The 144,179-nt window shown below is 48.1% G+C and overlaps 1 protein-coding gene across 1 annotated transcript; it reads right to left on the reverse strand.

The window, feature by feature from the left end:
* Positions 1-37,483: 37,483 nt before the first annotated feature.
* LOC144754165 (E3 ubiquitin-protein ligase TRIM39-like) lies at positions 37,484-115,619 on the reverse strand. The gene is made up of 7 exons (XM_078641747.1): positions 115,248-115,619; positions 109,676-109,726; positions 106,778-106,873; positions 90,763-90,993; positions 86,212-86,234; positions 48,672-48,724; positions 37,484-38,250 (listed from the first exon to the last, which is right to left on the reverse strand). The coding sequence occupies exons 1-7, from the start codon at positions 115,617-115,619 to the stop codon at positions 37,739-37,741; spliced, it is 1,338 nt and encodes a 445-aa protein (XP_078497873.1). The 3' UTR covers positions 37,484-37,738.
* Positions 115,620-144,179: the final 28,560 nt, after the last annotated feature.

Genomic DNA, 144,179 nt, shown 5'->3' on the forward strand with positions numbered 1-144,179 from the left:
TCAAACCCATCCTACCCTCTGTTGATCTCCCCCGACATATAGGCTATTAGCCCGCCTGTCCTCACTCATTTCCCTGCCCCTCTTTCCAAGCTCTCAGAATCATTCAAAATTAGCAATGACCAACCCCCCCCCAATTCTTAATTGTTCCACCTTAGACCTCTAGGGATCCCCTCATGGACTCACCCTACCTTATCCCCCTACACATCCATTAACCCTTACCCTACCTTTACACCTAGTGGCGCGACTCAATAAGCTAGCTCATCAGTTGCACCTTCTTACTGCCGAACTTAAGGTCCTGAAAGTATGGACAGTCGTGCATCTCCCCTCGATCAACTCCCTCCTAAATTTGCCCGTCAGCCCCCCTAGCGTGGTATCCGGTCCCCTCCAATATCCTCTCCTCTGCACATTTAACACCTTATCCCTTCCTGACACAGACTCCCGGCCTAGAAGGACGAAGTCTGATCTTGCATATAAAGACATCAAGGGCCTCCTGTCCTTTTACTCCCTTAATCTGGCCACCGACAAGACTCCTCCCGGCCGAATTCAAGCCATTTACCCTAATCCTAACAGAGAACCCCTGCTCAAAAGAGTGAACATCACGCAGTCGCCTCTCCCCCACTCACAGGGATGACTCAAATACACACTTCTCAACTGCAGATCAGCCAGTAAACACGCCTCGGATATTTTGACCTCTTTCAATACCAGGAGATAGACATCATCATCCTTACCAAAACTTGGTTGAATTCCGCCTCCTCTCTTATCATAGACCTCCTTGTTCCTTCTTCCCATGACATAATTAGTCTCAACAGAGCGTTAAAGCAGGGCGGTGGCTTAGCTTGTATTCATCAGAGCACTCTCTTGGTCTCTCACTCTGAGACTTCTGCACCCTCCTCCAGTGAATACCTCTGTCTCAACATTTTAAGTAATCACATCCCGATATGCAAATTACACACTTTCTATCACCCCGGGGGCCAATTTCTCCTTCATCAAACAATTACTCGAAATCATCACTGGTAATGTTGATTTCGCAGTTCCCCAAATTTTCCTCGATGACTTCAACCTTCATTGGTCTAACCCCAATGACCAAGCTGCTACATGCCTTAAATCTTTCTTAGATGATCACGAGCTGACTCAATACTGCGAGACAGGCCAACACATAATAAAGGAGAAATCCCGGATCTCATCATCTCCAAAGGAAACACCATATCTCTGGTTAACATCTCCCCTTGCGACTGGTCTGACCATTACATCATCCTCTTTTACATTAACAGGAAGGTGTCCGCGAGGAAGCCTCAATTGAAGAAGCTAAAGGTATGGAAACCGGACCTTAGACATATCAATACAGCTGAGCTAGCAACCCAATGTAAACTTGCCCTTTACGCCCAAGATGTCAAGCCTGAGGTTCACTTACTCACAGACTTTTACAACTCTACTATTTCAAGTATCATGGACTCAGTTGCACCGATCGAACAAACAAATGCATCAACAAAAATCTCAAAACCATGGTTTAACGACAACTTAAACTCCGAACGACGTAACCTATGGGCAACTGAACGATCCTGGAAATCCAACCCTTCCTCGAACTACTAAAAGTCCTCAGAACAGTAAGGAGCTCCTATAACAATCAAATCAAGAGCGCCAAGGCTGACTACCTCAGATCTCAACTTAACCAAGCCTCTAATCGTCCCAGGATACTTTTTGAAATTATTAAACAACAATCGTGTGTCTCCCCTACTCGGTCTGACCCAGGTCACAGCCCACCCTCTTGTGACACTTTGGCCACTTTTTTCTCTGAGAAATCCAGACTCATCAATATCGAAATGGAATCTAAAAAGGCCTCTCTACCAACCTATTGCCTTGCGCCCCTCTCATCCCCCACTGAACATCCCAATCCAGTTAGTCGGAGCACCAAAAACAATGCCTCTTGGGACACTTTCACCCCTGTTAGCGAAAGTGACATCAACAAAATTCTTCAGAATATCAACCCATCCAATCACTTCAATGACCCGCTACCCCAATCCATCTTCAAAGAAATCAAGGAAGTCCTCCCCACCCTCTGGACAAAGATTGTTAATGCCTCATTGTCTCAAGGTATGATCCCTGACTGCCTAAAAGCAGCTCAGGTTTCCCCTATATTAAAAAACCTAAGGGTGATAGTTCAGACCTTAACAACTTCCGCCCTATCTCCAACATCACTACTCTGGCCAAACTCCTTGAAAAATGTGTCCAATCTCAACTTTGTGCTCACATTGAAAAATTCCTAGCGGACACAGCACTGAATCGGCTCTTATTCATGTTTTTGATGACATTCTAAAAATGCTCGACCACAACGAATCCTGCCTCCTGATCCTCCTTGACCTCTCCTCTGCATTCGACACTGTAAATCACAACAATCTACTATCAGTTCTGGAAATAGGATGGGCTTCTCTGGTCTGGTGCTGCAATGGTTCTCCTCCTTCCTCCACCACAGATCCCAAAGAATAAAGGCGAACCACTCCCTATCCTAGCCCTCGCCAGTATCCATGGGAGTAGCACAAGGGTCCTTCTTATCCCCCATACTTTTCAACCTATTCTTGGAACCACTTAAATGCACTAAACTCAATGAACATTCTCTTCCATATGTACGCAGAAGACACGCAACTTTACATGAAAATCTCCTCACCTGACAATCTCACATCACTCAACACTACCCTCATGAACACCCAAAACTGGCTAACGGGAGAACCACCTCTTACTCAACACTTCCAAACCTGAATTCTTGCTCATTTCTCCTCCGAATCATGCCCCCAATGTAGACCTCTGGTTGAACCATCTCACTGCTTTCAACTCCACCCCCAGTCATCATTGATTCTGCCAAATTGCTTGGAATCACCCTGGACAAACACTTAAATTTGAAGAACCACATTGGTAAGGCTTGCAAGGGAGCGAATCACAAGTTGAGACTACTTAGGACTCTCAAACCTTTGCTCCCATAAGCTGACTTCAAGCAGGTTGTTCAAGCGCTGGTTCTGCCGAGGCTAGATTATGGCAGTGCTACACTATGTGGCCTCCCGAAATATATCTTGGCCCCTCTTAAAGCGGTTTTGAATGCAGCAGCCAGACTGACCACGGGTACTAAAAGATCTGCGCACATCTCCCCAGTCCTAAAATATCTAAACTGGCTGCCTTTTGAAGCAAGAATACAGCTAAAGATCGCATGTCTGACTCACAAAGCTCTCCATCTCAAAACCCCCAAGTACCTATGCCAAAAGCTGGAATTCTCTGGAGGTGGTAGACCCTGAAGAAGCGCTAACACCTTCCTTCTGAAACTTCAGATATTTCGAAAAAAAGAGAACTTGTCAAAGGGCTTTTTCCGGCTCATCTCCACGGATCTGGAACTCTCTTCCCCTGAAATTCAGTCTCACCTTCAAAACTGAAGTAAAACGATTCCTTATGAGCAAGTTCTTACCTTAATGGGGCTCCGATCTTTCACTTGAAGTTACTGGACTTACTCCTTCATTTATTGTACTTACTGTGATGATGCGTTTGCACCCTTTGTAATTGTTCCCCGTGTTATGTATTTGACGGATGCCTAACCTTGACCAACCGTAATTGTGAAGCATTTTGATGATATCCCTCGGGATCATATTCGCGCTATATAAAACTTTATAAATAAAAAATAAAAATAAAGTGATTCTGCTACTTTTCTGACCTCTGCTGGTTGTTTTCTATCAAAAAAGTCAAATAAAGGCAGTTGAACAGAAAAAAAGTGCCTACGCGGAAGCAGACAAGTCCTAGGGCTGATCTCCAGAGCCCACAAAGTACATACACATATAAGTATATACTAAAGTAAATACTAAAGTATATATAAAAGGGTCTTGAATGCTCGACCTAAAAAAGGAAACAGAAAATATGTGCATGGAGTTGTCCACCCAGTCCCAGGGAAGATAAAATGAATGAGGGTTGCCCACACTACACATAGGTCACAGTGGTGCTTGCACCACCCTGTGGTGCTTGCACCACCCTGACAGCCTTCAGCAGGCAGGCCGGCCATCAAGTTAATGGATTTGGCCATCAGAGGTAGCTGAGGCTTTGCTGGTGTACATCCAACACTTCTCCTGAAGTCAAATAGAGCAGGAGAACTGCATTTTTGGAAGGCCATGAGCTCTGCCGCTCCTGCTCTGTCAAACTTTAAATGACGCCCACAGCGCAGGTCACATGCCCTGCAGATTAAATCTAAGGGAAGATAGCATAGACCAAGCACGGGCAAAGTCAATAGGTTTCGCCTATGTGAGATCTAGTGGCACTGTTAAAGTTTTTTTAGACATGTGGCTCAGCAGTGCCGGCTGCTATCCAGCAAGACTTTTTAGCCATGCTGCACAGCTTAGACCGCAACCTGCCGACCTTGGAACAGGGGACCTGGGTAGGTGTCCCGGTAGAATGGAGTGAATCAGAGTAGAGTTGAGTGGGGCAGAGTGTAGGGACACAGAGCCGATTGTTTTAGAGTGGAGTGGTGCACAGTAGAGTACAGTGGTGGAGAGTAGAGTAACTCAAAGTGCAGAGTAGATTAGAGTGGCATAGAGTGCACTTGCATAGAATAGAGTGGTACAGAGTAGAGTGCATTGGAGCAGTGGCATAGTGTACAGTGTTGCAGAGTAGAGTGGTTTAGAGTGAAGTGGTGCGCAGTGGAGGGGTGTAGAGTGCAGTGGCGAAGAGTGCAGTGGTGCATAGTGGAGTTGTGTTTGTAGCGTTCATTGGCGTGGTGTAGAGTGGAGTGATGCAGAGTATAGTGCAGTATTGAGTGGCATGGAGTGGTGAGTGGCAGAGCGTGGAGTGGTGCAGAGTGGAGTGATGCAGAGTATAGTGCAGTATTGAGTGGCATGGAGTGGTGCGTGGCAGAGCGTGGAGTGGTGCAGAGTGGAGTTGTGTTTGTAGAGTTCATTGGCGTGGTGTAGAGTGGAGTGGTGAGTAGCAGAGCGTGGAGTGGTGTAGAGTGGAGTGATGCAGAGTATAGTACAGTATTGAGTGGCATGGAGTGGTGAGTGGCAGAGCGTGGAGTGGTGTAGAGTGGAGTGATGCAGAGTATAGTACAGTATTGAGTGGCATGGAGTGGTGAGTGGCAGAGCGTGGCGTGGTGTAGAGTGGAGTGATGCAGAGTATAGTGCAGTATTGAGTGGCATGGAGTGGTGAGTGGCAGAGAGTGGAGTGGTGTAGAGTGGAGTGATGCAGAGTGTAGTACAGTATTGAGTGGCATGGAGTGGTGAGTGGCAGAGCGTTGAGTGGTGTAGAGTGGAGTGATGCAGAGTATAGTACAGTATTGAGTGGCATGGAGTGGTGAGTGGCAGAGCGTGGAGTGGTGTAGAGTGGAGTGATGCAGAGTATAGTGCAGTATTGAGTGGCATGGAGTGGTGAGTGGCAGAGCGTGGAGTGGTGTAGAGTGGAGTGATGCAGAGTATAGTACAGTATTGAGTGGCATGGAGTGGTGAGTGGCAGAGCGTGGAGTGGTTTAGAGTGGAGTGATGCAGAGTATAGTACTGTATTGAGTGGCATGGAGTGGTGAGTGGCAGAGCGTGGAGTGGTGTAGAGTGGAGTGATGCAGAGTATAGTACAGTATTGAGTGGCATGGAGTGGTGAGTGGCAGAGCGTGGAGTGGTGTAGAGTGGAGTGATGCAGAGTATAGTACAGTATTGAGTGGCATGGAGTGGTGAGTGGCAGAGCGTGGAGTGGTGTAGAGTGGAGTGATGCAGAGTATAGTGCAGTATTGAGTGGCATGGAGTGGCGAGTGGCAGAGCGTGGAGTGGTGTAGAGTGGAGTGATGCAGAGTATAGTACAGTATTGAGTGGCATGGAGTGGCGAGTGGCAGAGCGTGGAGTGGTGTAGAGTGGAGTGATGCAGAGTATAGTGCAGTATTGAGTGGCATGGAGTGGTGAGTGGCAGAGCGTGGAGTGGTGTAGAGTGGAGTGATGCAGAGTATAGTACAGTATTGAGTGGCATGGAGTGGTGAGTGGCAGAGCATGGAGTGGTGTAGAGTGGAGTGATGCAGAGTATAGTGCAGTATTGAGTGGCATGGAGTGGTGAGTGGCAGAGCGTGGAGTGGTGTAGAGTGGAGTGATGCAGAGTGTAGTGCAGTATTGAGTGGCATGGAGTGGTGAGTGGCAGAGCGTGGAGTGGTGTAGAGTGGAGTGATGCAGAGTATAGTACAGTATTGAGTGGCATGGAGTGGTGAGTGGCAGAGCGTGGAGTGGTGTAGAGTGGAGTGATGCAGAGTATAGTACAGTATTGAGTGGCATGGAGTGGTGAGTGGCAGAGCGTGGAGTGGTGTAGAGTGGAGTGATGCAGAGTATAGTACAGTATTGAGTGGCATGGAGTGGTGAGTGGCAGAGCGTTGAGTGGTGTAGAGTGGAGTGGTGCAGAGTATAGTGCAGTATTGAGTGGCATGGAGTGGTGAGTGGCAGAGCGTGGAGTGGTGTAGAGTGGAGTGATGCAGAGTATAGTACAGTATTGAGTGGCATGGAGTGGTGAGTGGCAGAGCGTGGAGTGGTGCAGAGTGGAGTGATGCAGAGTATAGTGCAGTATTGAGTGGCATGGAGTGGCGAGTGGCAGAGCGTGTAGTGGTGCAGAGTGGAGTGATGCAGAGTATAGTACAGTATTGAGTGGCATGGAGTGGCGAGTGGCAGAGCGTGGAGTGGTGCAGAGTGGAGTATAGTGGAGTGGGGTAGAGTGGAGTGGTGTAGAGTATAGTACAGTATTGAGTGGCATGGACTGGTGAGTGGCAGAGCATGGAGTGGCGAGTGGCAGAGCGTGTAGTGGTGCAGAGTGGAGTGATGCAGAGTATAGTACAGTATTGAGTGGCATGGACTGGTGAGTGGCAGAGCGTGGAGTGGTGCAGAGTGGAGTATAGTGGAGTGGGGTAGAGTGGAGTGGTGTAGAGTATAGTACAGTATTGAGTGGCATGGACTGGTGAGTGGCAGAGCGTGGAGTGGGGTAGAGTGGAGTGGTGTAGAGTATAGTACAGTATTGAGTGGCATGGACTGGTGAGTGGCAGAGCGTGGAGTGGTGTAGAGTGGAATGATGCAGAGTATAGTACAGTATTGAGTGGCATGGAGTGGCGAGTGGCAGAGCGTGGAGTGGTGTAGAGTGGAGTGATGCAGAGTATAGTACAGTATTGAGTGGCATGGAGTGGTGAGTGGCAGAGCGTGGAGTGGTGTAGAGTGGAGTGATGCAGAGTATAGTACAGTATTGAGTGGCATGGAGTGGTGAGTGGCAGAGCGTGGAGTGGTGTAGAGTGGAGTGATGCAGAGTATAGTACAGTATTGAGTGGCATGGAGTGGTGAGTGGCAGAGCGTGGTGTGGTGTAGAGTGGAGTGATGCAGAGTATAGTACAGTATTGAGTGGCATGGAGTGGTGAGTGGCAGAGCGTGGAGTGGAGTAGAGTGAAGTGATGCAGAGTATAGTACAGTATTGAGTGGCATGGAGTGGTGAGTGGCAGAGCGTGGAGTGGTTTAGAGTTGAATGATGCAGAGTATTGTACAGTATTGAGTGGCATGGAGTGGTGAGTGGCAGAGCGTGGAGTGGTGTAGAGCGGAGTGATGCAGAGTATAGTACAGTATTGAGTGGCATGGAGTGGGGAGTGGCAGAGCGTGGAGTGGTGTCGAGTGGAGTGATGCAGAGTATAGTACAGTATTGAGTGGCATGGAGTGGTGAGTGGCAGAGCGTTGAGTGGTGTAGAGCGGAGTGATGCAGAGTATAGTACAGTATTGAGTGGCATGGAGTGGTGAGTGGCAGAGCGTGGAGTGGTGTAGAGTGGAGTGATGCAGAGTATAGTACAGTTTTGAGTGGCATGGAGTGGTGAGTGGCAGAGCGTGGAGTGGTGTAGAGTGGAGTGATGCAGAGTATAGTGCAGTATTGAGTGGCATGGAGTGGTGAGTGGCAGAGCGTGGAGTGGTGTAGAGTGGAGTGATGCAGAGTATAGTACAGTTTTGAGTGGCATGGAGTGGTGAGTGGCAGAGCGTGGAGTGGTGTAGAGTGGAGTGATGCAGAGTATAGTACAGTATTGAGTGGCATGGAGTGGTGAGTGGCAGAGCGTGGAGTGGTGTAGAGTGGAGCGATGCAGAGTATAGTGCAGTATTGAGTGGCATGGAGTGGTGAGTGGCAGAGCGTGGAGTGGTGTAGAGTGGAGTGATGCAGAGTATAGTACAGTATTGAGTGGCATGGAGTGGCAGAGCGTGGAGTGGTGCAGAGTGGAGTGATGCAGAGTATAGTACAGTATTGTGTAGCATGGAGTGATGAGTGGCAGAGCGTGGAGTGGTGTAGAGTGGAGTGATGCAGAGTATAGTGCAGTATTGAGTGGCATGGACTGGTGAGTGGCAGAGCGTTGAGTGGTGTAGAGTGGAGTGATGCAGAGTATAGTACAGTATTGAGTGGCATGGAGTGGTGAGTGGCAGAGCGTGGAGTGGTGTAGAGTGGAGTGATGCAGAGTATAGTACAGTATTGAGTGGCATGGAGTGGCAAGTGGCAGAGCGTGGAGTGGTGCAGAGTGGAGTGATGCAGAGTATAGTACAGTATTGAGTGGCATGGAGTGGTGAGTGGCAGAGCGTGGAGTGGTGTAGAGTGGAGTGATGCAGAGTATAGTACAGTATTGAGTGGCATGGAGTGGGGAGTGGCAGAGCGTGGAGTGGTGTAGAGTGGAGTGATGCAGAGTATAGTACAGTATTGAGTGGCATGGAGTGGCGAGTGGCAGAGCGTGGAGTGGTGTAGCGTGGAGTGATGCAGAGTATAGTGCAGTATTGAGTGGCATGGAGTGGTGAGTGGCAGAGCGTGGAGTGGTGTAGAGTGGAGTGATGCAGAGTATAGTACAGTATTGAGTGGCATGGAGAGGTGAGTGGCAGAGCGTGGAGTGGTGTAGAGTGGAGTGATGCAGAGTATAGTGCAGTATTGAGTGGCATGGAGTGGTGAGTGGCAGAGCGTGGAGTGGTGTAGAGAGGAGTGATGCAGAGTATAGTACAGTATTGAGTGGCATGGAGTGGTGAGTGGCAGAGCGTGGAGTGGTGTAGAGAGGAGTGATGCAGAGTATAGTACAGTATTGAGTGGCATGGAGTGGTGAGTGGCAGAGAGTGGAGTGGTGTAGAGTGGAGTGATGCAGAGTATAGTACAGTATTGAGTGGCATCTAGTGGTGAGTGGCAGAGTGTGGAGTGTGGCAGAGTGGAGTATAGTGGAGAGGGGTAAAGTGAAGTATGCATAGTGTGGTGTGTGTAATGGTAGTACACTACCACATCTTAAATTTAAATGACAATTACATTTGCACAGACATAGTTTGGTCCTAATTATACAGCGAACAATAATGTATGGAAATGTGATCGCCTAGTGTATTGATTTGCTTTGACCGTAATAAAATATTTGTTCCCATCACACATCGGAATAACAAAAAATGAGCTTCATTATGCTTTTCTAATTCTAATATATGCTGATCTACACAGTTCATATAAAGGCATTTACATTTTGTTGTGTTCTAGAAATAAAATGCCATTGTACAGCCTTCCTCAAGCACTTGGCCAATATCCAGCAGGATTGTCACAAAAACTGTGACTGAGAAGTCAGAGTAAGAAAAATAACACCAAGCTCCCTTGGAAGACAGAGCCTGACATGTGACCTCTGTCTTTGAATGCACAGCAAATGTGACAAGATGAGGACAAGATTTAAAGGCCTGTTTACAGAAATCAAGCACTGGTGGACGAAAACAGTAAATAGGATTTGGAGGTGGAATGGAACGAACTCAAGCTGGACAGCCTAAAACGAATCAAACCAGCAAATAGAGAACAAGCAAATGTGAGTGACAGACCACAAATGAACTGGTAAGAAAAGGGCGAAATTCCTTCCCAGGAAAGCTTTCCACATGTCCCCAAGATGTCGTTAGCAAACGAAACAGCTGCGCGTCTGGTGGTCTTCGGACTAAAAAGGAGTACTAGTACAGGAGTTTGACAGTCACATGTCACTCACATAAGGCAACCCATGCACTTTGTCATGCTGAAATCACTGTCCAATCCACCTGTACTGTAGGTTTGACCTGGAGCTTTCCACAACTAATAACATCCCATCGACGCACTTGCCAACATGGTGCAGAAAAAGAGGTCTGATTTTTCCAGGTTTTTAAAACACTGCTTATTTTATTGATCCTGTCACTCAAAAAGTCCACAAGAAACTCTTGGCTGTGACCAGTATGATCTCAGGTACAGCCTGTGCCTCCCCTGTTTCAAGGATACCAACAACTACATTCTTAAGGCTGGCTCAGGGGTCACTGGACTAGCGGGGATCCAGGAGCTATGCCTAGGAAGGAGGCTCAATCCCCATCACCAGACCCATGGATTGATTATTTTTTTATTTACAGAGGGCCCGATTCACAGAACTAACTTAAGACAAAATCCTAAACTTACTACTTTTGATATTCACAGAAGTTAGGATTTTGTCTTAAGTTTGTCTTAAGACAGACTTAAGACAAAATCCTAACTTAAGTCTGTCTTAAGTTTGTCTTAAGACAAACTTAAGACAAAATCCTAGCTTCTGTGAATAGCAAAAGTAGTAAGTTTAGGATTTTATCTTAAGTTAGTTCTGTGAATCAGGCCCATTATTTCTTATGGGTAAAGTGGACTACGTATAACCATGTAACAGTATTTAATACAGATATTAAAATACTGTTCTAATATGTTTATTTACCAATCGATCGACACTACATCACATACAGAGTCCCACACTCCACACAAGTTAATGGGGAGATTGAAGGTAAGACTTTTCTAAACTTTAACACTTTTATCCTGGTTACTAGTAGTTACATATTTGTTGGAACTAGATACTTAGAGGGTATATTAATGTTTCAGATCTCCGATGGGGTTTTTAGAATTTAGTTCAAATCTACTGAATTTTAGCAAACACGCCAACGATGCTTATGCGGAACTATGTGAGCTATACCTTCTGGACGGCTAGCATTTGTTTAAGAAGATTACATCTGAACTTGAGACACCTTATGTGCCTGAAGCTGGGGGACTGCAATATAGTGAATGCACTATGATACCTAGTGATGATTTTCTCACATCTGTTGACTAACATTACACGACAAGGCTTTTTCTACCTGGCATCATTGTATCTTTATTACCACTTAGAAAGGACAATGCCTAATAAGAAATGGTCAAAGCAGCCATGTTCAAGTACACTCGGTGCCTTGAGGGTCACTGACCCTGGTGATGGGTTCTTAAACACTCCAGAGGCTCCTCCTAAAATAAGAATGTGATTATCTTCAGGTCTATAGCCCTGAGGGTCACTGACCCTGGTGATGGGTTCTTAAACGCTCACTGACCCTGGTGATGGGTTCTTAAACACTCACTGACCCTGGTGATGGGTTCTTAAACACTCTAGAGGCTCCTCCTGAAATAAGAATGTGATTATCTTCAGGTCTATAGCCCTGAGGGTCACTGGCCCTGGTGATGGGTTCGTAAACACTCACTGACCCTGGTGATGGGTTCTTAAACACTCACTGACCCTGGTGATGGGTTCTTAAACGCTCACTGACCCTGGTGATGGGTTCTTCAACGCTCACTGACCCTGGTGATGGGTTCTTAAACGCTCACTGACCCTGGTGATGGGTTCTTAAACGCTCACTGACCCTGGTGATGGGTTCTTAAACACTCACTGACCCTGGTGATGGGTTCTTAAACACTCCAGAGGCTCCTCCTGAAATAAGAATGTGATTATCTTCAGGTCTATAGCCCTGACTACGTCTGCTGTCAGAGTATCAGCAACAGGCGAAACACGTGTTGGCATCATTGAAAGCTAGGGTGAATTGGAGTAATAGACACCCAATAAAGAACTGTCGAAACCACAACCTCAACTCTGGACTTGTGTGTGTCCAGAGAACTCTAAACTGTTGTGCTAGTTTTGGCACTCAGTGGCCACAAAGAACATTTCTGAAAATGTGGACACTGGCACTGCTCATGGCGTCCAAGAAACTATTTTCTAAGAATGATTTTTACTTTTGTATCTCTCAGCAATCTGCATTTTGCTTTCTCAGAAATGCACAGTATTCAGCAACAAAGTTTAAAGTAAAAATCACAGGACTTGCCTGTGCAGTAGTGCGAACAATGGTCGTGTTTGCACAGTGTGGCCACCCGATGGTGGAGACCTCCCAGAGCCAGGGGGGTGATGGAATTAATCAGTACTAGGAATCCCATAGGCTTTCCTGAACCTCTCCAGTGAGGCCGTGTCCCCTGCTGGTTGAAGGGGTACCTTGAGGGAAGCAGTAGAAAGTTAGACCATTTATGGGTAGAGCAGAGCCAGTAGTCTGGCTAGGCCCTAAGACCCAAATACGAGTTGAGCCCCCCAAAAACAAGTACCACAGGAGTGGAGAGATGTGGTGCAGCGTCCAGAGCTGCGGACTAGAGAGCGGTCCCAGTTAGAGTCTTGGCGTCGCCACATGTTGGGATTCCGGGCAAATCACTTAATCTCTCCAGGAGACAAATTGGGCTATATAAACCTGTTTACAAGGGCACTAGTTATGTTACACAAGAGCACCTTCACTTTTTTTTTTTTTTTGGCATGCGGAGATTAAGTGATTTACACAGGTTCATGGAATGTTGAGACGACGTGTGTTCTTGAACCTCCTTCCCCAGCATCAAAGTTGGAATCTCTGGACATTAAGCCGCATCCTCTCCATTAGCTTCTGCAGAGCGACAACGAATGAATGAAAACGAAAGTATGTGAATGAAGTAGGAGGTCGAGGTTTGTGTGTACAGTCTGAAGGACAACCATATCACGCCTAAAAGGTGCAGCTGATAAATAATTTCAAGACTAGGGACACAGAGCATGCAGAATTACTGTCCCTGCTCAACAGTCAAAAGAGGCCAAGCACCAGAATTAAATGAAATTCTAAAAGTTTTAGGGGGTATCTCAGGAAAAACCAAAGGAAATGATGGACGGAGCGTTGACAATACAAACACTCACCCCTAGTCATCTGATTTGGGTTTAATCCATCACCGTTCTTTAGCCCACTCTGCCACCCCAGTTCAGACATGGCCATATGCAAATCAGTCTGACCCTGTGTCTCATGGGAACAGTCCAGCCCGAACTGCCAGGACATGTCTTCCCTGGACTGGAAACAAGCTACCGAGGACCGGTTTCTGGCATTTCAGCCATCTTCAGCCCGGCTTGCTTGAATCCAGTGGCAAAGTGAACAAGGGGCTCACGTCTGAGCATACCCTGCCAACTTATGGCGAACAAAGAAAAACCAAAGGAAATGATGGACGGAGCGTTGACAATACAAGCACTCACCCCGAATCATCTGATCTGGGTTTAATCCATCACCGTTCTTTAGCCCACTCTGCCACCCCAGTTCAGACATGGCCATATGCAAATCAGTTTGACCCTGTGCCTCATGGGAACAGTCCAGCCCGAACTGCCAGACCATGACTTCACTGGACCGGAAACAAGCTACCGAGGACCGGTTTCTGGCATTTCAGCCGTCTTCAGCCCGGCTTGCTTGAATCCAGTGGCAAAGTGAACAAGGGACTCACGTCTGAGCATACCCTGCCAACTTATGGCGAACAAAGAAAAACCAAAGGAAATGATGGACGGAGCATTGACAATACAAGCACTCACACCCAGTCAACTGATCTGGGTTTAAGCCATCACCGTTCTTTAGCCCACTCTGCCACCCCAGTTCAGACATGGCCATATGCAAATCAGTCTGACCCTGTGCCTCACGGGGACCGTCCAGCCCGAACTGCCAAACGGGCTGAAGACCGCTGAAATGCCAGAAACCGGTCCTCGGTAGCTTGTTTCCGCTCCAGGGAAGGCATGGCCTGGCAGTTCGGGCTGGACTGTTCCCATGAGGCACACGGTCAGACTGATTTGCATATGGCCATGTCTGAACTGTGTTGGTAGAGTGGGCTAAAGAACGGTGCTGGATTAAACCCAGATCAGTTGACTGGGGGTGAGTGCTTGTATTGTCAACGCTCCGTCCATCATTTCCTTTGGTTTTTCTTTGTTCGCCATAAGTTGGCAGGGTATGCTCAGACGTGAGTCCCTTGCTCACTTTGCCACTGGATTCAAGCAAGCTGGGCTGAAGACGGCTGAAATGCCAGAAACCGGTCCTCGGTAGCTTGTTTCCGGTCCAGGGAAGGCATGGCTTGGCTGTTCGGACTGGACTATTCCCATGAGGCACAGGGTCAGACTAATTTGCATATGGCCATGTCTGAACAGGGGTGGCAGAGTGGGCTAAAGAACGGTGATGGATTAAACCCAGATCAGTTGACTGGGGGTGAGTGCTTGTATTGTCAACGCTCCGTCCATCATTTCCTTTGGTTTTTCTTTGTTCGCCATAAGTTGGCAGGGTATGCTCAGACGTGAGTCCCTTGCTCACTTTGCCACTGGATTCAAGCAAGCCGGGCTGAAGATGGCTGAAATGCCAGAAACCGGTCCTCGGTAGCTTGTTTCCGGTCCAGGGAAGACATGTCCTGGCAGTTCGGGCTGGACTGTTCCCATGAGACACAGGGTCAGACTGATTTGCATATGGCCATGTCTGAACTGGGGTGGCAGAGTGGGCTAAAGAACGGTGATGGATTAAACCCAGATCAGTTGACTGGGGGCGAGTGCTTGTATTGTCAACGCTCCGTCCATCATTTCCTTTGGGTATCTCAGGAAGTCTTAGAAACTTTCTCACAGATTGCAACACGCGCCTTGTGACTTCCTATTGGGATACTTCGCGGTACTACAGACCCCCCCACAATCCCCATTATGAGACATAACCATACCCATTTACCCAGCTCCAGCAGATCAGCGGGTTGATACCTGGCTCCTCCAACAGAGTCCCGAGCTTGACAATGAAGGCAGGCACAGCAGCTGTCTGCGGGGTGCCGCCGACCTCAGGGTAGACCCCATGGGCTCGGTGTAAGGGCCGGACGCGGGGCTCCTCCCCAGCACTTGTACAGCGTCCTACGCTCACTCCAGTAGGACAGACCGGTGATGACAATATTAACACTTGTTGCCGAGACGCACCCAGATCTGCGCTCCACACTGCGGCTGCGCGAGCAGACACCGTAGATGGGATCGGAAGACTGCACGGGACACGACCAGCTTTGAATAGTCTTGCGTGTCCTTTGGTGCCCACGAGTAATAGCAAAATAAACGAGGAGGAAATCTAGACTTGGTTGGGGATCTCTGCTAGATAAGCAACTGTACGCTCTCGGGCCAATCAATCGATCGGTGAAAGGTGAATTACACGAATACCCAGATATATAATGTAAAGATTTTCCTGAACACTTTATTAATGCCCCATAACGTTTTTGCCAGTTATTAACCACTTCAGTTGTAATATTAATACCCCGCTGGCTGCCCACGCATCTCCCCAACCCTGTGTCCCTGGTCAACGGCACTTCAACCTCCCATTTCTGCAAGACCGACCTATTGCATTGCAAATGGCAATGCATGCGGGCTACGAGGCTCGAGGGGTGGCGGCGAGAAGGCATCGGACTGCGGGAGGGGGAGGGGGGAGTGGTGAGAAGGCATGGACTGGGGGAAGCAGTGCAAGAAAGTAGTCTGTGCTGTGAAGGGGCCAGTAGCCATGGAAGGGTACAAATAACTGACATGGCTGTCATGGGGCGTCACTAACAAGCTTAAAACCAATCGGAAGGCAGCATTTGTAGCCTAAGCCAATGAAGAAGATGGGCTGGAGAGTGGGCAGAGCTTTCACGAAGCTTTCACACTATTGTGTATACTGCATTTTTCGCAAAGCGATGGCACCGCATTCGCGCTGCAAATCTAGGCGAGACCTAAAAACAATATACATTTCTCAAAAGGGACGCATGCGCTCCATCTGAGCAATATAACACGGCATCTTCTTCATCAATATTTACACGTGATGACACGTTTATCCACAAGCTTGTACAAAAACAGCTCTCACTGCTCTATTCCGTTTGGTCTTGCTTTGTCCTTAGCGCTGTGTTCCACATCATCCCATCACACCCTTTTCAGAACAGACTCAGTCCGTACGATGCATTTGCAGCCCCAAAGCTCTTCAGCCTCACCAAGTCCTCTTTCATCTTCTTCAACAAAGGAAGGCCCATTAGTGGCACAGATCATTTTCTGCTAGATTTATTATTAGTACATCTAGACATCCTCTGCTAATTAATAGCTCAGCCATTAACAGCCACAGCTGCCCCCACCTCATCCTACTCTTACACCATGAATATACCCCAAGTCTACCACTTGACAGTCCCAACGAGAGGCCATATGGATGGCAATGAGTGAACTTTGCAGCCACCTGAACCAAGTAATGCCCCACAACCCACACATCACTATTCCTTCTCCCAATGGCCTTGCTTACAACGGAGTTGATCTTCAAGCAGCTGCTTTTCGTCCAGGCCGCGACATCTGTCATTCCTTTTTGGAAGCAGAGTCTGGTGTCGTCGGGGTTCTTGGTGAGAGAGAGGATGAGCGGGGTAAAGTCGCCGTAGGATACTATGTTGAGCCTGTGGTGTGTGACGACGGTGGCGAGGAGGGCCATGAAGATGTTGAAAAGCGGGGTGCTGAGTGATGATCCTTGGACTACGCAGTTGATCTCTGTAGGCCCGGAGAGGAACAGGGGGAGTCTGACCCTCTGGGTTCTGCTAGAGAGCAAGGAGCAGATCCAGGAGAGGACGGTTCCTCATATCCCAGCGTCGTGCAGTCTGGCAGCGAGGGTGTGATGAGAGACGGTGTCGAAGGCTGCAGGGAGGTCTAGTAGGATGAGTGCTGCGGTGTGTCCCTGGTCCTAACCTCGTATGTACCTCTCGCAACACCTGGATCGTCCTCTCTCAATCCTCTTTATGTCCTCAGTCTAAAGACCTTGCTGCCTCAGATGCAGCATCAGTCTGAAAACAGCACATGCCAAAGCCTTGTGTTCAATCCCAAGTAAACCAATGATTTTCTCAATATTCCCAAAAGATTTCATTACAAGACCGGAGGCTACATTATGCATTTATCCTTTAATAGCAACTCACACAGCCGCACTACATCATAAAGGATAAAGTTCTAGAGTTAAAAACACTGAACAAAGGATGTATCCAGGAGATGATCTGCCTCTTTTAAAAGCGGCTCGCCAGCAGATAAGTCACTACTACTACTTGCTCCTTCATTTTAAGCTTAGACTTGTATTTTGTTAAATTCTATATCACTATGTTGCTTTGATTTTAATGTTTTTTACTGCCTTTATAAGCCTGTACTTCTGTGCTTATTTGATACCTATATTCATCATTATCTGGTAACCTTGCAATTGTTTTCCCTTCCTAACTCTGTGCCTTAGCACCGGTTTTGCTTCGTGGTGGGTGGCGCAGGCTCCCCCCCCCATCCCACCCTCCCTCCCAATGGACTTCCAATTTATGGTTGTCCACCCCCCTTTTCTCCTACAAAACGCGCGACCGCGCTCCCCTGTCTACCGTCATTCCGACTTCCCTTTCTCGCCTTTCACCGTTTGAGACGCGCGTCTGATCTCCGTTTCACTCAGCGGAGGTGCGCCTACGATTTCGCACCATTTCCTGATTTTCGGCTTAGAGGAAAGCACGCTCGCAACACCCGCGTTGCGTGCTTCCCCTTCTAAGCGACTTTCCTTTCCTCCGGCGGCTGAGCTCGAGCACGACTGAATTAGTTTGTCAGTTGCTCTGCTGCAGCCGCCGGAGACACACGACCACTGCTCTCATTTCCCGAATTTATTTAGAAATATATTTTAAACACGCTTTTTCACAATAAGCGTCCCTTAGTTTTACCAATATTTTGTTAAGGACTTTTATGAGCCTATTAACCTTATTACCCATTACTTATCATATTAATTATACCCCCCTTTACCCTTTGAGGTTAGGATAATTACCTATATAATTACTTACCATAATTATACCCCTTTACCCTTTCAGGTTGGGATAACTACCTATATAAAAAATTTTTTTTTAAAAAGGAGTAGCTTTAGACTTAAACCAAAAAAAAAAAAAAAAAACAATACAAAAAAAAAAAAAAGAGGAGAAGTAGAGGATTTTATCATTATCTTACCTGTTAATATCCTTTCATCACTACACCATGTCTGACATGGATTCTGATGACGCCACTGCTAGCTCACCTGCCCCCATTGACGATTCACTTAAAAAATTTCTGCAACAAGAAATTAAGTCATGCATGATGTCCTCCCTCAGAGAAGTCATGCTCTCTAAAAGACCGTGTGACCCCCAGGATCTCCCCTTACACGGTAAGAGACCCAAAAAGACCAAACATTGCGAAAGCACTACAGGCCCTAGCGCCTTTCATAACACAGGAGGTCCTAGCACCTCACTTTGGACGGGAGGCCAACGCGCCCCACTTGAACCTGATGTCCCTCGGGACACTCCCTTGACCGGTGCCCATGGCGGCACAAATATGTATGGTGCCCCTCGCGACACACTTTGGAATAGTGCTAACCAAAAAAATAGAAATGTTGGTCTTGACTCCTCTTCCTCCTCCTTTGATGACAACTCCTCCAAAGACCCTTCAGACGAGTTCGTCTTTGACCTGGATGAGGTCCAACATGATCTTAACTCCCAATCCGATCCAGAACCTACCCCAAAAAACATTATTTTAAACCCTATTGGAGAAGAGATGTTTTCTCCCTTAAACATCTCTCACCCTAACAGCTCAAAATGGTTCCTGCAGGATCATGTTTCCAAATTTGTCACACGCTGGTTGAGAAACCTTCTGGATAGAAACACCAGAAACACAATGAGGTCTGAATCCCCCAGACCTACCATTGATGAAAGGGTCTGTCAAACTCCAAACCTGGATCCTAACCTCATCAAATTCTTATTTAAATTAGGACGTGATCCTAGAAAAGGATTGGAGAGAGCCCTTAAAGGCTGCCAAGACCGTCTTTTAGATGTTTTAGGACCCCTGGTTAGAAACCTAGATATGGCTGAACAATCCCACTTCTCCTCTACCCCCTTGAACGTTGAGCTCATTCGAGGATGGAGCCAAAGAGCCATCGTTCTCCTTGGCAACGCCAATTCAAGTTTGAACGTTGAAAGGAGAAGGTCCATTCTAAACAAAATTAACCCCAAATTAGGTGATATGGCGGAGAAGGAACCCTCCCAGAACCCCAAAGGCCTTCTTTTCGGAGAGGACATAATCAAGGAGATTGGTAAATACGTATCCACCGTTACTGCCCTTGATAGAGCTCAAAATAACCTGAGACGGGTATTCAACACCAACCTTTTTGGCCAGGCCGGTAGAAGGGGTCGCTCTTTCGGCCGAGGCAACCAACGACCCTATTCATTCTTCAGAGGAACAGGAAGGGGCTTCTATCCCCCTAGACAACCCTTCTTTCCCCAAAGAGAAAGAGGCCCGAGAATCCGTGGTTCGAGAGGTCGAGGCACTCCCAACACCTCCAACTCTACAAGTAAGTACTACTCCTCCTTCTTCTATCCCTCCCATAGTAGGGGGCAGGCTAAAACAGTTTTATCATGTTTGGGATTCAATTACCCAAGACCCATGGGTTTTAGAAACCGTCATGGGATTCAAAATAGACTTCCTACAAATTCCCCTCCAGTCACACTTACCCCAGCCCTTCGTCCTCTCAGAAGATCAAGAAAAGATCGTGGAAGAAGAAATTATTTCTGAGGGGGCGGAGCTAGCAGCCGCGGAAAATGGCCGCATAGTCCCGGAGCTCCGTCGACACCATCGTACTATCCTTTAATATCCTGCAGTTACCCACGATCTGCGTCCCCCCTTCCCTCCCTCAGTGTCGCGGAACATCAGGGGACCTGATTACCCGACGTGAAACGGATCCATCCAACCCCGGCGGAGCGGGCGGGCTGCCTCCGCTGGGACCCCTGGAAGGCCTGCGATCCACGGCCTCAAGTTGCTACGTGCCCGCGTTGCGTGCTGCGACGTGCGGCAGAGTCTGAGCAGCAGCGCCGCCGGCTGTCGGGACCCTCTGCCGGGCTCAGAGAGGTGTCAGAGGCGTGGACGAGGGGAGCGCGGCCATCATCGCCTACACAGCGGACCCGACCTTCGCCATCCCCCACGGTGAGAAGTCGGGTGGGGACGGAGCGCAGGCGCGGCCTACCCTGTTCCGGGGGCGCCAGGGACACACACAGCGGACTTCGCGGACTTTGTTTGCGGAGGGAGGAGTGTAGTAACTCGCTTTCTCCCCCCCCTCCTCCTACCCATCCAAGGTGCCCTGGTCAGCTCACTCAACCCGAAATCGGCCCCTCTCCTTGGGCCCGCGCACCTCCCCCGCTCTCCCGCAGCTCCTTCACCGCGAGGCCTGGGCCTCGCAGCATTACTAGCGGCGGTTGTACTGTCTGGTGGTTGCTGACCTGCCGCTTTGGCCTCTCTCCTGAAACTCCCTGAAGGGCTGCTCCAGTGGCTTACAGACGGCGGACTTTGGTTTGGCGGCCACCATCCCCTTCGCGCAAAGGCGGGAGCATAGCAGGAACCTGCACACCATGGGGAAGGGAGACAGGACTCAGAGCAAACTCCCCTTCTCACAACGGAGAGTCCAGGTGCTGAGCCCTCAGGCACACCAGGATGAGGTTCCGCCTGCGGGTGAACGCCCAGAGGACCACTCGGAGATCAAAACAATGCTCCGCTCCATGGAACTGAATATTCAGACGAATATTACGGCGCTGGGGACCAAAATGGACGCCATGTCATACAGGATGGACCGCATGGCGGAGCGCCTCGACAAACACACCGAGAGGCACGACATGGCGGAAAGGCGCATCACGGAGGTGGAGGAGGCCCAGACAGACTTGGATACCGCGAGACGCCGGGCGGATGAGTTGATCAAGACCCTTCAAGACAAGACGGAGGATTTAGAGGCACGGACACGTCGCTGCAACCTTCGCATCCTTGGCCTGCCGGAGACCACTCAGACTGGGAGAATGGAGCTGTTTGTGGAAAACCTGCTAACTAACCTGCTCGGAGAAGGAGTGTTCTCATCCATGTTTGTGGTCGAACGTGCTCATAGGTCGCTAGCCCCACGTCCTAACCCGGGTCTTCCTCCGCGGCCAATTATTGCAAAGCTGTTGAATTACAGAGACAGGGACACGGCACTTCGGTTGGCACGGTCCAAGGGAGTTCTACAATACGAGGGCTCGACGATTTCCATCTTCCCTGACTTCACGGCCCGGGTTCAGGAGGCGCGCAAACACTTTGCGCCACACAAGAAACGACTCAGGGACATGGGCCTGGATTATGCCATGCTGTACCCGGCCAAGCTGCGTGTGAATAGGCAGGGACACTCGCACATCTTTACGGACCCTGCAGAGCTGCAAAAGGCGTTGAAGAAATGGGCTCGTGACAAGCCGGCAGAGCAGGTGGACGTTCAGGAAGAAGACGATCAGCAACGTGGGGACAACCAGGAGTAACCCGGCTATGGCCGCACTATGGTACTGTGCTCTACCATCTGATCCTTTTTTGAGGTTGAGTTGACTCGGGGTGATCCTGATTCGGTGACACTATTCACTGCCGAGTTGCTGCGGATAAGAGGGTGTGGGCGGCGGGTACGATTATGGTTCACTGTTGTGGTTAGACTGCACCCACTGTGACTGTTGCTCTCTCTGCTCATTATTGCTGGATGGGTGATGGTTGCGACAATGGGGGTGTGGGTGGGGGGGGGGGGGAGATGTCCCTGGCATTGCTGGGGATATGTAGACTGTTTATCATTGATTTGACGGGGTGATCCATGCTTGATGGTGTACGGCGGGGGGTGGGGACTCAGGAAAACAGAGTTGGGTCTTCCTAGACAAGCCTGTAGTGGCTAGCTACCTTTCGCCCACGAGCCGTAGGCTATGGGGTTTCTGGACTTGTGGTTGGGGAGGGGCGGGTGGGATGGGGACCTGAGTGACCGAGTTGGGGGGGGTCAGCTGTGGGAGGAGGGTGGATTGTTGGGGTTTGTTTTTGTCTTTGTATGGTTCTTTTTGTTTTCGATTGAACATGTGCTTTGCCATTCTGTGCGGGAACCTCCCTATATGCACGCGGATATTGCTCCCCTTCCGTTTCTCCTGCTTGATTGTATAGCTGCAGTTACTGCAAATCTATTCTGTGACTTTATTATCTTCTGCCATGGCGGGTGGGGCTGACACTTCCGAGCTCACGGCACTGAGCGAGCCGGAACCTGCACACTTAAGAGTCTTAACTTGGAATGTACGGGGCCTAAATGACTTCAGGAAGCTTCGTAAAGTCCTCAGTTACCTGCGCAGACATCATATAGATCTTGCATTGTTACAGGAAACACACTTGCCTTTGACTAGCAAAATGCTTCTTCATAAGGGTCTTGTGGATTGCAGTGTAGCTTCTGGGTTCACAACTCACTCGAGGGGGACTCTTATCTGGGTTAACCCAGGCTCCAAACTAACACTGACACCCCTGGAAGTTGACACCGAGGGCAGGTATGTCCTCTGCAGATGCAAGGGCAGGGGTCTTGATTGTATGGTAGTTAATGTGTATGGCCCTAACTTTGACTCCCCGGAGTTCTACACGACATTGGTACAGAAATGCGAGCAGTATGAATGCACAGGGATGCTCTGGGGTGGGGATTTCAATCTGGTTCTTGACCCGATGTTGGACAGGTCTGCGGGACCACATAGAAACCCGTCGGCAGCGGCAGAGGTGCTGCAGACTGCAATGACGCGCCTGGATTTACTTGATGTTTGGCGGCATAGGCACCATTCCAGAGGGGGCTACACGCACTATTCCTCGTACCACGAAATACATACAAGAATTGATTACTGGCTAGCGTCGCGACCTCTGGCTTGCAGGGTAAGGGACTGTCTGATTCTGCCCCGCTCACTTTCGGATCACTCTCCTCTCCTCATGCTTCTCGAACTGCCGACGCCCCGTCTCCCCCCGTTCACGTGGCGCTTTCCCCCCTATTCTTTACTAGACGAAGTTTTTCGGGGTGAACTCGCAGAGGAGATCCAAAACTTCTTCGACATCAACTTGGGCTCCGTGGATGACTTCCAAACGCTGTGGGAGACATTCAAGGTATATGTGCGCGGTGTTGCCATGGCCAAACACTCCAGCGTCCTAAAATCCATCAGGCAGCGGCTCCAACTCCTGGAAACACGCCTGACAGAGCTGGAGCAGAGGCTGCAGGCTAGCCCTGACGAGGAAACACTAGTCACTATTAAACAGCTAGTAACGGAATACAATGAGGAAGCCGATAGGGAGGTCAAACACTTGGGCAAATATGCTACTGCTCGCGCTTATGGCGAGGGTGGGAGACCCGGATCCCTTCTGGCCAACATGGTTCGCAGCGAAAGGCGACAGCTTGCAGTTGGCGAGTTGCTGTCGAGTACGGGTGAGCTCCTGACTGACGAAGAGAAGATTCTAGAAGAGTTTCGACTGTTCTATTCAGCTCTTTATGAGGCTAAAACCACCGGCATGGATGGGGCAATAGATGACTATTTAGACTTTATCGAAATGCCACAGCTATCAAACACGCAGAGAGAGTTTCTGATGATGCCTATTCAGAGGGAAGAGATCGTTGATGCCCTGAATAGCATGAGCACGGGCAGTGCTCCGGGAGCCGATGGGCTTACGGTCGGCTTCTACAAGGCCTTCGGGGACCTGTTGGTTCCCTACCTGTCGACTCTGTTCGACGGCATATGTCAGGACGGCTGTATGCCGCCGACCATGCGAGAGGCTCTCATTATTACCCTCCTTAAACCGGGAAAGCCCCCGACAGAACGGAGCTCATACCGCCCGCTCTCGTTGATAAACGTCGATGCCAAGCTATACGCCAAAGTCCTGGCGACACGTCTTGCTCTCTTAATCCCGGAACTAGTTGCTCCCGAGCAGGCTGGCTTCATCCCCACCAGGAGTCTTACCTACAACATACGCACTGTACTGGGGACAATGCAACATGTAAAACCGGAGAGTAGGGCGCTAGCTGTATTTCTTGACATGGAAAAGGCGTTCGACTCTGTTGAGTGGCCCTTCATGATCAGAGTGCTGCGGAAGCTGGGCCTGGGAGAACCCTTCCTGCAGATGATAGGTGCGTTATATTATGAACCATCGGCTAGAATTCGCCTAGGCAACAGAGTGTCGGACGCCCTCGCAATACGCAGAGGCACCAGGCAGGGCTGCCCTCTATCACCACTGCTGTATGCACTCGTGGCTGAACCTCTAGCGTGCGCACTGAGGGAATACCATAGTCTCGAGGGAATCAGTTTCCCTACGTACAAGATCTGCATATCCACGTATGCTGACGATACCCTCCTCTATGTTAGGGACCCAGAGCTCAATCTTTCTTCTGTGTTGCGGGAGGTAGTCCAGTTCGGAGCGTTATCGGGACTGAAAGTTAACTGGAGCAAATCCGTCGCGTTTCCGCTGACCCCGGCAACGAGTAAGTTCGAGATGGACTATCCGCTACAGTGGTCGGAGGATCCGGTTCGGTATCTGGGCATACAGTTGCACCCGGACCCAGACGTACTAGTGAGGGAAAACTATGGGGTGGCCTATTCCAAACTGTCTGACGATATCGACAGGTGGTGCAAATTACCGTTCTCCCTCTCAGATCGCATTGCCCTGATGAAAATGATAGTGCTGCCCCGGTTCCTGTTTTTGTTCAACACCATCCCGGTGACTTTACCGAAGGTTTTCTTTAAGACGCTGACCCAGGCTCTCACGCGGTTGGCCTGGGGGGGCAAGCAACCGAGGATACAGTGGCAAATCCTAACACTCCCATTTGAACAAGGAGGATTAGGTGCGCCTGACCTAGAGAGATACTATAGGGTTGCGCAAGCAACACATTTGCACACATGGACTCACGGGGATCGTAACATCCCCCACGTGATACTTGAAACCCTTTTCGCCGCCCCTCTCCCCACTCCGGCCACAGTGTTTGAACCGACCTCGCGCCGGGTTGGTGCATTGGATTCAATAACAGCGACTAATCATGCGTGGCACTCTTTGGCTCGGAGTCACGGACAGGATCTTTTGTATTCCCCACTGGTCCCAATTGACTGGGCCGTGTGGCTCTCACCTCTACGGGAGAAGGGGGTCCTATGCGCGCTTCGACAATTGGGCATCCTCAAACTGGGAGACCTTTTCAAAGAGGGCACAGCGATCACCTGGACACAGCTGGCGCAGTCAAGGCCGCCTGCCACGCTACTGCAGCGCTTCCATTTCCACAGACTCCGCGCGGCATTACGGGACATGTTGGGCGCGACCATGCAGGAGCCTCCGGAAACCCCGGAACTGACGTACGTTATCAAGACGCCATCCCCTAGTCACCTGGTGTCCAGGCTGTATCGAATAGGCCAGCGTAGCGGCCAACACGCTATCTCCAAAGCCCGATCGGCATGGCAACGGGATCTGCAGGCAGAAATAAGCGACTCTATGTGGGAATACTGCTGCCGCAATACCAGAAAGGTTTCCATGAACGCTCGACATAGACTTATTCATTTTAAATTCCTCCAAAGAGTGTATTACACCCCTGAACGCCTACACAGGTATGGCCTCCGACAATCAGCGGAGTGCGAGCGCTGCCACTCCCCAGTTGCGGATTTCATGCATCTTGCGTGGACATGCCCGGGCATCAACAGATTCTGGGCTGACGTTTTTGGGGAGCTGTGCACCATACTGGAGACTGAGTTACCGGTAGACCCGGCGCTGGCGCTCCTGGGACATTCTAAAATTCTCCCACCGGCGATGCGCCGCCTTGCAGACCTGGGACTCATAATGGCCCGTCGACTGGTGGCGCGATGTTGGATGCGAGGTCCTCTCCCGACCAAAGATGGATGGTCCAGAGATATGCTATACGGGTGCACTCAGTCACAGCTTTATAGCGAGCTTCTACCCCCTCGCAGCAGACCGAAAAATTTCTGGGACCAGTACCTAACATATTCTACCAAAAAGTCTGACGCGGATTCGGGGCATGAGGAGGAGGAGAATCCGATAGGAGAGGAGGACACTGAGGCTCAGGGCTCTATACTTGGTGTTTAAGTGCTTAGTGGAGATCTGGACAAGTAGCCGGCTGAATCTCCGGGGGCGATGGGAAGAACTTCCTAGTGTGTCCTTTCACCGCTGTTTCCAGTGTGTTACTTGCAGGGCGGGTTGCCACAGTACACAGGGGGCTCAGAGGTTTGGAGCGGGGGGAGGGTATGTCACGTTTGGGAGGGCGGGTAGGGTGGAGGCATAGGTTTGGAACTCACGCAGAGGCAAGCACAGGGGTAGTTAGGGGGGGTAGGGGGTAAGTTCAGGAGGGGTGGTTGTGAGAGAAGTTATACGCTAGTTTTCAGGGGACGGACAGACATTCCACACCAACACACATGTCACACAATGGGACTGGGTGGGCTCCAAAAGAGGGGGCGAGGTTAGGGAGGGTAGGTCATGGAACTTAGGGTATGTGTGCTCAAACAGTGGAGAAGGGGCAGGGTGTCCATTGTTCTCTGTAGAGCTCCTGCTCCGTTGACCTGCCGATTCTACCATGATGATCTTGTATTTTTCTTACATTGCTGCCGGCCTCCGGGTTGTAGGCATGGAGCTGTGTGTATGTACTGTCACTGAATAAAAGTTTATAACCCCAAAAAAAAAAAAAAAAAAAAAAAAAAAAAATTATTTCTATGCTCAAAAAAGACGCAATAGTGGAGGTTCCCTGGTCCGATGCAAGATTCATAAGCACACTGTTTCTTGTTCAGAAAAAGGACAAGGGTTGGAGACCCGTAATAAACCTTCGAGAAGTCAACAAATTTCTAGTTTATCGCCACTTCAAAATGGAGGGTATCCACCTCCTGAGAGACCTCCTTCTCGAAGGAGACTGGATGGTGAAGTTAGACCTGAAGGACACCTACTTCACCATCCCTATGTACAAGGAACATCAACCTTTCCTTCAATTTACTTGGAAAGAACATCTTTATCAGTTCCAAGCCCTTCCCTTCGGCCTCTCTTCTGCCCCTTGGTGTTTTACCAAGATCATTAAGTGTGTTGTTACAATCCTAAGAGAAAGAGGTATCTGCCTCATCATCTACCTGGACGATATCCTTATCATGTCCCAATCCCATTCAGACCTCCTAAGGGATCTAAAGACCTCCATGAACTTATTAGAGAGCCTAGGATTCATCATCAACAGAGAAAAATCCATCCTCTCTCCCTGCAGAATTATAGAATTTCTCGGCTTCAACCTAGACACCTTGAAATGCCTTCTCCTTCTTCCTGCCAAGAAGATTGCCAAGATCCGGAAGGAGATCAGGTCTGTCTTGAAACAAGAGTCTTTAACGCTCCGCGAACTAGCCAGACTACTTGGGCTCCTTTCTTCTTCCATCCAGGCTATTTTTCCGGGACCTCTGAACTACCGCGCACTTCAGAGAATAAAAAGAAGAGCCCTCAATTCAGGTCTGTGGTATGGGGACTTCGTGTCTCTGGATCCAGATGCGAGAGCAGAGCTCTTTTGGTGGCTGGAGAACTTAGACGCCTGGAACGGCAAAGCTATCTTCGGCTCATCCCCGGACTTTGTCCTAGAATCAGATGCCAGTCTTCATGGCTGGGGTGCTCGTTTGGGAGACCAGGACACCGGTGGGGTTTGGACCCTATCGGAATCCTCTCAACACATAAATTTTCTGGAATTGACGGCTGGTTTATACGCTCTTATGAGCTTCAAACACTCCATCCAAGGGAGGTCCGTTGTTCTGAAGATGGACAACGTTTCCGCTGTGGCCTATATCAATCGCCTTGGAGGGACAAGATCTGCAGATCTCTCCAATTTTGCCAGGAAACTTTGGATGTTCTGTCTGGAACACAAAATTTCCCTCAGGGCGGAATATCTTCCCGGGAAATCGAACATTTCTGCAGACTGGAATTCAAGATTCCTTATAGACTTCTCGGACTGGAAACTCGATGTGAATGTCTTCAATTCCCTCTTCCACTTTTGGGGTCCCATAGACGTGGATTTATTTGCCAGCAGACTTACCTTCCAACTTCCCAACTACTTCAGTTGGATGCCAGACCCGGGCGCTCTTGCTGTGAACGCGTTTCTCCAACCTTGGTCCCACTTCCTGGGTTATGCCTTTCCTCCTTTCGCCATGATTCAGAGAGTCCTTCAGAAAGTCAGATCGGATCAATGCCCCCTGATCTTAATAACTCCCTTTTGGCCGTCCCAAGCCTGGTTCCCGACAGCCCTGGAACTGGCATGCGACGTTCCCTTTCTGATCCCAGCCTCTCCAGGCCTGGTCTCAAACGCAGACGGGGAAGATCACCATCTTATTCTCGAGGGGAATTTGAACCTTCTTGCCTGGAAAGTGTGAGGCAATCCAACGAGCTGTCTGGACTTTCGTCGACAGCTCTCTCTCTTCTCGGAGAATCTTGGGCACCTGGAACACACCTTAGATACAACAACATTTGGAAGAAATGGTTTCATTGGTGCTTGGAAAGGAGTCTGGATCCCGTGGAGACTCCTGTCGTGAATATCGTTAATTTTCTGGTCGAACAATTTGACAGAGGCCTTTCCTATCGCTCTATTAATTGCTTTAGATCCGCAATCTCTGCTGGTCATTCTCCTATCAACGGTAAATCGGTAGGTAAAAATCCTATCATTTGTAGGGTCCTTAAAAGTATTAGACTAAGAAGACCCCCTAGACCTAAATACCAGACCCTTTGGGATGTCAAGTGTATTTTAGACCTTTTTTGTTCTTGGCCAGATAACCCTTCCCTTAATAGAAAGTTTCTCTCCTTTAAACTCGCCACACTCTTATGTTTAATCTCCTGTAGGAGAGTATCGGACATCAGAAGCTTAGACATTTCAAATAGATGTTATGATATGTTTGGTGTCAAGTTTGAATTACTGAGAAGAACCAAAACAATGTCAGACTTTATCTTTTACCCTCGTTTCGACACTTTGCCTAAACTTTGTGTGGTTGCTTGTATGAAGGAATATGACGCTAGGATGACTCTCCTACGCCCTAATGATGCAAATCAACTTCTAGTTTCCTTTGTGAAACCTTTCAAACCTGTTTCTTCCACCTCCATTGCTAGATGGGTTAAATCTACCATGGAACTTGCTGGTATAGACCTCTCTAAGTTTCAAGCACATTCTATCAGAGGAGCTATGGCCAGTAAATCCTTCTGGTCAGGTGGTAAGTTGGATGATATCCTGAAAGCTGCTGACTGGTCAAACGCTAATACCTTTGCTCGTCATTACTGCAAGCCTATCGAGCATATGTCTGAGGTGGTCCTTCGGGGCTACGAACATGCATAATGTAGCCTCCGGTCTTGTAATGAAATTGCGATTCTCCTATTAACATGACCAGAGAATCTGGATTTCATTAAAGACACGGAGGCTGACATCCCTCCCTCCTCCCTTTTACAACTTTAGGGATGTCTTTTATGAACTTATTACATCTTTTGATATATTGTATTTGTTCAGGATCTTATTGATTGCTTCAATTGTTTTTAATCTATTATTATGCCTATGTGACGAGTTAGCTCTTTTAGGCTCTTGGTTCTTATTCATTTCTTTCTTTCAGACAATTCCGTTTAGCCGGCTGGCCTTTGACATGCTGAAGTTCCTTCCATGATGTTTTCCAAGTTCCACCTGGATCTCTCAGCCTATGAAGTTCTTTCCTGTTACCCGGATCTCTCAGTTTTTGAAGTTCTTTCCTGCTGCGATTCTTTTAAAAGAGGCAGATCATCTCCTGGATACATCCTTTGTTCAGTGTTTTTAACTCTAGAACTTTATCCTTTATGATGTAGTGCGGCTGTGCGAGTTGCTATTAAAGGATAAATGCATAATGTCAGCCTCCGTGTCTTTAATGAAATCCAGATTCTCTGGTCATGTTAATAGGAGAATCGCAATTGGCCGCAGTCACTGTCTCACCAACAGTAGGGTAAACAACCTCATCTCCTAAACACACCTGGAAATTGTAAAATTTGTCAAAAGTCCACCTGCCTCTGTGACAAGCCCCGTCTTCAACACAACCCATCTCCTGATCCCTCTATGATCAGTTTTGGAACGCTCAGCCTTATTTTCAAAAACATATCTTCCATCCCCACCTCTTGTCGTTTTACACCTGGTCTCTTCCTTGAGCCCAACAATGCAGACACCATAAAAACATCAGGTAAAGACCAAAAGATTTTAACTTCAAAATTGTTATAACAGCAAAACCCCAACACCCAAATTAAATTTGTCAACAAGTGAAATGACAAGTTTACACGCCTCACCAGTTCCTAAGCCCCCGGGTCATATCCCTAAAATAACTTCACATGGATGACAAACCTCCCTGGTTCCCAGCAATGGTAACAGCTGATAAGCTCCTGTCAATCAAAGAAAATCAAAAATGCATGATGTCCTCGTTACTCAGTTCCAGACTTTATTCCCCCCTTTTTTCCTACCTCAACCATATTTAAACTCCCACCAAGCCTTTCAGTAGGATCATCTAGTAGTTGCTGATACAGAATGTTCGGCAAGATCCAGCATTCTCATGGCCCCAGTGACCAGATGTCCTGTTGCAACTTGGTTGTCATCTCTTCCGTTTCTAGGGCGAAACTTCGAAACCTCTTCCACCGCGAACAAGAAGAAGTATCAGCAACATCATTGCTCATTCCAGGAATATGATTTGCTCTAAAAGCAATATTGAAATACAGACAACCCTACAACTCTTCCACAAGAGCCGCGAAACGCTCAAGTCCTTGCCTTCTGTTAAACAACTCAACCCCTGATATGTTATCCACGTTGAACGTTACTCTTACGTTCATCAGTTTCACACAACACACGACCAAAGCAACCACCAGTGAAAAAGTCTTTGTTCTGCACACCGCCATCCACCCCAGAACAAGCCACAACCAAGGGCCTCTTGCTCAGACAAAATCTGCACATGTCAATTTGTCTCGTCCTCTGCAAAAACATGCTTACTCTGTTTAAATTCTCAATGACAAGCTAGCACACATGCAGATATGACTGAGGAGCAACTGCCATTCACCCTCTATGGTGCAGTAAATCCACGCTTGACATGGCAAAGCCCAACCTTGTACAAAACATTCTGCAAGCCCTGACCACTCTGCATGGAAAATTAAGAGGCACCAACAAGCATTTAACCTTATGGAGCGCCAACTTCCGCTCTTTGCAGACCACTTCTACCAATAAAACAATCTCTTGCACTTTGTCTCCTGGCAATCTCGCCTGCATCTTCTTTGTGACAATTCTGAAAAAAATCAATACAGTACTCAGGCCCTCTGTCTTTCTGGGGCTAAGGGCACCCCAAAAACCTCTGCCAAGTCCTGAAAAATGCCCAACACTTCTCGGTAATTAAATGAACCTCCTTCTCAACAAACAAGAAATCATCAATGAAAATTAGCCGATGACCAGTTCTTCTTGACAAACCACATTATAAGGTGCTGAAAAATTCAAAAAGAGGACAAGAATTTGCGCAACCCCTGGACAAAACTCAGTCTACATATATTGTCCCTTCAAATGACATCCCCAGCAAAGAAATCTCCACTATAGGAACTGGCATTATGTAAAATATCGACTTAAGGTAACATTTTTACCTGTTTTCCCCCAAACTAATAGTATCAACTGATGCATCACACTGCTCTGTTGCATCTTCCTGAGTCTTGCATCCATTCACTTAAGCCCCCTCCGGCCACGATAAATGGTGAGTGAACTAAACAATATTCCCCTGGGGTTTTCTTTGGAACTACCCCCTAAAGAGACAGCATCAAATCTGTCAATGACCACTCAAACCTGGACCTGCAATCCTTTCTTCCTCCACTTCTTTCCTTGGTTTCTCCTTCATCATTGACTAAAGCTGACCAGCACTGTTGTCGCGGGCCTTGATATCTCAATGTTAAACCACCACTGAAACCCCCTTTGAGTGTGACGGCCACTTACCTCTCTGGATAACATGACAGTCAAGCCATCATTTAAGGCTCAGACTGCTGCCCCCGGCCAGGGACCACTCCTACTGTTCCCCCACAGTCAACAGTCCAAACATTGTGTAAGCGGATGTCTCCGCACACAGCCACAACATTTACACCAACAGCAAAACTGGTGGAAGCACATTCCACAGTTAAATCCGTAACCTGCCACTTTTGGGACCTCAGCTGTCCTCTTCCATAACCTCCCACCCTCCACAAACGGGATAAGCAAGCAAGGGCTGGTATTAAATCGGCATACCACTTGATGTAAGTGCCGCTGGCATCGGTCGTGGTAAAGACGTGTAACACCCCATCAGCAGCTTTTGTGATGGAGTGATCACCTGTTTAGGGGTGGTACTTCATGTCAGGATTCTAATACACTGGTAGAGCTGCCAGGGCTGGTTTTACAGAGGTCTCTGCAAGGTGAAATTGAGGGGATTGGCCGAGTTATGTGCAGATCCCTAGTTCATGAGGGCAAGAGTGTTACGGGTCAGTTGTGAAGGAAGTTGAGGGATGTGTGTACCTAATAATTTTAAAATGATAAGATGCTAGGACAGGAATGCCCCCCGATAGTCACGGATGGTTTTTTGACTCACTGTCAGCCTCTTGTGCAATGACATGACACACAGATCGTTAAGGTCTGAGTGGGGGGGGGCATCCAAAGTGCAACCCTCCTGGATAAAACTATCACCATCCTCTCACTCTGCGGCAAGAGACTGGCCCTGGTGGCAGCATCTCTGCTTGTGCCCCTTGTTAAATTTTCATTACTGCAGTAGGGTGGGGGTGGAGTAGAGTTCATACACCAGCCTCAGCTTTGCTGCTGTGTCCTTGAGGGGTGTGGGGTATGGGGGTGGGGGGTGTGGAGGGGAGAGCTACTCTCATCTGGTGCATTTTAACTGGGCTGCCATGATCCTCAGGCCGGGGCACCTTGGCGCTAGATTACACACCTGTTCTTCCATAGGGTCTCGCTGGGCAGGTCAGAAGCATGGTGCCCTCTTAATGCAGATCCCAATGGCCCGGGTCACTTCAGTCCATCACAGGCGGTGGGAGCCGGACACCCCTCAGACGAGCAGCTCCTTCATCTGAGCAGACACTCGTCTTGTAGACTGACTGCTGGCAGTCTCTCTCTGTTTCCCACCACTCACCCTCTTTCTCTATCCCATTCTTTCTCCACTCTCTACCTCCTCCTCCTGTCTCTCTTACACTCCTCGATCTCTCGCTTTCTCTCTCCACGTCCTTCCTATCTCCCCCTTTCTTTCTCTCCACATCAGTGTATCTCACTCCCTTCTCTCTCTCTTTCTTCCTCTCCTTTCACTTCTACCACTTTCTCTCTACTCTCCCATTCCCCTCCAATAAAACCACTCTCTCGCTCCCTCTCTACCCATCACTTCTGCCACTCTCTCTCTCTCTCGCCCCTCACCTGGACTGGAGACATGCGTCTGGGCACCAACGGGGAAAGTGCTCAAGGTAGGGCCAAGGCATAGTCAGCCTGGCTGCCCCCAGGAGCTGTGTGTGAGCACGTGCACTAGTGGAGCGGCGCCCCCTGACGAGTCCAGTGAGAACACCCTCTAGAGAACGAGAATTAAGGTTCAGTGTGAACTGAGACCTTGTACGAAGGGACCACCACAGACATTGGCACCATTACAGCTCCATAACTGGCACAGCCCATTCCAGAAGTAAAGGGGGGATTAACTACAGACCCAGAGAGAGCGGTGAGAGCCTGAGGACCAAGTCCTATTCATCCTTCTGTCCTATTGTATAACTGTCCCATTGCATACCTGTCCTCATTCACAACTGTCCTACAGCACATTCTATGCGCCAGCACGATACTGTTATATGCCTGGATGAGGCCCATGTAGCGAAGCTGCTCGTTTCTTACATTGTCCTATTTTCCACAAACATTTCTGCCGTGACCTTCTGCACAGATTTACGTGCACGGCAATGTTGGACTAGTTTCTCTGAAACTGCTTTGTTTACACATCCAGCTTCACACAACATTAACACAATGCCTCGAACTTCATGTACAAGGCCCTTCTACGCACTATGTACAAATGTTGTTCTATCTTCATTCACTGGGGGACAGGACTGTCTACATGAGTGTTCCTATGGACCAACCCCAACCTCCAGAGTATCACTAGGTGCATCTGTCTGTCCCCTCTATTTTTGGTGTACAGTCGTTGTCGAGTTGTGTGTTTGTGATTAAAGCACCTTTCATTTTTCGAGTAAAAGCACTGGCTGGACAATCATTTAACTGTATTCTGCTTTAGAGAGTTCTTGATTTCTAACCCCGCACCTTCTCCTTGAGTAAGCCTCGGACTGCTCAACTTCACTACTCTGAGTCCAGGGGTGAGGGGTTCACTTGGTGCTCAGTCTTGGAGCCCACAGTAAGGTGAAGCCCCAGGACACCAGTGGCAACAGGTTCTCTTTGTTATAGTTTGAGTCCAGTTACCTCAGATTGACACAGAGCTCCTGGAAAAAGTTCAATAATTGAAAGTATTGTAAATTGATCTGTTTAGTATGTTTTTGCAAAATGTTTCGCTGGTAATATGAATTTATCACCAGTAAAACGCTTTTTAATCTGATAACCTTAATATTTGTGCTGAAGTAAATTAAAACTACAATCCCAGAATTCATAATGATCTTAAATGAATGTCTAGGGCTCAGAGGTCCATTTCTCAGTGACGTCAGCTGCAGCCATTGGTAACAGCATGAAGGTTTATATAAATGATACAATACAGTACAATCATTAGAAAGTCAGAGAAGCCCCTGCCAGGAGTCTAACCTGTGACGTCTAGATCATGGGTCCGCAGATGTGCCTCAACCGACTGAGCTACCTCATAAAAGGACGTCATGACACTAACGCTGAAAGAGAACATACTCAGCCCAGGTCTTACTCAAGAGACAAGAATTACATCCAATCACCATGAAGCAAAGACGAGGATATAAAGAAGCAGAAACCCCGAAAAGGATGAAGAGGTGATGAGTGTTACACAATATTCCTGCCGTCCAGGAAGCAGCATTTAAAACTCATAGCAAAATCATTCTGCTTTGCTTGACCTGGTGTCAAAACCTCACTCTCAGTGACCCCTCCAACCTCTGACATTTTGTATCAACAGCACTTTGCATTATGGGACTTGTAGTTTGATGCTTTCTATTAAGTACCTTGTTATCTCAGTCCCAGCACGCATGTGAGGTTGGCTTGAAAGGCAGGTTTGCTTCCGAGGGTCACACATGTAGCTGCTCTTCTTTAAGTTTCATGACAAAAATAGATTCTACTTTTAACCCAGGATGGCCTGTATATACACAATAACATCTGGAAAAAATGTTGCAGACAAGTTAATTCTACCCAATATGTTTGCGCGACCTGGAATGTTTGTGGAGTCATGAAAGCCCCGCAGGAGGCTACTGTGTTGTATTTGTGCTGCTGGAATATAACATTATTGCACATTGTTCACAGAATCTGCATATCTTTGCACAATACACATTTCGTAAATTACAATAGTGGCTTGTGCAGCAGGGCAGATGTTTCACAAGAAAACAACTTATACATGATGGTCTGTAATTGTGATGGAATCTTTGCAGTTTAGGAACTGCAATATTTAAAAATAGTTCTGTGTTGTGATACATCTTCACTGGCCTCGTCATGCTCACGTTACAAACACACTGTCCTCAGAAAGAAGTTTTAAACCCTGGCGAAGAAATATCAGCTTAATTCACAGGTGATGGATCACAAAAGCATTAACATTTAAGGTAAAAAGGAGAGACAAATAGATACCCATTTAGTAGGTAATTTGTCCAAAGGGAAACTAGAACACCTGGATTAATTGCGGCTTCACCACGTAACCAAATTTTGTGATCCTAGAAAAATATTTGATTTTACCGATGGTTCATTTTCTTCCTTATCCCATATAAAAGCGCCTTCAAAACTGAGTTTAGAATACCAGCGATACAAAAAACGATTGCGTTTGAATTAATGGATCTAGAAGAATCTGGGCAGGGCCAGCTTTAGAGTTAGAGGCGCCAGGTGTGACAATATCTTTACGCGCCCCTACCCCCATGACTCCATTTCCAAATATTCCTTCACTCCCACCTTCCAACAGTGGCACTCATCTCTGTACAGTCCCTCTCTCATACGCATGTCTTTTGTTTTATAGCGCTACTTATGCCAACTCGTGGGTGTCAGAGCACTTTACACCAAACATACATTAACAAAGGCAATGACTCTTACAGGTGTAAATCAGTCTATAGGAAATGTTACACAAACCTATGAGGATTACCATTCTGTGATCTGCATTTACACGTTCTTTGCAGCCGGCATATTAACCCTCTGCGCTACTTAAGGATGAGTTGAAACTGTGACCAGACCAAACTTCGATCTCTCTCCAGCAGAAACATTAATCACCTTCGCTATCTTGACATTTTTATTGTTGCCTGAAACCTGCTGGACACACAAGGAAGCAGCAGGTGCTTTTAAAACCCAAAGTTATTTCTGCACACATCGCCACTCCCAGGTTAGCGCAGGTGCAGCTGCACCGGTCGCACTGTCCTAAAGCCGCCCTGAATTTGGGTTACACACAGGGTTCACGTCACAACTGTCTTGCCTCTGAGGTCACTAATATTAGCACTGTTGTTAGGAGGGGCTGCAATGGTTTCTAGGGTCATGTTTAAAAACAATCACTTTCAATAAGTACTTCTCAGCGCAGCGCTATAATGTGCAGATTAATGTAAAAACGCTCCATGTGTGAAAGAAATACACTTTATTGTATTTTACAGAGACTTTATCATATGTTACATGATGTCTGGTGCATGATTCACACAGCAAACATTTCCTGCCCTTGTTTTAAAATTGTACAAGGAAAAGAGATATGAAGCAGTCAGTTTCATGTGAGGCTTCTGGGTGTCATGGCAACATGTGGGAGGGATTCTGAAGTAATCAAATAGGAAAGGACACTGGTATCTACTATAACCATGTGTTATTATTGACAACCCTCATAAACGCTTAGAATGTTACGTTGCGGTGTATCTTTTTGTCCGCCCCTTCTGTTGCGTTATGGCATAGTCATCGGGTTGTCAAAAGGACGTGCTGTATGCCTGCCTCACCCGAGGCAACCTCCGGTAAGAGTAGAAGTGTCCAGGGATTTTAGGACAGCAGCTGAACAAATGTAACTGGAGCAGTCACGAGGGATATTAAAAGTCAGTGTCTCACCAGACCAAAATTTATTATAAAGAGGTAGGCACTGATAGTTAAAACTTGTGGGTATATTTTATAAATCGAGTTACCAGATCATAATATCTTTCTCAAAAGTAGTCGACATGTTTCAGCTCACCTGGGCCCAGCCGGGTCTGTGGAGCTTTCGTCAGGACAAAACAGGGGGATATGGTACTTACACAACTTGTGTAGTATTCAGGAAGTTTATGGAACTCTCATATTGAAATTCCTTCGTATTAGGTGGATTTCTCTTCCTCAGGGTGCGAAGAGTCGCGTAAAGATAGTGGTTCTGTCCACGTGTAGGCGTCGCTGGCTGCTTGTGCTGACTCTGCCCCTGGTGAGGGTCCTTGTGAAGAAGATTCTTTGGAATGTCGGTGTTTGAAGATTCTTTGAACTGTAGATGACAGTTGGGGGGGTGTCACTCTCACTCCAGTCTCAGCTCCGCTCCTCCCCTGTAGGAGGGAGGGAGGGAAGGATGAGGGGCTGAAGCTCCCTGCAGCTCTCACACCAGCCTCAGCTCCGCTCCTCCCCTGTAGGGGGTGGGAGGGAAGGATGAGGGTCTGAAGCTCCCTGCAGCTCTCACACCAGCCTCAGCTCCGTTCCTCCCCTGTAGGGGGTGGGAGGGAAGGATGAGGGTCTGAAGCTCCCTGCAGCTCTCACAGCAGCCTCAGCTCCGCTCCTCTCCAGAGACAGAAGTACGGGAAGAGCCTCTGTGTGAAGGGGGCCTGCGGGAAGGAGTAGAGAAGCTCCATGGAGACAGCATTGTACAGGGACAGCCGCCCCCCCTCGTAGTCCAGATACACCCCCAGCTTCAGGGGCTTCTCACGAGGGGACAGAGGGGTCTCAGGGGAGGTGAGAGCCTTGTACTGACCCCCACACCCCTGCACAGCCCAGACTCCCCCCTCAGGTGACCATGTGAAGCCTCTCTTCCTGTCCACAGACTCTGCTGCGACCCCCACATGCCACTGCACCCCCTCCTGCAGCAGCTGCACCTCCCAGTAATGTCTGCCGGAGGTGAACCCCTCGCTCCCCAGCACACAGGGCCAGGAGGTGAATCTCTTGGGGGTGTCCGGCAGCCGCTGTGCTGTGCCCGTCCATCTCACTCGTCTCCCCCTCTTAGACAGGAGGAGCGCAGGATGAGCCGTGTCAGGATCCAGAGTCACCATCACTGCAGAGAAGAGATTCACAATTAGAGATTTAATGACACAAAGAAAGGCCGTAATTACTGTTTCTGTTTTACATATGATTAATTTACACCACACCTGGAAGGAGCACGCAGCGCTAGAGAGCGCGGCACTAGACTGCTCACTACACTAAAACATGCAGCACTAGACTGCTCACTACACTACAGCGTGCAGCACTAGACTGCTCACTGCACTAAAGCGCGCAGAGCTAGACTGCTCACTACACTAAAGCGCGCAGAGCTAGACTGCTCACTACACTAAAGCGTGCAGCGCTAGATCGCTCACTACACTAAAGCGCGCAGAGCTAGACTGCTCACTACACTAAAGCGCGCAGGGCTAGACTGCTCACTACACTAAAGCGCGCAGAGCTAGACTGCTCACTACACTAAAGCGTGCAGCGCTAGATCGCTCACTACACTAAAGCGCGCAGAGCTAGACTGCTCACTACACTAAAGCGCGCAGAGCTAGATTGCTCACTACACTACAGCGTGCAGCACTAGACTGCTCACTACACTACAGCGTGCAGCACTAGACTGCTCACTACACTAAAGCGCGCAGCGCTAGATCGCTCACTACACTAAAGCGTGCAGCGCTAGATCGCTCACTACACTAAAGCGCGCAGAGCTAGACTGCTCACTACACTAAAGCGCGCAGAGCTAGACTGCTCACTACACTAAAGCGCGCAGAGCTAGACTGCTCACTACACTAAAGCGTGCAGCGCTAGATCGCTCACTACACTAAAGCGCGCAGAGCTAGACTGCTCACTACACTAAAGCGCGCAGAGCTAGATTGCTCACTACACTACAGCGTGCAGCACTAGACTGCTCACTACACTACAGCGTGCAGCACTAGACTGCTCACTACACTAAAGCGTGCAGCGCTAGATCGCTCACTACACTAAAGCGCGCAGAGATAGACTGCTCACTACACTAAAGCGCGCAGAGCTAGATTGCTCACTACACTAAAGCGCGCAGCACTAGACTGGTCACTTCACTAAAGCGCGGGGCACTAGACTGCTGACTACACTAAAGCGCACAGCACTAGACTGCTCACTACACTAAAGCATGCAGCACTAGACTGCTCACTACACTAAAGCACGCAGCACTAGACTGCTCACTACACTAAAGTGAGTGGCCCTACACTGCTCAATACACTAAAGCGTGCAGCACTAGACTGCTCACTACACTAAAGTGCGGAGCACTACACTGCTCACTACACTAAAGCGCGCAGCACTAGACCGCTCACTAAATCACACATTCATCTAGAGCACACACTACACCGAACATCACACTGCACTACATAGACAAGGCATTGTACTACACACTACACTGCACCTCGCAGCACACACTACACCACACTACCACACAGTAACAGATGCAAGAAGAGTACTGTACTAGTCAGTACTCTATATTACATGGTGCCGAGAGAGAGAGCTACTAGAAGGTATACAGTACTAGTCAGTACAGTACATTCAAGGGTACAAAGTGACAGATCTACTCGAAGGTGTACTGTACTAGTCAGTGCACTGCATTAGATGGTATTGAGTGACAGAGCTACTGAAAGGTAAACTGTACTAGCCAGTACACGAGATTAGTTGGTACAGAGCAACAGAGCTACTCCAAGGTATACAGTGCTAGTCAGCACACTGGATTAGTTGTGACAGAGCTATTCCAAAGCGTACTGTACTAGTCAGTGATATATAATATATGGTACAGAGTAGGAGAGCTACTAGATGGGATACAGTACTAGTCAGTACAGTGCATTAGATGGCAAAGAGTCAGAGCTACTCCAAAGGTATGGTGCAGAGTAGTAGAGCTACTAGAAGGTATAAAATACTAGTCAGTGCACTGTATTAGATGGTAATGAGTGACACGAGTGATACGAAGATGCACCGCAATCCCAGGAACGGATCGGAGAGGCTCAGCTCCTGTGAGCCTTCGGCCCTTGCTCCGGTCTGGGTGCATTGCTAGAGCTCAGAGCTTGTACCAGCCTGCGCTGGCATCCCCACGGCTCCGCTCCGAAGAGGAAGTTGCCTGTGCGGTCCCAGCGGGTCCCTTGGCAGAGAGGTCTCAGCAGAAGGGCTCCTGCAGCAAGACACTGGCGTGGGCAGCAGTAGCGGTAGTGTGGCCCTGCGCGGGATATTTAGCAAGCTCAGGCTCGCTCTGCTCAGCATCAGCCCCTTTGCAGCTGGGATATTCAGGATAATTCAAGAAGTGTGGCTGGTGAACCGGTGAGGATACAGGGGCAACAAGAAGTAAGTGACACTGGAGGCAACTAGAGCTGGGGATTATACTCAAGAGCCCAGGAGGCAGGTGGTTGCAGGCAGTGGCAAACAAAGGCCCACTCACCCCCTGTGGTGCAGGGGGAACCTGGGCTGCAGGGGGCCCCTCAGCACAGTACTCAGGCCTGAGAGCTCCAGATTAAATGCGGAATGTGTCCCCTCCATGTCACTTGTAGGGAGGCACCCTTAACTTTCGTTACGCCACTGGTTGCAAGTATGGCCAGTGCTGCGGTAATCTCCGAGAGGCGCGAGAGCGGCTGGCACAAGGCCGGTGCCGCATGCTCCTTTGGATGTCGGCACCTGTAGGTGACCGTCCAACACGCCAGTGGCCCAGTGAAAAAAAAACCTCCCACTAATAGCCTTGCTGGGGCAAAGACTTGTGTCTGACTTTGCGTGTTGAAGTAACCATCTTGTGGTTACGTGGGGTACGCAGTGTAATCTTTAAGTCCCTGAGAGCGCATAAAGTGGAAAACCCGCGAAGGTAATCACCACATGACGGCTATTATATTTACTGCGTCAATTTAGATACTCAGTATAGCGAGGTTGATAGGCCCACTATGAGCTCACTATGAGCTCAGGAAGAACAGGCCAATAACTACTCGGCGTAGACAAAAGTGTTCCAATCGGTTGATATTAAAAAAAAAATAAACCCACGCAAGCAGAGGCTACAACAAAACAAGTAGGGGGGTACCTTTTATGGTTCACTTTTGTGAAACCGAATAAAGTTTATTTGATTGATTGATTGAACAAGAAGGGGATTACCTTCAATTATAGCAGAGGTTCAAACTACCAGCAAAATAGTACAGGGGGAAATGGAGACGAAATTTGTTTTTTTTTAAGGAATCCAGTGACTGCTTTACTTACATATCATCACGAGGCAAGTGGATTACAAGCCTGCTACGTGCATTTTAACCTGTTTTTTCCGAAATAACACCCAAAACTCTGAAGATATCTTTCAAATCTGTTATCTCCGCAGAAATGAAAACTAAAAAACCTGCCTTCCAGTGGGAGGACTGGGCGAAAAGGAGCTTCTGAGCCATGGAGAGAAGGCAAAGTCAGGTGTTCAGCTCATTGAAGTCATAATGACCCAGAGATTTTGCAGTCTGAGCTGGATAAAGTTCCTGAGGGACTGGTTCTTAATTCCACTGGGCCACTGGCGGCTGAATGTGTAATAGAGCCAAACACTGTCCTGACAAAGGTCAAGGATGGGCAAGTGATAGTTGAGGTGCACCAACCATTTAATTCCAACGATAACAGCTTTAAACCTCAACTTTCAGGCTTGGACGGCAAGGATCCTGTCCAGGGAACAAAACATTAAATTACCAATGGCATTTCTCTAATAGGGCTGTTGAATTCCATTTGAGTTCTGGAGGAAGACTCGATTGAATGCGACATATCCTCTCACAGGTGGAGCCACAGGCAAAGCCTGTGTTGGTACAGGGAGAAGGAATACCTCTGCTGCCCCCCCTTATCACTGTCTCCAGACATCTCCCTACAAGCTGAAGTACTGGACCGCCACTCCCCTTGTTGCGGACGAAACGACAATACGTGGGATATTTTGCTTAGTTCCTTTCAAAATGTCGTTGAAGCCTTACCGTACCAGTCTAGTAAGTCAGACATCTAGGTGGAATTATTAAATACAATAGCTCTCTACATTCCAGAGGGCACAAGTTGACACACAATATGTTCCTGCTTGTGTCTGCAGTCCAGTTTTAGATAAACTGGCATCACTCCCAAGATTTGTAGACTCTGTTTTGGACGGCATTAAGCTGCAGTTAAAGACCACTCCAAGAACAGTGGACATTACCACGCCAACCAATTCTGACAATTGTGCTCCAAATAAAGTTCCTGGCCAAAAAAACAACACAATTAGGAAAGGTTACAGTGGAGCTGAGTGAAGTAATTTCGGAACAGCGGCGCGGTGGAGCTGAAAGGTCGTTAACTAGCAGGTGCCACATGAGAACTGAAAGCTGTGGTGTCCCTCTGCTTTGTCCACCTCGCAAAACTAGAATAGATCTGGGAGAACCAGTAACCCATATTACCCATACTTTATTAAGGTGCGACCCACTTGAAGACATCACACAACCGACTAAAAGACAGCGTAAGAGGCTTAGGAAAGCACATAGCAAAAAGTCACATTTTGGGAAAGAGTGGACCGCATGCTAGTCAGTCTGGTCATGTCTACCCAGTTTTAAAAACAAGCATTGGAATAGCCAATAGGTCTCGCTTTTTGGACCTTATAAGTGTTTAGCAAGAGCTATTGCCATTTCTGTTAGCTTATATATAATTAGGATTATATTATGTATAATTGAACACCTGTATTAAAAAAGAAATAACAAAAAATGCTGCAACTCATTTCTACTATGAAGACGAACCTTGTGGGATGTTTCCGGGTTATGTGCACTTGTGTCAGTGCTGTGGGACCTTGAACGCAAATGGCAGTGATGATCTACTCAAGCTTTAAGTCCCTTGCATGTGAATAACAAAGAAGCTCCCATTAGGAGAGTATACCATGCGCTATCCAGAAACAGAAAAGGGCCTTGTGTAACATCGTGTCACTGCCGTGATATTATTTATATGAAATACTGATAGAGATATCAAAATAAAAAAGATTGCTGTTTGGGCATTTAAATTCACGATGGGTAAACCCGCATTACATGCCGTGCTGTCACTGAATTAGTAAATGTCTTTAGGGATACATCCCAAACTGAATTTGTTTTAGCATCGACCACAAAGAGGTTCATTTTTGCACAAATATTTCGAGCACTAATGATCGAATAAAAACAAAGCTGCTCTTGTTATGTAGCTGTATATTCATTCATTCATCTTACAGGGAACATTCAATACAAGCATTGGAAATGCAATAGGTCTCGCGTTTGTTTGAGTTAGAGCTATTGGCATTGTAAATGGCAATGTGCTTCACCTGTGTAAAACACATTTTATATGCGTGTATGCATGTGTTGTGTAGTGGAATTATGTGGGTTGGATTGTAATTTTTAGTTGCGGAATTGTGCCGAGTGGATTTGTGTAGTGGAATTATGTGGCATGGCGTGCAGTGGAATTATGCAGATAGTAATTATGTGGTATTGAGTGTACTGGAACTATGTGGAGTGAGATTGTGTCTTATGAGTGTAATTATGTGGAATGGTATTTTGTGTTGAATGATGGGATATTTGCTTTTATTTTAATATCTTTTCTTTCAAACACAAATACAGTGATGAATTGTAAACACTGTACCTCAACAGAAAATGTTCCCTTCAGTGTTGTTAAACATGGGGCAGTAGCGTGAAAACACGATCGGTAGCAAGTCTTAGGCTGACTAGAAAATGCCCTGTTTATTCCCTTAATCAAGATCAGTGTTTAAGGCAGCATGGAAAACAATCAAAACAATGTATTGCTGCAGTCAACAATAAAGCCTTATCAAAAAAATCTGTTTTGCACTCGTCAATAAAAGTCACTCACTTGACTGATTAAAGATAATGCTTGACGTCTTTGAAACTCCACCAATACACATAATCAGACATTAAAATTGGCGAGAAGGTTGCACTACCACAACATGTAGATGTCCCTGCAGTGGTCACTCAATTAAACAGCAATATTCCCACTGTCAGCAAACATGATTTTAGTGATATCATCAGAAATGTCAATAGTGATGTAATATCACCATTAAGATCATCTGTGACCATGTGCGAGGCCTTGAGCAGTGCCCTGGGCCAGGATCACAGCTCAGTAGATCTCTCTTTCAATTGACCGACTCCACGCGTTTTCTTGTGCAAGAGATCCGGGTAACAAGTCTCCTGATGGGTGCTGTACATGATTCGGAAGGTTGCTCACTGATGTGTGGTAGGGATACACTCATACGAGGACCAGTCCCATGAATCGGCCAAGACAACGACTAGTAGCAGCTGATCAAACCATGCAGAGAACGATTACCAGCTTTTCCTGTGTAAATCTATGTCGTTTACATGGCTAGCCTAACTAGTACCAAATGTATGTGTGAGTAGATCTTAATTAAATGATGGGAGGAGCACACCCATGTTGGGAGGAGTCCTGTATTTATTTAGACCCTACAGTTATCAGCAGGGTTTACTAGTAGTCAGAACTGATCTCCTTCCTTTTCCTACCTGTTTCCTCTACTGCTCTCCTATCTCTCATTCTCCCTCCCTCCAGAAACCAATGGACAGCCAAGTGTATGCATCTTGTGTGAAATCACCTATACTTCGAAGGAGCAGGAAGGCTGGAGTACACCTTCGTTTGACTAAGCCACTTCCTGAAGAATGAAGAATTGTGGACATTGGCATGATCAGAGTTGCACACCCACACAAAGAGATAGGTTGCATGTCAATTTCCTGCATTATGTACTGCATGAATAAAGGAACCAAGTTCCTTGAAAGAGTAGTCTGTGTTTTTTTGTCCTTTCACCATTTTCGTGTTCTCAATTATCACAGCTGGAGAGTGCCACATCACTGTTTCCCTTGACATGATGCTGAATTAGCATGGCGGACGATGAGCCGTGCCACTATTCACCATGCCTTGGAGTCAGTAGTAGTCATAGGCATCCCCTAATGTGATGTTATTAAGGTCAAAGGATGTGTGATGTCACTTCCGCTACACCTGCCATTTTGGTGTATTGATGTCTATGATTCTGCCCATAGCCAAATCTGTGAACAGCAACAGGTCAGTATGAGCTTGCATAACTTGCAAAACGTGCCAATGCCTGGTAGTCAAATCGTTGCAATCAAAGCTATTGATCAACAGAATGGACTGCAGGGATTCGAACCTTTACCCCTTCTGAACAAGTCTTTCATTATGATCCCTAAACCCACATTCGCAGGCACTCAGGGGTGACGTGTGTGGTCAAATTAATCAGTCTATCTTGACAACTAATAAAGCTGTGGAAATTGCTGCAAAGTGACTTCTGCACTAAAGGGACTACCATGTCATCTGTCCATTCAGAACAACCATCTTGTCAAGAAGCTCCCGACTTTGATGCTAAAGTGTCCCAGAAACGGAGACAATAAACAAGCAGCTGTGCATCACCTTCAGTGACTCTTTGTCTTGACCTCGGTCTGGTACATGGACGTAATAACAGTTTAATACCTTGCGCCGCGACACAAGCAAAAAGAAAATCACAAATATAAATATTGCCTGAAGTCCACAGCACTACCGCTGCATATGCCAATCAGTCACAATTAGAGAATCCTAATCAAGTTAATGGACATCTCGTATCTTGGTCGGTGCGTCTGCGGGGTATGAAGAACGTGTATATTGTATTCAACTTGAAAATGCCTCCCTGACCAAGCCCACACAGAGAACGGGGGCAGCAATAATGGAGCCAGGAACGGGAGGAGCTGCTTAGCAGATCCGCTACGGCCACAGGAGAGGGCAAGGTATGCTAATGGCAGAAGGGATGAACAACATAAGAGGAGCTACGGGCAGTCTCATGGTGGAGCAAAAAGCGGGGGCGGTAATTAGACGAAGGGACATGTAGCACAAGAGGAGGGAGGAAAGGTGCAGAGCTGCATGCACAAAAAGTGGGCGGGCGCACAGTAGTGGTTGTGAAAAGTGACTTTACGATAAACAGTTGCGCTTGTGAAAAGCGCTCTTAAATAGATTCCAAAATAGTCCCAAACTCTGCCAAAGTAGTACAACGCCATTGTATACTTGGTCAAAGTGCTGTGGGACAGCACCGCTACTCTTCGGATGCTCACACACAACACAAGCAAGGGTGCAAATGTTTCACCTGGGAGTGCAGGCGGTGTACTCGGTTGCCCAGCAACACGCCGTCAGAGGCTGGAGGTGATCGGGTATGCCGCCTCATGTTTCCAATGCGCTCTCCGCTTGCTCACGCTGCCTTGTGGCAAATCTATATACACACTTCTCTCTGCTTATAGAGAAAGCAACTAACAGAACAAGCCTGGGAGTGGTGCGTGCGTGCTCGTGAAGTCTTCACTTTTCAAGCACAGCACTTGTGCTTGTGGCACGCCGCATTCGATCCCGCAAGGTCGATGCCGCCACAAGCACGAGTGCAGCGCTTGAAAAGTGAAGACGGATGGCTAAAGGCCCTCCTAGAGCAGTGCATGTGTGCTGCATAGGCGAGACCTAAAAAATAACCGCTAACAGAACAGAATCAGTTAACTCACTGGGAGAGGAGCTGGACCGAATTCAGGCGCCAGATACTCACAGTGATCAAAAAGGACACCAGTCGAATAAATAGTGACACGATAAACAAACCCTTATTACAATTAGATCCAACCTTACTACTGAAAGTTTCCCCACTACTGGAAAATAAGAGTCTTAAAGCAGCAAAGTTAGAGCAGAAGCAAGAACTAGGAGGAAAGAAAAGGCGGTGCAGCTGCTTCTCAAAAATAAACCAGGCTTCGACAGCTGTCCTTCAGGTAGAAAAGGATGAGAAATCTTGGGGAAAATGTTCTGCAACTGGGGTGCATCTCAGTGGCGCTAGAAGGTGATCTGTACTAGTCAGTACACTCTATTAGAAGTCACAGAGTGACAACGCTACTTCAAATACTTCAAAGGTATACAGTAGTATTCAGTACACCGCAATGGATGCTGCAGGGAAGGAAAGCTAATAGAGGTATACAGTACTAGTCAGTACACTGCGTTAGATGGTACAGAGTAAGAGAGTTATTAGAAGGTATACAGTACTAGTCAGTACACTGCGTTACATGGTACAGAGTTATTAGAAGGTATACAGTACTAGTCAGTACACTGCATTGGATGGCACAGGGTAAGATAGCTACTAGTAGGTATACTGTACTAGTCAGAACACTGAATTAGATGGTGAAGCGTCACAGAGCTACTCCAAAGGCATAGAGTAGAAGCCAGTAATCCGCATTAGATGGCAAACTACTCCAAGGTATACAGTACAACTCAGTACACTGCATTAGACGTTACAGAGTGAGAGAGCCACTCCAAGGAGTACAGTACTAGTCAGTACACTGCATTAGATGGTACAGAGCTACATAGCTACTCCAAGCTATAATTCAATAGCCAGTACACTGCATTAGATTGTACAGCAAACAGAATTGATCCAAGACATACTGTACTAGTTAGTAATCTATATTAGATGATACAGAGCGAGAGAGCTACTCAAAGGTATACAGTACTAGTCAGTACACTGCATTTGATGGTACAGAATGACAGATCTACTCCAAGGTATACGGTACCAGTCATATACTACACTGCATTGTAGATGGATGCACTACACCGGTGTAGATATATGCGCTAGGTTAGTGTAGGTGCATGCGCTAGGCCAGCGTGGGTGCATGTGCTACGTCAGTGTAGGTTCATACACTACGTCACTATAGGTGCATACGTTAGATCAGAGTAGAAGTATGCGCTGGGTCAGTGTAGGTGCATGGGGTAGCTCAGGGTAGGTGCACGAACTACGACAGTGTAGGTACATGAGCTAGGTCAGTGTAGGTGCATGCCCTAGGCCAGTGTAGGTGCATGCCCTAGGTCAGTGTAGATGCATGTGCTGGGTCAGTGTAGGTGCATGTGCTAGGTCAGTGTAGATGCATGTGCTAGGGTCAGTGTAGGTGCATGCCCTAGGTCAGTATGTGCTGGGTCATTGTAGAAGAATGTGTTAGGTCACTGTTGGAGCTAGAACTCTGGAACACAGAATGTGTTATGCAGTACATGACAAATTCTGAGTTGCAATTCCATGCCATCCCATATTTTACTATGATCCCACCCCATATCACATCACACCATCCCATTATAACGTTCCATACCATACCGCCATAACATACCATTCCATAAAACTCCAATCCACACCATCCAATCGTATCTAATCCCTTCCAACCCCATACCATACCACCATAACATTCCATGACATACCGTTCCATAGCACACCACACCAATCCACACCACACCATCCCACCATACCATATTACACCATGATACCAACCCATAGCACACCACACCATCAGATCCAATCATAATGTTCCAAACCATACAATACCATACCATACACAATCTCATCCCTTCCTATCCCATACCATACGAACATAACATTCCATACCATACCACACAAAACCATACCATACCACATCATTTTCATGAACCATAACATACAGAGCTAATCGTCACAATGATATTTACCTTTATAACTCTTCACCACCATCTCTGGGCACTGAATCTTCACTTTATTACACCTGTAATAAATAACACACACATCATCTTTGTATTAAAGAGCAATGACAGCTACAGGAACAAAGGATGAACATCACATAAGTCCTGTATTTGAAACAAGATTCAGTATTAAGAGCAGCGGCTGCGGACTAGAGCTCAGTGCGAGTTACTGTTCATACACAACAGTCAAAGCTCGAACGATATCCAAAAGTACCTTTAACATCTTATGACAGGATGTGGGTGTTCTATGGCAGATAGCTCAGTGAGACCAGCGTGCTTCGTGTGAGTCCACAGAGTGCCTCAGATTGGGTCGTCTATGAGCGGTGGTCAGCTCAGTGAGAGGGGGGGGGGGCTGACTAACAGGTTACATCTGCTTCTGGTGGAGTCTTGTGTATATAAAGTACGCAAAGCCGGAGATTGGCCCCAATAATGCACATGGCTGGAGGGGTTACACGTGCTCTGAAAACACCATAAATTCAGATGCCACATTAGTTAGGAATATATAGCCAATCAGGTAATGAACAAGTGGCCCGTGACTGCTTTAGAGAAGAGTAATTTATGATTTATCATGTGTGTGTTGCTTAATTAAGTCAAACACCGGTAAGACTATCTAAGATAGCATTTTTCAAAACGTACAGTCTTTTTTTCCTCCCCTCCATGTCCTGGTGCTCTGTAATTGCCCATCGCCAGTTTTTATCTGTTTTATTTCTTGTGAATATATGTCCTTGACCCTTGGCCAGGATAGCCACCCCCCTTATCCGAGCCCCTTGGGTCGTTGCGCATACCAGCTTAAACCCCAGAGATTTTAACATATGTGTGTGTGAGGCCTCAATATGGGTTTCCTGTAGACATATTATGTTCGCCCCCATTGATTGTAACCATATAGATAAATTTTTCCGCTTTCTTATATCATTTAATCCACATATATTTATTGATGCAATTTTTAATGGTGTCATAGTTTAGTTTTTAGATGGTCCTTCCTGTCATCTTTGAATATTTCTATGGCCAATTTACTTATCATCTGTTTGTGACATTTCTGTTGGCATTGGTGTTCCTGCCTAAGCTGAGCTACCTACATGTCTAGATTAGTATTGGACGCTTGCCTGACCATCACCCCTTCCCCGCCCTTCCCCCCCTTCCCCCCCACCAAACCCCACCTGAGTCTTCCATCCCCCCCCCTTACCACCCATTGAGGCGTCCTGGGTCCGGTGGGATCCAGGTGTGGGCGTCCGTGTGGTCAGTGCGCCTCAGTACACTCCCCTTCCCTGGCCCTGCGTGACAACAAGTGAAAAAAGTGAAAAATAGGGAGAGAGGCCTCTATATAAATAACTGTTTCTCTGTAGTTACAAACATAATCATATATTACATCATGTTTGATTAGAATTCCTTAATATTCCCACCCCCCCTTCCCATTTTTTAGCCTCTAGCCCCATACTGTTCATGTATGACACTTATAGCCGGGTTCCCATCGTAGTGGTGATTTTAACTGTTCTTGATGTTTATCGGTTTTTCCTTTTTGCAGTCTCTGTGATTTCTTTCAAATAGGTTTCAGCCTGGGGGTGTGGCTGGCAGCCGAACCTGGCGGCAGCATAAGGGACAAGCTCCGAGGTTGAAACGGCCTCTCCCTCGATCCGGCTACTAATCCGCTTCTAATTTAATCTCCAGTGGTGGGACCCGACGCCTAGGACCGGGCGGAACGGAAGGCGGCAATTCTGGTAATCGTCCGACACCGGGAACTGGGTAACTGCACCGACACCATTCCGGCCTACGACACGGCTGAGATCCGGGGAGTACCCTCGCAGCACTGCCCAGCCGGAAGCGACACTGGTCCGGGCGAGGAAGACCGGAAGTGCCCGGCCGATGTCCGCAACTGTAGCGGTGGCCCTGAAACCTGATGCGGATACTGAGAGGAGCGTTCAGGAAGCGGAGCAGACACTGGATGATTAGCGGCAACGTCACTGGGACCAACTGAGCCGGACTGCGGGATCAGGCTCTCCTGAAGGGGCCGCCGTAGTAAAGAGGACACCGCCATCTTAGACCAGGCGGAACTGATCAGGACCCGAGTGAAGACTCCGGTCGCACCTGGGACGGCATACTGGGGCTGGAAGGTGGGTACCATAACCGCGCTAGACAGCCGATTTGCCTCAGGCCCACGGAGGGAAGCGGCGCTACCAACGGTAGGGTGGCAGAGGACGGAGACTCCTCACCTGGTGGGAGGCACACAGCTCTGCCTCCCTCGCACCATCCGAACACCCACTGCTCTGCTCGGAAGACGACTGGAGCTGCATTCCGCCCGAAACATCAGGGCCGGCACCGGCAGATACGCGGGACCGCGGGGGGCCGGCATCGCATGACTGGGCTCTGAAACGGCAGGGACACAGGCACAAGGAGTGAAAAAGCGGCACGCCCGGCCCGGAAACAGGCAAGTCCAGTGAATGCCCTGGGAAATCGAGGCTTCATACACCCCCCTCAAATGAGCAGCGACCCTTGGAGAAAAGAGTGGACTACACTGCCCATATCCCATATGAGACACTGGTGAGGCACTGCAAGAGGAAGTCAGAGCACCGCACTGAGGCGCGTGTAGTGGGCCCGTGGACTGCGGCACCACGGTCAGGCTACCACCAGCCCAGCAGGTCTGAGACTACTATAGTCACAGTTCAGGCAGACGACGTGTGGTCACAAAGCACACAGAAGGACCCCGTGAGTGAGAGACAGGGGCGCAGATAGCCACCCACACAGCCTGTCTGCCCGGTACAGAGCGGGTGAGACGAGCCCCCGCATTTGTGTATCCCCGCAAGAGCGTTTGGAACAGCGCACCCCCCACTGAACCGGCTACAAGTGCCGGCATCACCACTGGGCTGCGAGGAGCGGGGCACGGCGTGCTCGAGCTGGTGGGGGTGCAGTGGACACAGTCTGATCACGAGTGTCAAGTCGGCGGGGTAGGCGAAGTCCCAAATAACGTGGAGAGTGAAAGTGCCAAAATAAGAGTCCCTCCACACGTAACACAGCACAGGACAGGCCTAGAAGACGAGAGGAGTGAGCCGCAGTGGAAATCAGCATGGCGGGTAGGGGCAGCAAGGGCGGCACAACTCAGACCCGTATAGACAAGTTTGCATGCGACAAGGGAGCCTCCTCCCCCTTGGACGGACGCACGCCAGCCGGCAAGTCTGCAGATGCGGCCGGGGGAAAGAAGGCGACGCTGGACGATGTCATGAGAGCGCTCACGCAAGTGCAAGCGACTGTGGGCACGATCTCTACCGAAATTACTTTGATCAGGGCGGACTTCCACAAAATGTCGGAAAAGGTCAGTTCCATGGAGGTGGTGACGAAGTCCTTGGTGGAGGATTTGTCGGAGCTGCAAACGGCTATGGAGCAGATGTCGGCTGAGAATAAGGTGCTACGGGAGCGGTTGGATGACCAAGAAGGACGCTCCAGACGGAACAACATCCGAATAATTGGGGTTCCGGAATCTGAAGGGACTAAGGCCATGGACCTGTATGTGGAGGAACTAATACAACGAGAACTCAAACCCAAGGGCCTGTCCACCTTTTTCTCCGTGGAGAGAGCGCACCGTGTCCCGGGAGGACGGCTGAAACCGGGCGCTGCCCCGCGACCCATCATTGCCCGGCTATTCAATTTTCGAGACAGGGACGCCATCCTGCAGGCGGCACGAGCCTCCCCACCCATCAAGATCCTGAACGCCACACTAGCCTTTTTCCCGGACTATACTGCGGAAGTAGCGGGCAGGCGGAGGACGTTCTTTGAAGTGAAGAAAGAACTCAGGTCGAGGGAAATTCCATACTCAATGCTCTTTCCGGCCAGGCTACGGATAGTGGCAGATAATAAGACCTGGTTCTTCGACACACCAGAGATTGCTCAGTACTGGCTGGATGGCTGGAAACAGGCCTGTCAACCTCGCAGATCGAATAGGACACAGAAGAGCCGGGATAATGGACGGCATCCGAGCTCCCAAGCGTCGGGAGGAGCGAGAGAAGAAAGGTCGCCATCAAGGGACAACGCAGGCGATGATGAGACCGAGGAACAATAACCACCCGGCGAAAACACTATGTATTTATGATACGAGCTGCCTGACGAACTGCCTATGGACACTGGGCGGAGGACCACCGAGGAGAGGAAGAGGGGCCGTTGACTCCGGAGAGTCCTTCACCCCAGCGAGCAAGTACACTGTGTGGAGCATGGGTTAAGCACTCTGCTAAGTTGGGGGGGCGGGCGGTTTGAGGTCCGTATAGCAGGGGGGCAGGGGGGGGGAGTTGGGGGGTGGGTAATTTTAGTTGTTTTTAGTTGTATGACTCGTAATGGTCAAGTAATGTATGTAGAAGCTGCCGCTCGCACCGGCAGCGTTGGAAACAATCTACGTAAGGCACGACAGGTTGAGCGAATGCCGCTCGCGGGTCATTTACCCCAGGATGGTGATGGCGCACAACACTCAGGCTGGACCCACAGGGAGGGGACCTGATTTAGGGCTGGTAGCTCTTCTACACTTGATGTCCTGGAATGTGAGAGGATTGGGTGACAAAATTAAGCGGGGGCTCGTTTTGCAAGGTATCAGGAGGTGGAGTCCCGCATTGGTTCTGTTGCAGGAAATACACTTGGTGGGGACGGCCAGTCGGGCGTTGGATAGGCGGGGTTACCACATGGTAGCACATTCAGACTTCACCTCAGGCTCACGAGGGACGGGCATTTTGCTAAGAAAATCATCTGGGTTCATATTACAGTCCACTAAAATAGACGACCAGGGCCGCTTTGCGGCGGCGCATGGCCAATGGGAGGGGAAGCAGCTGACTATAGTTTCAGTATACATCCCGCCAGCGCTTCATGCAATCGCTCTTCCTGACCTGGGGAAATTCTTGCTGGAGCTCCCAGAGGGGGACCTTATTGTAGGTGGAGACTTTAATGCTGTGGCACACACCGTGCAGGATAGGTTCCCGATCCGCACGCCAAACCCTGGTCCCTCCCGGTTTGGAGATTTCTTGATGGCACAGGGTCTGGTGGACCTGTGGAGGCAGTTCCACCCCGCAGACCAACAATACACTTATTACTCTGCTGTCCATGATAGCCTGTCCCGTCTCGACTACTTTATGGCGCTGGGTGGTGGTCTCCTCACTGTGAGTGATGTACAAATTGGACCTAGGGGCGTCTCGGATCACTCGCCATTGACACTGACACATCGTGCCCAGACATAGCTCGCAAACGGCTCTACCCGATCTTCCCCGGGTATCTAAAGGTGCCGCATATACGAAAAGAGCTTAAACGGACTACCTGATATTATTTTACGGAGAATGCGACCTCGGTAACGTCGCCGTCGGTCCTGTGGGAAGCCTACAAGACGGTTTTGCGAGGGCAGGCGATCACGTCCATAGCGGGTTACAAACGCACTCACAGGCGGGAACTGCTAGAGCTCGAACTTAATAAAGCAAATTTAGCCCATATGGCAAACCCAACTGAAAGTACGCTACATACAGTGCAGCCTTGTCAGCGACTCCATGGCGACCATCTTCGCCGGAAGGCAGTCGAAAGCATCGCTGCAACCACACACAGGGTCTATGATATTGGTGATAAGGCCAGTAAGCTCCTGGCCTGGTTGGACAAGAAAAAGGGTGGTGCCAACCATATATTGCAATTGAGAGGCCAGGACGGGGTGCTGGATGCGCGTCCGTCAGTGAAAATTGAAGCATTGGCAGACCACTTTCAGGACGTCTACACCCCCGAGGTAACTATAACATCAGAAGAGGCGGCGGTGGCTCTTCAAGGGGTGCCAACGCAGGCCCTGCCCCAAGAGGCAAAGGACGAGCTCGACGCTGAGCTGTCTCCGGAAGAGATACAGACGGCAATCAACGCACTACATTCTGGTAAAGCGTTGGGCCCCAATGGGATCCCAATAGAGTGGTACAAGATCATGTCGGAGGAGTTGAGCGCACCTCTACTGGATATGTACACAGAGAGCATGGAGCGGGGGGTCCTCCCCCTTGACCAGCGGGTAGCGACTATTGTGGCGATCCCGAAACCGGGTAAACCGCCAACAGAGTGCACATCGTACCGTCCTATATCCCTCATCAACGCGGAAGCAAAAATTTTGGCGAAACTGCTGGCCACCAGACTGATGCCCCATCTCGCACGGTTGATCCACCCAGACTAGTCGGGCTTTATGCCGCACAGAAGCACAGCGCTCAACCTCCGTAGGCTGCACGGAGCACTGGCACGGGCCCCGTCGTTGACGGAGCCAGCGGTTATTCTGTCGCTAGACGCCAGGATGGCTTATGACATGGTGGAGTGGCAGTATCTTTTTGCGGTCCTGGAGCACATGGGCTTCGGCCCCAGGTTTATTTCATGGATTCGGTTGCTATACGACGAACCGGTGGCTCGAGTGGCGGCAAACGGCCACATCTCACGAGACATTTCATTGGCTAGGGGAACGCAGCAGGGATGCCCACTTTCGCCATTGTTATTTGCTTTAGTACTGGAACCGTTGGCCACCGTTCTTAGAACGTCCCAACTGCTAAGAGGGATACAATGGGGGGACAACTGGGAGGACAGAGTCTCCTTATATGCAGATGATATGTTGGTCTACCTCTCGGACCCCGAGAGAGGCATCCCGGTGTTGTTGGCACTGTGTGAGCGACACGGTGATGCCTCGGGTTACAAGATCAATTGGGCAAAGTCGATCATCTATGTCCTTAAGGGCCCCTCTCCGAACCTTCCTGCTGATTGCCCCTTGACAGTGGCAGAAGCCTCTTTTAAGTATTTGGGGATTCACGTTACTCGCGACGATAAGGCCTTCCATGAACTAAATCGACGGCCGCCGCTTGTACGGTTGCAAGCAGATGCGAGACACTGGAAGGCGCTTCTACTGACGCTGCTGGGAAGGGCGGCTCTGTTTAAGATGAAGGCCTTGCCTCGTTTCTTATATGTGTTAGAAAACGCCCCGACCTTGGTGCCACCCGCATATTTCCGCAGAGTTACGTCGGTGGTGACGGGACTGTTGTGGGGGGAGCCCGGCTCGTGTGGCACACGTTAAGCTTGTAAGGGATTGGTACAGTGGCGGGATAGCCCTACCAAACGTACAACTATATTACTGGGCGGCGCACCTCAAGGTTCTCAATCAATGGTTGCACGCCCCACAGGACGACCCGGCCTATCTAGCGGCTAGAGCACAGCTGGGTACACATAGTTTATTGGCCTCGCTATACAACAAGGGCTTGGCTGCGAAGCTGGTGGGACCCACTGGACATACGGTGGCCATATGGCACAAAGCTCAGGCGAAATTAAAATGGGGGGGTGTCATAACAAAACTTACACCTCTGTGGGACACCAAGGCTCTAGGGCAATTGAGACGTAGCAAAGGATTCACCCAATGGGATAACATCGGCATCTCCACAGTAGGAGACCTATGGACGCGGGATGGGGTAGTCCCCTTTGAGCAGCTACAGCAACAGTATAGCCTGGGCGCCACTGAGACCTACCGCTATATTCAAATACGGCATGCACTAATGACGGCGATCGAGGCTGGGACGGAAGTCCCGGAACCCTCTCCGTTGGAAGACCGCCTACTGACGGACCACATGCAGACTAGTGCCACTTCCCTCACGTACCGGAAGCTGCTGAATAATTTGCCGGACCCGTTACAAAAGCTTAAGGAAAAATGGGAGAGTGAGATAGCGGAAATGGACGAGACTGACTGGAACGCTGCGATGGCGTCCCCAAAGGAAGCCGGCATCTCAGCGCGTTTTCGGCTGGTGCAGTTTAAAATACTGCACCGAGTTTATTACACAAGGACCGCACTGCACAAATTCCACAGGGCTGATCACCCATTCTGTCTCAGGGGCTGTGGGGGGGAGGGGACTCTGTTGCATACACTATGGGAGTGCCCTGTAATTGCTGAGTACTGGCGTCAGATACTGCGTACGATTTCACGGACCCTAGAAGTCTCCATTACACCTGATCCACGAGCTTGTCTGTTGAACGTATGGGGGCCTAATGATTTGACGCGCCAGGGACACAATGGGCCATTATACGCATGATGGTAGCCAAGGGAGACATAGCACAGAAATGGGGGGGCGACCGAGGCGCCGACCCGGGAGCAGTGGTGTAGGAATATGGATATGTTACTGGTGACCGAGCGCGCGGTGTATCAACAGAGGGCCAATCCTCGGAAGTGGAATAGGGTCTGGTTGCCATGGAATAGCTATCGGGGGCATTTGTGTGAACCGCTACCGGAGGAAGACTTAGACAGCTCAGGGGATGAGGAGGATGGAGACTGGGGGGCCGTGTTGAGGGATAGCAGTCACAGAAGGGTAGTGCCAGTGGGAATGATATATAGCCTGTTGATCACGGGGGACCCAGGAGCGATGAGATGTAGTGGGCACGGGTAGGAGTGAAGTGCTGGTGTAGAGGCAAGAATATTGACTGTTGAGATAACTGCATTACATTTAAGCTATCGAGTCACTTGTTGAGTTACGGTTTTAAAAATGCAAAAGTGGGACGAACGCAGATTTTTACACTTTATATTGATATGTTTTCTGCTGCATGATTAGGATGCGACTGCCGAACTGAGAAGAGTCACAGGAATGGATGTATCGTTTCTATACAAATGTTGACTAAGTGGCAGCCGGCCTCCGGGTTGTAGGCGAATGCTGTGTACATTGAGCAGACATCAATTAAGTCCTACGTTAAAAAAAAATATATGTTTCAGCCTGAATTTCACTTGTGAAGCTGCGAGTTATTCCCCTAAAAACTATTTTCAGTCGAGCTGGGTTTTGTAAAAAAACTGTTGTGCCAATTTGCTCGAAGGGAGTAAATAGCTGCCGCATTCTCCACCTTCGTTCAACAGTAGCATGGGCAAAGTCTGGTCTAACAAAGAATATGAAGCCATTATGTTCCCTCTTGCTTGTAGGCCGGGCAAGGTCATAGATAGTTTCCCGTAGAAGAAAGTTCCCAAAGTACACCAGCATTGCCCTAGGATATTTAGGTGAATTCTGCGTTCGTTTGGGCTGGGTTAGGGGAAAGCGGTGGGCGCGCTGTATTTCTCTATCTATTTCCCAGGATTGCAGTTCAGGGAGGGCTGATTTAAGGAGATTAGTCATATAACCCCTTGGGTCGTTACCCTCTGCGCCTTCCGGGATGCCCAGAAAGCGCAGGTTATTTCTTCTTGCTCTGTTCTCTTGGTCCTCGACCTTTATCATCAAATCCTTTATGATTCCTTCTTGTGCTTTGTCCTGGCTTTGAAGAGAAGCGACGTCCTTCTCTAAATGGTCAGTGCGTATTTCTAATGACACCATCCTTTCCGATATCTCTAGGCAAGTGCTGCCCACTTTTTTGACAGCTCCTTGTAGCTTTTGGATGGCGGCATGGTTCCTTTGGCTGCCCATTTTGACATCTTTATGGAATTTTCTCATGGAGCTTAGTACATCTTTCAAAGATGGCTCTGCAGCCTTTCCTGTTCCGTTTGAATTTCCATGTTGCTGTGAGCCGCTCCCATTCGATTCCTCCCCATTATACTGATCAAGTTCTGCTTCATTTGGCCTTTTTGGAGTTGAGCTTATTCTTGTATTTCTAATTTGTTCCGAATTACTTCCTTGATCTGTGGTTTCTTCATATGTCGATTTGTTTACTCTTTTATTCCTTATCCTCCTTTTCTCAAGTTTTTTCCTTGGGGTGATGCCTTGCCTAGGATCACTCAGTTTCCTTGCATCTGTGGAGTCTGATACTTCCGGGGTTGATGCAACTTGGTCTTTGCATCCGCTAGCATCGCTTGTCCCGCTGGAAGTGGAGATGCCAGTTTCGTAAATATCAAAAACAACAAGTGATGGACTGAATGTGGATCAATGTCACACACTCCCCCAGTCAAAAGATCTGGGCCCAAATCCATCGTTTTTTTGCACTCCACACCACCCTGGGTTAGACAATGGCGATATGCAAATCAGCTCTGACCCTGTTGCCCCATGGGAACAGTCCAGTCCGAACTACAAAAGCCATGTCCTTCCCAGAACGGAATCAAGCATCCGAGGACCGGACCGGTTTCGAGGTAACACCTCTCTTCAGCCCGGCTAGCTTGACTCCAAGTGGTGTGGAGTGCCTGGGACCCACGTCTGGGCATCCCCAGCGCACTTAGGGCGGCAATTGCAAAAACAACAAGTGATGGATGCTTGTTTCCGTTCTGGGAAGGACATGGCTTTTGTAGTTCGGACTGGACTGTTCCCATGGGGCACAGGGTCAGCGCTGATTTGCATATCGCCATTGTCTAACCCAGGGTGGTGTGGAGTGGAAAAACGATGGATTTGGGCCCAGATCTTTGGACTGGGGTGAATGTGTGACATTGATCCACATTCTGTCCATCATTGTTGTGTTTGCAGTTTCGTAAATATCTGCATCTGATTCCTCTGAGTGCACTTCAGTTTCTGATTGTAGCATTTTTTCAAGGGAGGAGTTTTGTGTTGCTGGAACGTTCCAATCGGATCCATGTTTTTGAGCTGAAGCATTTGGGTGGTCACTATTTGCCGTTGTGGTTTTAGCTACGCTAGCCCTTATTTTCCCCAGTTTGACGTGTGCAGCCTGAGTTCCGAGATCCGGGGTTCGAGCAGTCCTTTCCCCCATAACTGGCTCAGCCTCTACTTCAGCATCTGGTTCAGCGTGTCTAGTTCCACTGTCTTCCCCACCTTGTGCCAATTGGTCCTGCACAGTTTCCCGTAGGTATGTAGCTTTATTCCCCCCTTCCTTGAGTAATGGACTAAAAATATTAGAAATACTAGGCTGGGATGCTGCTTTCTGACCAGTGGTTTTCGCATTTGCTTTCAGATTTTTAATGGTTTGTAATCGCTTTGCTTTTTTTGCCATTAGTTCCACCTCATCGGTGTCTTCAATATCCTTCTCCTTGCCCTTCCCTTTCACTTTCTCCTTTTCCATGCCTTTATCTTGGTCTTTGCTCTTATCTTTCTTAGATTTTTCATTATCTTAATTTTTCTCATAATTACTCATGCTTTTGTCTTTGTTTTTATCTTTATCTTTGTCTTTCTCTTTATCTAGACCCTTTTTTTCCCCTGCTCCTTCTCTTTTTCTCTGTCTTGCTCTTGCTCTTGGTTTTGATCTTTATTTTTTATTTCCTTAGCTTTAGCTCCCCTGGTCTCAGGTCGTCGCTGTGTTGTCTTTACTCTCTGTGCACTGTGCAGATCTTGTGGGCCTTGTGCACTCTTGTTGAATTCAGTTTCTTGAATACATTGGATGCCTTGCGTGTCTAGGGGGGGTAGGGACTGAGGTAAGCTCTGCTCATTTAGCTCATTCAGCTCATTCAGCTCATTCTGTGCTCCCCCTCCTGTTCCCACATCCTCCATTTCTTGTCCCTTCTCTCGTTCTTCACTCCGTCCTTCACTCTGCCCACTTGGAGCTGTTGGGGTTAGTGATACGGATACTGCAATCGTTCCTGAATTGGCCACTCTTATTGCTTTCAGCACTGTCTGCTGTTCGCGCTTGTACATATGTATGTGGCTTAAGTCCGAGGTTACCGCCTTTGGTAGCACTTTTGATAGAACTTCTGGTCACCCCTCTCTTCCTGCTGTCTGCCAGAGATGTTAGTTGATACGTTTGATATGTTAGTTGCAGTGCAAGAGAGATAGATCTTGATCGTGGCCCCCACCAACAGTCTCTTTGTAAACGTGCTTAGGCTCCGCATAAAAAAAAATTCTCGGGTTTTCCACTGAGAGCCTGCTCTCATTGCAGACCGTTCTTTTGTACAAGAAAATCTCGGGGTTTTCTTACCCCCCCCCCCCTTTAGGGGTGTGTCAGGCCTCCAGAACCCCCCTGGCCGCGCTTCTTAGCTAGGAACCTGGGAAGCCTTTCCCAGCTGGTGGACCTCCAATCTTTCAGCCTCTCACCGAGAATCGTGGAAGGCCGTGACAGGCCGTGGCAGGCCGTGATCTAAGTGTCTGACTAAGTATCAGCCTAGGTATTCAGGTATCCAAGTATCCAGGAGAAGGCCAACCATCCGAGTAGCCGAGTATCAGGCTAGGTGCCCAGGAGAAGGCCAACCGAGCAGCCGAGCGACCGAGCGGCAGGGTGTTTAAGGATCTGCCGAGTTTTCAGAGCGAGTGATGACGGAGATCCAGGCTTTTGGCAGACCTGAAGAGCAGGGAAAGAGCAGTAAAGGAGCCGTGGTGCCCGAACAAAGCAGAGTAGAGCTGCGTATTAGTAGTAAGTAAATATATCACCAGGTTTACTAACAACAGAGGCACTTGAAGTAGCGTACCCCCCATTTGACACTGGTACACACTGTAAAACTGTAAAGCTGTAAAGCTGCAAAGCTGATCAGGGCCGGATCGTCTATCCCGCGCCGAGGGAGAGTTCGAGCCTGAAGCCAGTCGCATCGGGTGGCCGATCCTCTCGGCTCTCCTTACTGCTTTCTACAGATCTTAGAGTTCTTTTGCCGCACCCGCACTCCACGAGCTAGCGTCAGTCGTCAGATTCATTCCAATCCATTCCATCACACCATTGCGCCGCTCCACTCCACTATTGTAGCTCCACTATCACAGTGATGACACGCCGGAGACATGGCGAGTCTGTGTGAATCTTGCCGCAGGATTAGCAGTTACCGCGGCGACGGCTGTGACAGTGATGTGGCAGTGAATGTAAAACACGAAAGCGTCAAAGAATTGTTGAAGTCCAGTATATTTAATTTTATATACTTGAAACAGATCAAAAGTTAATTTAGACAAAAGGAAGGTACAAAGGTTGCTCAAGTGATGGGAGAAGAATGGGTGTGCTCGTGATGGGTAGGAAAAGGTGAATAGTCACTAATATTCAGAGTTTATACATTTCTAATGATAGGCAATGGACTGGTAAAGAGACCAGTACAGAAAGGCCTGTCCCAAATAAATTATTTATAAAAATGTTTCCAGTTTTTTTGAAATACATAAATGCAACATCAAGCGAAGGGGATCGGATGAGATACAGGCCGTTGATGGGTGGGGTGCGTCGACGTTTCGACTCGGCTTGTGCATAGAGGGTGACTTATACCTCCACTGCGAGACTTCTTCAGGACGAAATAGGGGGCAACCTATTCCTGGTGCCACACAGGCATCTCAGGTAAACCACTGGAGGTTGAGTAGTTAATGGCTCAGTCAGGGTTTTCTGTGGAAAACCAATACTAAAAAGATTAATTAAAATGTCTGATGACCTTGTTCTAATTAATTGACGGTTTTAAATACCGGTGAGGACTTCACAAGGTGGGCCCTCATGAGTGAATTTCAGCTCACTACTAATGGGTGAGTGCAGGATCAGAGTAACCTCATACCTTGCGCCACATTGCAGAATTGTCTGCATACTAATTTTTAACCCTGACAGAGCCATTAACTACTCAACCTCCAGTGGTTTACCTGAGATGCCTGTGTGGCACCAGGAATTGTTCATTACCTCATTGTACCCAGATCTTCTAGCAATTATTGGGTTACCCCATTATTTTGTAATGGGCATTTAGCCAATCAGAACACAGCAATCGGGCGCTCCCCGTGCCAGACATCTAGACACGTTACCCACTGGCCGCATTGTGTCCATGCAAGGTCGAGGCCCACCTGGATTATCCATTTAAAATAATTTATGACTCCAGAGGCAGCAACTTATAATCCTCACCATACAAGGATCGCCAGAATAATTTTCCTGCCAATAATGAACTTTATATAAGACTGCTACAGAGTGATTGAAATGTGACCCTGTGCCTGTCACTCTTATCCCGGCTGCTACGTTTAATCGAACTAACTGTTCCTGTTTTGCCAAACGCCTCTTGTTGTTAGGACACACATCGGAGCCCGCAGAGGAGACAAAGGATCAGGGAACTACATGACCCAGAAGCACGCCCGCCCAAACTACCCTTCCCAGAAGGCATAGCGCGGCGAACGCACGAGGAGGGCGTCAACATATAACTGGGAAGTCAGCAGTCGGCGTCGGATATTTTGAATACCCAGACGCGAGTCCGTTTTGCTGCCGCTTCAAGGAAGGTGAGCTTCGTGTGGCGTGTGTGTGAGGAGAAAGCGCCGGGCGCTTCGGCGAAGAGGCGTAAGGCCACTATCCAGACACTGCCTTGTACTGGCGTTTGAGTCCCGTCCATTACCCTTGGCCAGTCCCCGCTCGAGGGTTAACGAGCTTGCGGACTCCAGTCCCTTCATAGACATTAGACCGTCCCCGCTCGAGGGTTATCGAGCGTTCGGTCTCCGGTTCCCTCAAGACATTTAACAGTCCCCGCTCGAGGGTTATCGAGCGCTTGGGACACAGTCCGTCCTTGTACATTGGCCAGTCCCCGCTCGAGGGTTATCGAGCGTTCGGACTCCGGTCCTTTAAAGACAATTGCCAGTCCCCGCTCGAGGGTTATCGAGCGTTCGGACTCCGGTCCTTTAAAGACAATTGCCAGTCCCCGCTCGAGGGTTATCGAGCGTTCGGACTCCGGTCCCTTCAAGACAATTGCCAGTCCCCGCTCGAGGGTTATCGAGCGTGAGGGTATAGACCGCGCTTCAGTTCATTGTTGTTTGTGTTTGCCCTCCGTTGGGAGCGTGTAAGGACTGACACGGTGCGGAGGACGACTTTATAGCGATACCCGTATTCTGCACGAATCGAGTGGCATTGTCGGCCATTATTTAGCACTGGGTCCTCTGTTGGTGGATGCCAGGACGGGCATCCGTGCAGAGGACGGTTGGAACATCTAACATAGCCCGAACTGATATCACGTTGAATACGGGTCAGCTGGTAGAAGCAGGCCGTAATAAAGAGCTTGTTCTATCCTCATACCACGTCTGCTACGATTTATTTGAGGTTCACACAGGGGTGTTCTAGGGAGGTGTCTGTGTTACTCAATCCCGAGGATACCAAGATCACATAATATCCGACCTTAAAACAGCACAAATCAACCTCCTGGTTGAGTAACCGGCCATGGCTACAATGGAGGACGTATTGGCGGCATTACTGGACGTCCAAAATGAATTAGCTGCGTTGCGTCAAGAGACGGCGGATTTAAGAGCTAGAGTGGATAACCAGCAGAGGAATCAGTTCAACGCGGGAGCGCCTTCCACGGGAACTCCTGCTGCGGTAGTAGCGGAGATGCCAGTAGCGATACCTCTTGCCACGCCAGAAAGGTACAGCGGGGATCCCACCACGGTCCAGGTTTTCATAACGCAAGTGGCGCTGCATTTCTCCTGTAAGCCAAAGTCGTTTCCAACCAATCAGGCGAGAGTCGCCTTCATGATCTCTTACTTGGCGGGGAACGCCGCTCAATGGGCAGTGCCATTGGTGAGCAGGGACGATCCGCTATTGTACGATTGGGAACAGTTCCAGGAAGAGTTCGTAAAGGTGTTCGATCGGAGAGCGGATTCGTACACAGCCGACAGGGAACTGTTGGAACTGAAACAAGGCACAACCGAGCTGGTCCAGTACCTGAACGCATTTAGGCGCTTGGTGGCGGAATCCAAATGGCCCCCAGCAAAACAAACAGCGCTTTTACACCAGAGTCTGAGCAAGGACGTGATTGCACGGATAGACCCACAACCGGGGAATTGTGAAGACCTGATCAGCCTGGCTCTTCGCCTCGATCATTGCCTTAGCGAAAGGCATGGGGGTGTTCACAAGAAGGACAAGGCCCCGCTCGCAACGGGTCATATGGCTAGTTCAGAAGCAACACCAGCATCACGTACTGAATCCATGGACATCGGGCCGTCAGAGCCAGCCTTACGGCCACCGAGAAAGAGTCGCGTAGAAAACAAGGTCTTTGTTTATACTGCGGCAAGAAGGGACATAACGTCCGCGAATGTCCTGTTAAACCAAAGACAGGACGTCCTCGCCCCAGTCGCTTGTCAACAGCGACTGTGGACAAGACGGCGGAAAACTAGCGAGCTCCCGGAACAACTAAGGGGATTCCTGGAGTCATGGTTTTATCCCTTCAGCACAGCTGCAAGCATCAGAGAGCAATCGACACTTGTTCATTCCTCTAAGGTTACTGGTACGGAACAAATGGGTTTCGGTCTCCGCTATGGTCGACTCAGGGGCCACAGGAATGTTTATGGATGAAAGGGAATCACAACGGATCGGTTTGGCGCTGCAGCGGTGCATGGTCTCAGAAGAAGTCTTTGCTGTGGATGGGCGCAGGCTGGTTTCGGGGCCCATCAGCCACCACACCGGTGATATTGAGGTGGTCTACGGGCAACGACACATGGAGGTGATGGACTTCAACATCATCTGTGCTCCGCAGTACGGGATCATATTGGGATTACCGTGGCTGAAAAAACACAACCCCTCGATCAACTGGGAAACCCAGGAGCTGCAAATGAATTCCCCTTTCTGTTCTCAGTCCTGCAGATGGAAAAAAGGGTCATACAAAGACTCGGAAAACCCAGGGTGGGTGGTAGCCACCGCAGCGGAAAAAGAGGTGGTTCTCCCTGAGGCCTACCTGGAATACCGAGACGTATTCGATGACAACCAAGCGGAAACGCTCCCCCCGCATAGGGTCTATGACTGTCAAATAGACCTAGTCCCTGGGGCTACGATACCAGGCGGCAGGCTGTACGCATTGTCCGAGCCGGAAAACATCCACCTCAGAGCTTGCCTGGATAAGATGCTACAACTTGGGTTCATAAGGCCTTCAAGATCACCTGCGGCTTCACCGCTGTTCTTCCTCCCTAAAGCAAATGGGGAACTCCGCGCCTGTGTGGACTTTAGGGCGCTCAACGCCATTACCGTAAAGAATAGATACCCACTGCCACTCATCAACGTCCTCCTTGAACAAGTGAAGAAGGCCCGTGTGTACACCAAGCTCGATCTGAAAGGGGCTTACCATCTAGTCCGCATGCGTTGCGGAGATGAGTGGAAGACGGCTTTCAAGACCAGATTCGGCCTCTTTGGGTACAGAGTAATGCCGTTCGGGCTGTGTAACGCCCCTGCAGCTTTTCAGTTCTTCTTGAACGACGTACTAAGAGACATCCTGGATGTATACGTCGTCGTATACATCGATGACATTTTGATTTACTCGGACAACACAGAGGATCACGTGGGACACGTGGCTTCGGTTCTACAGATCCTACGAGATAACTCGCTTTACTGCAAGCTCAGTAAATGCGATTTCCACGTGACAACGGTGGAATTCCTCGGGGTCATGTTAAGCCCCGAAGGACAAACAATGGCGGAGAGAAAGGTGAAGGCTGTGGCGGAGTGGCCGGCGCCTAAGAACATAAAAGAAGTGCAGAGCTTTCTTGGCTTTGCCAATTTCTACCGCCGGTTCATAGAGGGGTTCTCTGGACTAGTGACTCCCATCACGCATCTTTTGAGGAAATCGGTGACGTTTCTGTGGTCGGCCGAGGCGGAGGGTGCGTTCCGTGCGTTGAAGCACGCCTTTGTGTCTGCTCCAGTCCTTGCCCACCCTGATCCGGAACAGCAGTACCTGGTGGAGGCGGACGCCTCAGATCTGGCGATAGGAGCTATACTGTCGCAGAAGAACCCTGTGACGGGGTTGCTGCATCCCGTTGTGTTCATGTCCCGAAAACTGAACGTGGCGGAACGAAACTACCATGTAGCCGAAAAGGAGCTCCTGGCCATCAAGGACGCCTTTGCCGAGTGGAGACATCTGCTGATGGGAGCTAAACATGTAGTGTTGGTGTACACGGACCATCGGAACCTCCAGTTCATGACGGCTGCCAGGCAGCTGTCTCCTCGCCAACTAAGATGGATGCTGTTCTTCTCCGGATTTCACTTCACCATCACCTACAGGCCGGGAACCGAAAACCGGAAGGCTGATGCCCTGTCACGGCAAACCACGGAGGCGGTACGTCCTATGCCCACATACGAGTCCATCATACGTCCGGGTGCGGTGGTAGGGGCTATTCAGCCGGGGGCATTCCTACGAGGCATCCAGAAAGGTGTCAACTCTTTTCGATGGAAGACATGGCTGAGGAGGCACGAGGAGTGGCAGGTCCGAGATGGCATTCCGGTGAGGGGCCGTTGTGTGTTGGTACCTACCGTACGACTACAGAAACAGGCCTTCGTGTGGTGTAACGAGTCGCCCAGTGCGGGACACTTCGGACTGGAGAAGACGGTAGACTACGTCTTGCGACAGTTCTGGTGGCCGTCTTTGAGGGCGGATGTTCGGAGTTGGATCGACGCATGCGCAACCTGCTCTGCCATGAAATCGGACCATAGACGCCCACAGGGCCTGCTGCAACCGCTACCGACTCCCGCCAGGCCATGGGACTGCATCTCCCTGGATTTCGTTGTGGGGTTACCAGCGGACAAAGGATATACAGCCATTCTTGTGGTTATCGACTACTTAACCAAGATGGGTCGATTTATAGCATGTAAAGGAGTGCCCACGGCCGGTCAGTTGGCGGTTATGCTTCTAAAGGAGGTGGTGAGGGCTCATGGCCTCCCAAGCGTAATCGTGTCAGACCGGGGATCGCAGTTCACAGCACAGTTCTGGAAAACCTGGTGTTCGGCGCTACATGTCACCTCCGCGTTGTCCACCAGCTACCATCCGCAGACCGACGGTCAGACGGAAAGACTCAACCAAACGTTGAAGCAATACCTCCGCTGTTTCATTGACCAGGGTAAAGAGGAGTGGGTGGATAAGTTGTGGCTTGCCGAAATCGCATACAACAATGCCACACACACCTCCACCAAGGTGTCGCCGTTCTACAGCAACTACGGGCATCATCCTAGGTTCTTTCCTTTGTTGCACCCCTCGACGACGTCGGGCATTCCTGAAACCACCAGAAGAGTAGCTCACATCCGGGATACAGCTGTAAGTGCTAGAAAACATTTGGAAGAGGCCAAGAGGAGATACAAAACGTCGGCGGATAAACGAAGAAGGCCGGGCCATCTATACCAGGCAGGGGATTACGTATGGGTGTCATCGAGAAACCTCAGATTCCGTAAACACAGCGTTTTCCATCCTCGTTTCATAGGGCCTTACCGCATCAAGGAATGCCTCAGTCCGGTTAACGTGCGGTTGGAGCTGCCGGACAACCTGCACATTCACCCCGTGTTCCACGTCTCTCTGCTCAAACCCTCGTTGACGCCCAAACGCCCTGCTCCTCCACTGGTGTGGGTGGACGGGGAGCGTGAATACGTGGTCAAGTGCATCAGAGATTCGCGCTGGCGCAGGGGTAGGTTGTGGTACCTTGTGGCTTGGAAAGGATACGGGCCTGAAGAGGAGTCTTGGGAGCCTGTCACTGGAATCTGTGCGCCGAGGCTGGTGTCCGCGTTCCACAGGAAATACCCGTCTAAGCCCGGGCCGGCTCGGGGCCCCTGATGGGAGGGGAATGTACTGTTAGGACACACATCGGAGACCCGCAGAGGCGACAAAGGATCAGGGAACTACATGACCCAGAAGCACGCCCGCCCAAACTACCCTTCCCAGAAGGCATAGCGCGGCGAACGCACGAGGAGGGCGTCAACATATAAACCACCAGGAAGTCAGCAGTCGGCGTCGGATATTTTGAATACCAAGACGCGAGTCCGTTTTGCTGCCGCTTCAAGGAAGGTGAGCTTCGTGTGGAGTGTGTGTGAGGAGAAAGCGCCGGGCGCTTCGGCGAAGAGGCGTAAGGCCACTATCCAGACACTGCCTTGTACTGGCGTTTGAGTCCCGTCCATTACCCTTGGCCAGTCCCCGCTCGAGGGTTAACGAGCTTGCGGACTCCAGTCCCTTCATAGACATTAGACCGTCCCCGCTCGAGGGTTATCGAGCGTTCGGTCTCCGGTTCCCTCAAGACATTTAACAGTCCCCGCTCAAGGGTTATCGAGCGCTTGGGACACAGTCCGTCCTTGTACATTGGCCAGTCCCCGCTCGAGGGTTATCGAGCGTTCGGACTCCGGTCCTTTAAAGACAATTGCCAGTCCCTGCTCGAGGGTTATCGAGCGTTCGGACTCCGGTCCTTTAAAGACAATTGCCAGTCCCCGCTCGAGGGTTATCGAGCGTTCGGACTCCGGTCCCTTCAAGACAATTGCCAGTCCCCGCTCGAGGGTTATCGAGCGTGAGGGTATAGACCGCGCTTCAGTTCATTATTGTTTGTGTTTGCCCTCCGTTGGAGCGTGTCAGGACTGACACGGTGCGGAGGACGACTTTATAGCGATACCCGTATTCTGCACGAATCGAGTGGCATTGTCGGCCATTATTTAGCACTGGGTCCTCTGTTGGTGGATGCCAGGACGGGCATCCGTGCAGAGGACGGTTGGAACATCTAACATAGCCCGAACTGATATCACGTTGAATACGGGTCAGCTGGTAGAAGCAGGCCGTAATAAAGAGCTTGTTCTATCCTCATACCACGTCTGCTACGATTTATTTGAGGTTCACACAGGGGTATTCTAGGGAGGTGTCTGTGTTACTCAATCCCGAGGATACCAAGATCACACTTGTCTCTTGTTTTTCAAAGATCTTTCACGTTCAAACAACACCGTAATATAGATGCTCTCCTTCAAAGGTGGGAAAATCTGCCCCTCGGTATCTGTGGGAGGGTGAACATCATTAAGATGCTGGTTCTTCCTAGGGTGATGGACTTGTTTAACACAAAACCACTTCCTTACCCCAAAACGCTTTTGCAGAAATTGCAAGGGAGGGTTGGAAGCTTTATATGGGCATCCAGGGGAACCAGGATCTCATGAAAAAAGCTCTGGATGGGACTGTTATGCTTTCCAGCTCAAGAATTACCGGCTCTTGGCTGGAGAGCTAGATCATTCTTACATGAGTCAATATGTGACTGGGGGTGAGTGTCTGAAATGTTTCAGCGATCCGTCCATCATCTCCTTGTGTTTGCTCCATTTAGCAATGCCATATATACAGCCCAAATGGGGGAGAGGTCGAATATTCCCCTAGCCAAATGGTGCATCTCTCGGAATCACGAGACGCCAAAGTGGGCCAAAGTGAGTAGGAGGGAAATACAGGAGAGACACCCATGAGCCCCCGAGGGAAATGTACAATTCTGAGTGATGGGATTGTATGTTTTACATACATCTACCAACACCATTGCTGTAAAGAAGTCCATCAAATGTGTGTGGGAAGTGGTCACGTGGCGTGGGGGTCGACAGTCAAGTGAATCACGCATGGTCATATTAAAGTCACCCCCTAATAGGAGTTCACCCAGGTCCAGAAGACTGTTGCTGTGTAAGGCCAGAGGGATATATACTGATAGGATATTTATTGGTTCCCCCTCCCATATCCCAGAGAGGGCTGTGCATCTATGTAGGGGATTGCTTCATTGTCAACTGCAATTATTTTTTTATAAAATGCCTACTGCTCTAGAGCTTTTTGTAAAACCTGCATGTATCACCAACTTGTGACCCCTGCCGTCTAGGGCTTTGCAAGTGTTACCCATCAGATACATCTCCTTGTAGGACCACCATCAGGTGAATGCTGTTTAACATATTGTAGCACTACCCCGCTTGATTCGGTCTCCCAATCCTTTCACATTCCAGGATAGGATGCAGATATCAGAGACTGCTCGCATCATCATTCCAGGGGCCTAGTGTTGTCAGTAGCCATGCCGGGCCGGGCCTGTCGGTATATACATAACAAAGTGTAGTCTTTACGTTACAATATGTGTGGAGCACATCGTCAAGAGAAAGAACATTAAATTCCACACAACACATTCCCTTATAAATGTTGAAACCCTCCATCCTGCCTCCCTGCACAGCAAACTCAAAACTGCCTGCCACCAAACTCTGCAGAGTGCCCATCACCCCACCCCAACATGAAACAAGTAAAGGAACCGTGGACCATCCAACGAACTGCACCCCCGGCCTCTCTCATAAATGGTACCAAAGAGCACAACTAAATCCCACAGTAGTGCAACACATTTAAATAGAATTTTCGTCTTTCATCCCATTGCATCTATATATTTCAGCCATCTTCATAGGTTCCCTGCCACCCATATCTCAGTAGTCTGTGGTCTGTGCTTCAATCCTGGCCTGTGCCATACACAGTTCCATGTCGCCATGTGAGATGTCTAATAGTGCGAAAATAGCCCAAAACAGCTCTTTGCGTTCCGTTCATGGATCGTGTTCAGGAGGTTCCCTTGTTTCCTCCTGATGTGTTTACCCGGGTCTGTTGTCCTGATGAATCTCCTGAACGGCATTGTCATCCAAGCCGGTTCGTAGCCCCCTGCTTGCTGACTGTTCTCCAACCATCCAACCACTCCCAGGCCTCTTCTGGGGATGTGAAAAACCATGGTTTTCCCTCTGCTTCCACTCGTAATTTAGCAGGGAAGAGCAGTGCACACATAATTGCATTGTCCCTCACCGCTTTTTGGACTTCGAGAAAGCTGCGGTGTTGTCTCTGAACTTTGAGCGTAAAGTCCTGAAAACATTTTATCTGTACATTATCACAAGTCACTGGGGTGCCCTGCGGGCAGTTTTTAATATCACGTTTCGGTCACTGAAGTACAAAATTCGGCTATGATAGGTCATGGGGCTGCCCCCCGGAATGGGTGGGACCGTTGCACCAAAAAGTATTTAGACAGGCCTTGAGGCTGTAGCTCCCAGGTCACCAGATCTTAAACAAAGAGGTCTACTCCAGGCCCCCCTGCGCGTACCGGAAACCCCTGTATTCGTATGTTGTTGTTTGGCAATCTACGTTCAAAGTCCTCCAGTCAGGCCTCCATTGGGGCATTAGCCTTTCATAGATCATGAACTTGGCTTTTGAGGGTCTTAGTGTCTAGGCCGAGAGAGGTGGAGGGGTCTTCTATTTCCTTCACTCGTGAGATCATGTTCCGCAGATCCGCCCTCATTACGGATTCCTCATTCGTGACCAAGTCCATAAGTGTTTCCAGTGAGGACTTTATCCCCTGGATCACCACCATGATACCTTGCAGCATCATGCAGTCCTCCCATTACGGAGGTGGCACCACAAGCGGCGTTTGGTCTTGGGCCTCTTGGCAAAATGGGTGCGAGCTGCCCTCTGAGGCACTGGGCCTAGCCTGTACCCACTGGTCGGTCGTAGATATGAGGTTTTTTCGTCCGCTCTTCCCCCAGCAGGCAGCAGAAAGCCCATTAGACCACTCGGGATTATATTTGGAGGGGGGAGCGCTCCCCTCTGGGAATGGGTAATGCACCCCCTCCCCACAGGCCCAAAAGTCTTTCTACTTCTGTGGGGGCATATTGGTGTTTTTTACCCACTATACACCCAGTGGGGCTGGCACGGAGCAGGGTAGTAAAAAAAAAAGAAAAATGTAATCTACCTTCTTTCCACCACGTCTCTTCTAGTCGTCCCTCCTCGTAATGACGTCTCTCCTCGACCAGAAGTGAGGAAGCACTCAGGCTCCCCTGATGAAATCACAACGCTGCAGTGAAGAGTTCCCAGTAGCCTCCGGGAGGTGGGCCTGGCACATTTTCACACCTTCGGCAGCATATTAATTCCTTCTGCGGCTCCCGCCTCGCTGGAGCTGTGAAGGTGGTGCCCAGGCAAAACCCAGGCAAAGGGTGGTCCCGTCCATGCCCGTCAGAAACAGAAGGAGGCCACCCCTTTTACGCCCACAGTTTCAGTTAAAGTGCTCCGTGGCCTTGTCGCCCATGACACCGTGCCCGACGCTCTCCCCTCAGCCCAACCTGCACTAGACTCCCAGTAGTTACTGCCCAGCTACGCCCCTCTTGACCTTGGTAGCCTGGGCCAGCTGTACTTGACCTTGCAGTCTAGCTTCTTCGTCTTTCCTCTGTCCCTGCCTGCCCCCACCGATCCCCTGCCCCCGGCTCTGCTGGGACTTCCCTTCCGCTGCCTGGAGGCCTGCCGCTCCCTACGCCTCGCCTCCCGCCTCGCTCCCCGTTGTGCCTGCTGTCTCCCCTTATGGGCACCATTGGCACCCTCTTTCCAGTAACCCAGTCCTCTGGCATGCAGACCACAGTGCACCAATGCAGCAGACGCGCATAGTGGGTATGCTGTGCATGGACCTCGCTCTGCACTAGGTCTCCACCCACCATGGACCGCCTGAGTTTCACAGCAGACAAACTTTGGGACAGATGTATGAATCATTTTTGCATTCACTAACGGACAGATTTCCAACTCCAAAAGAACAGCAAAACCACATTCGGAGACACCCTTGCCTACAGACCTCCGGGACTCCGCCCTCCCTTCTGCAACCCAATCTCCGACTTCATTGCTCATATCACGAGGTGAAACCATCTTCCTAGGAGACCTCAACTTTCACCTTGAAAACACTGATGATACCAACACGGCTGACATCCTAGAAAGTATGGCCAACCTCAAACTCGAGCAATTAGTTGCCGACATCACTCACATCGCAGGAGACACGCTTGACCCTATCTTTACAGCCAGCAACAGAGTGAACTACGCCCACACTGAAGAGCTCACCTGGACTAACCACCACTGCGCCCACTTCCTTGTCTCAGAGCCCCTCAACACCTCCACCTCCACTGCCAACAAAACATTTCGCAGCTGGTCCAAAGCATCAGAACAACGCTGGATCAACCTCCTCAACTTTCACCTACCCACCTCCACCTGGACACGGAATAAGCAGTGGACAACTTCACTAACTGGATCACAGCAAGCGCTGATGAAGTCGCCCTGAGGAATCCTACCAACCTCAAGAAACAAACACAACACCCCCCAGGAGCTGAACTAGTACACGTTATGGAGCTGCCCCCGAATAGGAGTGTACTGGAACACAATAACCAGGATATTACACACATGCACAGGTCGAGCACTACCTTCTGAATGGTCCGTAAACCTCCTGCATCAATTCAGGAGAACGCCTAACACCAAAGTAGTGTCTAGGTTCCTCGACTTGGGGATAATAGTAGCTAAAAGGCTCCTAACTAGACGGTGGAAAGCGGTGGACCCACCACATCTTCAGGCATGGCGTCACTCATTGTTAGCATGGGCCCAGGCAGAAAGCATCTCCATCAAGCATGAAGAAACGTTAGGACTGCGCCGAGAACCCATAGCAGCATGTTGGGACAACCTCTTAAATGAGCTGCAACAGATAGAGGGCGGTGACCCTGAGGATTCGCCTGGTCGAGACATGGGCGAATAGATGTAGCGAACCATACATACCGCTAACGGGCGTGATATTCCATGGGTGTACGCAGACTACTTAAGAATGTGAATAAGCATGGACACCACGCAAAGGGGACGTTGAGTAACACAGCAGCAAGGAAACATTACGCAAACATGCCCGAAGATGGAGAGATAAGTTACTACCGGAAGTTCATTGTTTTGGTTGTTCTTGTTTATTCTGGATTCATCTGTTCATAATCCCAATGTGTCAGAACTGGAAGGACTCTTACAGTGCACTGCATTTGTTTAATTTAAAACTCACTATACGTTATTGTAGCTCTAAATAACAGTCCAACTCATGAGGAAACTCCGGACGATCCAGAACACAGCGGCCAGGCTCATCCTCAACCTCCCCAGATGGACGCTCATAACCCTTCACCACAGGAAACTCCACTGGCTACCAGTCATGAAGAGATACCAGTACAATACAAGTCATACAAGGCATCACACAATGAAGAGCCTGCATTCCTCAACCAACGCATGACCTTTCACCAGCCCACCAGGAAACTCAGATCTGGATCCCTAGCTGCCACCAGTCGCATCCGCTGGACTAACAGGGGCGGCTGCTCGTTCTCCCATTTGGCAGCCAAGACCTGAAACGACCTCCCCCTGCACCTCCGAGCCAGTTTATTTGTCACACGCCGCTTTAACTTCCTTACCTTGCACCTTTTTGGGCCACAACAGACAAACTGCCAAGGCCGCACATCCCTCGTGAAACTGACCGGAACCTCAGTATTGGAAACATGAGCAAATATTTTATGTGGTCCACCACCATCTTTATTTATTTAGTTAAGTGATCCAAAGGGCGTGTATCCATACAGGCTTTGAGGAAACTGCGTTGTTAGATACACACCAGAATACATCATTGAGAAGTAAAATGTCTCGTTAAGCTCTGTGAATAATGAATTAACAAGATCAGTCAGGTCCCCAAGGAGGAGCTTCGTGCGTGACCAAGATGGCCGCGTGAGCACAGTCCTCCCGAGACCCTCGCCACCTCCCGCAACTATCCTGACTATTATCCTGATTAAGACAACGGGTTATTGAAGACACAACCCAGCTGACCTAATAGCTGCTTTTAGAAATCGATTTGGACTTCGGGAACCGAAATGATGACTCCTTGAACTTTTGTGGCCTGCTCCATGGAACCGCCCGGGGCTCAAGTCATTGTGGTGCCCAGGTACTAGTTGAACAACAACGGCCTGCGGGGTCCTGCCCACGGCCCTGGAGTCGACTTTCGGTTTCGTTTTTGGTTCCTCAACCTCCCCTTATCTCAACATCGCTCTGGCATCCCGGGATGCAGCTTGATCCCGCAACTTTACAGTGCCCCAGCCACTGAGTGTTCCTGGTCGTGTGCTCTCCTGTTGGACTCGCTTTTGGAGAACCCGGCAGTGTGCAGCGAGAGGAGTCATTTTTACCAGGTCTCAAAGGCCCCTCCGGGGTGCGCCACTTAATATGGCGGGCAAACCCGATACCGGGAAGCGGAAGACCGGGACCATCACCAGGGGGGGTACCATTCAATCAAACATTATGGATCGCTATACCCATCCTAAAGGTTCCCCCGGTGGTGCGAGTAAGTCCTTGGAGGAGATGGGGGACGGCTCAGCCACACCAGACAATTTGACTCTGCGTGATGTCATGGGCGCCATTGCTAGCATGAAGACCTCCATTGGTCAACAGTACGAGGCCCTGGCTCTGAAGCTTGACACTGTGGCAATTGATGTCAATTTGATCAGGGCGGACTTATCCAAGACTAACGAAAAGGTCAAGTCCTTAGATTTGAAGACCTCCAGCCTTACGGCCGATGTGTCCGAATTACAGACCGAGGTTCGTAACCTACGATCCTCCAATTACCTCTTTGCCCGCCGGCTGGAGGATTTTGAAAGTCGGGCCAGACGCAACAACGTCTGCATTATTGGGGTCCCTGAAAATTCGGAAGAGCCGACCGCAGATCTTCTTGTGGAAGACCTCATCCTAAATCACCTTGCCCCCAAAGGCCTGAGCAACTTCTTTGAGGTGGAGCGCGCACACAGGGTGCCGGGTGGGAAGCCGAAGCCGGGTGCCCCTCCGCGGCCTATAATCACTAGAATTTTTAACTTCAGAGATAGAGACGCTATCCTGCAGGCATTGTGGGTGAACGGCCCCACGAAGTTCGAAAACACCACGGTGGGCTTCTACCCTGACTTTACCCAGTTCGTTCAGAAACAAAGGATGGGGTTCCTGGGGGTGAAGCAGCGACTGAGAGACATGGGTATAAAATACGCGATGCTTTTTCCAACCCGACTACGCATCGAATATGAGGATCGGACGTTTTTCTTTGACCGCCCAGAGAGAGTGAGTGACTGGCTTGATACTTTGCCTACACGACATGACCGATCAGAACATTTTGGAGGAGCTGAAGGCGGCCCATCGGAACAAGAATGAAAAGTGGTTTCTGGTTCCCGGACATTGCACAGAACTGGCAGCGGCGGTTTGATGACTTTCACACTTGTGTTATCTATGGTTGGCTACCCAGAGGTGGCGGGGGGGATGGGACTCTTTCCTTCTCCGGGTTTCTTTTTGTAGACTAGTTTAATGTTAGGGCGACAGGCACACTGCAAGTTGGGGTGGCTTTCGAGTCTAACGCAGGGGTGCAGGGTGAGGGGGTGTGTTCGTAGGGTGGTGGGGGGATTTTGGGTATGTTTTGTTTTGTTTCAAGGCAACGCATTGTTTTACGGAGTGGATCTTGCACTTGCTTCTGGGATGGGGGGTAGGGGGTTGAAGATATTGTGTTGGAATGTAAACGGGTTGGGGATAGGATAAAACGTGGGGTAGTGTTGCAGTTATTGAGACGCCTCTCCCCTGATGTAGTTTTGTTGCAGGAGACTCATTTGATTGGAAACACATGCCATGCTATGAATCGGCGGGGATATCGTTTACTTGCACACTCTGGATTCACTACTGGTTCTAGAGGGGTTGGCATTCTGGTACAGAGCTCCCTCCCTTTGGAGGTCGATGACATGATCCTTGATGATAGGGGGCGCTATGCTGTCCTTACTGGTAGGTGGGAGGGGAAGACTGTTTCATTGCTTTCTGTGTATGTTCCACCTGGTCTGTAAACCACAACTTTTGCTGATCTAGGGAGGATGGTCTTGGGGCTTCCTGAAGGCATTCTGGTGATGGGTGGGGACTTCAATTCTGTTGTATCCGGTAGAAAAGACCGCTACCCCCCTAGGGACCTCACGAGATCACAGTCCTGATTGGGTGGCTTTCTGGAAACGCTGGGATTGGTAGATTGTTGGAGGCTGCTCCATCCGGAACAGATGCAGTACACCTTCCACTCAGGTGCTCATGGTAGTCTCTCTAGACTCGATTATGTTCTTATGCCTGCAGCTCAAGTCTCTTCGATTAGCGAAGTTAGACACCTGGCCAGAGGTATTTCAGATCACTCTCCACTGTGGCTATCGATAGATATGAAGACGGGTGCTGAGGGTCAAGTGGCCCCGATTAATCCTTGGTATCTCCGTAGCCCCAAAACCCGGGCAGAGTTGGTTAAGTCTCTGGATTGTTATTTTGCTGAAAATGTGGGGTCAGTGTCTTCGTCTGTTTCACTGTGGGAGGTTTTCAAGACGGTTAATTGTGGACAGGCATTATCATTAATTGCTGGTGCCAAGAAAACCAAAAATGAGGTGGTAGTCCGCCTCGAGGCCGAGATTGCTGAGTTGGAAGGGGATTTGGAGCGGAGTATCACACATGATAAAATCCATATTCTCAGTCTTAAACAACTTGACTATAGGGCACTGGTCACGGACGCTGCTAAAGTTATGAGTAGAGAACAGCAGGGACGGCTGTATGTTTAGAGAGAAAACGGTGTATGTGGCGCGTGGCAGGCCGAGTAAGTGGGACACGATCTGGAGCCAATGGAACACATACCGAGGTGAAATATGCACACCTCCCCTCACTGAAGTTCTGGATGTTCCTCATACCCCCTGACCCGACATTCCTAGTGTTGTCTAATGTATCAATGCACTGTGACTTCGTTCCTCTATATGCCCCCCTGCCCTTTCTGCACTGATGACTTGTAATACATGCTGATGCACTTTCCTCCCTCCTTGAGCACGTATCCAGCTGTATCGCGTTCTATTGCCTTGTTTTGGTTTTATTGTTAATAAAAAGAGTTTAAAAAAAAAAAACAAGATCAGTCAGTAAACAAGCAGCACACGTGAGTGTCACCTCCTGGTGAAGGTTTGGAAACATATTTACAGGTTTAAGGATTGAAATGAGGCCCGTGGAAGGACCCCTCTGGAATGGAGACACTCCACAGAAAATTAAGATGTGAGGAGCAGTCTCTGCAGGTGAGGGAAGGTGGCTGAGAGGGCTAGGGTCAGCCCCTCCCCCCATTGCCCACAGGAACGGAGACGTGTGTGGACAGACACCCTCGGCAATGGTGTGACCACGGTGCAATAGTTGTAAACAAATGTCTCTTTATCTTTTTTCAGAAATGAAAAATGACAATGATCTGATGCTCCAGGACCACACCCCATGTTTTCAATGATATATGACATGACACTGAGCCGCTGATGTTTATTGTTTGAATCTGTTTTGCTACAAAAAATGATAAATAAAGACCATAAAAGAAAAGGATGATTGAAATGAGGCTTTTCAAGACACACAAGGAGGTCTCTGAGAACTTGGAGAAGGATTTGGTGCCTGGAATGAGTGGTCAGGGACCTGGGCAGTGGTTTGAGGGTTGAAATGAGGCTTCTGAAGACTCAAGAGGATGCCATGGACTGGAGGGAGGTCACTGCAGACTGGAGAGAGATTTCTTAGGACGAGGAGCACATCTGAGGATTCCAGTGAAGTTTATGACAACTGGACAAGACCTCTTCTAATTGGAGGGAATTTACTAAAGAATGAGGCCTGAACATGGCTTTAACTACATTTCAATGACGTTTGGAAACACAGAAGGGAATGCTTTGAAGACTGGCATCGTAGTTAGGAAACTTTTATTTATTTATTTTTTTATTATATTTATTGAGACTTTTCTGGTACAAAAAAAAATATATATATATAACTACAATTCATTGTAAACAATCACACCATCATTATTAATCAACTTCACAGATGTTCATGGATTATAAAAGTCTAAGGGCCAGATGTAGGTAATCCCAGTTTACCGACTCTTAAATACCGAATCATACCGATTCGGTATTTAAGAAAAGGTAAATGGCATGTAGTTAATTTTTCGTTAAAAATTACCGAATCGGTAAGTTTCGGTAATTACCGAATCGGTATTACCGAATCGGTAAATACCGATTCAGTAAAAGGGGGAAAACATTGAAGGGTGGCAGGGTGTCACTTTGACACCCTGTTGCACCCCTCAATTGTGTATGGGTGCACATGTGGCACACGTACATGCCCTAAGGGCATGTATGTCTGCCACATCGCACTGTTAGAAAAGCAAAATAAATGCTTTTTCAAAGGTTTTCATTATTTACCACCAACTTGTAGTTGGTGGTAAATAACGAATCCTTAACTGAGGAATGCACCAACTTGAGTGCTCCCTACATCCTGGATTCGGTAATTTACCGAATGTATTTTAAGAATTCGGTATTTTACCGAATCCTTAAATTACCGATTCGGTAAAATACCGAATCCTTAAAAAATACCACCTACATCTAAAAAGCCCAATACCGGTCGGTAACGGCCGAAATTCGGTAATTTCGGCCGTTACCGACCGGTATTGGGCGACCTACATCTGGCCGTAAATGCCATTGTAAAAGGATAACACAGGTGTTACATCATTTCTTTAGTTTAAATCTGATTAATACATTGTAAATATCAATAGAATACCCACAAACATGAATTAAAAGGGAATAAAAAACCATATTGAATAGACAACAATATCACTTTCCTACGATTTTTGGATTCTTAAATCTCTCCACCTTTTAATTGGTGCCCAAATATTCCTCCCCAATTCTTTTTTTTTTTTTTTCCCTTATATTCATACAAGCATGCTTCTATATTATGTATTCCCAACAATCGGGCCAGCCACATTTGAAAAGATGGAGCTGCAGTATCCTTCCATCCAGCCGAGATAAGAATCCTAAGTACCGCAACTGAAATAAAAACCAGAGCTTCTGCATCTTTTTCCAGTCCCAACTTGTTATCCGTACCTAATAACATCAGGGTTAGGGTTAAATTGATTATTACGGCTAATACTCCCTCCTAAAATTTCATGATTTCCCTACGTATTGGGACTAACTTATCGCACAGATGGAACAAATGCGCCGAATCCGTCAGGCCCTGATTGCATCTGGGGCACTTATCGTCTCCCCTTGCCCCCCAAGCAAACAGCTTTGCTGGGCTATAATATAGACTAAACAAAGTCTTGTAATGCTGTGCCCTCAGGTTTGATGAGCGGAATAGCTTTTTGTTTAAAAGTATGGCTTTATCAAGATCGGCATCTGGGTCACCTAATTTTACCGCTAAGGCAGTCTCGTTTTTTTCCATATCATCCTGTATCCCAGATACCAGAAAGCTATATACGTTTTTAATCCTTTTCCCCCCTTTGACAGGTACTCAATCAGTGTATTACTCTTTCCCAAAGAAATCCGAGGTCTTACTGTCGCCAACGTTCTAACTATCTGGGCATACAAAAACCATTGGTTAGAGGGGATACCGTACTTCTGCTGAATACTTTCAAACCCCAAAAGAGATTCCCCTGTCATAATGTCGCCTAAGGTTATTACTCCCTTCTCCCTCCAAATCAGGCTATTCCTATCTAAGTGCAGTTGAGGAAGAAGACTAGAGTTCCACAGATGGAGGTAAGAATTTATCTTAAGAATATTCAACATCTATTGAGCCGCATTCCAGACCTGCCAGGCCCCTTCGACCACCTTATACTGTGTTCTTTTATAATAACGGCAATCTACTTCAGACATTAATAAGCCTAAAGCTTTTCTCCCCAATAACAGCTCAAAAATAGAGGGTGGAGACATATTGCCTTCATCAATATTATCAGAGATCGCCTCCGGTTGAAAAAGAAGGGTCTTTTGGGTCAACAGGCATGTCCAATGGTAAAGCCTAAGATTCGGCATAGCTAATCCTTCTTTTTCTGGGGGCAATGACATATATTTAGTGGAGCGCCTGATCTTTCCATACTGCCATATAAACCTAATAAATATTTATTCCAATTTTTTTCATCAGTTTCTCTTCTACAAAGAGAGGAATAGCTCTGAACAGGTATAATACCTTTGGAAACATGGACATTTTAAAAACATTTACCCTACCTATCAGGGTTAAATGCAATACATCAATTCTTTTCAGGTCGGCCTCTATATTCCTCATAAGGGGCACATAGTTGTCTCCAATAATCTTATCAACAGAGGCTTTTACTTTCACCCCCAGGTATACCGCTGAATCAACAAATCTGGCATCTGTCTTGCTCATATCTTTGGTACAAATTATTTGCGTCTTTCCTTCGTTCAATAAGTACCCAGACAGAGTGCCAAATTCCTTTGCTAATTGCACCAATACCGGTAGCGCTTGATCGGGATCAGGGGTAATGACTGCCAAATCATCGGCATACGCCAATAATTTATTTTCATAGCCGTTAAGCATTACTGGGCTAATCTGCGCGCAACCAAGAATCTTCTGAATCAGGGGATCAATACATAATGAAAAAAGAATCGGGGAGCAGGGACACCTTGGCGAGTCCCCCTCCTAATTATGATTTCATCCGAGCACTCCCCCATTACTTGTACTCGAGCTGTCGGGTCTTGATACATTGCCTTAAGGGCTCTCAAAGCCTGTGAGCCAAAACCTCTGCCAGCCAATATGCCCCATAGATGTTTCCATACCATGCGGTCAAAGGCTTTTTCAGCATCGAGGAGGATCATGGCCATAGCTCCCCCCCCCCCCACCCCGAGACAGCATGGGTGTCAAACAGCGCTATAGCTCGCCTGGTGTGATCGGTGGTACCTCGCCCAGGAACAAGCCCATGCTGCCACGGAGAGACGAGACCCCCAATAATCCTCCCCAATCTCCTGGCCCACACCTTTGAATCTAACTTTGTATCTGCATTTATGAGCGAGATTGGGCGGTATGACCCCGGGTCTTCCTTTGGTTTGCCTTTCTTGTGAAACACGATTATATTTGTTTCCTTCCATGAATCTGGTGTATTGCCTGAATATAAAATCCCATTAAAAAGATCCATTAACATAGGGGCAATCTACATTTCGATACTCTTATAGACCTCCAAAGGAATACCATCGGGCCAGCAGCTTTTCCTACCGCTAGGTCCTGAAGCGCCGCTCTTATCTCGCTCATCGACAGTTCTTTATCCAATTCTATTCTCTCCTGTTCAGCTAGAGCGGGGCCCCTATCCCGGGGCTCCTCACAGCTACTGCTAATTTCCCTTTCTTCGTTATACAGTAATTGATAAACGTTTTTGAACACTCCTAGAATATCCTTCGGATCCGTATAGCCCGTCCCCCCCCTCCTTTATACTAGAGATCACATTCTTAGTCTTCTCCTGTATAATTTTCAGTGCCAGTGCTCTCCCCGCTTGTTCCCCAGTTTCATAAAGTTTTGCCCTAGAGGTTTGGTAATCGCTAATTGCTTTTTGTGTTACTAATTTCTGAAGCTCTGCTTTTATAATTGCCAAATTCTGTTGGCTCTCAACACAATCCCCTCCACCTACAGTATCTCGCACATACTGTTCTTCTGCTTCTGTTAGTAAACCCATGAGTCTATCACCCTCCCTCCTAAATCTTGCAGAGCAGCTTATGGTCTCCGCTCTTAGGGCGGTTTTAAATGCATCCCACACTCCATTCCTTGACGTGCTGTAGCGGTTAGCATTAAAGAACTCCACAGTCCACTTCTTAAGATGATCTACAAATCTAACATCCGTCCTTCTTTCAAACGTCCAACTAGATTTAACCCTTTCTATAGTTCCCACCTTATAGGACAATATCAACGGATTATGATCCGATATTACTTTCGGTAGTTTCTTAATCTTAACCTTCCCTAATTCTGAAGCAGAAATAAAGAAATAGTCCAATTTTGTATATTTTTTAAAGGGATTTGAAAAATATGTAAAACCAGGATTGGCTGGCTCCTTGTACCCCCAAACATCTTTCAAGCCATGTGAGCATATAAGAGCAGTGAGTGCCCGAAATACTCTGGGTTTACGTCCTGTGTATGACGCCTGATTAATCCAGTCAGCAGAAATATTAAAATCCCCACAGACTATAATTGGGGTAGGCCAGCCTGCTAAGTCCACTTCTAAAGCATCAAAAATTTCAGGGTCATCCTGATTGGAGCCGTATATCACACATAGTGTGTATCCCGTGCTTAATTCAACTATTGCCCATCTTCCTTGGCAGTCAGCTTTACACCGTTTAGCCCCTCCCCAAGAATGATCTAGCCAGAATTGCAACCCCCCTTACTGAAGAGGTTTGTGATGAGCAAGCTACTATATCAAAGCCTCTTATTTCCATCAAATTCCTTTTTGCCCAAGGCAGATGTGTCTCCTGGAGACATAATACATCAATTCCATTTAGTTTAACAAAATGAGCAAGCTTTTGACGTTTCCTCCAGTCGTTCAACCCCCCGATGTTAATCGTGCAGATTCTAATATTCATCATTTTGGCGCTTACATTTTCCGCCTAGGTCCCTTGTTGCTTTTGTAACATTTGTAACATTTGTATCTGAGTCTCCACTACACCTTTAACAAACCCAAACATATAGCAAATCAAAACTGTATAGTAACAGAATCTCTATTATTTAGAATTTTCTCCCTTGCACCCCCTCACCCTCTGCCCTGCCCCCCATCCCTCCCGGACAGCCCCCTCCTCCCCCCTAACCCCCCACCCTCCATCATGAAGCGCTAAGAACGCGTCTGAGCATGTGATGAATTTGCAGTGAAAACAGCAAGGGCTAACTTATAAGACAGAAAAATATATACATATAGCAGCAGCCGTGACACCTATTAAGCCTATTGCACCAAGCCTTCCCTCTGCAACCCGTCTATAACCCATTGTACCTTACTTCTCCAGCCTGATTCTCAGAACACAGAGTAAATAGAGAAAACTCAATCATTGCTTGCCCAGCGAGTCCAGATACTCTTGTGCCTTTATTTCCGAGGAGAAATATTGTGTCCGGCCTTCGTTGATTATTTTCAACTGCGCTGGGTTTATCAAATATGCTTGCAACTTTTTCTCTTGAAAGAGTCTTATCAATTGTCTTAGTCTCCAGCGCCTTTCGACCGTCGAATGGCAAAAGTCTGGGCGTACGAAAAACGAAATCCCTTCGCTTGCCCTCTTCGCATCAGGTCTCGCTTTATCAGCTATGGCTTGCCTCAGAATAAAATTGCCCAAAAAAATCAAAATCGCCTTTGGTTTATCTCCCTCCTTTGCAGTGCGTCTTATTTTGAAGGGTGTGCGATGCGCCCTCTGTATCTCCCCAGACCAATTCCAACTTGACAGTTCGGAAAATGCAGACTGAAATAATTTGATGACATAGCCTCTTACGTCAGCCCCTTCCACACCCTCAGGAATTCCCAGGATCCTGAGATTGTTCCGTCTGAGCCGGTTCTCCAAGTCCTCTAATTTCCACTGTATATCAATAACTTGAGCGCCTTGGGACTCGACTTTACTGGTGGCCGTCGCTACTTCCGTTTCGGTCGAGACTACCCTCTCCTCAAGGTTAGAGACTCTATCCCCCACGTTAGCACAGGCTTTAGGGAGTTTTCTCACCACAGTCTGCCTTTTTCTCATTGCCGCTTGGGCTTTACGGCTATCCTGGCGAGCTTCCTCTCTGTGTGCTAAAATTGCCTGGTGAATCACCTCCAGGATTGGGGGATGAGAAGCTTCCAAAATAGGGCTACCCTGTAACAGCATTGCGGAGGAATGATCCCAACTCAGATCACGTTGTGGCAGCTCCTGAACTTTTGGCCCTACATTAGATTCAACTGCGGTTGCTGCATGCTCTTGTTCCGGGTCACTTTCCGACTCTAAATTGCTGTCCTCCAGGTAAGAGCTATGCTCCTCGTCCTCTACAGACCACTCCGCGCCTTCAGATACGGAGAAGAAGCACTCACTGGGGTCCTTCTCTTTCTCAGAGTCCTGGATACTCTTAACACTTCCTGTGTCTGGAAGGTCTAAATTATCCATTATTAACAAGTCACTGGCTTCATTGCCATTGTTTGTGTCTATCAAAGGCACCCCGGGGTACCGTTGGACCTGTGGGACCTTTATTGTTACCTGGGGGGTCTGGATACCGGTATGCGCCGTCTCACCCACAGCAGCCAGATTCCCTTGTGTCGCCTGATCTAATGGTTTCCGATTTTTCTTGGGAACCTCCAATGTTGCGTGAGATTCATGGCCCCCTTTGATAGCCTTCCTTGCGGGGGGGTTTGTGGGGCGCCTGCACCAGCAATCTCTCCCTGCTTTATGCCTGCAGTCCCACGCGCAGTGTCTGGGCCCCCCACATCCGGCTCCAGCGCAGTTTTCGTGCCCTTCTCCTTACCGCTTTTTGCGAATAATTCTGCAATGGAGGCAGTGTTCTGGCGGGTCCTGGCCGTACTCTGTTTGCTCTTTTTCGCAAGCTCCTCCATGGACATCTGTGACTCCCGGGACATCTCCTCCTCGTCGGGTGTCACCTCCTCCATCTCGGGTTTCTTCCGCGCTGCCACTGCAGCTTTTGCTCCCGCTTTTGGAGGCATCTCTCCTGTCTTGTTTCGCGAACTCCACGAATTCCGCGAGCTCCGCAGACTCTGCCGGCTTCTCTTCGGTAGTCTCTCTTCCAGGCCACTCACTGTGCTCCGCCTCCTCAAATGGATCCTCCAGCAAGAGGTGAATGGCGTTCCAACCACTATCGCCGATCTCGATATCTTCACCCAGAGCACCCGCCAGGTACAGGCATTAATCATTTGGCATTTGGCTTTCCCGGTCACCGGTTTATAAAATTACTAATATTTACAGGTATTCCAGTTTTACACGGTTTTACTCATGCCCTCGCCCTCTCACTGCAAACGGCCACCACTACGCGGCCGCCATCTTGCTTCTTACAAGCTGCTTCTGTCGTAGTTAGGAAACTTTGAATGAGTTTGTGCACAACTCAGAATTGAGGAAAACCGGAGGGAAAGTTTCCTGAATGTGCCTTCGTTTTCTGTCTGTTCAGGGAACTCTTCTGAGGACTTTAGTTAAGTTTTATAGATACAAATATGTTTTGTGAGGACAGCAGCTCATTCTGTAGCAATTATTTCAAGACTCAAAGGAGTTTTCTGATGACTCACAGGGACTTAGGAACATTTAAGAGCATGTCCTAATGATACAAGGGAGTTTTCAGAGGACTTAAGTTTTCAGAGGAATCAAAAGGTATTTACCTCAAAGATTCCTAGCACTTTGTGTGAGCTTAGTAGTGGCATTTACACACTGCAGTAGCGAGACTTGCTCCTTACACACTGAGAGGAGGATAAACCAACCTTACCTGCTTAGGGTGCTTCTGACATCCTGCAAAACAGAGAAACAATCAAAGTGAAATCAGTTTCCAGATAAGATGTTAAAGTTATGGAAGTATTTTTAGAAGTGAAACACTTTGATCTATCTACAATTAGAAAACAGTGGCTGGGGTCACATGACACGGCACATTCTGTGACATCGCATGCCGAAGCAGAGAATGTGACATTCTGAATGAAGTCAAATGACACAGCAGAAACTGATATTCTGAATGGTAATGACACAGCACAGTGTCATTCTGAATGGAGTCACAAAACACAGCACATTCTGATATTCTGAATGGAGTCACTTGACACATTGTATCATGTTCTCAACAGGGTCACATGCATGGGCATCATTTAGGGCTTGCCAGGGTTTGCAGCTGCGACTCCTGGATTGCCCCTTGTGACCCCTGGCACTGCTTCTGCAACCCCTAGCTTCAGAATGAGTAAAATCAGTGCCAAGGAGACAGAGGCAGCTCACCCCTATGAGAGTTGTGCTCCACCTTCGTTTTCTACCACTTTTTTATTACATTAACAGTGAACAACCTGCCAGAAGTCCTTGTTGTAGATCCCGGTGCAGGAGGAAGTACGAACAGCAGGGATACTAGAAGAGTGTACTTCAGAAGAGTAAGGAACGAACAGAAGCATTACTAAAAGAATGCCATGAAGGAGTAGTTAAGAGCCGAAGGGGTAGAAGAGTGCCCCGCAGGAGGAGGTACAGCCAGAAGGGGGGGGGGGCTAGAAGAGTGCCCTGAAGGAGGAGGTACAAGGAAGGGGTACTAGAAGAGTGCCCTGCAGGAGGAGGCACAAGAAGAAGGGGTACTAGAAACGTGCCCTGCAAGAGGAGGCACAAGAAGAAGGGGTACTAGAAGAGTGTCCTGCAAGAGGAGGCACAAGAAGAAGGGGTACTAGAAGAGTGTCCTGCAGGAAGAGGCACAAGAAGAAGGGGTACTAGAAGAGTGCCCTGCAGGAGGAGGTACAAGGAAGGGGGGGCTAGAAGAGTGCCCTGCAGGAGGAGGAGGTACGGGCAGAAGGAGTACTAGAGGAGTGCATGTAAGTGGAAGTCATCCAGGAAACAAGATCACAGCTGCAAAGGAAGAACAAAGAACTGTGACCACCTCTTGTGCAGTTATGGATTTTTGAAGGATCTGCTTCTGTGAAGCTCCCGCCAGTTACTGGATTCATTCATCCCAGAATGGGGTGAGCTGGTGGATTGAAGGGGCTGAGATGGGAGACCCTCTATTAACGTTTAAAGAAGAACCAGGTATGAGCAAAGGATTTGGAATATTGGACTTTTTATGACAAGTTGTCTATGACCTACATGCGACGTGGCTAAATTCATGTCAGTATAAGGACTCAAACGCACTGTTTAGAGGGTGACGCCAGGTTCACAGCTGGCGAATGGAAAGTGTCCTCATCAGAAATACAAAATAACTCTGAGAGAATATAAACTATTAAAGAAATAATTGTGAAGCACTTTCAGATCAATATTTAACAACTGTGAAACCTGTGTGCGGTGCAGTGGTTTATTGATTCACAGCAATTGACTGCACCTTGATGACCACTCTCAGAGGACCAGCATTTGTGATAAAATACTCTGCGACATCAGAGCTTTTAGGAAGAGCTGAACATGAGACTACTATAGTAATTCATGACCATCAATAATGTAAATGGTGTTTTACGTTCAATATGATTCAGAATGTGTCAAGGAAAAACATTTTTCTAGTAAACATTGAATTTTTGATATATAAAAAGAATATATTGTTTCTATTTACATGTTTCTCTGAAATTCTACCATCTTTGAAGGCACTGCTCCCCACATCTGTGTATTGTTTATTGCTGGGGTCTTCAACCTTTTCTGTAATAAGACCCACTTATGATCAAAGAAAAGCTCCCGAGATACTATTATTTGTGTTGTAAAAGTGACCACGTTAGACAAGATCACAGTAGTGGTCGTCCCGTGCACGATTACCAGCAATTTGGAATGCCTCTGAATGAGTAATACATGACGGCCACAGGTGCAATGCTCCCGGCCATTGGTAATAGTATTAATAATGCGTCTCTCCAAAGCTGCATGAGTAATACATGACAACCATAAGTGCAATGCTCCTGCCCATGGTAATAATATTAATAATACGTCTTTCCAAAGCTGTATGAGTAATACATGACAGCTATAGGTGCAATGCCCCCGGCCCATGGTAATAATATTAATAATACATCCCTCGAAAGCTGCATGAGTAATACATGAGAGCCACGGGTGCAATACCCCCGGCCCTTGGTAATCATATTAATACATCTCTCCGAAGCATCATGATTTATCACTCAAATAACAGCTTTAAATATATTTTAGAAATCAATTTTTCCTCAAAAGATCAGTTCATGAGTTCTGAAACTAAATACATATTCATCTCAAATACAGGCTTCAGAATTCTAGTACACATATATTAATTCAACCAAGCAAAAACGTCTAATTTCGAAGCTTGGGCTACACACGAGAGCTACTTGCAGGAAGCTGGAGAGATACCAATATCTCACAAGCTCCTCATTGGAGAAGCCGGGTCTATTCCAATCAGAAGTCAGTAGAGTTACTGCCTTAGTGGGTGGTAGCAAGCAGAGGGCCACTATCATCAGATAAACCAAACGCATAGGACCCCTTGAAGGTCATCAACAGATCGTCCTTGATGACAAAAAAGGTTCATCAACATGTCAGGAGTCACTTTCCTGTAATTACAAGAGAGGTTAAATCAAAAGGCCATGGGAGAGCATCCTAAAATGAGTCGTGAGGTCATATCAACGGGTCCGGGTCCATCATTCCAGCAGGGGGCAAGAGTGGTCCTCTCTTGTAAGAAGGATGAGCCTCCCTTGGACTGTGGGTCTAACTGGTCCCATTTCATTTCTCTTCACTGATGCAAAACTATGGGCCAAACTTTATCTACATTGGTGGTGGTGGGCTTGATTCCCAAATTGGTCACCAAGGGAAGCATAGGTTTATTATCTATAATTTTCCTAGAAGCAGAAATGGCATTTGAGCATTTGTTTAGACTAACTGCTGAATTACATGTGTGTACGAACCAGAGAGGGATGCTCTCTTTCACTCTAGAAGGGATCCTCTCTGTCACCCTCAGAGGGATGCTCTCTGTCACCCTCTGAGGGATGCTCTCTGTCACCCTCCGAGGGATGCTCTCTGTCACCCTCAGAGGGATGCTCTCTGTCCCCCTCCGAGGGATGCTCTCTGTCCCCCTCCGAGGGATGCTCTCTGTCCCCCTCCGAGGGATGCTCTCTGTCACCCTGGGAGGGATGCTCTCTGTCACCCTGGGAAGGATGCTCTCTGTCCCCCTCCGAGGGATGCTCTCTGTCCCCCTCCGAGGGATGCTCTCTGTCCCCCTCTGAGGGATGCTCTCTGTCGCCCTCCGAGGGATGCTCTCTGTCGCCTTCTGAGGGATGCTCTCTGTCACCCTCCGAGGGATGCTCTCTGTCCCCCTTCGAGGGATGCTCTCTGTCGCCCTCCCTAGGGATGCTCTCTGTCGCCCTCCGAGGGATGCTCTCTGTCGCCCTCCGAGGGATGCTCTCGGTCAACCTTGGATGGATGTCCTGGATAATCTCTGTCACCATCATCTAGTGCCCTTTACATGTAGCTACCACTCGGGAAGCTTCTTGGCTGTAAACTAATCAAACTATTTGAGCAGAGCATCACTGTTAAAGTGACAGCGTATGACCACAATAAGGAGATTTATACCTCTAATCCTATCCCAAGCCATATTGTTGAGGAATTTGGTTGCTGTTCAGGGTGTCAAGATAATACAGTCATAAATCAAATGTATTTTGCTGGCGGGCAGCAAGTTGCGGGCATTAATTTTGCACACTCTGTAATATAACCAAGGGTTACCCGTCATAATAAATTGTCCCTATTCTTCAAACTAAAGAGTTTTCTGTGGCAATCTCTATCTTTATCTGTGGTGACAAAAAACAAAGTGAGCTGCCATTACCTATTTCAGATTCCTAGTTATATAGCTGTTCACCCTAACAATCAGTTTGGTGACCACCTACATCAGGAGAAAAGTAACCGCATTAGAACAGAAATGTTTTCAAATTTCTTAGAAAAGGAGAAATTTGGTTTCTTTCCAATTCTCTCAGGTGTTGTCACTCATTAAGCTTTCCATTTCTATCTAACTTTTAACACATTTTGCTCCTTGGTATTCATATATTATTTACTGTCACTGGAATTGCTTGATGTGTTGCATTCTCCCAATAGATAAAATACATAAATAATTTGTATATAGATGGGTTATTAACTTGTATATCACACTGTAAACGGTCACTGTACATTTCACAGTTTGTATATTGAGTTGGGCTCACAGCATCAAGTGGGACAATGTAAATTATCCATCTCTGTACATTGTGTGTGGCTCAGAGTGCATGGGGTCACTGTGCATTGACCCTGCCAGGAGTTCATATGTGTTCCGCTCATACATTTAATAATGCACACAAAATATGAATATTTCACTTCCTTCTTCTGTTTTATTTCCCAAACAGTATCTCACCTTCAGGAGTTCCCACGCCGGTGCCTCACACTTCTTTTCTATCTCCGTTATCAGGGCCTTGAGAGAGGCGATTTGATTGGACAGTTTGGTGATATTTGCATTTTCTACCATGGTGATTTTCTTCTCCATCTCCTCCAGACTTCTGTGCAGTGCTTGCTCATTTTCGTTCAGAAGCTGCCGCAGCTTTTCAAACTCAGATTCAATTTTATTCTTCTCAGTTCTTAGCTTGTTCTGTCAGAAGCAAAGAAAAGTTGTTTAGATATTAAAAAGCTTTCTACAAGCCATCATTAGAGTCTAAGTTCAGGAGGAGGATGTTAGGGCTGAGAGTTCCTTCAAAAATCAGACCACTAATGTGCTTTTCCTAATTTCGGAACTGCAATCTCTTACTACCTTCCCTTCTATCGTCTTCCATCCTTCTTACATTCCTGCCCTCCCCCTTCCCTCAGACATCTCATGAATTATAGAGAGGTCAGAATATGTGCAGCTGCAGACAAGCCTGATCCATGGAGAGAGTGCAAGGAAGAAAACCCACTGCAGGCAGAGACACTCGATTCAAGGAGCAAGTGCAAGTAAGAGAACCCACTGCAGGCAGAGACGCTCGATCCATGGAGCGAGTGCAAGGAAGAGAACCCACTGCAGGCAGAGACGCTCGATCCATGGAGCGAGTGCAAGAAAGAGAACCCACTGCAGGCAGAGACGCTCGATCCATGGAGCGAGTGCAAGGAAGAGAACCCACTGCAGGCTGGGATGCTCGGTCCATGGAGTGAGTGCAAGGAAGAGAACCCACTGCAGGCAGAGACGCTCGATCCATGGAGCGAGTGCAAGGAAGAGAACCCACTGCAGGCAGAGACGCTCGATCCATGAGCGAGTGGAAGGAAGAGAACACACTGCAGGCAGGGACGCTTGATCCAAGGAGCGAGTGCAAGGAAGAGAACCCACTGCAGGCAGGGACGCTCGATTAATGGAACGAGTGCAAGGAAGAGAATCCACTGCAGGCAGAGATGCTTGATCCATGGAGCGAGTGCAAGGAAGAGAACCTACTGGGGGCAGGGACGCTCGATCCATGAAGCGAGTGCAAAGGAACAGAACGCCCTCAGGCAGATACAGTCAAACACCCAGAGACAGGCTGAAGTCAAAAGATGATGTAAAAGAAGTGGTGCCATGAAGTTTCAGCCCTTTGGGATGGAAGACACAAGATTTGGGGAGTGCGGACTGCCCCTGTCCTGCCAGCACAATGAATGTGTTTGCCCAGAAGGAGGCGTTGAGGGGATGTCCTACAATGGCCCTCATTCAGAGTGAAGGGGAATTTCACGTTCAAAATCATAAATAATGTACGTGCATTCTGTTACAAAATGCAGAATTACCAGATAAATCAATGTTTCTGAAGGTAATTCAGCGGTTTCTGTAGAAGATGAGTGAGGAGATTGGTTAGACATCTTGTCCTATTCTAAGATAAGAGGCTGTGAGTTATCAGGTGAGGTATGTCACACTGCAGCTTAGATCAGGAGCCTGTGTGTTCAATTCAATTAAATTTTCTTTATTCGGATACAAATATCCATAAAAGCACAGTTCAAACACCATCAACAGTAATACAATTCTTTGTTAAAAAGCACGGTACATAGAAGCTTTGGTTAAAAGGAACTTCGATATAAAAAGACTACAATTGTGTACAACATTAAAAAGGTCATAATATAAGACAAAACTATCATAATAAAAATGTTCAAGTTGATAAGCAGATAACGGCGTTAAAATGTTAGCACATTAAAAGGGAGATGGACAGACATGTAGCAGCAACATCATGTTGAAATAAAGTGCAATTGGTTATTAACAATATTAGCAGCATAGCTTAAGTGCAATTACATTTTTAGGCTTTTAAGATTATCCGGCCTACAAGTAGCCCTTTAATTGGTATTCAACTAAGAAGATAGAAGTAACTGCATACAAAAGAACAATTCTATGTGTTCGAGTGCCCTTAATACATTCAAGATTGCTCACAGAAATACGTGAGCGGACTGCCGCTCTCAAAAACGAGCTGACACGGAAAATCAGATTGTCACTTTCAAGTCTAAGTATCTCAAGGTGCGCTGTTCTGTAATCAATATTAGCAAATGCCTTAAAATACGGAATCAAGTATTGTTTTGTGTACTCTCCGTAAAAGTTACAGAAAAATTACTACCGTTTGATTGCTGCCGGTGCCACACGGGCAGGGCATTTGCTCAAGATTGATGTTAAATCCCAAAGGGAAGCAAAGTGAGTATTTTAAAGTGCCATCCCTAAGGCGAAAAATCAGGTTCCTCCCCAACGTCCAATACTCTTCAGAAGGTATTTAGATGGCATATGCGTTTGAAGGCTATTTAACTCCAGGAGGGACATATACCTACCGACTGAAGGTTTCAGGCGCTCTGAGGCATGTGTTTCGATGTTATAAGATTCATACAATGCTCCCATGAGGACTCTTTTATTCATATCCTCTAGTGCTAATGGGTTTAAGAAGATATGTTCAAGGTTCACGCTGGTTAGGCTTTTTCTAACAGCGAAAAGCCAGGGTATGGATCCTCCCTTGTCGCAATTAAGGCAGTCTACAATGATCTCCCTTGTTAAAGTTGCTGATGGGTTAGCCAGATTTTTAGCCAAAATATAGCTGGGCGTGACCTGATAAAATCGTCTATATAATACAATTTGAGTTCCTTATGACCTACATAATTTGGGGAGGAAAGTTGCGCCCCTAGAAGTTTCCTGCAAAATCTATTTTCCTCTCTTTAGATCCCACTGCAATTTATAAAACCAAAGACTTCAGCGCCATATGTGGCGGTGGGGATACACTGCGGTTTGTAGATCTTTAATAAGGGTAAAACTACCTCTGCCGGTTTTGGTTGAGGGAGACTTAGAATAGAGTTAGTTGCTTTTAAAAACGTACTTCTACTATGGGCAGCATGGGGTGCCCAAGATCCAGTGTCAGAAAATACTAAACTCAAATAGGGAAAAGTGCGAGTGCGTAGTAGGCGTTCATGACCTGAGGTTACTGAATTGATGCAGTGTTTTTTTGGGCCACAAGTCAGTCAATCAATCAATAATCCTTTATTCGGTATGTTAAAAAACACCAAAAAAGTTCATATTTACACAATTAAAAAGGCACCATAACAAATACAATTCATAAACATCACATGCCCACTGCAGAATAAAGTAAGAAAGCACGAAATTCAGTCAGCACAACCCTCTTGTGTTCCTCAGCCTTAAAGCAACCTTGATAAAATTCATAACACAAGTCAGCGAGAGGGGGTCATTAGCCCTTTGCAAGAATAGTAGAGCAACCTTAGCTTGTCGAAACTTGGCCTGTTTCAAAATACCTACTAAAAATCTACGCCTAGGTAATACATAAAATGGACATAATAATACAAAATGAAGGGAGTCCTGCCGATTGTCGCAGCTGCAGGCGCCCTTCTGCTCAACAGTTAGAGTAAAACCTGGTGGGTCAGCCAGTAGGTGGTGTAAAAGGTTGAGCCTAAAACGGGTGATTAAAAATCTGTCCTCTGCGTTAGGCATAAGAGCGAGATAAGGTTCCATGCCCTCCCCTATTTGGACCAGGCTATGCGCGCAGACTGTGGGTTTGCCTCCTTCCAATGCTGCCCTACGTGAGGCTACCTCCTCCAGGAATATTCGCTTAACTCTGGATTTGTCTTGGGGGACGATTTCCACTCGGTTTGTAAAGAGATCCTCACAGCCAATTCTTTCAAAGGAATTTTTTACGTACATTAGCCATGGGATTCTCATTCCCTTGTCCCTACCCAGACAGTCTCTAATAATTTGCCTACTCAGGTCAGCCTCAACATTTGTCCAGATCTTTAGCGAGGCCATTAGGTGTCTAACCTTAACCAGGTCCTCAATATAGGGCCTGCCCAGTTCCTCATGTATGAACGATCAGGGCCGAAGTACTTTTGGGGTTTGGAGTACCTTCCTCAAATATTTGTTCTCCTCCACCTGTAGTTGCTGCATGTTGACAAAACCCAAAACTTCGGAGCCATAGGTCGCTTTAGAGCCACATACTGAGCTATACAAATTCATAATTTGTTCTGGTGACCACCTCCCCAGCCTCCGCCCATAGTTCATTATGGCCCCAGTCGAGGCCACTAATGTGGAACATCGCTCACCAATTAATGTTTTAAATTTAACAAACCATCAAATAACAGGCCAAGATAAGTAAAGGTTTGTACCTGTCCTATTTTGTCTGCACATATCTTATAGGAGAACTTCTTACATGGTTTAGTACCAGCCAACATAACAAAGGACTTAGAAAGATTGGCTGATAAATCTAGGGTGTCCATAAACCTAACAAACCCGTCTATCAGACACTGAAGTCCCTTGGGGGTGCGGGCTAGCAGTACCGCGTCATCCGCGTACAACAGCACCGGATCGGGTCGAGTACCTACTCTTGGGGAATCCACCTTTAGTTTACTTAATGCCTGGTCTAAGTTATTTATATATAGCGTGAACAAAAAGGGGGCCAGGATGCATCCCTGTCTAACCCCACTATTGCTGGGAAAATATTCTGTAGTGCCCTCTTCCAGATTAAACCGCACATTGGCAGAGGTATTCCAGTGCAATGCTCTCAGGATGTTTACCAGACCCTGATCTACTCCTAGCCTAATCATCAGGGTCCATAACTTTTCTCTGTTTACGTGGTCAAAAGCTGCGGTAAGGTCCATGAACCCTAAGTATACCGCTTCGTTACTGGCTATAGTGTACTTGGCCACCAACAGATAGAGGTTCAAACACTGGTCTGTCGTTGATCTCCCTGATCTAAATCCGTACTGGACGTCAGTAATTATTCGATTTTCTTCCGCCCAGTCTGTAAGGCGCATTAAGATCACTCTGCCCAGAATTTTGGCTGTCACATCTATCAATGAGATAGGTCGGTAGCACTGTGGTTTGTCCCTGTTCCCCTTCTTGAAAATAGGGATTATTGTAGCAGACGACCATGATCGCGGTAGGCCAGTTGCAACAGGCACGTTTATCACCCTTGTAAGAATAGGAGCCCATAACTCCACATTACTAAGGAAAAGGTCCGGTGGTATGCCATCTGGGCCCGGAGCTTTGTTTCGTGATAGGCCCTGGATGGCCACTGTAATTTCTCCCAGAGAAAATTCTACAGAGGAAACCCACTGACCACCCCCCCCTGTATTAGAATTGTTCTCCTCTGAGTGATTGTACAAGCCTTTAAAGTGGTTGTACCATTGTTCGGGCAAGATCGTAGTGCCAATTTCTGGGGTGTTATTGTCCTGGAAACACGGTTTATTTATTGTTTTCCAGAAAGCAGTCATGTCTCTTCTCTCTGCTGCATCCCTTAAGTCTTCCCAGGCTTGGAGTTGAAGGGAGGTCTTCCTGATTTTACTCGCCTTTTTATAGGCGCTCCTACACTGTGCAATTCTGATCTTGTCCCGGGGATGGCTTTTGAGGCTGATTTTTAAATCCCTCTGTGCTTGGGAACAGTCTTTATCGAACCATCTCGGGACAGTGTGTACCCTCCCAGGAGTGGTGGACTTTAACACGCCGTCTATCAGGTGGGCCACTTCCTCGAATGCCCTCACAAGAGACGGCCCCTCCACCGACAGGTCTAGACACTCCCCGATAGGTTCTTTCCTAGTTTCTATTAGGGTTTTATAGAAGGCCTCCCCATTAACTTTAGACCATCTCAGACGTCTTCCCTGGTCCGTTACCTTCTCGATACTGCCTTCCATCTCTCCCCTCCTAACTTTCCTAAGGGGCAAATTCCTTATCTCGAGTACTAGGGGGTTGTGGTCACTAAATGTGTTCCACCCGATCTCAACCCTTATTAACCAGTCCTTGAATAAACTTGATACCATGATGAAGTCTATGTACGAGCTACATCCCCTACCTTTAAAGGTTGGAGTGACAGCGCCATCCCTACCAATAGTGACCAAATCGATAGTATGTTCTAGGGTATGGCTTTTTAATACATTGCCTATTTCCAAGTCTTCATTTGTGTGCTCGAGATGCGGACCTTCCTCAATCGGGCAGCTAGACCATTCTTCATTAGGGGGAAATAAAGTCGGGCATAAGTGGCAGTTAAAATCGCCGGCTAATACTACAAACGGGGCCACTGCCCCATGCCTCCTAACTAACTCAATACTAAGGTTGCTGTCTACTTCTTGGATTATTGATTCTTTTCCCTTAGTTACGGCAGCATTATACAGATTGATCAGTATCATGTTCAGCCCGTTTCTAGCGAACCCAAAAGCCTGCATATTGTTAGAGATCCAATTTAAGTTAGTCCACACTCCCTCCATGTGTAAATCAACAAATATGGAAAGTCCACCCATGGCTCTCCATGACCCTGATTTCTGAGCGGGCTCAGAGAAACGTTTATACCCAGCTGGATAGAAGGGACTACAATCTACTGACCAAGTCTCCTGCAAACTAATTATCTGGAACCTTGTGATGTATTGCCTCCGTTCTTGGTTATCAAACTTGGCTGACAAACCGGCTATGTTCCAGGATACTAATTTGAGCCCACCTTGCATGTAACTTTCTGTGGGCTGCGGTGTAACAGAGATATTAACAGTTGGTCTCTCACCATTTAGATCAACAGTGGGTCTTCCAAAACCTGGTACGGTATTTGTTCTGTGAGATGACGAAGAGGATTATCTACTTCCAATACGTCCTCACTCCCTAGTGTCACAGGCAAAGACCCAAGCGGGGGTCCTAGGACGCTAGTGTGGACAGGGGGGCTCAGTTATTGGGGGCACTTCTACCATTGTTCGTAAATCCCGGGAATCATTCTTGTGCGTAGACTGTAAGCCCCAACCCAAATCATCTTCAACCCTGGAGGACTCAGTCAGTGCTAGGTAGGGGCGATAGGGGTGGGGTCTGATGGTTGATGGTAGGACCTCCCTCTTCCCCTAGAACCTTCTTGGAGTGACCTCTGATAGGCATTAGTCAATCCAGTCCCTCTAAAAACATCAAGGGTTCAAAACTGTTTCTTAAAATCAATGCACCCGGGTTATCTAAGGGGGCACTGTGCATTAAAGGGCGTGGTCCCATCCCATCGTCAGGGGTATCCCTTCTTCCTGTGTACGCGGGGCCTTGATTATAACTCCGGGTTCCCCTCCAGTAAAAGTAACCCAAGGGCAGGGGTATTATATTGCTTGGGTGGGTTACCAGTCCACCTCCTAAGATGTGGGTGACTAATCTACAGTCTCTAAAATTGACCACCACACAATTACCAATAATATCCTTTTTCCTGCGCCCCAGCCAACTCACTCTCCGCACATGCAAGATTTCCCCCGGTTCGTTCCCTGGCAGCGGCCTATGCTTATTTAGCCAGAACATAGTCTTGTTCCTTAGTACTTCATGAGATTCAGTATGTTCTGGCTTCAGTTCTGGCACTCCCGCAAGTATAACCACATATGGGGCTGCCTCAGGGGGGTAAGTTTATACTAGGTGGTTGGTTAATAGTCGCCTTAGGGGATAACCCTTTTGGGTGACCCAGAGGTGGAGCTTCAGAGGTAGTTTGCTTGTGGGTTGGGGCTTGTATATTAGAAGTTAGCGGGGCAGTGGGCGCCTTACCTATACTGGGAGTGCTTCTAGATGGGGCACCGCTATTGAGCACTTGTGTAGTGGTGATAGACGGGACAGTGATTATTTTCCCTATACACGGGGTACTTCTGTTGGGAAAACCGCCGGTACTTGGTTGTTGGATAGATGTGGATAATGGTAAATCCATGGCAGTGGTGGTTTGCACGACGGGGGCCTTTGTAATTGGCTACAGTAGTAGGAGGTAGATTGCCACCCTGAGTCCACCCCCTGGTTTTCACTAGGGTTACTATTTTGTCCAACCTACTCACTATTAGTTTCATTTGGATGTTAACCACTTGCTCGAAGTGGGACTGTAAGTCTACAATAAGTTGGGACACCCAGATAGGGGGTACTTGCAATTGCGTAACATGCCCAACTTGCTCCCCTACCACATTTGTTACTACATTCGGCGCAGGCATCGTTTTGCACTTCTTGGACCTAGGTTTTCTAAGACTAACCCCCTTTTTCTTTCTGGTAGATGCCTTTTTCCCAGCTTTGGTGTTCACAGAATCAACATTGCTCACCCTCTGGGCACATGGAATTGCCACAGATGGCGAGACTAATAAACTGTGTGGAGAATTAACCGTATTATCATTGTCAGATTCTTGGGTCGTTGCAGTCAGGTCGGTTTTTGGGGTTAGTGATAGGCGTCTTTCCGTTCGCTCTATTTCATTAGAAACCACCCCAATCGCCCTTTGCAACATTCGGTCAATTGCAGTGGGCTGTATAGTTGTGGGTGGGAGAGCTCTTTTTTGTTTGGTCACCGAGCTGGGATTAGGTGAGATATTATGACATCTTTTGGCTGATCTTGTTTGCACAGTACTGGCCATTATATTGCACGGCCAACACTTTTAATCCCAGGTTCAAAGGTACTATCACAGTACAAGTCCCCAAAATTGTTCTGTGACTTGGATGCAATCAACCCTGGTAACCAAAGTCTCGTGCCACCCGGCTTCCCCCCCCCCCCCCCCACAAATTGTATTTAATAAGAAACAATGTAATGGCGACTTCGCCTAGTCACTCACAGTCCAAGGCACCATCTCTTGTATCAGCAATCAGGGGGTCAGCACCAGCAGGATTCAACACTCCCTCAAGGATCAGTACATGAAAGGGCAGAGGCCCAACCCAGCCTCGGTCTGCCCCGGATGGCCACAGACAGCCCCGCCCTTGTCCCGGGCTTCTCCCGGGCGCCGACCGCGCGCGTCCTGCGTTGCGTGGGGCGGGAGCGCTTTAGTGCTGCAGGGCGTCGCTGCTATCGCGTCAGTAGGCCTGCGCCGAGCAGGGGATTCTGGGGGCTGTAGTTTTCAAAAGCTGTTCCCCTCACGGCGTCGGAATGCCTCGCTCTCCGGTCTGCTCCCTCCGCTTCTCTGAGCAAAAGGAAAGCCGTTCCCCTCACGGCTGCCGAAACAAATGACACCCCTGGTGAGCGCGTCCCACGTTGCATGGGGCGGGAGCGCTTTAGTGCTGCAGGGCGTCGCTGCTATCGCGTCAGTAGGCCTGCGCCGAACAGGGGATTCTGGGGGCTGTAGTTTTCAAAAGCTGTTCCTCGCACGGTGTCGGAATGCCTCGCTCTCCGGTCTGCTCCCTCTGCTTCTGTGAGCAAAAGGAAAGCCGTTCCCCTCACGGCTGGCGAAACGACTGACACCCCAGGTGAGCGCGTCCACAAGTCATTATAAAGGATTTCTCAAAATGTGTGCAGAGGTCTAGGTCTGCCATAAAGGACACGAAACCCCCAACTAAAGTGCATAATGCATTCGGAGTGCGGCCCTTAAGGACCACATCATCCGCATATAAGAGCATTATGTAATTTGTTTATGTGAAGCATGAATCGGAGAGGGGCCAGTACACATCCCTGTCTGACCCCTCTAACAATAATGATGTCCCCTGAGACCTCCCCATCATTACTGATCCTTACCCGCGCCTTCAAGTCCCTGTGCAAATGTGCCAAAAAGTAAACCAGAGTCTCGTCCAACTCGTAGTTTAAAAGGACCGACCACACGCGTGACCGGTTGACAAAATCGAACGCGGAGGTAAGCTCCATGAAGACCAAATAAATAGGTGACTTCTGTGCTATCGTATACTTGCCAATAATAAGATTTAAATTAAGACACTGTTCGATTGTTCCCAGTTTGCTTCTAAAACCCAGCTGGCACCGATTTCGAATTTGTTCCTTTTTGGACCATGTCCTAATTTTGTTAAACACGACCCTCCCTAGGATTTTTAAGGTGTTGTCAATCAGAGAGATCGGTCTATAGCAGCTAGGATTAGATTAATCTCCTTTTTTAAAAATAGGCACGATAATGCTGGTAGACAAGGTGCTTGGAATAAAGGTGTTTGTTAAGTTGTTAAAAACATTACATAAAAGGGTTGCCCAGAAGTCCGGTTCATGTTTAATAAGATCAAAAGAAAGCCCGTCCGGCCCTGGGGCTTTATTGCCTACGCTTTGGTGTGTGGCATCCTCAACGTCTGACACAGATATAAAAACCCTAGTGACAGAAGGACTAATTGACGTGCTCATAGTCTTGGGCAGGGCTGTGTAAATCCTAGCAAAATGTGCTTCCCTTGCTTCACTGGTTATGTTGCAGCTTAGGGGAGTAAGGGTGAGGCCCAAGGATCTCATAGTTTAACTGCTGCCCAGAAACGGTTTCCGTCATTAAGTGTAGCGGCACAGGCTAGGTTGACCCAACGTTCTTTTAAAAGCTTGTCTTTTCGTAGCCTGGCTGCTTCTTTGTAACAAGATTGTAATAATCTAACGAGAGTTACATCCCTGGATGTAGCCACTGATGCTACACGCAGTTCTCTATTTGCTCGCGAGCAGGTGCTATTGAACCATCTAGGTTTCTCACTGGTGTTTAACGCTGGTCTAGAGATCATTTGTTTGATACCAGCGCATAGGCTACTAAATGTCTCAATAATCTCTAGGTTAGGATCACTAATTGTGAAAACAAGTTTCAATGAGCAGTGGGTGTAATTTTATCATATTGGCAAATAGAGCTTTATTATCAATGCTCTTCCAAATTACTCTTATTTTGTCAGTTGAGGCCACTAAATTATTTGCCCCGTGCTCTTTAACACGACTGGGTCTGGGAGAGAATCTGATTGTTGTTAAAATTGGATTATGGTCACCCTGCGTGGTACACAAGACCTCTGCCTTTACTAAAAGGTCCTCCAATGAGGCTGATATGAAAAGGTAATCGATTGTAGAGAAACAACCCCTATAAGTGGGTATTAGGCAATTTTTGTTTTGATGTATGTCAGCTATTTGCATCACGTTAATTAAATTGCAAATTGATAGGTGATATAGTAGTTCCATCGCTCTTTTATATGGAGGCTCAGAAGCCAAGGAAATAGGAGTTGGGCCGTTGTCCTTAGAGTCTAGCGTTAAAATCACCACCCAGACAAAATCCAGCCAATTTGTCATACACCTTCTGATTTTGGAAATTAACAATAAATTCAAACAAATTAATAAATTAATATTTGGTAATGTTACCAAATCGTTATTATAAAAGATGATAACACAAATTGACCCCCTTGTGTGTAAATCATTGCTTGGAAGTTATCGTTATTTGTCCCAAGAGACTTTATGCTCCCGCCTGCGAGGATATTGATCCAGGTTGAGAGTCCACCTCACGGACGGCCTGCTTTAGGGCTAGGTACAGTACTGTTAAGGCATACAAAGCCTCCTAAGAATAGTTCCTTCGTACAACATGTTTCTTGGAACATTAGGATGTCGTATTTGTTGACTATATTGACCTCGTCTTTAGAGTGTAGCTTAGAGGCTAGCCCGGCAACGATCCCAACTAAGCACATGTAGATTTGAATCGTCTGGTTCAGGGGTAGCATCGACGAGAAGGTCTGGGGAGAGTCCATTGATAACAGATGCAGCAGGTGGACAACGGGAAGACGGTCAATCCAGGCTTTCTAAGCTAGACAGAGCAGAGAACCTGTTATGCATGGTGTGAGGGGTGATAACAAAAGCATTCGGTTCCAGGGTTGGTTTATAGAAAAAACCTAAGGACAACGACCAAATGAGGGTTGGAAAATTGTTATTGAATTCCTGTACTGACAGTAACAGTTTTACCAGTGGGGGTTGTCTAAAGTTATTAACGATGCAGTCCCCTTTAATATTCTTCTGTGAGGGTCCTACCCAGCCCACCCTGCGCCCATTAATATCTCACTGACATTTGCCAACCGTAGGCCTTTATGTTTAAGTAGCCAGTCGGCGCTTTTATTCCGGAGTTGGTCCCAAGTCTCGGTTTGGTTTTTCCTCAAAGAGGGAACGCCTGCTAAGACTCGGACATAGGGGCATGCTGCAGGTGGTAAGTTGAGAACATCAATCCTTCTCTCTAAGGACGACCCCATGTCATGGTTGTCTGAGATGAAGGTGGCACTCGGGGAGTTGGATTGCAAGGGGCCAGAGTTGTGGGGTTGTGGGTAACAAAAGGGTTAGCTGAAGAGGTGTTGTAATATAAACAATTGCTGTTATTAGTCCACATGGTGCGTGTTAAAGGATTCTCACTGGGGATAGATTTGATGAGTAAGCTATCTTTTGGTTTGCCGCACATTACACTAGCATTATTGGAAAGAAAGGGTATGGGATTTGCAATTTGCTGTTGCGTATTTGTGTTCGCTACGCTAGAGGACTTTGTATTCTGAACCCCCCTGGTTTTGCTTGGGACTTTGGGTATACTTATATGTGTATTTGATTTATTTATCAAAGCCTCCAAGTGATTTAAGCGTTTCAAAAGGGCATAAAAAATTTTATCCACCAAGTTTGTCATACGTTCATAAACTGAGTCCACTATGGTGTCAATTGAGATGTCACGGGGTCTAATGCGAGTCATCGGGGCTATTGTATGCTCAGTTTGTGTATGAATAGAGTGGGTTACGGCTTCTGATGAGGTCAGATTGATGGTGGTATCAATTGTAGTGTTGGTGGGCTCCGTGTTTACTATGATCGCCGGGGCAGCCGTGCCTTGTATCCATGAGCTCCGGGTTGTGCGTTGTGGTTTTAAGCGAGGTGGTGGTTTCCTCTTAGGACTGATATGTTTCGCCAAAGTTCTTTTTCTTTTAGCCCCTGTGGTTTTGGGGTCTGGGGAGACGTCTTTATTTGGGACAATGTCTTTTGCGTGGGTCGAAGCTTGACTATCTGTAAGGCCTACATTGACCTTGTTACCCTCATTGTTTGCCAGCTCGTAACCGCCTTTCTGAGTTGGTGACTGTCTGATGGTGTTAACAATTACGTTTGGTGTCAGGGGAGGGCCAGTGCGAACCTCCTGCTCCTCTTCTTCCATCAAGGTAGGTTGGTGTGTCAACAGTCCCAAAGATAGTCGCCTTTCTGTTAACTCGATCTCTGTTGAAACAATGCTGACTGCTCTTTCTAACATACTGTCCATGGTGGTGGTAGTGGTGAGACGGGAGCCTGGTGTGGTGGTGTGTTTCCCCATATCACAGTATCTGATTAGCACTCACCTAACTCCCGCAACACTGCAACTTCGGCAGCATCACTCGGGGGGATGGCCCGGCCTGGCCTCTGACGGGCGTTGACCGGCCCGCCCTTGATCCGGGATTTGCCCGGGCATGCCCGCGCGTATCCCACGATGCGCGAGGCCGCCGGTGTTCTTATTGCGCCTCCGGGCGCGGGAAGTGGTCGCAGGGGTGCCTGGGACTTGCAGTCCCCTTTCGCGCTGTTTCAGCTGTTCCCCTCACGGCGCCGCGATCGGCTATGGCGGAGCTGGGGAATCTCAAGCCGTTTCCCTCACGGTGCCTAGATTCCTCGGGCTTCCCAGGCTGCAGGAGGCCGCCGGTGTTCTTATCGCGCCTCCGGGGGCGGGAAGTGGTTGCTGGGGTGCCTGGGACTTGAAGTCCCCTTTCGCGCTATTTCGGCTGTTCCCCTCATGGCGCCGCGATCGGCTAAGGCGGTGCTGGTGACTCTCGAGCCGTTTCCCTCACAGCATCTGGATTCCTCGGGTTCCCTGTGTGTTATCAAGTGAGGTATGTCACACTGTGGCTTAGAACAGGAGCCTGTGTGTTATCAGGTGAGGCCGCCTCGTCCCAGTAGGAATAGGAGATTTTCAGCAGTGGAGAGCGGTGTTTTTCTCTTGCATCATCAAAAATGACTGGAGTCAGACTTTTTGTGGAGTCGGGTATGTCTCCACTGCTGGTAGGGGGTTGTGCTCCTGTGATGCAACACCAGTCCTGGTAGTGCTGTGCTCTTGTATTGTGTCACTAGTCCTGGCAGGGGTTGCACCTCTTAGCTCTCTCCTTGGTAGAGGTTTGTGTCCTTGTATCACCAGTGTTAATAAGGAATGCGTTCCTGTGTTGTGCAAAACTGTAATGTTATAGCTCCCTGAAGCCCAGAACAGTACCTGTTTGGTGACCAGGAAAGGCGTGCCAAGCATGCCCTCATAACCGAGATGACACTACTTCTCTTGTCCTGGGTTAGCGAGCTAAAGTGGTGGTGGCAGCGTATTAAGTTTATTGGCTCATTACTTATGACCAGACCTCTTTCTTGTGTCCGATGAAAGAACAGTCTACTGTGCTGCTTTGGTGTGAGCGCCAGACCCTTGCACTAACCTTCCGTGTGCATGCCTAGTACATGTAGGTACGGTGGATGTGCCGCACATGTGTGGTAATAGGAATCTCCAGGCCCAACTCATGAGGTCGCACACTGTCTCTCACACACTGCAGACTTAACCTAAACCTTGTTGCTAGGTACGCATACACACCCGATCATGATCAGACCTGCGCACAAGATTGATAATCGTCACATATGAATGGTAAATTACAGACAGTTGTTTTTGTTAATGTTAACAATGCTCATGGTGATATATTTGCACAATTAATATGATCTTGAGTTCCCGTTGGGACATTGACATTGAACCACAATTCTTTAGTATGTGTAATGCTGTTATTATATCCTTGTACCCCATCAATGTTTTATGTATACCTGTATGAAAGATATTATGTACACTCACTATTGTCAAGGATCTATGTACAAACCTCTGAAAAATCAATAAATAATATATTTTTTTAAATGTGCACTAGTCATCCTGGGACATTTCAGTCAGTTATGGCCTATCCCTGTGAGAGGTCTAATGAAGGCATAAAAATGACACGTCAACCTATTGACGATTAATGAGACTGTTGCAGGAAATCCTTGCAGCGAGGATTGAGCAAAACAGAGAATGCCCAAGGTCAGTGGCTGATGCTCAGCTGTGCCCATGTAATCTCTAGAATTAGAAATGCATATGTCCTGAAGAAGGGAATGTATATGTCCCGAAACGTGTTAAGATTAGAGGGCATTTGGCTTAATGAACTATTCGTGGCTTAAAACTCATCTACACAATGTTGGAGCTCCCATGCTTGCTTTATCACTTAGATGAACTCTGTTGGATTTTCTGTGGTTTGATGATGTATATACAATACCGTAGCAGGATTACATTGCTAAAACCATGGTTTAGGAAGGTGCTTACACTAGGCTCGCTCAGTCTGATGGATGGAGAGATAACTCCAGATCCATACGTACACACATCCACAGAGGTACACACTCATACAGATGCACGCATTAATTTGCAGGCACACACAAACCTTGTACAAACTCACAGATGGATATCTTCAGTTCATGCTTGCACAGAGTCATAGACACACATCCATACATATATACTCGCACACAGATGCACATAAAATCTCACGGATTTATAACTCCAGACTTATGCAAACACATCACAAACTCACAGATGCACACATGTATTTGCACACTCACAAATGCCACCAGACCTTGTGATATACAAACACATAGGCAGGCATTCACTTACGTAGGTACAAACTCACAGCCAATAATTCCAGACTGAAGCATACACAACCCTCAAACACGCATGCATAAAGATTAGGACATGTATTTGTATACTCTGTGGCTCAAACTCTATATATTAATATGCAGACACACACAAGCAGTAATCCATGGCCACAAAAACAGAGAGATATAGGGATGCGCAGACATGCATGTACTCCCAAAGATAACTCCAGGGCCATCAATACATGAACACATACTTAGACACGTACACATAAGCCTGAACATGCACACACACAGATATGCACACACACATGCTGGTACGTACTCACAGCCAGATAATGCCACATCACTGCACACATACTCTAACACACACCTTGTGAGTATGCAAGAACTACCTTAAGGTCAGAAGAGTAATACTTGATTTCATGTTTTTTTAGGATGCGCCCTTGGCCGATTTCAGCTTCAATATCCATGTACAATGACTCCTGTCAGTATATTTATTTGGTTGGGACCACGACCCAGTCTGTAGTGTGACTCATCCGCCTCTGTGTGTCTTGAACTTTAAGAGGCCACACAAAGACATGGGCACAGACATATACAGACACAGCGCTCACTGCAGCCACTCACCCTCATGGTTTTATATTGTTCCTCCTCCTTGAGTCTGGACTCCAGAAAATATCCCTCCTGTTTCTTCAGGACAAGCAGCCACTCTTGAAGCTTCACCTGTAGGGATGAGAGGGCGAGAAATAAGTGTAGATCTGTAGAGTGTGGTCTTAATTACAAAAGAGTCACTGCAGTACCTGCCACACGTACCCAGACTGTACGTACCAGTCATACATTAGTATTGGATGTACCAGCCACACATCAGGGTTGTGAGCACCAGACCCAAGTATCACAGACATTGATGTCCCTTTTTTGACCTGTTCTTGCCAAGAAGGATCAGAATCCCTGGTCCATGGGAACAAGCTTCATCACTGGCACTTACTGCGACTTGACATTGTGCACACTTTATGCCTAAAGCATGTAAACAGATAGACTTGACACTAAAGAAGAAACGTTGTCCTAGAGACATTATCAAACATTCCAAAACAACACAGAACCAAGTGGAAATATCTAAACAAACGCGTCTTATAAGTGCAATAACCGTGGATGCAGCCCTGACACAGCCACACTCCAAGTAGTCGACAACACCCTCCTCCTCAACGACAAGAACGACCCCTGACCTCCTGGACCTCTCTGCGGCCTTCGACACAGGCGACCAGCTGGCCCCGATCAACGCACAAACAACACGATGGGATTCTGAGACACTATCTTGAAATGGATCACATCCAACCTCACTAACTGGCTCCAGTTCATGCAAATAGGTTCCACAAGATCACAGAAATGCCCTGTCTACAGCAGAGTACTTCAGGGCTCCTTCCTTTCTCTCATCATCTTTAACCTCTACATGGGATCTCTGGATCCATCCTTCCAGACAGCAGCATCAAGATCCATCAATATGCAGATGATGCCCAACTCTACCTTAAATATCCTCACCCAACGACATCCGCAAACCCTGCCCTGATCACAGCCAGTCTTGGATGTCAACTAATGTCATAAAGTTAAACCCCCAAAGACTGAACTATTCCTGTTTGCCACCAGCTCAGACCAGCCACAGACTTAAGCCTGGGTCTCCAACGTAAACCCATCGGTCTTTACCCCCCCTGCCCCCCCCTCGACACCGACCTCTCATTCAAGCAACACACTGAATGAATGACAAAGAATGCCAAGAACGCTTGATTCCAATGTCCTCTCTTGAAGAGGTTGTTTCCCCTGGAAGATGACCTCAGAACAAACGTACAAGGCCTCTCCCATGGGGGTGGGGACAAGGCCCTGGTCAACGGTCTCCCCAACACCACCCGAGCACCCCTGAAAGGCAGCAACATGACGGGAAGAACCCAGGGCGGACCAGAGAGTTGATCCGGCAAGCAGGTGAAGTGCACGGTGCAAAATATATTGATTGTTAAAAGCCTCAAGGAGATCACACAATGAAAAGGAGCTTAAACGCGTTCCCACGGGTTGCCCAGAAAAGCCCACTCTGTATTGGTATCAAAAAGGCTAAAACAAGCGGCGCGGGGCTTCTTTTCTGCGTCCGGTGGACTGCCTGTGAGGAGGGAGAGGCAGGGGGGCTTGTCCTGATCACCCAGAGCCCAGCCCAGTGCTCCGCACCTTGAGGTGAGGAGGTCCCAAGACCAGGCGCCTGTGATCACAGCCCCCCCGACGGTCATTCATCCTGTGAGGGGTCCCCAAAGCCAGCGAGCTTCAAGCAAACCTACAGGAGATCTTCGCTCTGTGCCCAATGATGATGTAAGTCTAGCGCCTGGACCCTGCACCTCTTTGTGTCTGATGAACCCTGCACTGCTGGGGAGTCACCTGCACCAATGCCCTGGTGACCCTGTGCGCTTTACAATGGATTGCGGCACCTCTTCTGCTGTGTATATGTCTATGTGAGCCGGTGCGCCACACCCTGCATTGTCGCGTCAAGTCTTCTGACACCGACAACTCACACTGCAGTGTTACACGGAATGAGTATAATGTAAGATCCCAAAACACCCACACACATCCCTTCTGATCCTCTGCAGCCGCCTCTGTGGCTCACAGTATACGGCCTCTGATCCCAGCGCTCTGACAAACACACTTTGTGCTCTTTTGCAGGTTCCTATAAAGCCCTCATGGAGTGGATTCACTTACAGTCCCTAAACACCAACAAACATACCTTGTATTTTTCAGCAGCCTTCTCTAAGGAAACACATCACCCCTAAATATACATTGCATCCTCTTAGACTTAACAAGTTTATTCAACTGTGAATCGTGATCGTCCACAGACTGCCTTGTGCTCCTCTGCAGAATGTACATACTGCCTTCACTTGTGAATCTTGAACACCCACACATATACCTTGTGCTCCTCTGCAGCTTCTTCCTAGTACGTACAGAACGTCTTATCTTGTGAATCGTGAACACCCACATACACTCCTTGCACAGACTTCTCTTTGGGGCCCAGGGGTGCATTATGATCCATAAACACCCACACACACACCCTATGCTCTTCAGCAGCCTCCTCTGTGGACTCTCGGGTGCCTTTTGATTCCCTGAACACCCACAGACACACCGTGTTCTCTTCAGCAGCCTCCCAAGGGCATACACAGGGAGGGCGAGCAGATGACTCCATGCCATCGGGACAAACATTCCAATTTCTGTACTTTTGATTTAACATATCAGTGCATTCTGGGAGTTGTAGTCTTGGTTCATTTTACTGGACCCTATTGCTTCAGCACACCAGATGAAAATGATATGTAAAAGCAAAATCCAGGAATGGAAATGTGTTGTCCCAGTGGCATGGAGCCATCTGGCCACCTTATAGAAATGGTGACTTGTGATCTCTGAACACTCTCACACACAGACACATCTTATAATCTTCGACTGCCCCTTGGTGTGGCTCACCAAGCGACTTTGGGATCCCTGAACAGTGAACACCCACAGACGTACCTTGTGCTCCTCTGCAGCCTCCTCTACAGGACTTGCTGAGTGAGTTTTATGCTCCTTGTAGCATCGTGCTACAAATAATCACACACTCTGATTGCATTATACTGGAGCTTTATTTAGTACATCTTACTCATGCCCTGTCCCTACTCTAACTAATTTCCCCTCGCTCCGGCTCCTCCTCTTCCTGCCCTCCCCTGTCTCCACCCACAACCACTAGTCTGCTAACTTCACAACATCTCCCCCTTTTGTAACAAAACAAATGAAAACTCTGACTTCTTAGTCCATTTCTGCAATAAGTCTTCTGGGTGGACGGGTATCCCGATGAGGTCGTGGCGACTTGACACTCGGACCAATGCTGTTCGGTGTTTCATCGACAGGACTAATGTTCTCGCAATCATCTGTCCGTGGTTCAGCCGAACCAGGAATGGCTATTTCACTGGATGCAGTTTCAGTGGTGTCTTGTGATAGTTTCTTGAAGTGTGAAATGTTTCTGGTGATTCGCCGCTGCTCCGATTCAGCAGTCAACATAGTTCCTTTCCGTTTTGTGATTACTAACGGTTCATCCTTGAAAGGGCAGTCAGTCTTCCTCTGCTGCTCTTGTCTGACAAGTACCTGGTCCCCTTCATGTAACGAGAGTGACCTTGCTCTCCTCCGTCGATCTGCGTATGACTTCATCTTGTCTTTTCGGTGTTTGTCAGTCACCATCATCTTTTGATGTTCTCGAGCAGGTGACACTGATGGTCGTAAGGCCCCTTCCCACGTTGGAATGCGGTTCCGCATGGGACGTCCCAGCATGAGAGTCGCTGGGCATTGCCCTGTGGTTGCATGAGGGGTTGTTCGGTAGGCTCGGAGGACCTCATTGAGGGCTACTTGTAAGTCCTTTCCCTCCGCCGTTGCATGCTGAAAAGTCTTTTTAAGCGTGGCCATGAATCTTTCGATTGTTCCATTGGCCTGTGGCCAGAGGGGCGTAATCTTACGGTGGTGGAAATCTAGATGTTTTGCAAACGCTGCAAAGTCTTGTCCATTGAATGGGGGCCCATTGTCCGTCTTCACTTTAGAGGGAACTCCCCAAGCCGCAAAGACTTCATCAAGCACCTTGAGAGTGCTCGCGGCATTAGTTGATGGTACAAAGTGTGCAAAGGGATATCTGGAATGTTCATCAATGATGGCCAACACATATTTGCCTGATGACAGAGGTCCATAGAAATCAATGGCAATCTCTTGCCACACTCCCGATGGAAGAGGGGTCATGTTCAATGGTGCTGGAGGATCATTTTTGTTTGTGAGCTGACAGAGATGACAATCCTTCAAAGTGGCTTCCACCATTTGGTCAAGGTATGGAAACCATACTCGCTCTCTCAGTGCGCGCTTGGTTGATACAATACCCCGATGCCCTTCATGAGCAAGTGCAACTACTCCTTGTCTCAGTTTAGCAGGGATCACGATTCGCTGGTCTCTCAGCAGTATGCCATCAGTGGTGGCAGACAGTTCACTGCAGACATGTTGGAAAGCTTGCATTTCCTGTTTGAGGAGTGGGTCAGTCTCTTCATCCTTGGAGTCGTGTCTCCACCTGTTATGTCGAATTCGGCGTAGGACCTTCTGTAGTACAATGTCTTGGGACGTACTCTCTCGGATGGTGTCCATTGGAAGGGCAGGAGGGAGAGCTTGGTCAGTCACAAAGTGTATGTATTCTTCCGCAATGGAGGGATTAGAGACTGACGATGCAAGTGGATGTCTAGACATGTAGTCAGCCGGGTTTTCTGACTTCCCCGGCTTGTGGACGATGGTAAATGTGTATTCCTGTAACCTTAGGCCCCACCTCTCAATTCTTGGGGGCATTTTGGATCGGGGTTTTCCGTAAATGGTGACAAGGGCTTGGTGGTCTGTAATTAAAGTGAAGTGTTTACCATATATGAAAACATGAAAATGTTCACATGCCCACACTACGGCAAGACTTTCTTTCTCGGGCTGCGAGTATGCCCTCTCTGGGTCAGTTAGGCTGCGACTCGCGTATGCAATGATTCGACGTTGATCTGACTCGTTGTCATACTGTGCCAGGATGGCTCCAAGCCCAACGGGGCTGGCGTCCACAGTTATTTCCGTTTTCCGTTGTGGATTGAAGTATGACAAGTGATCTGCAGTTGCCACCGCCTTCTTGATTTCTCTGAAGGATTTCTCACATTGGGGAGTCCATTCAAACGGTTGACCCTGTTTGGTCAAGATGCGGAGGGGGTGGCTGATCGTCGCATAGTCCCGGATATACCGAGCACAGTAACTGGCCATCCCGAGGAATGACCGTAGCTCATTGACGCCCTGGGGACTCTTGGTGTTGTTCAGCGTCCCAATTTTGTCTGGGTCAGGTTTCATGCCAGCACCGGAGAAGATATGACCAAAGAATTTTAATGTGTCTTGATGAAATTCACATTTGTCTCTGTTCAGGGTCAGGTTTGCTTCTAGTAGTGCGTGACAGACACGATTGAGTGCAATGTCATGTTCTCGTAGATCAGAGCCATATACAAGGATGTCATCACTATAGTTGAGCGTATTGGGAATGTTCTGGATGACTTGTCTAATGGCTTCTTGAAATATCTCAGCTGCTGAAGACACTCCAAAGCTGAGCCTCTTATATCTAAACAACCCAAGATGAGTTGCAAATGTGGTGATGTATCTGGATTTTGCCTCTAGTTCTAGTTGATGGTATCCCTTATTTAAGTCCAATTTGGAGAACACCTTCGCCCCGTTGAGAGCTGAGATCATGTCGCTCAAGTGTGGTCCTGGGTGTCTCTCTCTTTCAATTGCAGTGTTGGGCAAACGCATGTCTACACAGAGTCTGACTTTGTTGGCGGTGCCCTTTTTGGGGACAATAACTACTGGAGATACCCACGGTGTTGGGCCCTCGGTGCGCTCGATGATGTCAGCGGCTAACAGGTCTTGGAGTTCCTCTTCCACCGCAGTCTGTAGATGGAATGGCACCCTTCGTGGATGCTGAGCAACGGGCTTGACTTGTTCGTTGATGTGCAGCCGCACTTGACAGTCTTTTAACTTGCCTAGCCCTTGAAATAGTCTGGGGAACTGACGGGTCACGTCTTGATTTCCACTGACCTTGAAAAGAATTTCCACTAGGTGAAGGCGTTCTGCTGTCGGTAAGCTCAACAGACAGTCTGCTTCAGGGCCTTTGATAACGTGGATGACTGCCGAAATGGTTGTGTCTTCATGTTTAAGGGTTGTCGAGAACTTCCCCAGGCAAGGAAGTGGCTTCTTGGCCATCCATGTGAAGACTCTGACGGGTGCGAATGACAGAGGGGGACGCGGACTCATTCTTTCGTATTCAGTGACTGGAATATAGTTCAGAGACGCACCTGAGTCTAGTACAAATTTGGTGTCGTGATTGCCAACCTTGATGTCCAGCCTCGGATATGTTTTGAGCTGATCTGGGTCCGCAGCTAAGTTCAAATATTCAATAGTATATACAGAGTCTCTGGATGACGGCCTGGACTCCTTGGACTGTGATCTCCGGTCCCACCTGGACCGACGTGACTCCCTGCTGGAGTGTGACGACCCTGACGACAGCTCAGTTTGGTCTTGAACCGCTCGTGCATGGTATCTTCGGCTGTCAGATCGGGACATTCTTGAGGTACCTCCTCGTGGCTCAGGCTGAACTGTCCTGTTGGTTCCACCTCTTCTCTCTTTGTGGTATTCCCCACACATCGCTTCAAAATGATTGGTTCTGCCGCATTTCTGACCCATGGCAGGGCAGCTATCCACATGGGGGTAATCATACCCACACCGAAAACACTTCCTTATATTTTCAGATCTTCTTTCTTTCTTCCACGGTTCTCGCCGCTGATGTCGTGATTGTTCTTGACGAGATGACGGGCGTGACCTCCACTGCTTGTCTCTCGAGCTTCTTCGCTGGTCACTTCTGGCGTGCACACGTCGCACTAACTCGCGACTCCCTTTGTGCCCTGTTTCGATGGCAGCTGCATGCTCCTCCGCTTGATCAAAGATCCGTGTCATCTCCTCGATCTCATCTAGTGTATGTTCTTTCCTCAGCAACCGTCTCCTCAGTTGGTCGGAGTGACAACCATCAATTATTTGTGATTTTACTGCAGCATCAGTAGAGAAGTTATCAAATGCGCAATGCTTGGCTAGTCTCCTCAGTCGCATCATGAAAGCACTCATCGGTTCTTCCTTCCCTTGACGTGCTGAGTGGAAGGTGTGTCGTTCATAGTCGACGTTCTTTTTGTGAAGGAACCTTTTATTTAGAGCGTCACACACTTTGTCATATGTATCTGCCTCTGTGGCAGGAAGGTCCTTAATTATCTTGACGATCTCTCGCCCCGCCAAGTTACGCAGGGCAATCAACTTCTTTTTGTCCTCAGTCACCTCCGATCCCTCGATATAATCTTCAAATTCTTCGAACCATTCCTGCCATTTGGGGCCCATTGTTCCCCCAGTGGTCACTTTGAGGGGTTCGGGCGCTCGCAGGTGTGACCCGCCTGGAACCGTAGGCTTGACATCTGCCGCCTGGCGATCGTCATCAGACATCGTTGCAGTGTCCGTTTATGTTTCTATCACGCTCACTTGGACTCGCCAATGCTTGTTTATTTCAGGTATCAATGTTTGTTTGATTCGGGTATCAATGCTTGTTTCCTTTCCTTGGTGCCTGACGTCAAAATGGCAGCCTTTACTCTGCACAGGGTTGTCCTTCCCAGATGCCTGACTTCAAAATGGCCGCCGTCACTGCAGGCACACACGAGGCTGGCTCTCCAGGCTCATTCATTCAGGGGCACTCAGGACTCATCGGCGGTCGGCTTCTGGGGCAGTCCACGCCAGGATTCACTCTTCCACAGCCACCATGGACATTTGGTGAGATCGGGGTGGGCTCCCAGCTCACCTCCGCAGTTCCCGATCTCTCTCTCGCCGACAACCTGCTAAGCCTCACGCATCGGGCGTGAGATTCTCCAATGCTGGGACTCCTCGAGCTCTGCTCTGAGCTCAGTTTCTGTTGCGTTCGTTGGCGCCTGCCAGCGGATCCTTCAGGGGCACTCCCCTTTACTTTGAGCACCTCTCCTTCACTGTGGGGCGCAGGGCAGAGCCGGGGTGGGCACCCAACTTCTGTTGCAGTCGAGGCACATCAAATTACACCCATCAAGCGTGAGTCCCGTTTTGGCGCGAGTGCGCGTTTCTTTTCTGCCGACGCTCTGGCGCTCGTTTTCCGGTTCCTTTGGACCTCAGGCGATCCCCTGGCTCTGGGGAGAGGGTCACTCACTGCTGGCCTTTTTTCCTTTGGGCGGTAGCACAGCTCCACACAGCAGCGTTCTCCTTCTTAAGACGCCGCTCAGGACAGGGTGCTCTTGCTAGGGTTCTGGGGCACTGGACATGCCGATCCCACCCTCGTCGCCAGTTGTAGCATCGTGCTACAAATAATCACACACTCTGATTGCATTATACTGGAGCTTTATTTAGTACATCTTACTCATGCCCTGTCCCTACTCTAACTAACTTCCCCTCGCTCCGGCTCCTCCTCTTCCTGCCCTCCCCTGTCTCCACCCACAACCACTAGTCTGCTAACTTCACAACACTCCTTGGACTCCCGGCAGACCCAGCATATCATCCTCTGATCCTCTGCACAGAACAGCCTCAGTTCCTCGTCATGTTTCTCACACAGATTCTCCTCCGGGGGCTTCACTGGAGGCAGATGAAGCTGTTTTGCAATTTCCACCATGTTCTTCAGTTGTCTGCTGGGTCGGAGGTTTTTCTCAGAAGATATTTCCCTGCACTGTGGACAGGGGAAGTTTCCATCTCTTCCCTCCCAACTCTGGGTGATGCAGGAGCGGCAGAAGTTGTGTCCACACTCTATGGACACAGGATCCTTAAAATATTCCAGACAGATGGAACAAGTGGCCTCTTCCCTGAGGCTCCCGAGCTGAGCTGCTGCCGCCATGATACAGAAATGCAGGAAGTGAAGGTAAGTTTCAGTTTCTCTCTTTGTGAAGTGGATGTGTCTGTGCGTCTGTCCTTCTCTGTGTGCAGTGGACGTGTCTGTGCGTCTGCCCCTCTCTGTGTGCAGTGGGTGTGTCTGTGCGTCTGTCCCTCTCTGTGTGCGCTGGGACTTCCGGATTCCTGTTACAGTCACAGAGCAGAACTGACTCCTCTGCTGCCTGGGCTCTGCCTCGAGGTTTTCCTCCTTTCACAACTAAAATACCAGCATTTTTGTTTTATTCTCAGATTCTGTTAGTGCCAGGAGCGGTCTCCTAAATATGGATTTCTCTAAAATCCTCTGTGTGGTTTTGAACGTGGCAATAATTTCTGCGTCGGTTTATAATATTTGTTTTAGAACTGTACTGACATCTGGAAAATAATTATTAAACCATTTCTTCCTGCATTTGCTGTTTTACTTAATGTTCCAAAGGCTGAAATATAACTGCTCAATCCTTCACCTGTAATAATTCATAATCAGGTCACTGGCATCACGCGCTATCGGAGGAGCAATTTCTGCCGCAGGGTTGAGTAAATTATACATCGAGATGAGGCAAATTATGCGGCGAAACAACAATCTCTGACCGCATTATTTCAATATCGTGCACTTTTATCAAACACAATTATTGTCTGAGCAGAGGTTTCATCTCATTATGTGCAGTTAAACACTTTACTACAACTTTCATCAGACAAGCATTTGCAATGCAATAGGTCTCGCATTTACACGATTTTAAGCTATTAGCATGGTAATTGAGAACTTTTTATTTATGTTTTAAAAAACAAAAACAATAGGCATTGTCATTTCTCGTGCTGTGCGGGAGAAATAAACGGCCGGCTCGATTCGGACGGCTCCCGGGCATCGTGCGCACATGCCTATCGTGATGCATGACGGCCGGAGCCGTCATGAGCATACAAGGTGTTAAACTCGTGTAAATGCGGGACCTATTGCATTGCAAATGCTTGTTTTTCTTTTTCTCTGGTCAGTGATTGTGCCATTTGTTGGTACTTTTCAGTTTTAAATATTTATCACTCATCATCACATCATCACTTGTTGCCATCTCTTGTTGTTGTTCCTCATGGCTTGTTGTTGCTTGTTGTCGCTTTATGCTTCTTGTTATTGCGTGTCCTTGCTTGTATTCATTGTTGGTTCTTGTTGGCACTTCCTGGTGCTTATTGTATTGTAATTTCATTTATATACCGCTTACTACCTCTGACAAGGCGTTGAATCGCTTTTTCAGCAGGTAACACGCTACTCCAGAACCCATAAAGGATTAGTGTTGAATTAGTATAGTGAAATATTAAAGTCATTTGAGTGGTGGATAGGTTAGCCTGTTATTTGGTTTCAGAAGGATAGCGGAGGGATAGAAGAGGGAAAAGGTTTGAATTTATGTAGCGCTTGTTAGACCTGGCACCATTGGCGTGGGCCTCCCTTCCATTTTTTGCTGGTCCCTCATGTGTTTTTGCTGGTTATAGATGCTTTTTGGCACTGTGCCACTGCTATTCAGTTCCACAATGCAAGTGCTCCCTATGGTAAATTGATGTATGGATTAGTGACTCCATGATTGGCTGTGTTGGTTTACTTGTCAGACCCTAGTACAGTGCGCCCAGGGTTGGTAAATCAAATGCTGCTGGTTGGCTTGTAGCATTGATTGTGTCACCCACAGAAGCAGTCTGTAAGGTGTGTCTCAGGCCTGCCATTGCAGAGCCTGTGTGCAGTCTGGTACTGCCATGTTGACCGGGCATGTGCACCCACTTGCCAGTCCCTAAACCTTCCCTTTTCTGCATATTAGTCACCCCTATGGTAGGCCCAAGGGCAGGGTGCATTGTATGTAAAAGGTAGGACATGCCCTGATGTGTGTGGCATGTCCTGATAGTGAATTACAGCCATCTTCGTTTTTCACTATTGCAAGGCTACCTATTCCCCATAGGCTGGAATGGGCAGTTTGTTTATAACATCTTAAAATCCTGTCTGACTCAGGGAACTAGGTAGAAATTCGAGTTTAGTATGCCTGAACTCAGGATGATAAAATACATCTTTTAGTGAAGTTTGGTTTTAACATTCTGTGTTTGAAAATACCACTTTTAGAAAGTAGGTATTTTCTTGCCTAACTATCCAAGCCTGCCTCTGCTAGGTTGTGTATTCCTAGTCTGGTTTTTGAGTGACAGGGGCTGGGGGATTCCAGTAGACAGGGTGAGTGAATCGAGCTAACTGCATAGAGAGTGAGGGGAGGGGTGGCACCTGGATCTGAATAGGTCTGTGCCTGCCTTCCACAATGGTCCTTCTAGCGTGTTTAGGGAAGATTTATTGAATAGAGTCATGCTACACGCAAGCAGTGCAGCGAACTTTACTATCTTAGGCGACCTAAATCTTCATCTCGAGAATAGTGGGAAAGTAGAGATTGCCAGTTTTTTGGCTGACCTAGAGGCTTATCAGTTGGCTCAGCGTGTCTTTGAGTGTACGCATGTGGCAGGGCACCTACTGGACCCCATATTCTCTAATTTAAGTTCGCTAAAGGTTCGGCCGCCGGTTCCGCAGGCCTGGACAGATCACTTTTTGGTCTCTTTCTCGCTGCGGTGGTGGGGAAAGTCGGCCTTGAACCGTCCCGGTTTTAAAACGTCCCTGGCATAAGCTGGACATCGGTCTTTTTTCAGCTTGTTTGTCCAGCCACAGGCCTCGGTTGCCATCGGACGTGGAGTTGGCAAATTCGCATTTCCAGGACAGGTTGACGCTAGGCCTGGATAGTTGCATCCCGGCTGAACTGGGTGGGAATAATCGAGGGCCGTCCAACCCTTGGTTTAATGAATCATGAACTACAGCCCAAAAATATTCTAAACAGCTTGAGCGCGCCTGGAGACGCTCTTACGACGTGGCAGCAAAAAGTCAATTCCGAGCGGCTATTAACCATTATCACAAAGTAATTCGGAGACCTCGAGCGGAGTTTGTTGCTGAGAAAATTTCGGTTAGCGCCAACCCCTCTAAGACTATCTTCTCTCTACTTAAGGGCACGAAGAGTGCAGGCGTAACTGGGGTTTCCCTCATTTCTTTGAACCTTCAGTGTAATGATCTGGCCAGGTATTTTGTGAACAAGGTAGAGAAGATATATATTGGCCTGCCGACCATGGCCTTGTCTGCTGCGGTGGTTGCGCCAGGGGATATCGGACCCATGGTGGGCAACAACTTGTCATCTTTTCCTCCTCTGTCCTCCACTGAGTTTGAGTCCCTCTGTTTGAAAATCAAATCGGGCTCGCCAGCCGACCCTCTGACTCCCGCCCACTTTTGTCAGTTTCATGCTCTGATTTCACCTGTGAGTATTGATCTGGTCAACCTTTCTCTGTCCTCAGCATCTGTACCAGTGGCGTGGAAACACGCCAAAGTCATTCCGCTGCTAAAGAAACCGTCTCTGGATCCTTCTGAGTTGGGCCATTATCGCCCCATTTCCCAGCTGCCTTTTTTGGCTAAATTGGTTGAATCTTATATGAACTACACTCTCTCTGAGTTTATTGAGCATAATGCCATCTTGGACCCTTCGCAGAACAGTTTCAGAGCGCGCCACAGCACAGAGTCTGCCCTGCTGGCGGTGACGGAAGCAATCCGGGGGAGTCTGGATGTCGGTGATTCGGCGGCCTTAGTCCTTTTGGACTTAAGTGCCGCGTTCGACACTGTCTCTCACGCGATACTTTTAAAGCGCCTACAGGAAATTGGTATCAGGGGTGTGGCTTTGGACTGGTTTTGGTCCTTTTTGGAGAGGAGATCTTTCCAGGTCTCTGTGCCACCTTTTCATTCGCAGGAGTTTGCCTTGCAACAGGGGGTACCGCAGGGCTCAATGCTGAGCCCCTTACTGTTCAACATTTATGTCCGACTCCTGGCGTCGGTAGCCAAAGGTACGGGGCTGTCACTGGTGTCGTATGCCGACGACACCCAACTGGTGATCGCCTTCTCTAAGAAATGTGGCGTTAATCTGGACAAGTTTAAAGAGGACCTGCTAGTGGTTGCGGACTGGATGGCGGCAAACTGCTTGCAGTTGAACGCCAGTAAGTCAAAGGTTTTATTGTTCGGAAAGGATTGGGAGTTGTGGTCCAAGCAGTGCTGGCCGGATCGTCTTAAACCAGCTTCATCGCCCAAGGAGGCTGTGGAGAACCTGGGCGTGTGGTTCGACAGTGGTCTTACTTTTGACATTCAATTAAAAGCTGTTGCAGGGGTTTGTCTTGGGCTTCTGCGATGCTTGAAACCTCTGCTTGGCTTTTTTCCTCCTAAAGTGCATCAAACCATTGTCCAGGCGACAATCTTATCTAGACTGGACTATGGTAATTCTCTCTATCTTGGCGCTAATAAGTCCAGTATCAGGCGTCTGCAGAGAGTACAGAACGCAGCAGCACGCATTCTGGTGGCACTTCCGAAATCTTGCTCTGCTTCCCATGTACGTCCTAAATTACACTGGCTGCCTGTTGAAAAGCGCATCCATTTCAAAACACTTTGTATGTCGCACTGGATTTCGACCCAACAAGCACCTTTAGGGCTGGCCAATTTGTTAGAGTTCTATGTGCCGCGGCGCACCTTAAGATCTGCTGACCAAGCGTTGGTCAGTATTCCTCGAGTCTTGCTGCAAAACTTTGGAATTCGCTCCCTGTTTCTATCAGAGCGATCCAGAACCATTTTGAATTTTGCAAAGCCATAAAGACCTGGCTTTTCCCGTCCTAGCTCCTTAATCTTCTTCCCTCTAGGCTCACGCTCATGGTCTTTGGTGGCGCTGGGACGCCCCGTCGCTGGGGCAGCCATGCGCAATACAAATCAGACTATTATTAATGCTGGCTCCACCTCCTGTGGTGCGTCTGATGTCCCTGGCCCACACTGTCAAAGGAAGGAAGGAGTCCTGTAAACAAAGTGCTCCAGGACTGACCAGAACTGGTTTGGACTAGGTACAGACACTCTCTGCCTTCAGAGAACAAAGAGAATAGGTGTATGAAAGGGGGGATCTAGACCCCAGAACTTTAGATCCCTTCTGGGAAGCAAGAAGAACCTTTGCTGAGCAGAGGAACCAGAGAGAAACTGAAGGAGGAGACGATCCCTAAGCTGAGTTCTGTTTGGGGGATTGGCCTGCAGTGGTTGCCTGACTGCCAAAGAAAGGAGAAAGGAACTTTGTGCTACTTTCATCATCTTGTAAAGGATCTCCATGGGCTTGAAGATTGAGCTTGCCTCCTGCTGAAGTCTAAGGAATAACAGATTTCACCAGCCAGCTCCCCTGAATTCACTTGCTAGGAATTTGAAGTGCCTGTTGTTGTGCTGGGCCTTCTGAGAGACTGCGTGTCGCTGGGAGCTGGAAGCGTGACTCACGGAGAAGAAGCATGACGCCGCCACAGCCGGCGTTGTCGCATCACTGAGTAAGGGTGCTGCCGCTGTCACATCGCATCACGGAAGCGCCTCGCATCACTGGAGAAGAGTGTCGATGTCGCAGTAGACGCCATCTCATCACCAGAGAAGCGTGGCGCAGAGCCTGTCGCGGCTCAGAAGATTCACAGAGTCGCCACACAGCTGTCGGACATGCAGGCATCGCCTCTTCGTTGTCGCATCAAGAAGGAGATGCCATTTTGTTTCATTCCACAGCTCGTCATCGCATCGCGGCAGTGCTGGTCACATCATCACTGAAGCGCAGTAAGAAATCGACACATCACCTCCCCACGCGGAGAGAACCGACGCATCAACGTCCTGTACGCAGCAGTAGGGAACCGACGCATCACCGTTCTTGCGTGTAAGGAACCGATGCATCACCTTCCCGGCAACTCTTTCGTTTGTATAGCTTTTCGCATCCAAAGGTACATTGAACGTAAAGTGTTGCATTTATCATCTAAAGAGAACTAAGCTATTTGTGCCATTCTAAAGTACAGTATTGTGGATTTTTGTCGTTTGCGGTCTTGTGTTAAGTCTATATAAAAAAAGTAGTGTTGTCATGTATTACGGTATGTGTTCACAAATACATTACACACTGCCTCTAAGATTAGCCTGTCTGCTCGTGCCGAGCTACCAAGGGGTTGAGCAGGGGTTATTTTAGGAGTGTAGCCCCTTAACCTGACTAGACGCAAGGGTCCCTATTTGGTCAAAGGTACCTACCTCTGCCAACTAGAGACCACCAAATCTAACAGCACTTGTTACTCCTGATGGGGTGTTGTAGCACTTTTTTGGCGAGTAGCATGCTACTCCGGAACCCATAAAGGATTGGTGGTGAATTAGTATAGTGAAATATGAAAGTAATTTTAGTGGTGTATAGTAGTCATTTATTTGGATTCAGAAGGATAGCAGAGGGATAGAGGAGAGAAAAAGGTTTGCATTTACCCTCGACGGGGTGTTGAAGCGCTTTTTTGGCGAGTAGCGCGCTACTGCGGAACCCATAAGGATTAGTGGTGAATTAGTATAGTGGAATATGAAAGTAAGTTGAGTGGGGGATATGTTAGTTAGTTCTTTGGATAGAGCAGGGTATGAGAGGGATAGAAGAGGAAATAACATTTTTGACACAAAATGGATTCAACGCACAAATCTGACACACGTTATAGATGATGGGGACAAAAGTAAAAACAAGCATTTACAATGCAACGGTTTCGCCTTTGGAAACGTTAGAGCTATTGGCATTGTAAATGACAAAATTTGTATTTATGTGTTGGTTTTGAAAACAGATAAATAAATGGCATTGTCATTTACATTGCCAATAGCTTAATCTTTCGCAAATGTGGGACCTATTGCACCCTACGGACGAGCTCAGCGGACAGCAATTACTACCACACACAAACACACCCAGAGCTACACACACACACCCAGAGCCAGCCACACACACCCAGAGCCAGCCACACACACCCAGAGCCAGCCACACACACCTAGAGCCAGCCACACACACACCCAGGGCCCCACACACACACACCCAGAGCCGTCACATACACACACCCACTGGAGCAGTCACACACACACACACTGGAGCAGTCACACACACACACACAGGAGCAGTCACACACACACACACACACACTGGAGCAGTCACATACACACACACACACTCTGGGGCAGTCACATACACACACACACACATTCTGGAGCAGTCACATACACACACACACACTCTGGAGCAGTCACATACACACACACTCTGGAGCAGTCACATACACACACACACCCTGGAGCAGTCACATACACACACACCCTGGAGCAGTCACATACACACACACCTCGGAGCAGTCACACACTCGGGAGCAGTCACATGCACACACACACTGGAGCAGTCACACATGCACACACTCTGGAGCAGTCACATACACACACACTGGAGCAGTCACACACACACACACTCCGGATCAGTCACATACACACACCCACTGGAGCAGTCACACACACACACACTGGAGCAGTCACACACACACACACTCTGGAGCAGTCACATACACACACACACACACTGGAGCAGTCATACACACACACACTGGAGCAGTCACATACACACACACACTTTCTCTTATTACAGAACAGTCTGGAGACCCTGTGGTACACAGTGCCAGTCACTTGTCAAAATCTCTGAAATGACAGGCATGTCAGTATGAGTCATGCACCTGGAAGGATGAGAGAGTTGTGACAGAATCAGTCAAGCCAGAAGTACCCTTGGGACATATAGCTTCGCTCCAGCACTACTACTTCTCAAGACAAAAATTAAGCATGCAATAATTTTAACGAACTAAAAAAAAACTATACATTTTACTCATACTGTAAGACAAGGTTGAACAGAGACTTGAAGGGGATACTAGCTCTGAATTATGAAACCAGGGGGCCTAATGGGCACTTGGTGATTCCTTAGTCCGATACTGGTGGGCAGTAAAGAGGACTTAGGTAGTTTACAAACCTGCTACAGACATCGGTTTACACTCCAATTAAGCCTTTTATGCATCAAAGGTAGAGCTAACAAACCGCACAAGTTTGACAATAAACACAAATTAGTAACCAGGATATTTTTTGATATAGACGATCACGTTTTTGATGTTTTCCGAGCCCTTCCGTTCGCATAAATAACAAAACTGACGTCCATTGTTTAATCAAATATTGGTCACCACTACGGCGACAGGATATTTAGTGTATGGAAAGGTCTTAAACATGTAAGAAGTGTAAACACTGTTCTGGCAGTGTGAATCACGTCACTCATCAGGCTTTGTCACGTCACTGATCAGGCTTATATCAATTCAGTGAAAGATTGTCTATATCCATTTTCTAAGAACATTTGCCACTTTGATAGGGAAGATCCGCAGTAAACACAGAGGTTTCCCAACTCTACCACGTGGCCCTTTTTCCACATCTTAAACTTATTGTACCAGCCGACGCACTTCTTCAGCACAGACATCTAGCTCTGCGCAGAAACGGCTGCTCCCCTCACCTCCCTCTCCTGTTGGTATTGTTAACCTACTGCTTAACAACTCGCCGCGCTCGTGCTGTTTTAACTTCATTAGCATTGTGTCTCTGCATTCAGCCTTGTATAGCGCTCGTGCTGCTTAACTTCATTTGCATTGTGTTGCTGCATTCAGCCTTGTATAGCGCTCGTGCTGCTTAACTTCATTAGCATTGTGTCTCTGCATTCAGCCTTGTATAGCGCTCGTGCTGCTTAACTTCATTTGCATTGTGTTGCTGCATTCAGCCTTGTATAGCGCTCGTGCTGCTTAACTTCATTTGCATTGTGTTTCTGCATTCAGCCTTGTATAGCGCTCGTGCTGCTGAAGAACTCACTTTGGAAATCAGTAACTCTGGGTGCAGCGCTCGATTACGCTACTTGGCATACAATTATCACCACTAGCGCTTTCACTGCGGTGCACACCGAGGTTTGTAGCGCTCGAGATAATTTACCTCCGTACTTTTGTTTACCCTGCAGCCATTTTGCTCTGACCCCTTGGCCCGTCCCAGACCCTCCCTGCACCTAGACCCCGCCTCCCAGCTGACCCTCCCACGCTCCGCCCCCTCCTCTCTCCATTTATGTCTGATGTCCCCACGCGCAGCGTCCACGCGCTACGGCCACGCCGAAGGTGCGCCTAAGGTAAGCCCGTCTACGCCCGTCCGCGCCTGGACCGCGCCCAGCGCCAGACCCCCTGCCCCTCTCGCCGCCCACCCCCCACGCATTACCTACGATGCCACCACCCTCCTAGCCCTTAACCCCGGTCGCGCCCCCACCTGCGTCCAAGCCGCTCCTGGACACACCCATGGACCTTTCTCCTGCTACTCCTGCAAATTCAGCGGCACCGACAACATCTCCGCCACGACCACTCCACAGAATCCCAACCCCAACCACCTACAATGCATCCTTCTCAACACCCGCTCGGTCCACAGGCACGCCATTGACCTTTGGAACCTACTAGACACCATCTCTCCTGACGTCGCCTTCCTAACGGAAACATGGATGAACGCTTCCTCCGCCCCTGACATCGCCATCGCTATCCCTGACGACTATAAGATCACACGCAAGGACCGCACCGACCATACAGGAGGAGGAATCGCTATCGTCCATAAGAAATCCATCCGCATCTCTACCAGCTCCGACGCCTACCTCGCTAACTCCGAACACCTTCACTTCCAAATCCACATCGACCCCAAGACAACTCTTAGAGGCACCCTCCTCTACAGACCTCCAGGACCCCGCGCAAAATTCAGTGAAGACATCACGGACTTCATCACCCCACACGCGCTCCCCTCCAAAGACTACATCCTTCTGGGAGACCTCAACTTCCACCTTGAAAAGATCAACGACCGCAACACCGCCACCCTCTTAGACAACCTCGCCAACCTCGGACTTAAACAACTGGTCACTTCCCCCACCCACATCGCAGGTCACACACTCGACCCCATCTTCACCTCCAGCAATCATGTCTCCTTCAGCCACACTACGGATCTCCTCTGGACTGACCACAGCTGCGTTCACTTCACCTACAACAAGCCAAAACCCATCAACCACCTCCAACCAACTCTGCAAAGAAACTGGAACAAAATCACCACGGATCAGATCTCCACATCGCTCCTTCGAACCTCCCCAGCCCTCTCTTCTAACGCCAACGAAGCCGCCTCCAACCTCACCCTTTGGTTATCCAACACCGCCGACACCTTAGCACCACTGAAAAAACGTCAACACAAACTTGGTAACAAGAAGGCCTCATGGTTCAACGATGATCTCAAGAAGTCCAAGAAACTGTGCCGCTCCCTTGAAAAGGCCTGGAAAAAAGACCCATCCACTAGCAACAAGGACGCCTTCAAAAGCGCCACCCGCACTCACCACCAACTGATCCGAAAAGCCAAGAAAACAGCATTCAAGGATAGACTTGACAACAACGCCCACAACAGCAAGGAACTTTTCAACATCGTCAAGGAATTTTCCAACCCCTCGGCCAACTCCAACGACATCACCCCCTCTCAAACCCTCTGCGACTCCCTAGCCTCTTTTTTCCACAACAAGATTGCTGACATCCACAACAGCTTTGACAACCAACCCGGAAGCCAACCCACCCTACCATCTGCTGACCATCTTCCCCCCGTAAACACCCTTAACGCCTGGAACCCAATCTCCACTGAGGACACCATCCGCCTGATGAATTCCATCCACTCTGGATCCCCCACAGACCCATGCCCTCACCACATCTTCAACAAAGCAGACTCCGTCATAGCTCCGCACCTCCGAGACGTCATCAACTGCTCCTTCAACTCCGCTACCTTCCCAGAAGACTGGAAACATGCTGAACTCACCCCCCTTCTGAAAAAACCCACAGCGGACCCCACCGAACTCAAAAACTACCGCCCCATCTCGCTTCTTCCATTCCCGGCCAAAGTCATCGAGAAAGCCGTCAACAACCAGCTCGCCGCCTTCCTCGAAGCCAACAAATCCCTCGACCCCTCACAATCTGGCTTCCGAGCCAAACACAGCACTGAGACCGCCCTCATCGCAGCAACAGACGACATTCGAACTCTACTGGACAATGGAGACACAGTCGCCCTCATCCTCCTCGACCTCTCTGCAGCCTTCGACACAGTCTGCCACAGCACCCTTTTACAACGCCTCAGAAACATCGGAATCCAAGGAAAAGCACTGGAATGGATCACCTCGTTCCTCACCGGAAGAACCCAGAGAGTCCGCCTCCCACCATTCAAGTCCGAGGCCTCTGAAATCATCTGCGGCGTACCTCAAGGATCCTCACTCAGTCCCACCCTCTTCAACGTATACATGAGCCCCCTCGCGGCCATCGCCCGCCAACACAACCTCAACATCATCTCTTACGCGGATGACACTCAACTGATCCTTTCTCTCACCAAGGACCCCAGCACCGCCAAAACTAACCTACACGAAGGAATGAAAGAAGTCGCCGAATGGATGAAACACAGCCGTCTGAAACTGAACTCAGACAAAACAGAAGTCCTCATCTTAGGTACATCCCCCTCTGCATGGGACGACTCCTGGTGGCCGGAAGCCCTCGGAAAAGCACCCATCCCGACAGACCACGCACGGAACCTTGGCGTCATCCTGGATTCTTCACTCTCAATGAACAGACAAGTCAGCGCCGTATCCTCTTCCTGCTTTAACACTCTTCGCATGCTCAGAAAAACATTTCGCTGGATCCCCTCCGAAACAAGGAAAACAGTCACCCACGCTCTAGTCACGAGCCGACTGGACTACGGAAACACCCTCTACGCAGGTACCACCGCTAAACTCCAGAAGAAACTACAACGAATCCAAAACGCCTCAGCCAGACTCATATTAGACATCCCACGCAACGAACACATCTCTGGTCACCTTAAAGACCTCCACTGGCTACCCGTCAATAAGAGGATCACTTTCCGTCTGCTTACCCACGCACACAAATCACTCTACGACATCGGACCAGATTGCCTCAACTCTCGACTGTCCTTCTACGCCCCCTCCCGCCAACTTCGCTCTTCCAACCAAGCCTTCGCCACTGTACCTCGCATCAACAAGACCACCATGGGAGGCAGATCCTTTTCATACCTGGCTGCCAAAACATGGAACTCACTCCCCGCTTACCTTCGCCTCACCCAGAATCACCTAGCGTTCAGAAAGCAGCTTAAAACGTGGATATTTGACAAATAATCCTCCTCCCCTTCCTAAGCGCCTTGAAACCCTCTGGGTATGTAGTGCGCTATACAAATTGTATGACTTATGACATTTATCCGCCTATACTAAGGGTTTGTTAAATTATGCAGCAAGAGAAGACAGACTTCATGGCCTAATAAGGCCCATTCTGCAGTAGTCTTATTTCGCCATTTTAACATATTAATACTATCTGTGTAGAGGCTCCACCTCACTGATGCCTGAATATAGGCAATAAGCAAGTGAAATGTGGCGAGTTAACCCTACAGGTGTGTGCCACTGCACGGAACGACGTTTGTGGCGTATTAAAGTCACTAGTTCCGTTCAAGTTACAAACCTCACTTAGTTTGGAATCTGCAAATTATGAAGCAGTTGGTGGATTATTTGGCAAACATGGTAATTATAAATGCGAAAACTTTGCTGCCACATAATCAGAGTCGCTGCCTATACCCAAGCACCATGGTGAGGTAGTTACACCAGAGAGATGTTACCCAAAGGAGAATAACTGCTCCCACCACAAACCACGCTCAGTAACACATCAAACGAACACATCAGTAGGGACGTGAGCAGTTACGCGCACTATGACACAATCAAAAACACTAACGCATAGGTCACACAGGAATATGGAATTAATTAATAAAAGCGACTCTCTTCTGGTTTTGCACGAAAACGACATTAAAATGCACACATAGGGAAGAAAAACACATTTATGCACACAAAATGCACAGGAGTGCCCCCCCCACAATAATCCAACGACAGCTGATCTATCATATATTAATTAGATCATCGGTGTAACTTAGACAAGTATCCAGGATGCGCATTTACAATTTGTTATTTAAGAGCCATCATTGATGTGAAACGAACAATTCCTATAATGCAAGAGACGAAATCAAGGATGAACAAGCACCTACGGGCACACGGACAGCGAGAGGGGGGGCGGGAACGGGGACACGAACAGCGGGAGGGGGGGCAGGAACGGGAAGACGGACAGCGGGAGGGGGGTGCGGGAACGAACGGGCACACGGAAAGCACTCACCTGGACCTGGACTTCCGGCGGCGGCGGTCGGCCGCGGAATGACGAAAAGAAACCTTGACGAACAAAAAAATAAACCCCGCCCACCGCCGCACTGACGTCCTAAAAGGGGCCGGATGAGAAAAATTCTCAGGAATGCCCACGAGTCGCCTCGCAGAATGACTGACGCCTCTGTTTTCCAATGGCTAGCCTCCATTTATGGAGCTATCCAATGGGAAACAGAGGCAGGACAAACAGCCATACTGCAAAACAAAAGATTTCGCCTGCGCGAAACGCTGCTTGCGCAGCTTTCGACAGGCGAAACCTAAAGAATCCAACATGAGCTGGGACAGACACAAATGTGGAAAAACTCAAGATATAGCGGTTTATATATTAAAAAGGAATTCTAGATTCTTTCCAGCCAAGAATGTCAGATTCTCACACAAACCTGCCAGCGTTGATGTCGATTACCACCTTCTTTCGTAGAGTTTTAGCAGCATTGCATTGCACTCCTCCTCCTGCTCATTTTCACCCCATAGCAATTATTTTTGTTTCATGCGGACAGATCCCTTTATCAGTAAATAGTGGTCTGACCCACGCCCTTATACCCCTTAAATGCAAACCTACATTTTTTAACGGGTGAACTATATTTGCTCAGTGAAGGTAAAAAAAATGCACTGCAATGTTTTGATGTGGAAGAATATGATGCAAAAATACATGCTCTCTCTCTCTTGTCGTTCTTGGGTCTGGCTAATGAGAGCTTTGGCTCTCGACTGCTCCATACATTTTGTTCATATAAGATTCAGATCAATCCAACGTATTTTCATCTCCAAGATGGATATATGGCGGGACTGTGCGCTGTCTGAATTCATCAGAACAGATTGCAAGGGGGCACGCATCATAAATTGTTACTTTATAGCTTAGGGAAAAGTTACCAAGATCCCATTTCAAGAAAGCAGTGATCGATAATGCAAAACAAGACTTCAGAGAGATGAAGCCCAACAGAGAGACACAGCGATCTGTTTAAATAATTAATACAACACGACATGCATTTCTGGGACAGTAAATAAAATGAACAAGAACAAGCGGTTGTGGCATGCGTCTGTGTGCACTCACCTCCACGTCGAAGGCGCGCTCTCTGTTGCGTGCCTGAGGCTCATGTTCTGCCACTTACCTGCACTTTTGACACTCACCCCTGTCACCTCTGCACGTCAGTGACTTACCCCTGGCTGTAATTGGGCTGGGTCTCACTGAGCACCGGCAGTTTTTAGGGCTCGCCTGCGGTGCAGCGCGAAGCGCGCTGCCGCTGGCGAGCCTTATTGTCGTTGTGAAGGCCTCCCAAATGGTACAGACCGGTGCACGAGTAGACACCGGTCTGTGAACGCGCGAGCCGCAGGGAACGCCAACGTGCACGCTCACGGTGTCACGCTCCTGTCCTCCCGCGTCTCTTCCAAGGCACGCTCCAGGCCGACTTGCAGTGTGCGTGCTCCAACGTTTCTGTGGCCCATTTACCGCAGCATGGTACCAACGGGCTCGGGGGCTGCAGACGGCATGTGGTAAGTGTGGGCCTTGGGGATTTGTTTGCTTGTTTTCATTTACTTGACTTACCAGGAGCAACAAAAACAATGGTATCTTAACCTAAATAAACACCACAGATAGATTAAAAATAGAAATACACTGCTTACACTTAACATCGCAGCTGCGTGCACGTGCCCTCACACGTTCACACTTGAAGAGTGCTACAAAAAAATTAAAAGCCCAGGTCTATGAGCAAAATTTAAGACATTCGCCTTCCACGTCAATACCATGTCAGCAGATTACTGCATAATACCATCAACAAATGTAATGGCAAGACCCACTGCGATAGCAGCAGATGTCCGAACAAGCTATTGCATAATCTCTTCATTCCACTGGGCGTTGTTGTGGTTTGTACTTTGTTTTAAACTCTACACACCATGTTGATTGGAGCCTGCGCGGTTTACAGGATGGCCGTAGCATTCAGTCAAAGTCCGAGTTCATCATTTACCAATGCTGTTGCGCGCTTAATAACCAGGCCCTGCAGAACTACTAACTTTACCTCAGATGGCGCATGCACGTGCACATCGCAGGGAACCCGCTCACTTAACAGTAACTCCAAAGGCGCGTTGGATTGGAAGGAGAGCACTGTACCTGCCTACGCCCACAGTCTGTCGGCGCTTTTACGTTCACTTACAGACACCAAAACCGCAGTAACAAATAACTTTTTTTAAACAAAAAAAACACGTCAGCTTGAAAGGGCAATTCCCTTTGATGAATGTCGCTTAATAAGTTGTTAAGCAATTATTCTACTTGCAAGATCGAATACTGTAGCCAGCAAATGAAGCCACCACCCCCGAGCCCCACCAGTGCGCCTACATCCAGACGCCAAAATGCAATTAACCCAGGAATGACCGAAGGAAGTCTTTCCTGCACCGGCACTAAACTTTCACCTAGAGAAAGAGACTCTGTTTCACGACCGTTCTTAGACAATAAACAAAGAAAAGTGTTAAGACTGGAGACAACTGCAACAGGCCCTGCGCCACCGCTAGGGAGATAGTTTAGTTTCTACTCAGTGACAAGGGGAGCCTTGGAGGGTTTAACAGCGTCGCTGACAGAACAGTATGCAAGCGGAATCAGGGGGATTAGTTATTTGTTATTTAATCGCAGGTTGATAGCCATGTTTGAACATCACCTGCAAGGCAAAGGTGCAAGGACTAGGAACCGGATCTCACGTTTACCAAGACTGAGTGGATCCAACAAGGCCTTCTCCGAGAATTCGGGTACGCAGCACTTTCAAAATAAGCATTAGAAATGCAATAGGTCTCGCATTAGAAAAGTTGGAGCTATTGGTTTTGTAAATGACAATTTTTTTTTTATGTGTTGGTCTTGAAAATAGCAAAATTAATAGCTTTGTCATTTACAATGCCAATAGTTTTAACTTTTCCCAAACGTGACACCTATAGCATTTGTAATGTAATATGTGTTGTATTTACATGACTATAAAAAGAAACAGGCTTGTAAATACAAACGTTTAGTTTTGTGAAAATGCACTGTCATGCGACATGTGAACACATTTCATGCTGGCTAATTATTCTAATTTGTTAAAATATTTACAACACTTAATTGCTAGTAACCAGGCGGTTGTCGACTCCACCAGAGCCCTCTTATGCAAGAAACACACCCGGAAAGTGCCCTCTTGCAGCCCTGTTCGCGCATGCGGCCTTGTTATTTAGTAAATAAAGACTGAATGAGAGGTTGTTGGGACCAGAACAAGTGGAGCCGGGGTTGAGGGGGCGGGGGCAGTTAGTGCGCAATACATAACCAGCAGACAACAAACAGAAGAAATTCCTAAATATGCAGTTATAGGAGGACCACAATTTAAACCTATGCGTACTTGGTTTTCATGGGTCTATAATCCAAACCTGAGAGTGACGCACATGTAACATGCAATTTTCTGTGTGTTGCCCAAGTGTGAAAGAAATTACGTGCCTTAAATTAAACGCCCCTAAGAAAACATTTACCTCCAAACATCCTGATGTGGAATATAAAAAATGCAGAGGCAGTTTCAACACTTCCCTTTATTCTAAATGCATGCTACCAGAGTCGATATCTGTCTGCCTGGATCAGCCCTGCCTATCAAACCCTAAGTCATTACAAAAAACAAAATATGTGAAAGCCAACGCACTGTGCAATACCGGAGCATTACAACATTGAACGGGATTCTAAAATTTTGCAACTCAGCCCTTTAAATGACGAAATTTCTAAATGCATGCTACCAGAGTCGATATCTGTCTGCCTGGATCAGCCCTGCCTATCAAACCCTAAGTCATTACACAAAACAAAATATGTGAAAGCCAACGCACTGTGCAATACCGGAGCATTACAACATGGAACGGGATTCTAAAATATTGCAACTCAGCCCTTTAAATGACGAAATTAAGCCTCTTGTGCATACAGCATATGAGAAGGTTTGCTGTTCTCCGGTCGCGGTAGAATAGGCAATAACACGAGCCAAGGTATAAATAAAGAAATGTGCTGGATAAAAGGATACACGGCCTGGCGGCCGTGAAACTGAAAGTACGGCCGGCCGGCCGTGAATAATTAGGGGAGGAGCAGCCAGGAGAGAGCAGGAGCGGAGGCGCCAAGCTGGGGAACAGATGGTGGAATATAAAAAATGCAGAGGCAGTTTCAACACTTCCCTTTATTCTAAATGCATGCTACCAGAGTCGATATCTGTCTGCCTGGATCAGCCCTGCCTATCAAACCCTAAGTCATTACAAAAAACAAAATATGTGAAAGCCAACGCACTATGCAATACCGGAGCATTACAACATTGAACGGGATTCTAAAATATTGCAACTCAGCCCTTTAAATGACGAAATTTCTAAATGCATGCTACCAGAGTCGATATCTGTCTGCCTGGATCAGCCCTGCCTATCAAACCCTAAGTCATTACACAAAACAAAATATGTGAAAGCCAACACACTGTGCAATACCGGAGCATTACAACATGGAACGGGATTCTAAAATATTGCAACTCAGCCCTTTAAATGACGAAATTAAGCCTCTTGTGCATACAGCACATGAGAAGGTTTGCTGTTCTCCGGTCGCGGTAGAATAGGCAATAACACGAGCCAAGGTATAAATAAAGAAATGCGCTGGATAAAAGGAGACACAGCCTGGCGGGCGTGAAACTGAAAGTACGGCCGGCCGGCCGTGAATAATTAGGGGAGGAGCAGCCAGGAAAGAGCAGGAGCGGAGGCGCCAAGCTGGGGAACAGATGGTGGAATATAAAAAATGCAGAGGCAGTTTCAACACTTCCCTTTATTCTAAATGCATGCTACCAGAGTCGATATCTGTCTGCCTGGATCAGCCCTGCCTATCAAACCCTAAGTCATTACAAAAAACAAAATATGTGAAAGCCAACACACTGTGCAATACCGGAGCATTACAACATTGAACGGGATTCTAAAATATTACAACTCAGCCCTTTAAATGACGAAATTTCTAAATGCATGCTACCAGAGTCGATATCTGTCTGCCTGGATCAGCCCTGCCTATGAAACTCTAAGTCATTACAAAAAACAAAATATGTGAAAGCCAACGCACTGTGCAATACCGGAGCATTACAACATTGAACGGGATTCTAAAATATTGCAACTCAGCCCTTTAAATGACAAAATTAAGCCTCTTGTGCATACAGCACATGAGAAGGTTTGCTGTGCTCTGGTCGCGGTAGAATAGGCAATAACACGAGCCAAGGTATAAATAAAGAAATGTGCTGGATAAAAGGAGACACGGCCTGGCGGCCGTGAAACTGAAAGTACGGCCGGCTGGCCGTGAATAATTAGGGGAAGAGCAGCCAGGAGAGAGCAGGAGCGGAGGCGCCAAGCTGGGGCTGCGAGGCCTCCGGGTAGTTACGCGCTATACAAATATAATTTTTCATTTCATTTCATTTCTGGGGAACAGATGGTGGAATATAAAAAATGCAGAGGCAGTTTCAACACTTCCCTTTATTCTAAATGCATGCTACCAGAGTCGATATCTGTCTGCCTGGATCAGCCCTGCCTATCAAACCCTAAGTCATTACAAAAAAACAAAATATGTGAAAGCCAACGCACTGTGCAATACCGGAGCATTACAACATTGAACGGGATTCTAAAATATTGCAACTCAGCCCTTTAGATGACGAAATTAAGCCTCATGTGCATACAGCACATGAGAAGGTTTGCTGTTCACTGTTCGCGGTAGAATAGGCAAGAACACGAGCCAAGGTATAAATAAAGAAATGCGCTGGATAAAAGGAGACACGGCCTGGTGGCCGTGAAACTGAAAGTACGGCCGGCCGGCCGTGAATAATTAGGGAAGGAGCAGCCAGGATAGAGCAGGAGCGGAGGCGCCAAGCTGGGGAAGAGATGGCTGGCGATTTGATGATGTGCACGCACATTTTAGCTCAATGCGCTTGCGCATTGACCTAAAAGCGCACGGGCACAGCATCAAATCGCCAGTCTAGTTGAACTCTGTTTAAGCCCCTATAGTCTCACAAGCTCAATGCGCATGCGCATTGACAGGCGAGACCTAATGAGAGACCGTGAGTGTGGATTGTCCTAGATGTGGTGGAGAGAGAGCTTCCTTTCTGCATATGGCCTGGGCATGCTCGAGCGTGCATGCCTATTAGACAACTGTGATAACACAGTTACAGGCAGTGACTGCACAGCCGATCAAGGAAAAGCCTCAGGTGTGTCTGCTCTGTATTATTAAACAACCTAAAGGGGATAAAATGCACTGAAGGTTCCTACAGTTGGCATTTGTACTGGTTGAGGGAAGAGTGGCCATAGGGTGGTTGAGCATGAGGGCCCCTTCCATTCCTTTATGGACGTACTTGAGTGGGTGCTGGCAGAGGAGGCACACATGAAACTTAATCGATGGGATAAAAAATTTCAGGAGGATTTAGACTCCTGAACCACGCAGTTGGAGCCCATGTAAATGGGGATGGGTAGGAGTAATGAACAGGGCACACAATCACAAGGGACTGAAAATACTATCACACAGGAGCAGTGGTCGATGGATGCAAGGGGAGATGTAGTTCCATCGGGTCGGGTTGAGCTATGGGCAGTCGGGGGTTGCACACTCTGCCATGTGTATTTAGGGCTTCGATGTAACCATGTTTGTGGAATACCACTGTGTTATTTGAAGCAATCACTTTGGGAGGGAATTGGGGGCAAAACTGAGGGGTGGGGAATGAGTTTTGGTTACTTGAAACTTGTACTTAGAGATGGTGTGTACACTGAAAAAATGTTCCATTGGCTGTCATTTTCCTGATATACTCTTGATTGGTTGTGCTGAAACTGTGTCGTAAGGATTTGATATTATATGTTGACCCAGGAAGGACTTGCTCTCAACAACTAACCAGTAAAAAGAGTTTTTTTTAAATGGAGTGCAGGCGTGAATTTGCTACTGCACTATTATTATTATTATTATTATTATTATTAACGAATTTTGTACCGCGCACGGTTACCCAGGGGCATCCCAGCGCTTATAGAGACCTCGAGCAGGCTGTCTATACAGAACGGCAGAGAGCTGAATTATTCTGGAAATAGAAAAGTTTTCAGATGTTTCCGGAACCTGAGAAAATTTGGTTCAGAGCGTAGTGTAAGTGGGAGGGAGTTCCAGGCGCGCGCTGTGTGGAAAGAAAAACTCCTGCCACCTAAACGGGCTCTCCTGATTCTCTTTGTCTGAAGGAGGTGTTTGTTATCAGAGCGTAAAGCTCTTGTGGGTTTATAGGGCCGAATCATGTCCTTCAGAATAGATGGTCCTTTCCCCTGTATGCTCTTGTGAGCAATGCAGAGGGCTTTGAAGGTCACTCTCTCTCTGACCGGAAGCCAATGAAGCGCTTTTAAAGCAGGCCTGGCTGACTGCCTGGCCGGAACGTTCCGCAGCAGCCTAGCTGCTGCGTTCTGCACTTGTTGCAGGATCTTAAACGTTGACTCCGGTGCTCCGAGAAAGAGTGCATTACTATAGTCCAGGCGGGAGATGATAAGACCTTGGACTAACAGCTTCTGGGAGAGTTCTGGTAAGAGGGGGAGAACCTTACGGGCCGATCGGAGCAATCCATAACACACGCCAGCGGTCTTCTTGGCGTGTGTCCTAAAGGACAAATCAGGCTCCAGCCAAACCCCCAGGCTCTTAATCTCCTTCTTTGGGTCAGGCGGGGTGCCCATGCAGTTGGGCCAGCTGCTCGGCGAGAGGGTAAAACTTGACTGGCCCAAGATCATCAGCTCAGTTTTTGAGCCATTCAATTTGAGCGATGACCCGGACATCCAATCGGACACCTCTCTTAAGCATGAATGGAGCGTCTGAGGCTGTTTCTCCAGCTGTGTCAGACCCACCACTAGCTGAGTGTCATCCGCATAGCTTATGGTCTTAAAGCCAAACGGAGACACCACACCCTCCAGGGGTGCCATATACACGTTAAATAAAGTGGGGCTCAGGGATGAGCCCTGGGGCACCCCGCAATGAAGTGGGAGGGGAGGAGACTTTGCGTTACCTTCCCAAACCTCGAAGGTGCGCCCCTCCAGAAAAGAGGCCAGCCATTCCAGGGCCACTCCTGTGACACCCGACTCTGCTAGACGTTGTATCAGCACTCCATGATTAACGGTATCGAAGGCCGCACTAAGGTCCAGGAGGATCACTGCCACTGACCCCCCTGCATCCAAAGTGCTTCTGGCCTCCTCTACCACTGCTAGCAGAGCCGTGTCAGTTCCATGACCCGGTCGGAATCCCGTTTGGGAGTCCCTCAACCGGCCGTTCTCCTCGAGGAAGTTGGATAGTTGCGATTAACCAACCTCTCGGCAACCTTACTAACCCCTGGTAGCAAGGAGATGGGCCTGAATTTGGCCAGATTCTGTGGGTCCAAGCCAGGCTTCTTCAGAAGCGCTTTAACGACCGCACTTTTCCAGTCCGGCGGCACAGTCCCATGAGCAAAGGAGAGATTGACCAGATCGGTCAAGGGCTCTCCTATCGATGAGGCAGCCTGCTTTAAATACCGCATTGGGACTGGGTCTCGAGGCGAGCCACTTTTCAAGCTCCCGAGGACCTTCAGTACTTCGCCTGGGGTTACAGGGCCAAATTACGTCAATAAGTTTTCCGACAGGCTCGGGTCCTCAAGAAAGGCCGAGGTTCCCATCACCGGGGGAAGAGAACTAATAATGGTGTCAATTTTGTTCTTAAAGTAAGTGGCCAATTTCCTGTGGTCTGTCATGGACCAGAATGGGATCAGGCGGTTTAAGAAGCTCCTTCATCACTAAAAAGGCTTCCCTGGATGAGGACGCCGCATGATTCACTCTCTCCCCAAAAAAGGAGGCCTTCGCAGTGCGTATAGCAAGTTTGTAAGTCCTTAGTTCCCTACGATATTTCTCCCTGCTCTCTGTCTCCGGGTTCCTCCTCCATACTCTCTCCGCCCGTTTACAGTTCTTTCTCAGGGTTCTGAGCTCTAGGGTGTACCATGGGGCAGACCCCACTCTCTTATCCCTAATGAGCATCTTCTTGAGTGGGAGCACATGGTCCACTGCGTTGGTCAGCCAGTTCCTAACCGTAGCATCTGCAGACACCGGATCCCGACCTTTCTCAGGCTGGGAGCCCTCCAACCGGGCATTCCAGGCCTCAACCGGGAGCCTTGACCATGCCCTGTCTATTCTGAATTTCCTGGGTGGGAGAGTGTCATCACACTTTACCTCCCAGTTAGCCATGACCAGAAAATGGTCGGACCAGGGGAGAGCGAGGGGGGCATAGCTGATATACCCGCCATATTCACAAAGAGGGGGTCCAAAAGATGCCCTTTGACATGTGTGGCCCCTGTGTTTATCAAGTTCATCTGCAGAGCGCTCAACTCACTCATCAAATTAGTTACCATTGAGTCAGTTGCTTCATCAAAATGGCAGTTGAGATCTCCCAACAGAATAAAGTTGGACGAGGCCGAGGCCAGGAGAGTGGTAGTTTCCATAAGTGAAGATGTAAAATCACCCACACTCCCAGGTGGTCGGTAAACTAAGAGGCCTGTCAGCGTGCAAGTAGGGGAGAATTGAAGGGAGAATTGGCAGCTCTCACAGTCTTTCACCCCTGCCTCCCGTGCCTTACAGCCCAGTGACTCCCTATAAATAATGGCCAGACCCCCCCCCCTCTCCCTGCGCCTCTGTCAAGATGGTAGATCAAATATCCCGGCGCCAACGCTGTAACCACATCCGGACCCGAGGCGTCAGATAGCCAAGTCTCAGTGAGAAACAAGGCATCAACCTTGTGGTCCAGGAGTAGGGAGTTAATCTCCGTAGCGTGGCAGGGGAGTGACCTGCAATTCAGCAGGGCGAGACGGCGCAAGGTAGTGGGGGTAGTTTCTCCTAAATCTGGTTGACAAATTCTACATCCCCTAAAGCGCTTCCCCCCTTTGGCAGTATAGCAACATGTGGCATGCTTCGGTATTCTATGGGATAGGAGCTCCTCCTTCGTGTACCTAATCCTAATAGCTTGTTGGGGGCACATATCGGGCATAGCCACTGGCCCTGGTCCCGTCTGGGCCCGGACGGGCACAGACGGGCTTGACTCTGGCGAAACTCCGGCGCAAATCTGGCGCGTCCGCTGCACGCGTCCGCTGCGTGGAGCCATAAGGGACTGTTTTTATAGGGCGACTAGACCGCTCGGCGAATGTGACCCCACCTAAGATGGCCGCCAAACGTGATCGAGGCCGGGACCTGGTCTAAACACAGCACCCAGGGATCGGGGACCGAGGGAAATGAATTATCAGCCAAAACGAGGGTAGGAGCGTTCACTAAAAAGATTCTAAAAATGATTTTAAAAGTTCCGTTTTTTAGGTCCTAAAATGTGGTGCAAATGCAGGGGGGGATCGGACACAAAGGAAGAAAACAAGTGCAGTTTTACAGCTAAAAACAACAACTGAGCGCTCGACTAGCAGCCTCTCAGTAATTCTCTATCTCCGGTCTGGTCGCTATGCCCTCCTTTTATAGGGCGACTAGACCGCTCGGCGAATGTGACCCACACCTAAGATGGCCGCCAAACGTGATCGAGGCCGGGACCTGGTCTAAACACAGCACCCAGGGATCGGGGACCGAGGGAAATGAATTATCAGCCAAAACGAGGGTAGGAGCGTTCACTAAAAAGATTCTAAAAATGATTTTAAAAGTTCAGTTTTTTAGGTCCTAAAATGTGGTGCAAATGCAGGGGGGGATCGGACACAAAGGAAGAAAACAAGTGCAGTTTTACAGCTAAAAACAACAACTGAGCGCTCGACTAGCAGCCTCTCAGTAATTCTCTATAAACAGTGCATTAGTGAAAAGGGACAATCTGTTTGAACTTATTGGCCTAGCTTTGACTGCAGTTGGCATCCTGGCCCGCATTTCAAAGGTGTGGTGGGAGGCAGAGTTCCATTGTAGGCGGTGGAGTGACTGCATCCATTTGTAGGGGAAGCCTCAGGAAATGCATGGAACATCTGTGCCTCAACTGCGGGTGCACTTACTGTAAATCTGCCCCAGGTTTTGGCCACCAGATCTCAGGGTCACTTCCATGCTTTAACAAATTAAAAGTTCCTTACCAAAAGATTAGATAAACAACATTTGGAAAATTATCTTGGTACCCTTATTATCCTTTCACAATCACACAGAGCCATCTGCCCATGATGAAATCCTTAAACCCTCACTAAGAACCACATAGGTGCAAAAAATGATGGCGATGATACAGTAATGAGGCCTTTCTTCGGGCAGGGAGCTGGTGGTGTATGGAATAATGGGAGATTAGCCATCTGTAGCGTAGAGCAGTCATGCCACGGTGGTGGGAGGATAATCAACATTGGATTAAAACAGAGGAAGTGTTGTGGCCACACTTATTCCCACAATATGGCTCTAGCTTTACTTGTTACTAGGAAATAGGCATGGCCGCTGCAATTATGTGGTATGGAAGGCCATAGCTCACTTAATTATGCGGCATAATGCAGCACATTCTAAAGCAGTTTTCGTTTGCCATTTTGTCACTTTAACACATGCTAAAGCCTGTTTGCACAAGTTTATCTCATAAGTACCAGTTCAACACATCAATACAGCAACTGAAAGGGGACCCGTCAACCCTTTCATTGAGCCTGCGACTGTGCGGACCCACATGTGGGCTTTTTTCAGGTTGAGCATTAGAAACCGTCTTGTATATACTTTAGTATATACTCATATGTGTATGTACTTTGTGGGCTCTGGAGATCAGCCCTAGGACTTGTAGGTACTTTTTTTTCTGTCCAACTGCCTCTGTTTTACTGTCTTGATAGAAAACGACCAGTAGAGGTCAGTAAAATACCAGAATCACTTTAGCATTCTCTAGATTCCAGGCCATAGAAATTGTCTTCCATGAGCACCCATAGACAATAATATTTGTTTTTAATCTTGTATTTTCAGTGATATGACCACCGAAGGCCCTGATTTTATATTAAAAACAGAGCTTTGGACTACACCATTTCCCGCTGAAAGGCAATATTTCTCTCCAAGTGTTCTCATACCTGGCGTGTCACGTAGTTTGGTGCTTACTTTCCCTCCATGTTAAAGAACAGTAGATGTTTCAGCACCCAGGCTAATCTGCTGCATAGCTAAAATACATATAAAATCCCAAAGGCGAGACCGATTGCATTGCAAATGCTTGTAAGGTCTTGCGACCTGCGTTGCACTGCGCAGCAGTGCACGCGCAGTCGCAAGACCTCTAGTAGGTGAAAAACGGGGTTTTCAAGCTGACCTGGAATCGCACACGCTTGTGCGTGTGTGTTTCCTTTTCAGCTACCCCATTGGCCTTAGCATGCGTCTTTTAATGAAAGACTGCACGCTATTGGCCAAAGGCGGGGGCATTGCCCCGCCCACGGCCTATTGGTGTCTATTACGCGATTGGTGCGCGTAATAGACATCAATAGGCCGTCATGTGGTTTCAATTATCGTGCTCACACATGGGCGCGATAATTGAAAGAACATCACCTGTGGCGCACGCGCACCACTCAGCGGGATTGTTCATTTTCATTTTTGGATCCATTTCTCAACGAAGCAACGGTGCATTTCTTGGAGCCGGGGAAGCAGAATCTAGCTACCAGTGTGTGTCTTGCAATGCTCGCAGATTATCAGTGGCTCCTCTCCACAGGTCATCATGATTGGTTTGTTCATACCTACAAGCTTACCGTCTGAAACTGCTCAGTCAGACATCTGCATAGAAACTCCATGGCAGTGCAGTACTGCATGCATCAACTATTCGAGACTTGCTGAATCCGAAGTAATCCAAGGTGTTGTCTTCAAACGCGCCTGCCTGCTTGTCCTATTCACACTCAGCAGCCGGCATCATTGCTGCGCGTCTCGTGACATGATCAGCGCCGTTTGTTCTACAGCGTGAAAGCGTCGCTTGAACCATTGTTGTGCTGTAATTCAAGGGTGTTTACAGTGTGTGCTACACCTGTCCTTTTGTGGTCCTGCCTCGTGGTGGCATCACAGAAGCCCTCATTTGCAATCTGTTTGCCGTTTCGCTTTTCCTTCCTTTTCCATTTACCTCACCGAAAATTGGTGTACATAAATGTGGCGAGTTCGAAGCTTGGGTGGCCTAATGCAGCGATACAAGCTTCTCTTCACGGTCTACTTTATAAGTCAGTGTTGTGTGAATAAAAACTTATTAATTATTATTTTCTATTTATACAGTCCACCAGGCTTGTTTAAAATTGTTATTAAAAGATGGCGGCTGTATGTCTTGTGCACAGGTTGCCCACATAGCTGTTTTTCTTTTCATCTGAAATAATCTGCCTTAAGCCCTCACTAAAGCCGTATCCTTCGGCCTGGGTAACGTGGCACAGTTCAAATGTATGAGAAAAGAAACACAGAATTCCTGATGAAGGCGCAAGCGAAACGTGTTGAGTGAAAGGAATTGTGATTCTAAACATTAATTTATATCTACTTGGTATACTGTATTTAATGAATTGTGAATTATAAAAAAAATTCTCTTTATACAGAAAAATGTTTATATAAAATATACAAAAAAATAACTGTATGATACAATGTTCATGAAATAATAAGATGAAAATAAAAATAAGATAAAGGATAAATACATTATGGTACTGGTATAGTGTCATAGGTTGACGTCAATTTGATATTTTTTAAGAATGATGCATAGAACCCGATGCTGAACTTCCTTTTCTAAAAATTATATTCCTTGCTAGGGTTTATCCTTATGAGGCAGGGGCCCCCTTCTTTCAAAAACTTTACACTCGCGACAGGAACGTGAGGGGTTGCTTTAGATAGATCATCGACCAGTCTGGTTACAGTAACTACTGAATCTAATACTGACCTACATTGCTCACCGGCGAGGTCGTGAGGTGTCTTGCATCTGACCCCCCCTCTGTTGCTATTTTTATAGCTCTTTTTAAACATGTCTTGCTTTTTAGCTTAAATACGATCAACTGTAGGAAATGTTATTATGGCCAAAATACCCACATTTGGGTTTTCAGATGAGCAATACGCTAATGTGGTGGGTAGCTCAGTTACCTTTGGAGAGTCCACCACTTTGGGGCAAGACAAGAATGATGACTTAATCACACTTTTGGGATTAAGGAAGAAACTTAAGCGTAGAGAACAGCATGGACATTTTATGCTACAATACCTAAAGGTAGGAGTTATACCCCAGGGCCTAAGGGTGAGGAATATACCAGGTCTATTCACCCACATCAAGGAATTTCTGGAGCGTTGGGCCCTAATTTCTAACCGATGCACCAGAGATTACATGATGTTAATAGTGGAAACATCTAAGGGCATTTTGCAACAATTAGCCAAAGAAATAGCCGATCTGGAAGAAAAAATCAAAAGCTCTGGAATAGTGGAAGATGTCAAAACAAAGTTAGATGAGGTGGAAAAGGAACTTAATTCTTACTCTGATTATTTAATTAAAAGAAAAACGGAAAAACTTCAGAAAGATATTACATTTTTCAAAAAAGAAACGACTTATCCGTACCTCTCAGATCATTTTTACTCAAATGGGGAGGGTAGTACTGATGGCTGGGGAAACAATCAGACAAGGTATGGGAAGAGGACTAATACTTTCTCAGAGTCCTCAGGATCAGATGGTGAAGGATCCTATGATCCAGGCAGTTATCTGAACGCCAGAACAAATGCTAGGTATCAAAATAGGCCCCCTTTTTTAGGGCATCGCCAGATGAGACGTGGCAATTGGAGGCCTCAATATCAGCCCCGATTTCCACAAATCCCACAACACAGCTTCAGCCAGTTCCAGGGAAATCAACCGATGTACAATCAATACCTGGAAACCAGGAACAACAGATATTGGAGAAACTAGAAACATTACCAATATTCAATTTGAGTAGCAGAGAATTATCAGAGGAGACTATCTCAGTTCTATCTAAAGGACTTTCTTTTGCCCCTCACTCTGGGTTGAACAAGTTTGATTTATTCAGAGATCTACAGTTGTTCTTCCGTAAGATCAGACCTAAGTTTTACTTCTTAGGACAGGAAGAAATTGCAGAAGAGGAAAACTTATCTGGCTTGAAGCCAAGATCTGTCTTTACCCCCACGGTGGATCAATTACCACCTCAGGTTGCAATATTTGAGCAAATCGTATCGGATAAATTGACACAGATAACAACATATGCCCCGAGAACCCCCTTTAACCTTAACCAAGCCCAATATAAAGCCTTGAATGACATTAAGTCAGACAAAAATATGGTGGTAAAGGCCTATAATAAAGGGGGAGGTATAGTGTTATATGATACATCAGGATATGTCACCAAAATGGAAGAAATGTTGTGCGATATACGATTCTACGCTCCTATAACTAGAGACTCTACCATGCAAACCATGACCAAAATTAAAAG

The sequence above is a fragment of the Lissotriton helveticus genome, chromosome 5_1, assembly GCF_964261635.1.
Source record: "Lissotriton helveticus chromosome 5_1, aLisHel1.1, whole genome shotgun sequence".
Classification (NCBI taxonomy): Eukaryota; Metazoa; Chordata; class Amphibia; order Caudata; family Salamandridae; genus Lissotriton; species Lissotriton helveticus.

What these genes read in the sequence shown, in the direction of transcription:
- LOC144754165 (XM_078641747.1), bottom strand. Translation starts at nt 115,619, where the DNA reads ATGGCGGCAGCAGCTCAGCTCGGGAGCCTCAGGGAAGAGGCCACTTGT. An exon ending in AGTCCAAGGAGTGTTGTGAA is followed by an intron (nt 109,727 to 115,247) that starts GTTAGCAGACTA and finishes TGCTACAAGGAG; the next exon opens with CATAAAACTCACTCAGCAAG. An exon ending in AGGCTGCAGAGGAGCACAAG is followed by an intron (nt 106,874 to 109,675) that starts GTACGTCTGTGG and finishes TCATCCCTACAG; the next exon opens with GTGAAGCTTCAAGAGTGGCT.